Source organism: Rousettus aegyptiacus, unplaced genomic scaffold (assembly GCF_014176215.1).
Source record: "Rousettus aegyptiacus isolate mRouAeg1 unplaced genomic scaffold, mRouAeg1.p scaffold_m13_p_1, whole genome shotgun sequence".
NCBI classification, from domain to species: Eukaryota; Metazoa; Chordata; class Mammalia; order Chiroptera; family Pteropodidae; genus Rousettus; species Rousettus aegyptiacus.
This window is the reverse complement of record NW_023416284.1, coordinates 87,266,304-87,410,482: the sequence shown is the minus strand read 5'-3', so window position 1 is coordinate 87,410,482 and position 144,179 is coordinate 87,266,304.

Sequence of the window (144,179 nt, the reverse complement as noted above, 5' to 3'; positions counted from 1 at the left end):
TCAAACTGAGCTATAAAGATGCATATAATTGCTTTTGTTCTACATAAAAATGTAGGAATGTGGATGATTTTGTGGCAGTAATATTGATATAAGTTTCTGTGAAAGTTCTTCTGAACACAGATTCCTTGAATACTTTTCAGGACCAATTACATTCTATCCTGAACCTAAGAGACACTGAGTTGGTTTGGGGAGACAGAGATCACATACAGGAACAAAAAAAGATTCATAATTTTGAAATAACACATTCAAAATATTAATGTATTCATATTTATCCTTCATTTATAAAATGAAGATAATTATTTGATCAAAAATAATGGGGGCCAAAAAAACATGAGAGCCAAAGAAGAAATTATGGATATCTGACAGAATGGGACCAGCAGAAGAAAAATACTTAAAAACTGAGAATCTGGAAGACTGGAGAATTGTGGAGAAGGACTGAGAAATCAACCTTTACTTTCCAGCTATATATGAAGGGAGAGAAATCCTCCAAAGCTCTTCTGAGTCCCTATAATTTTGAGCATTGGGAAGCAGCTCCTAAACACATTTCCATAATTATGACATTTTACTGGCTTCATCTTTTGTAATACTACCTAAATTATGGCAATGAAAAAGTGACAAGTCTGTTTTGGCATAGGTAGTATATATTCTGCATATTTGCATACTGTTAGCCTGATATTCAAATCCCTTCATAATTTGGCCTTAACCTTCCAGACTTACTACTTCACTGGACACATCTTTATTGAGAATATTCATATGCTGCATATTTATGCTATCAGTACACATAGACAAAAACCTCTGCCCTCATAGAGTTTAAATTCATTTCAAATGTTTTGACTATATTCTGCTCTCCAGCCACATTGAAATATCAGTATGCTTAATATGGACATAAGAAATATAATCATAAAAGTCTATTTTTTTATGTCTCCTATATTCTGCTGATTTGAGATAGTCTTTTCATCTGCTATCAAATGAAAGCTCAAGAAATCCCATGAGTTCTTAAAAACGTGGTTTTAGCTAATATAAAATACTATGATCATGATAAGTTTTAAAAATAAAAGATTCTCTAATTTAATATATCAGCTAACATTTCAAATTTCATTCAATGGTAAATTTTTTCTCTCTTCCTAGCTGTGTTCTTGGAAAGCCTATTGCCTGTAGAGAAGAGGTTGTAAAAAAGTTCCTTTTTCTTTATTCCTCACTTCCTTGCCACTTTACTAGAAGCTGCTTTTTTAACACTCACATTGCCGTCATCTGAGGAGAAAAGATTGGTAAGGTAGGGAGGAAAATTCCAAATTAAATATTCCTATTGTGAAGTGGTTGAACATGCTTTGGGTCATACCTGTTTTTGAAAGAGACGTCGTCCATGGGACATTTCAGCACTGAAGTGCTCTCCTGCAGCAACTTGATTTGGGGAGCATGTTTCAGTTAATTCCATTTTATCACTTCAGGAGAAAGTCAGCAATTCATCTCCTGTTCTCATTTTCCTCATTCCTCCAGGTGACCTTGCTAAAGAGGATTATAAAAACTAACATTCTCATGTGTTCCAAATCGGGAACTTGGATAACATTCACAGGCTCTTTGTCTACATAATTCTATGAGTACACGCTTCTTTTAAATTAACTGCAATGCCCCTCTGCTATAGCCATCAGAACAGCTTTTCAGCTCTATAGTTTACCTACTATATCTCAGATATGAATTCACTGTGCTCTCTGAAACATAGGGATGCAGTGGACTGACTACGATATTAAAATTGGGAACAAAGTATGTATCTTCACAACTCACCTTTTCTGGGGGGTATGAAAAACTGGGTGGGGTGGGGGGCGGAGAGTGAGAAAGACAGTGCAAATACTTTACAACTATTCCCCAAAGGAATATTTCACACAAAATCTTCACTTGAACTGGACACTGTAAATAATGCTGCTATAAACATCGGTGTGCAAATATCTTTTCAAATATGGTTTTTCAAGTCTTTGTGGTAAATACCCAGAAGAGGGATTGCTGGATCATTTGCTAGATCAATTCTTAGTTTTTGAAGACTCTCCATACTGGTTTTCATAGTGGCTGTACCAATTTGCAGTCCCACCAGCAGTGTATGAGTATTCCTTTTTCTCCGCAATCTCTCCAACATTTGTTATTACGTTTTTTTTCCAAAAAATATTTGCCTATATTACTTGTACTGTTGATAACAGCTATTCTAACAGATGTGATATGGTATCTCATTGTGGTTTTGATTTGAATTTCCCTAATAGCTAGCAATGCTGAGTATCTTTTAATATGTTTGTTGGCCATTTGTATGTCTTGTTGGGAGAAATGTCTGTTTAGTCGTTCTGCCCATGTTTTGATTGGATTATTTGTTTTGTTGTTGTTATTGAATTGTATGAGTTCTTTGCATATTTTGGATATTAAGCCCTTATCAGAGACGCTGCTTAAAAATATTTTCTCCCATTCAGACGGTTGTCTTTTTACCTTGTTGATGGTTTCTTTGGCTGTGCAGAAGCTTTTTAGTTAGATGTAGTCCCATTCATTTAGTTTTGCTTTTACTTCCCTTGCCTTAGAGGTCAAATTCATAAAATTCCCTTTTAGTCCAAGGTCTATGAGTTTAGTTCCTATGTTTTCTTCTATGCAATTTATTGTTTCAGGTCTTATATTCATGTTGTTAATCCATTTTGACTTCATTTGGTGTGTGGTGATAGACAACAGTCTAGTTTCATTCTTTTGCAAGTGGCTTTCCAGTTTTCCCAGCACCATTTATTGAAGAGGATTTTCTTTCTCCATTGTATGTTTTTGGCTTTCTTTTTTCCAAAAAATATTTGTCTATATTAACATGGGTTTATTTCTGGACTCTTGATTCTGTTCCACTGGTCTGTGTGTCTGTTTTTCTGCTAATACCATGCCATTTTGATTATTGTCACTTTGTAGTATAATTTAAAGTCAGGCTGAGTGTTGCTTCCAGCCTTGTTTATTTTTTCTAAGGATGGCCTTGGTGATTATGGCTTTCCTGTGCTTCCACACAAATGTGATGATTTTTTGTCCTATTTCTTTAAAAAAATGCTGATGGGATTTTGATTAGGATTGCATTGAATCTGTATAATGCTTTAGGTAACATGGTCATTTTAACTGTGTTGATTTTTCCAATCCAAGAACATGGAATATCTTTCCATTTCTTCATATCTTCTTCGATTTCTTTAAACAGAGTCTTATAGTTTTCATAAGTTTCATTGGATTTATTTCTAGGTATTCGCTTGATTTTTTTTTATTCCTCTTGGGAATAAGGATTTTAGAGTGATTAATTGTTGTGCTCTTTGTTCTTATTTTAAATATCTTCAATAATCTGTGTCTGTTTCTTGTATATTTCTTTGTAATTTTAGGTTTATTTTATCTTGATTCTTTTGTCTAAACTTCTAACTGAATATTTAGTTTTCCATCATTTCTAATATATGCTTACTGTGTTTGGAACTGTCCTTTCAAGCCTTTTCTATTCCTTCTTCAGGATGCAGTTCAAGTGCAATCCATTTGAAAAGTCTTCTCTGATCACTCACTCATTTGTTAGTTGTTCACTGTTCTGTACTATGCTGCACTGTGTACTAACACTAGCCCTCTCTGCATGTCCTGAACTGATAGTCAGTGATGTGCTAAACCTAGAGTTCGTTGAACAAAAAATAACAATGGCAGCAACAACAACAGCATAAGAGAAATATCGTATTTGTGACTTATTGGGATACACTTTCTCTTTACCACTTTTATTTTAGCAGTAGTCTAATGAACGTGTCCAAAGTTACTTAGTCTTTCTGTTTATTTATCAATTCTTGAAAAATTTGCTCTTAAAAAATGCTTTCTGTTAACTTCAACTATTTTATTCCTAATTCTTTTATTCAGTTTGTCATATATTTATTATGTTAGCCGCTACTTCCAAATACGATTAATGAAGTTTAAAAGATAAAAGTAGTTAGGAAAGGGAAAAAGTCTGTCTAGGAGCCCTGGATTAAAAAACTTAATGCAATCAAGTGAAAATGTAATCTTAAACTTGAGAAAATCAGAGGGCTACATAGTTTCCTGTCTCTCAATGTGAAACAATTCCACTGATTCAACAAATGTTTCAAATGTCCTTGGGTTAAAGTTTGCATTTAGGAATTTGAGAAAATTGATTAAAGTGACAATGTAATATTTGAATCTTCCAGAATCCTACATCATTACAAACAAACAGAGATTTGGATAGCCAAATATTGGGAGACAGTAAACCTTGTGCTTTTTGTACTTCTATACATCTTGTTGATTGTGCCAAAGTGGCAATGCCCTGACCAGTTTTTACCTGGGACACGGGACTGTCTATGGCAGCTGGCATTTCTAAAAAATGAGATAATACTTGCAGGAATGCATCATATAGTCCAGCAATTTACCTGATTTCCCATTCGACAAAGACTTGTTATTGCTTGCTATCACAGTGACAGAATCTCTAAGTTTAGAGTTCTTTTGTGGTATACACTACTCATGAGCAGGTTTCATCTGGCCCTACAATTTTCCTGTGAAAGGAAAATTGGGGTTTAGGGAGAGCTGCTAATTACTATGCTCCTCTTCCTCCTTCTTCTTTGCTCTTCCTCCTCCTCCTCTTAGTATTTTTTGTTGTAATAAAGTCTTTCATTTCTGCCCAGAGATCTTTTGTTGTTTATCAAGATTTATGGACCCCTAGTGAGCTAAATTAATAACCTGTATAATTATTTATATGGAAATTCTCCTGCTTCTAAGTCTCCTCCTCATGATCAAACTTATTTAAGCAGGAAAATATAGCCTCAAACCAAAACCCCACAGATAATATCTGCAATTAAATAAAGCAATAAGCTAACTTCCAAATCACAGAATGTGAGTGGTTGTGGAAAACAACTGACATAAACAAAGTCTCTATAATATCAGCAAGTATGATGACCACTACTTTTAAGGATGTTCAGTGATGATTCTGTTGGTCATAAGAGCCAATGAACCTCAAAGTTGTCCAGCTGCATTAAATAAAAATGTTACTAAGCTAATAAAAAAGCAGTAGCAGGACGAAAGTCCACATTGAGGAGAAAACACTGAGAGCAGGATATAAATTGATCAGGACAGACACAATAGGGCCAAAAAGAAAAAAAGAAAAGAAAAATTTCTCCAATCAAAGTGGGAACACAGAAAAAACAAGTTGGTTTCAAAAATAAAAAGATATGTATTTTGAACACTTTCTAAAATAATTAAAACAGGTATTCTAGAACTGTGAACTAGAAAAGCTATCCTTGCACAATTTCCTTTTTTTTGCCTTCCTTTTTTTAAAAGCACGAAGGCATTAATTTTATTTAAACATGAATTATAGAAAAGGATCATGGTCAAAGTCATAAAGAAAAAGATAATAGAAAGCAAAGTAATGGCTCTAAGAAAATGAAGCTATTTTTTAAAAAGATAAAAACTGTATCTTCATGTTTTGAAACAAGCTAATTTATTTAAAAATAGAGAAGTTATAAAAACATGCATCGGAATTAGAATAAAATTATAAATAAAAACATTTTAAATCTAAATGTAATGAATAAAGATATTAAATAGGTAATACATAGGTAATATAAAAGTCAGGGGAAGATTCATCAATTATATAATAAGAGTCTCCTAAGATGAAAAACAAATTAGGAAAATAGAAAAAATAATGCAATACAGAATTCAAGAAAACTTTCCTGAAATAGTACTTGATGAATATATAATATATATGCAGGAAATGACTCAGAATATCCAAAGTGGAGGTATATTAAATAAATAAACCTTAAAAATGTATCTTTTAAAAAAGTGGACTTTAAAAAAAAGTAAACTCTATGAAAACTTGAAATAAGTCCAACACTCACTTAAAAAGAAAACCAGTTAGTAGTTATACCATTTGACAGTAATGCCTCATAGAAGAAAATGGAATAATATATTTGTCAAAGAAAAAAATGAGTCAAGGCTCATATAAAATATCTAGCCAAATTTAGTTTCAATTACAAGGGTTTCAGATAAACTCTAAATAATTCATATTAACATAACAAATGCTGATCCTATGAGTCTGCTCTGAGGAGTCTACTAGAGCACAAGATACAAATAACTATATGACTGATTATATTATTAATATTAACAGTGAGAAAACAATGTTACTTCAAATTAGATGTGTGGGAAAGGTAGAGATGAAGCAGAAGCATTGCTCACAGTAGAAAGTATACAAACAATAGCCAAAAGAAAATAAAAAAGGATTAAAAGTATATTAAGTATAGTAAAAGTAAGGATTAGAAAAAGAGTCAGCAAACTACAATCCCTTGGTCAAGGATGGCCCACATTTGTTTTAGTATTTAAAATTTTGTTAGAGCATAGTCACATCTATTTGTTTACCTATTGGAGTACAGTCCACTCTTTTGTTTGCAAATTGCATCTTTCTCCTTTTAAACTACACCAGCAGAGTTGAATATCTTCAGTAGAATCTGAATGGCTCATAAAACCAAATATAGTTATCTCAGTAGTCACATTGGGAGTATGAAAGTGGATCAACTTATTATTTTAAAGTTCAGTGACTTCAAGGAAAGAAACATACTTTTTTCCCTTGCCTTTACTGTTTGAACAGGACCTCAGGGTAACCATTTATTTGGTATGGAGAAGTTTTAGCTAATAAACACAGAAAAAATAAAAGGAAGTAATAGGTAGGAAATGACCATCAGTGGATGTTACTATTACAAAAAGTGATTCAAAAGAATTTGGTGTACCTCCTTAAAGAAATGATGCATACAATAGTCTCCCCTTATCTCTGATTTTACTTTTCATAGTTTCAGTTATTGTCATCTGAAAATATGACATGGAAAATTTCAGACATAAACAATTCAACTGACAATTCATAAGTTTCAAATTGTGCATTGTTCTGAGTAGCATGATGAAATCTCTCCCCTCCATCCCACCAGGGATGAATCAACCCTTTGTGCAGTGTCTCTATGCTGTATACACTCCCTGCCAATTAGTCATTTAGTAGTCCTGAGGGTTTTCAGATCCTCCTCCCTAGTATCATGGTGCTATTGTTCAATTTATCCATTTGTACTTAATGGTAGCCCCAAAGTGCAAGAGTAGTGATGCTAGCAATCAGGATATGCCAAAGAGAAGCCATAAGGTGCTTCCATTAATTAAAAAGGTGAAAGTTGCCATGTCATAATGAAAGAAAATAAACCGTATGCTAAAATCTACAGGAAGAACAAATCTTCTATCCAAGACGCTATGAAGAAGGAAAAAGAAATTTGTGCTAGGTTTGCTATGTTGCACCACAAACTGAAAGTTATGGCCACAGTGCACTACAAGTGTTTAGTTAAGAAGGGAAAGATATTACATTTATGGGCAGAAGACATGAACAGAAAATGTGTTCCAATTGATAGCAATGTGTTGCACCAGAAAACACTGAGACATCAGCAAGAGATGCCCTGAAATGAATAACCACATTCACATAACTTTTATTATATTGTTATAATTATTCTATTTTATTATTATTATTATCACTCTCTTATTGTGATCATTTATAAGTTAAAGTTTATCATAGGGGTGTGTGTGTGTGTGTGTGTGTGTATATGAAAAAAACATGGTACTTATAAGATTATTATCTGAAGTTTCAAGCAACTACCAAGGGTCTTGGAAAGTGTATACCCGGAGGATAAGGGTGATACTGTATCACCTATGATTTACTTCTAAAAACAACAAAAACCTGGATCTAAATAGAACTTGAGATCTAACTACCAATTTAAAGGGAATAGAGGAGACAATGAAAAAGATTGAAATGGGCCACTGAACATATAGTCGTCAATATCCAGACTTCAGGAGTCTTTTTTTTTTTTAACAAAGTGAATAAAAAGAAGTAACAGTACTGAAGCCTATAGATTAAAAAAAAAAGGTCTTAAAAGACCTATAGACCAATTGTGATGTATGGACACTCTTTGGATTCTGATGTGAATAAAATTTTAATCTAAATATTGACAAGATATTTGTTAATATTAAGAAATTATTGTTACTTTGGGGGCAAGTAATAAGCGTATTGTGATTAAGTTTTAAGAGTCTTTATATTTAAGAGATACATATTAAAATATTTCCAGATGAAATATTATGTCTCTGCTCTGCTTCAAAATAATGGAATGAGGGAGCAAATGGAAATATAGATAAAATGGATTCCCAGGACTCCATCATTTCGAAGCTGGGTTGTTGAATACATGGAGGTTCATTGTAACAGTCTCTGTGATTTTATTTACGTTTAGGATGTTCTGTACTAAAACATTAAAATGTTTTAAATACTGCTGATGTCAAATTTTGGAAATGAGTTCTAAATGTTTTCTATTTTAATTATTAATTTTCATTTAAATATTAAATTCAGTTGTAGCATAGTCATAAAACTTACTTTGTAGACTTCATTATTAACTTCTTGGCACAAAAACCAACATAAAAAGCCACTTTAATGAATTCAACTTATTCTATTTATTATCTTTATTCATATGATATGTGGTAGAGCTCAAAACCATAGGGCAGTTAATTCTGAAGAAAGGTTGGATCTTTAAACAATTAATTAATAACCTTAACTTACATAATGATCTTATTTGCATAGCTAATGTATAGTCATTAATAAATAAAACTATTAGAAATACATGAGTCTGTATTTCACACTGAAGAGGCAAAGGTTAGTCATGAAATGATAGGAACAATATTCAAGAATCAGACATTAAACAAACTAATAGCATTTAGTCTTCACGAATTTCTGGGAGGATAATTCATGAATTCGCTATTCTATCTCACCTCTATATGTAAATGGGGCACATATAAGCCTACATGTGTGCAGTAGGTAAATTGTTATTATCCTTAGATTTACATTCAAATTACAGTAATGATAACTAGTTGTATTACATTCATATATGAGCACTAAATAGATTTCTATTCCTTGAACTCAGAGCTATTTTATAAAAAATGCCAACTTCAACAACCTAAATATTTACCAAAAGCTTCTTTTTAAATTTAACTACTCTTTTGTTTCAGAGGAAGATGAAAAATATAGTTTTCAATGAATTTTACATTTATTATATTTGTAATAAGGGAGTTTACATTATGTAAATTAGGTTGACCTTAACCTTTTGAATCTTTAGATTTTATAAAAAATATAATCGCCTGCAGTCTAAAGATTTTAAAAACTCGAAGAACTGGTCTCCTAGTTTCAAACAATTTAATTATGCAAATGATGCTTAATGATGAAAGACAACTTAATTCCTTTAATTCCAAAGACACACTGTGTATTATCTGATGTTTTCAAATGATTAGATTTTACCTGTGCAGCCTTCAACTTTAGATATGTAAGTGAGATTGAAAGGAAAAGAGTAATTCATTTTTAATGAACGTAAATCGAATTCAGATGGCAAATTTCATAACGCCTCTTTTGCCTTTTACTCCCATTGTACTCTCTTTTCTCTTCCACTGTCATTCATATGTGTATGTACAATTGCTCTGGGACTTTTTTCTTTCTTCTTCCTTCTTCTAAAAATGCCAATTGATAAAGTGTTATGATAAGATGTCCAGGAATGACTTCCAGAGTAAGAGGTAAATGCTTCAGATCCTGTTTCCCACTTCATACTCTTTCTGAGATTCCAATGGTTAAATTAAATTTGGCTTTCTTTGGTTTCTAAGATTATAAAAAGTTGGTGTAATTGTTAAAAATAAAATATAAATTGCTTAGGTAAAAAGAAACATTATCTCAATGAATGGAAAAAAATTGCATTTATCCCATTATTGGTAATACTTCACAAAATATGTGCTGGCCCACTTCACAAATTGACTTTTACTTGCTTCCCTGTATGGTTAAAGTATATCATGTAACAATGTTTATATAAGTCACAAAAATCTTAACTTTTAAAAGAAAAAATGCAAAATAAAATTGTCAATGAAGAATAATATTAAAATTTAGCAAATAACAATACTAACCTAACTATAACCCTAACTCTAACCCTGACTCTAACCATAACCCTAATACTAACCCTAACACTACTCAATTTATAGGTAGATAAATTAGATACTGAATATAAAATAAGTTTTTGATAATTGCCCTATGAACTTGAATTTCATCAAAACAGGAAACTGAGCCTATATTCTTTATGCAACAATGTTTAGATAAGTCACAAAAAATTTATTTTAAAATAAAAAATACAAATAAAAATTTAAATAATAATATGAAAATTTGCCAAATAACAACCCTAACCTAACCATAACCCTAACCATAAACTTAACCCTTACCCTAACCTAAAACCTAACCCTAAACCTAAACCTAATGCTAACATTAACACTGACTTAAACCCTAACCCTAACCCTAAACCCCTGACCCCTAACCTCTAACCCCTAATGCCTAAATCATAACCCTAACCCTAACTCTGAAACTAAATCTAACTCGAACCCTAACCCAAACTTAGCCCTGATGCTAACCCTAAACTCTTACCCTTAACCCATAATTCCTAACATCTAACCTCTAAATGGTAACTCTAACCCTAATCCTAAACATAACCCTTACGCTAACCCAACCCTAACCCTAAACCTGACCACAAAACTAAATTTAACCCTAACCTAAACTCTAACACTAATTTTAACCCTAATCCTACCAATATATATGAGTAGATAAGTTAGGTGCTAAATATAAAATAAATTTTAGAAGACTGAATTATGAACTTGAATTTCATCAAAACAGCAAAAAGAGCCTATATTCTTTATGCAGCAATGATTAGATACCTCATAAAAATTTTTATTTTAAATGAAAAAATTAAAAAATAACATTGTTAAAGAAAAATAATATGAAAATTTTAGCAAATAACACCACTAACCATGACCCTAACACAACCCTAACCTTAACCATAACCCTAACCCTAACTCTAAACCTAACCACATTTATAGGTAGAATAATTACATACTGAATATAAAATAAATTTTTAAAGACTGTACTATGAACTGTAATATCATCAAAAAAGCAAACTGAGTCTATATGTTTTATTCAACAGTGTTCAGAAAGGTCACAGATATTTTATTTTTAAAAAGAAAAAAATACAAAATAACATTATAAATGTAGAATAATATGAAAATATGGCAAACAACAACCTGAACCTAATCCTAACACTAACCCTAAATCTAACCTTAACTTAAATCTAACCCTAACCCTAACACTAAACCTAATCATAAGCCTGACCCTAACACTAAAACTAACCTAAACCTAACCCTAACACTAATCCTAAACCTAACGCTATTTATGTGTAGATGAATTACATACTGTATAGAAAATAAATTTTTGAAGAATGTCTATAAATTTGAATTTCATCAGAATACCAGACTGATCCTATATTCTTTATGCAACGAAGTTTAGTTAAGTCATAAGAATTTTAATTTTAAAAAGAAAAAATACAAAATAACATTGTAAATGAAGATTAATATAAAAATTTGGCAAATAACAACCCTGACTCTATCCTTAATCCACCCTAAACCTAACCCTAAACTAAACTTAAACCTGACTCTAACCTCATTTATGGGTAGTTAATTTTATACTGAATAAAAAAAATTTTTTATAAACTGTGGTCTGAATTTGCATTTCATCAAACAGCAGAATGAGCCAATATTCTATATACGAAATGTTTAGATTAGTCATAAAAATTTCATTTTAAATATAAAAAATACAAAATAACATTGTAAATGAAGAATAATAGAAATTTGGCAAATAACAATCCTAAAACATACTCTAATGCTAACCATAATCTAAACCCTAACTTTAACCCAAACTATCATCCTAACCCTGTCCCGATTTATGGGTACATATATTAGACATTGAATATAAAATAAAATTTTAAAGACTGCCCTAGGATTGTAAATTTCTAAAAATAGCAGAATAAGCCTATATTTGTTATGCAACGATGTTTAGATAGGTCATAAAATTTTTAATTTTAAATAGAAAAAATATAAAATAACATTGTAACTGAGAATAATATAAAAATTTTGAAAATAATAACCCTAACCCTAACCCTAAAAATAAGCATAACCCAAACTAACCATAACACTAACTCTATCCATAACCTCAAGCCTAACCCTAACCCCAACCCTAACACTAACCCTAACCCTAACTCTAACCCTAACCCTAAGCCTAAAACTAACCATAACGCTATCCTTATTTATGGGTAAATAAATTAGATATGAATATAAAATAAACTTTTGAAGATTACTCTAGGAATTTAAATTTCATCAAAACAGAAGAATGTGCCTATATTCATTATGTAACGATGTTTAGATAGGTCATAAAAAATTTAAAATTAAATAGAAAAAAATACAAAATAATATTCTAAATAAAAAATAATATGAAAATTTGGCAAGTAACAACGCTAACTTAACAATAACCCTAACACTAACACTAACCATAATTCTAACCCTAACCTTAAACTTAAGCCTACTCTAACACTTACACTAAACATAACCATAATCCTAACCCTAACCCTAAACCTAACCCTAACCCTAACACAACCCTAACTTCAGTCTTATTCCTAATACTAACCCAAACCCTATTTATGGTTAGATAAATTAGATAATGAATATAAAACAAATTTTTGAAGACTGCCAAAGGATTTGAATTTATAGAAACTGCAGAATGAGCCTATATTCTTCATGCAAAAATTTTTAGATAGGTCATAAAAATTTTTAGATAGGTCATAATAATTTTAAATAGTAATACTACTAAAAAGGCAGTAAATGGAGAATATGAAAATTTGGCAAATAACAGCCCTAACCAAACCCTAACCCTAACCCCAGCACTAACTCTAACTCAACCCTATCCCTAACCCTAAACCTAACCCTAACCGTAACCCAACCCTAACCCTAAACCTAACCCTAACCGTAACCCAACCCTAACCCTAAACCTAACAGTAACCCTAACCCAAATCATAACCATTAACCCTAACTCTAACCCTAACCCTAACTCTAATTATAATTTTAACCCGAAATCAAAATCTAACACTAACCCTAAACCAATCCTAACCCTAAGCATAACCCTAAGCAAACCTTAAATGTAACCCGAACCCTAACTCTAACCCTATATAAGGATAGATTAATTAGATACTGAATATAAAATAAATTTTTGAAGACTGCCCTATGATTTTAAATTTCATCAAAACAGCAGAATGAGTCTATATTTATTATGCAACAATCTTAATATAGGTCTTAAACATTTTTTAATTTTAAATAGAAAAAATACAAATACATTGTAAACGAAGAGTCATATGAAAATTTGTCAAATAAGAATCCTAACTCTAACCTTAAACAACCTTAAACCTAAAACTAAACATAAGCCCACACCTAACCCTAACCCTATTTATGGGTAGATAAATTTGATTGTGAAAATAAATTAAATTATTATAGACTATGCTATGAATATGAATTTCATCGAAACAGCAGAATGAGCCTATAATCTTTGTGCAAAATGTTTAAGTATGTCATAACATTTTAATTTAAATTAAAAAATACAAAATAACATTGTAAATAAAGAATAATATGAACATTTTGCAAATAACAGCCCTCCCTTAACCTAAATCAGAACCCTACCCCTGACCCTATCCATAAGCCCAAACGTAACCCTAAGCCTAATCCTAAACCAAATCCTAACTCTAAACTTAAATCCAAACCCTAACCCTAACCCTAACCTTAATCCAACTCTAACCATACCTCTAACTCTAACCCAAACCTGTATCCTAACTGCAACCCTATTCCTAACCATAACGTTAACCCTAAACCCAATCCTAATTACGGGTACATAATTAGATACTAAATATAAAATAAATTTTTAAAGACTGCACACTGAATTTAACTTCAACAAAACAGCAAAGTGAGCCTATATTCTATATGCAAAAATGTTTGGATAGGTCCTTAAAATGTTAATTTAAAAAAATACAAAATAACATTGAAATAAAGAAAATATGAAAATTTGAAAATAACAACCTTAACCTAACCCTAACCAGACTCTAACACTAAACTTTATCCTAAGCCAAACCATAAACCTAACCCTAACCCTAACACTAAACCTAATCCTAACTCTAACCCTAACCCTAACTCTAACTCTAACCCTAACTCTGACACTAACCCTAACCCTAACACAACCTTACCTCTAACTCTAACCCTAACCTTAACTCTAACCTTAACTCTAATGCTTTCCCTATTTATGAATAGATAAATTAGATACTGAATATAAAATAAATTTTTGAAGCCTGCACTAAAAATTTGAATTTCGACAGAAAAATTAGCCTATATTCTTTACGTAAAATGTCTAAGGTAATAAAAATTTTAATTTTAAAAGGAAAAAATACATATAACATTGTAAATGAAAAATAATATAAAAATTTGGCATGTAATAACCCTATTCCTAACTCTAACCCTAACCCTACTTCTTAACCTAACCCTATCTGTAACCCAAAACATAACCCTCACTCTAACCCTAATCCTACCCAAGCCTAACCCTGAACCTAACCCTAACCCAACAATAACCCCAACCCTAACCTTAACTCTATTTATTGGTAGATAAAATAAATAGTGAATATAAAATAAAATTTTAAAGACTGCCATATGAACTTGAATTTCATCAATGCAGCAAAGAGAGCCTATTTTTTTCATGAAACAATGTTTTGATAGGTCACAAAAATTTTAATTTAAAAAAATGATAATACAAAATAACATTGAAAATAAAGAATGATATGAGAATTAGAAAAATCACAACCATAAAGTAACCCTATCCCAAATCATAACCCTAGCCTTAAAACTAACCTTAACCCTAACTCTAACAAAACACTAAACCTAACACTAAACTTAACCCTAAAGCTAACTCTTATCTTTACACTAACCCTAATTCTAACTCAACCCTAACCCTAACGCTAACACTAATCCTAAACCTAACCTATAATTCCTAATCCATAACCTCTAACCCCTAAACACTAAACCCTAATCCTAATCCTAATCCTTACCTTAACTATACTTATGGGTATAGTTACATTCTGAATATAAAATTAATTTTTGAAGACTGTTTTCATCAAAACAGCAGAATGAGCCTATATTCTTTATGAAACAATGTTTAAATAGCTCATAAAAATTTCAATTTTAAATAGAAAAAATACAGAGTAACATTGTAATTGAAAATATGAAAATTTGGCAAATAATGATTCAAACCCTAACTCTAACCCCAACTTTTACCCTAATGCTAACCCTAACCCTAACCCTAAACCTAAACCTAACTCTAACTCTAGTCCTATCTATAGGTAGATAAATTAGATACTGAATATAAACAAATTTTTGAAGACTGCTCTATGAATTTAAATTTCATCTAAACAGCAGAATGAGCCTATATTCTTCATGCAACCATTTTTAGATAGGTCATAAATTTAAATAGAAAAAATACAAAATAACATTGTAAATGAAGAGTAATATGAACATTTGGCAAATAATAACCCTAAACTTAACTTTAAACCTAACCTAAATCATACCCACAACCCTTGCCATTACTCTAACTCTGTCTCTAACTTTAAACCTAACCTTAAACCTAACTCTAAAACTAACTCTAATCTTAATCCTAACCCTAATCCTAACCCAAAACCTAACCCTAACCCCTGATCCTAATCCTAATCCTAATCCTAACGCTAACACACCCTAATCCTAACCCTAGTTCTATCATTACACTAACACTAATACTAATCCTAACCCTAATCCTAACCTTAGCCCAACTCTAACCTTAACACTAATGCTAAACCTGACCCTAATGCTATCCCTCTTTATGGGTAGATAAATGAAATACTGAATACAAAATAAATTTATGAAGACTTCCCTAGGTATTTGTATTTCTTTCAAACAGTAGTTGACCTTATATTCTTTAAGCAACAATGTTTAGATAGATCATAAAATTTTAATTTTAAATAGAAAATAACATTATAACTGAAGAATAATATGAAAACTTGGCAAATTACTACCAAAACTCTAACCCTAGCACTAACTATAAACTTAACCATAACCATAATCCTAATCCTCACCACAACTCCAACTATAACCTTAACCCAACCTAACTTTAACCCTAACCCTAATCATAAACAAAATCCTAACCTTAACTTATCATTAACCCTAACAATAACCCTAACCTTAACCCTTACAGTAACCATAAACCTATCTGTAGCTCTAACCCTAACTGTAACTCTAGCCCTAACACTAACCTTAACCATAACGCTAACCCTAACCATAACCCAAACCCTAACCATAACCCATAACCCATAACCTTAACCTTAACCCTAACCCTAACCCTAACTGTATTGCTATCCTTATTTATGGGTAGATAAATTAGATATTGAATATAAAATAAATTTATGAAAATGACTCTAGGAATTCAAATTTCATTAAAAAAGGAAAATTAGCCTATATTCTATATGCAACAAATTTTAGCTAAGTAATAAAAATTTTAATTTTAAATAGAAAAAATATAAATAATATTGTAAATGAAGAATAATATAAAAATTTGGCAAATGAGAACCCTAACCTTAACCCTAACTCTTAATCTAATCCTACCCGTAACCATAACCCTAACCCTAACCCCAAACCTAACCCTAAACCTAACCCTAATCCTAATCCTATCCCAAATATGAACCTAACCCTATCCCAAATATACACCTAACCCTAACCATAACCCTAACCCTAAACAAAATCCTTAACCATAAACCTAATCCTAACACAACCATAATCCAACCATAACCCTAACACTAACCCTAACTCTGTCCCTAATCTTAACCCTTGCCTAACCCTAATTAACCCCTAATCCAACCATAACTCTAATTTTAACAGTAATCCTAACCCTAACACAAATTTAACCCTGTCCCTATATATGGGTAAATAAACAGATCCTGAATATAAAATAAATTTTGAAGACTGCCCTATGAACTTAAATTTCATCAAAACAGCAAATTGAGCCTATATTCTTTATGCAACAATGTTTAGATAGGTCACAAAAATTTTAATTTTAAAAAATGAAAATACAAAATAACATGATAAAGAATAATATGAAAAGTTGGCAAATAGCAATCCTAAACTAACCCTAACCAAAACACAAACATTAACCCTAAGTCTAACCCTAACCCTAGCCCTATTTATGGATAAATAAATTAGACATTGAGTATAAAGTAAATTTTGAAGACTACCCTATGAACCTGAATTTCATCAAAACAACAAACTGAGCCTATATTCTTTATGCAACATTGTTTAGATAAGTGACAAAAATTTTAATTTTAAAAAGTGAAACTACAAAATAACATTGTAAATAAAGAATAATATGAGAATTTGAAAAATCACAATCCTAACCTACCCTAACCTTTACCCTAAACCTAATTCAAAGCCTAACCCTAAAACTAAAGCTAAAAGTATCCCTAACCCTAACCCTAAAACTAACACTAAACTTAACTCTAAACCTAATCCTAACCTTAAACTTAACCCCAAATCTAGTTGAAACCCTAACGCTAACACTGAACCTTACCTTAACCCATAATCTCTAAACCCTAAGCGTTACCTCCTAAGCCCTAAACCATAACACAAACACTAATCATTACCCTACCTATATTTATGGGTACATAAACTACATTCTGAATGTAAAATTAATTTTTGAAGACTGACTTATGAACTTGAATTTCATCAAAACAGCAAAGCTGATATTCCTTATGCAACCACATTTAGATAGGTAATAAAAATATTAATTTAAAAAATACAAAATAATATTGTAAATGAAAAATAATATGAAAATTGGCGTTTAACATCTTTAACCTAACACTAACCCTAACCCTAACCCTAACTCTATTTATGATTAGAAAAATTAAATACTGAATATAAAAAAATTTGAAGACTGCCCTATAGACTTGAATTTTATCAAAACAGCAAACCGAGCCTACATTCTTTATGAAAAATATTTAGATGGCTCATAAAAATTTTAATTTTAAAAAGAAAAATAAAAAAATAACATTGTAAATGGAGAATAATATGAGAATTTGGCAAATATCAACCTGAATCCTAACCCTAACCATAACTGTAACCTTAAACCTAACCCTAACCCTATCCCTAAACCTCATTTATGAGTAGATAAATTAGATACTCAATATAAAATAAAATTTGAAGAGTGTGCTATTAACTCGAATTTCATCAAAACCGCAGAATGAGCCTATATTATTTATGCAACAATATTTAAATAGGTCATAAAATTTTATTTTTAAAGAGAAAAAATACAAAATAACTTTGTAAATAAAGAATAATATGAAAATTTGGCAAATAACATCCCGAACCCTAAATATAACCCTAAGCCTTACTCCAACCATACCCAACACTAAACCTAACCTTAACCCTAACCCAACTCTACACCTAACCCTAAGCAAACCCTAACTTAACCCTAATACTATTTATAAGTAGATAAATAAGATACCATATACAAAATAAATTTTGAAGACTGCCCTATGAACTTGGATTTCAACAAAAGAGCAAACTGAGCCTATATTCTTTATGAAACAATGTTTAGATAGGTCACAAAAATTTTTATTTAGAAAATGAAAATGCAAAATAACATTGTAAATAACGAATAATATGAAAAATTGGCAAATAGGAAAACTAACTTAACCCTAACCAGAAAACAAACCCTAACCCAAAATCTAATGTTACCCTAACCCTATTTATGGATAAATACATTAGATACTGAATATAAAATACATTTTTATAGACTTCTCTATTAATTTGAATTTCATCAAAGCAGCAGAATGAGCCTATATTCTTTATGTTACAATGTGTAGAGGAAGGAATTATAGTTTTTACTTGTAATTCATGTAATATGTTTTGATTTGAGCATACACATGCCCCAGTGCTCTTGATCAGAGTGAAGTTCATATTCTTTCTGATATGAATGTACCCTTATTATGATGGAATCAGTTTTCAGTACCAAATAGCTGATGGGAAACACACTTTAGAGATCCATGCTCTCGAAATTACCATTTTCATAGGTTGCATGAGCAAATAGTAATTTCGTGACAGCTTCCTTATAGTTTATAGTAGTGGCTCTTTAACATATGCCCTATACACTGTTTCTATGCCAAGCAGAATGGAAAGCAACTGGGTATTGTGTGTAGTGTCACAGGCGAATGTGATGAGAAATCTTTTTGTTGAGGATGTGCTTGTAGTCTAAGTCCAAAGCAGTGCCAGTCCATAAATGAACAATAAAATGTTTTGGAATGCATAAGTTAGTTGAAACCATCTCCCAAAGATGTTTCTGATAAGACACTGACACACTAGTAGAGCCTTATAGCCGGGACCCAATTATGCTTAATCAGGAAGTTAGATGAGTCTTACGGGTAATGCTTAAGGTAATGGCTTTCTGCTGAGCCATGTCCATACTTCAAGCTTCTGTTTTGTAAAGTAGCTCTAAACACATGCTATAGGCAAGTCATCAATATATAATTTGCATGGCTGGTATTATTGTTCTAAGAAGCAACATGCCACCTGCAGTGTGTGAAGCAACTTTCAACTTCTCCAACATTCACAAAGTGTGAAAGCGATTAGGGAAAACTGGCAGTTTTCATGGTAGAAATTAGTACCAAGTGGGTTCAGGCTGCCATGTTTTGAAAGGGAGTGTATATCTTGAAGACACCTCAAACTGTTGCGATAAACAATGTGCTATGGTGTCTCAATACTGTGTTTCACTTGTAGTCATGAAGAGGATATTGAAAAACTATAATATTTAGAGAAATTCTGCAGCCCATGAAAAGGAAACAGGTTTTTGAATATCTGTGTTGTGTAATCCAAGTCTCTTCAGAGATTCAGTGCTAGAATTTGTGTGTGCTGTGAATTCTAAGTTGGCACTCCAAAAATGTAGAGGAAAGAACATAAGTTCTTACCTGTAATGCGAGTAATACATTTTTGATTTGAGCAAGCACATGCCCTAGTGTTCTTGACAAGATTAAAGGACAAATCCAGTCTCATACGAATGTAACTTTGTTTAAGATGGGACCAGTTTTCAGTATGGAAGAGCTAGGGGGAAACACTCTTTAGAGATCCATGCTCTCGAATTTCAATCTGCATAGACTTGATGAGCAGACACTAATACACTGGCAGCTTTCTTGTAGTTTACAGTAGCGGCTCTTGAATGAAGGGCCTAGACACTGTTTGTTTGCCAGGCAAAACAGAAAGCCACTGTGTATTTCCTGTAATGTGACAGTCGAATGTGATAAGCAATCCTTCTGGTGAGGATCAGCTTGTAATATGTGTCGTCAGGAGCGCCGTTTCATAAATGACATGTAACTGTGTTTTGGAATGCATTTGAAAATTGAAACCATCTCCGAAATATATTTCTGATGAGACAATGACATACTGATGGAGCCTTAAAGCTGGGATGCAAATATGCTTAATCAGGAAAGTCGAACACTCTATAACAAAAAATGCTTCTGGCAGAAGCTTTGAATTGAGCGGATTCCATGGTGCAAGATTCCCCTTCGTAGTGGTATTCTAAATGCATCCAATATGCCAAGAGATAAATAGGTAATCTGAACTGCCTGAAATATTGTTTGAAGAGGTGACTTGATATCTGCAGTGTGTGAAACAAACTTGAACTCTTCGAACATCTATAAAGTGTGAAAGCGATTAGGGAAAACTGGCAGTTTTCATGGTGGAAATTCGTATGAAGCGGGTTCAGGCTGCTATGGTCTGGAATGGAGTGTATATGCTGAAGAGAACTCAAATTATTGCAATAAACAATGTGGTATGGTGTTTCAATACTGTGGTTCATTTATTACCATGAAGAGAAAATAGAAAAACTATAAATTTTACAGAAAGTACACAGCCCATACAAAGGAAACAGGTTTTTGAATATCTGTGATTTGTAATCCACGAGTCCATTCAACGATTTGGTGCTAGAATTCTGTATGCCGTGAAGTCTAAGGTGGCACTCTAACAATGCAGACAAAGGAATTACAGTTCTCACCTGTAATGCGTGTAATACATTTTCTATCAGAGCCAACATAGTCCCTAGTATTCTTGAATGGAGTGAAGTTCAATCTCAGTCTGATACAAATGTAAACCTGGTTATGATGGAATCAGTTTTCAGTGCAGAGTAGCTGGTGGGAAACACTCTTAGGAGATCCATACTCTTACCATCTTCATAGACTGCATTAGCAAGTTCTAATACAGTGGCAGCTTCCTTACAGTTTTTAGTAGTAGCTTTTTAATGAATGTCCCATCTATAGATTCTTTGCCAAACAGAATGGAAAACCACTGGGTCTTGCACATAGTGTCACAGGTGAATGCGATGAGAAAATTTTCTGTTGAGGATGTGTTTGTAATCTGTGTCTTCAGCAGTGCCGTTCCATAAATGAACAATAAAGATGTTTTTGATGAGACACTGACACACTGGTGCTGTCTTATAGCTGAGATCCAATTTTGCTTCATCAGGAAGTTAGATCACTCTTACGAATAATGCTTGAGGCAATGGGTTTCCATTGAGCCACATCCATACTTCAGGCTTCTCTTTCATAATGTAGATACAAATGTATGTTATATATAATGATTGATATATAATTTACGTCACCGGTACTATTGTTCTAAGAGACGACTTGACATCTGCAGTGTGTGAAGCAAACTTGGACTCTTCCAACATTCATAAAATGTGAAAGTTTTCATGTTGGAAATTTGTACCAAGTGAGTTCAGTCTGCCTTAATATTGAAGGGAGCATATATCCTGAAAATACTTGTAACCATTGAGATAAACAATGTGGTATGCTGTCTAAATACTTTGGTTCATTTGTTCCCATGAAGAAAATATTTAAAAACTATAAACTTTAGAGAAAATCTGCAGTACATGAAAAGGAAACAGATTTTTGAATGCCCATGTTCTGTAATCCAAAAGTCTCTTCAGAGATTTGGCACTAGAATTTGATAGTGCTGTGAAGTGACACTCTAACAATGTGGAGGACAGGACTAATGTTCTTACCTGTAATGTGTGTATTACTTTTTTGATTTGAGAAAGCACATGCATCAGTGTTCTTGACCGGATTGAAGTTCAAACCCAGTCTGATACGAATGTAACTCTGTTTATGATGGGACCAGTTTACAGTCCCAAAGAACAGGTGGAAAACACTCTTTAGAGACTATGCTTTCAGATTTACCATCTGCATAAACTTCATAAACAAGGACTAATACAGCAGTAGCTTCCTTGTAGTTTTTAGGAGCAGCTCATTAACTGATGTCCTATGCAATGTTTCTTTGCCAAGGAGAACAGAAAGCCACTGCGTCTTATGTGAACTGAGACAGCTGAATGGGAAGAGCCATCCTTCTGCTAAGGATGTGCTTGGAATTTGTGTCATCAACTGCACTGCTCCATAAACAACAGTAAATGTGTTTTGGAATGCATATGAAAATTGAAACTGTATTCCAAAAATATTTCTGAGACATTGACTCATTGTTGGAACATTAAAGCTGAAATCCAAACATGCTTAATCAAGAAGTTAGATCACTCTGAGAACAAATGTTTATGGCAGGGGCTTTGAATTGAGTGGCTTCCATACTGCAAGATTCCCTTTCGTAGAAGTACTCTAAATGCATGTTATGTGCCAAGAGATAAATAGGTGATCTCAATTCACAGCAGTATTGTTTGAAAAGGCGAACTGATGTCTGCAGTGTGTAAAGCAAACTTTGACTTCTCCAGTGTCTACAAAGTGTGAAAGTGATTAAGAAAACTGGCAGTATTCTTAGTGTAAACATACAAAGCAGGATCAGGCTGCCATGTGTTGTAAAGTAATGTGAATGCTGAAGAGACTTCAAACCTTTGTGACAAACAAGGTGGTAAAGAGTTTCCATACTGTGATTCATGTTGTCATGAGGAAGAGACAGAAAATCTGTAACTTTAGAGAAAGATGGCAGCACATGTAAAAGAAACATGTTTTTAATATCTATGTTCTGTAATCCAGAAGTCCAGTAGATGATTCACTGCTACTATTGGTGTAAGCTGTGAAGTATAACAATGCACTCTAAAAATGTTGAAGAATGAATTACATTTCCTACCTGTAATTCATGTGATACATTTTTGATTTGAGCAGGCTTGTTGCACCAGGGTACTTGAGCAGAGCAAAAGTCATACCAATCTAACATGACTATTGCTGTTTTAGATGCCACCAATTTTCAGTATCAAAAAACTGGTGGGGAATATGCGTTAGAGATACTTGCTCCCTAATTTACCATATGCATAGTCTGCATGAGCAGGTTTTAAGAGAGTGTCAGTCTCCTTCTAGCTTATAGTAGCTGCTCTCTAACAAATGTCCTATATAATGTTTCTTTGTTGAGCAGAATGGAAAGCAAGTGTGTCTTGCATGCAATGTGCCAGTCAAATGCCATGAGAAAAGTTTCCGGTGAGGATGTGCTTGTAATCTGTGTCCTCAGCAGTGCTGTACCCAAATGGACTAGTAACTGTATTGTGGAATGCGATGGAAATTGAAACTGTCTCTCAAAGATGTTTCCGAAGTGGCATTGACACACAGGTAGGGCCTTAATGCTGAAATCCATTATGCTTACTCAAGAAGTTAGTTCACTCTGAGAAAAAATACTTGAAGCAATGGCCTTGAATTGTACCTCTTCCCAGCTACAAGTTTCCGTTTCCTAGCAGTGTTCCAAATGCATCCTATATGCTAAGTGATAAACAGATAATCTGATTTTTTGCAGTATTGCTCTAAGATGTGTCTTGACATCTGTGGTGTGTGAAACCAATTGGGACTCTTGTGATATCTACGAACTATGAAAGCGATTAGAGGAAAGAAACTATGTTCTTTATACACCAATGTTTATATACATTATAAAAATTTTAATATTAAATAAAAAATTCAAAATATCATTTCAAATGAAGAATAATATGAACATTTGCAAATAAAAACCCTGACAGTAATCCTAACCCTAACCTGTAACACTAACCCTAACCTTAACACTAACCCAACTCTAACCCTAACTCTAACCCAACACTATCCCTAACACTTACCCTAACCCTAATCCTAACACTAACCTTAACTCTAACCTTAGTTATGGGTAGATAAAGTAGACACTGAATATAAAATAAATTTTTGAAGATTTCCCTATTAATTTTATTTTCATCAAAACATTCTAATGATCCTATATTCTTTATGCAACGATGTATAGCTAGGTCAGAAAAAATAATTTTAAATACAAAAAATACAAAATAAGATTGTCAATGAAGATAAAATGAAAATTTAGAAAATAACAACCCTAATACAATTTCTAACCCTAACCCTAACCCAAACTCTTAATCTAACCTTAACCCTACTCTAACCATAGCTCTTTCCCTATTACTTACCCTAATCCTAACACTTATCCTAACCTTAACCCTTACCCTAAACTTAACCATATTTCTAACCTAATTCAACTCTAATTCTAACCTTAACCCAAAACTTGACACTAATCCTAACAACAACCATATTTAGGGGTAGATTAATTAGATACTGCATATAAAATAAAATTCTAAAACAGCCCTATGAATTTTTATTTCATCAAAACAGCTTAATGATGCTGTATTCTTTATGCCACAATATTTAGATAGGTTATATAAATTTTAATATTAAAAAACACCAATAAGATTATAAATAAAAAAATAATATGAAAATTTTGCAACAAACGATAACCCTAAGGCTAACTTTAAACCTAACACTAACCCTAACCTTAACCTTTACCCAACCCTAAACCTAACCCTAAGTGTAACCCCAACCATATCTCTAACCCAAACCTAAGCAAAGCCTAACCCTAACCCTAATACAAATACCTAGCCATAAACCAACCCACACCTTAAAACTAACCCTAAAACTAACCCTAACTCAGCACAAACCCTAACCCGTGACACTAACCCTAACCTTAACCCTAACCCTAACCTAACCCGAAACCAGCCATATCTCTAACCTAACCATAATCAAAAACTTAAAACAAACTTTAACCCTAGTTTTGGGTAGATACATTAGACACTGAATATAAAATAAATTTTTGAAGATGGTCCTATTAATTTTATTTTCATCAAAACATATAATGAGCCTATATACTTTAGGCAACAATGCTTAGATGGGTCATAAAAATTTGAATTTTAAATAAAAAAATACAATATAAGATTGTAAATGAACAATAATATGAAAAGTTGGCAAATAACAACACTAACCAAAACCATAAAACTAACATTAACCATAACCCTATATCTGGGTAGATAAATGAGATACAGAATATAAAATAAATTTTTGAAGACTGTCCTGTTTCATCTAAACAGCAGATTGAGCCTACATTCTTTATGCAACAATGTTTAGATAGCTCATAAAATTTTAATTTTAAATAGAAAAAATATAAAATACCATTGTAAATGAAAAATAACATGAAAATTTGGCAAAAATAAACTCAATTCTAACCCTAACCCTAACCCTAACCCATACCCAAACCATAACCCTAACCTGAAACCTAACCCTAACTCAAAACCAAATCCTAACCTTAACTCTAACTCTAACCTTAAACCTAACACTAACCCTAACTCTAATCAATCCTTAACCATAATCCTAACCCTAACTGCTAATCCCTAACATTAACCCTAACCCAAACTCTAACCTTAATTTGATTTATGGGTAGAAAAATTAGATACTGAATATAAAATAAATTTTTGAAAATTGCCTGATAAATTTGAATTTCAAAAAAAACTTGAGAATGTGCCCATATTCCTTATGCAACAACGTGTGTATGGGTAAAAAAAATTGTAATTTTAAATAGCAATAATACAAAATAACATTTTAAATGAAGAATAATATGAAAAATTGTCAAATAATAATACCTAACTAAATAACTCAATCTAACAATAAACCTAACATAACACTAACCCTTACCCCATCCCTAACACTAACCATAACCCTAAACCTAACACTAACCCTAAACCTAACCCTAATGCTAACCCTAATCTTAATCCTAAACCAACCTGAAACCTAACCTTAACCCTAACCCTCGTACTAATCCTAACCCTACCCTAAACTTAACTCCAAACCTAACCTAATCTAACCTAACCTCAACCCTAACACTAACCCTAACCTTAACCATATTTATGGGGAGATAAATTAGATACTGATTATGAAATATATTTTTGAACACTGCCCTATGAACTTGAATATTATCAAAACATTAAAATGAGTCTTTATTCTTTAGGCAACAATGTTTAGATAACTCATACAAATTTTAATTTTAAATAGAAAAAAATGGAAAAATATTGTAAATGAAGAATAATACAAAAATTTGATGCATAACAACCCTAACCCTAACATTAACCCTAACAATGTTTCTAAACCTGAAGCTAACTCTAACCGTAACCTTAACTGTAAACCTAAACCTAACCCTAACAGTAACCTTAACCCAACCCCTAACTGCTAATGCTATCCTAACACTAACCCAACATAACCCTTGCTCTAACCTAACCCTCACCCTGACCCTAAAACTAAATCTTATTCTAACCCTAAACCTAAGCGTAACCTTAACCCTAACCATAAACCTAACCTTAACACTAACCCTATTTTTGGATAGATAAATTAGATTCTGAATATAAAATAAATTTTTGAAATCTGCCTTATGAATATGAATGTATTCAAAACAGCAGAATGAGCCTATATTCTTTAGTCAAAAATTTTAGATAAGTCATAAAAATTTTAATTTTAAATAGAAAAAATACAAAATGGCATTGTAAATGATGACAATTTGGCAAATAACAACCCTAACACAAACCCTAACTGTAACACTAACCCTACAACAAACACTAGCCCTTACCCTAACCCCAACCCTAAACCTAACTCCAACCCTAACCCTATCCCTAAAGCTAACCCAACCCTACCCACAACCTTAACCCTAATCCTGACCCTAACTCTAACAGTAACTCGATTTATGGGTAGAATAGCTACTGAGTGTAAAAAAAATTTATCGAGATTGCCCTATGAACTTGAATTTAGAGAACACAGTAGCCTAAGCCTATATTCTTTACATAACAATGTTTAGATAGTTCACAAAAATTTTAATTAAAAACAAAAACAAAAACAAAATGACATTGTAAATGTAGAGTAATATGAACATATTGCAAATAACAACCCTAATCTAACGCCTTCCCCAACCCTAACACTAACCCTAACATTAAACATAACCCTATATATGGGTAGATAAATGATATAAACAAAGTAAGAGAGTTTCAGCACAGAGTGCATTGTATATATTTGTTTTATACATATAATAATTTTAATTTTAATTTGTTTTTTGTATTGTGTTTTGGAAAGAGGTGGACTCAAAAGTCAGGTATAATTTTTAAAAAGTCACTCAGAACTTCAAGTTTCCTTATAAAACAAGAAGAATATTGATCAACAAATATTATTGTAAGATATTATATAGCCAAGTACAAAATAATGTCGTAATTACCTAATTTTCATTATAACATTAATAAATGATATTTTTCCACTTGACATGCAAATTTAACCACAAAACTAAGTAAAACTCTTAACACTTCAAGTTATCATAGGATTGCAACTCCCTTATTTAATGCATGAATTTTTTTTTCTTCAACTCAAGATTCATGTATGTTGCTCTCCTAATATACATACATATATGTATATATATATATATATATATATATATATTTTCTTTTCTTTTCTTTCCCTTCTCATTTATAGCTTTCTGGTCACTTTCGAATCAAACATGCACACCTGCTCTCTCAATCAAAATCCATGCTTTTATATGTAGTATACATTTTACCCTTCCTTGTTGCCGAATACAATGAGGCTGTAGGTATCTAGCTTTTAGTCTACATCTTTAACTTCACCTTCATTTCATATGAATTTCAGTGTTTATGCATGAAAAACCTTCAATCTTTGAACTGACTGCATCAATTCAATTCTATAAATACACTCTAGTCTTTTGTGTTTTGGAGATATTGTTTTTAAAAAAACACTCTAGCTCTGGAAGCATAAACTTTGATGTATAAATTTATGACCTTAAATTCCTATCACTTTCTTATTCAGTTAAGACCATTTCTATAAAAAACAGTGACTTTCTAGTTCCAAAATATCTTCTTTGCTCTCACTACTTCAAGGCTTATGTTGCTTCCCTGTCCATCATAGGTTTCACAGTCAACTTGTTCTCATTTCTTTTCTCTTTCCACACCTGGAACTTCCTCCTCTTGAATTAATTCAACTACCAATCTACATTTGCGTGATGGAAAAGTAACAAAACAAATTAAATAATCAGGCAGACTAATTAATGCTACTGTAAGTCCATGATCTCTGAGTGCAACTGTGCTTTTATTTATTTGGAAAAATTGTATTCTATGTCCTTTGTCTTGCTCCAACAGTTCACCCTTTTCTTCAAATCACCTTATTTTTCAGCTCCTACAGTGAAGTTGTGATTTATATAAAAACTGAGGATATCAGTGTGAAATATCTCAACTTCTCAGCCTATAACCATAAAAGTACCTATAGTTATACTTATTGTCTTTATTCAAATCTCAGAGGAACAAACGGACTCTTCTGTTTCTTATGTCTTATCTGCATCTCTCCCATATCTTTGATATTTAATGCTTTGTCAGCTCTATCTGTCTCTGTACTTGCAACCTTTAACTCTATAGTTTATAAGACATCTACCATTCTCTCATTAAAATGAAACAACTTTTCTTGTACTCTGTTCCAGCTTCTGACACTATCTCCACAATTTTCATATTGATTTTTCACAGTTACGTTCCTCAGAAAATATTCCTACAACCATTGCCTCCAATTTTTCACTTTGCGACCATCCCTTAATGACAGCTGGAATTCTACTGCCACTATGCCATTGAATCTGTTAAAATCAATCAATGACTGAGGCCAGCTCAGTCTCAGATCGATTATCAGTCTAGTGCTCTTTCAACGAAGAAGTCCATTTGTATTATTTGTAGGATGTTATTGCTGATGCTGCAACTAATATATTTCAAACACTTACAGTTGTTTAAGTGTTATGTAAATATATACATTATCATATGACAACTTTTCATTGAATAAATTTTATTATTATTTTACAGGCAAAGAAATGGAGGCAGAGAGACATTGGTAATTTGCTCATGAGCACACAGATAGTTGATAGCACAGTTGGCTAGGTCTCACCTTAAACCACTTCACCGAATATGTCAGACTAAATACTAGGACTAAAATTTCAATGTAAACAACATTAACTACTAAATAAAATGTCTCTTAAAAACTCGAGTTGGGTTAGAGTTAGGATTAGAGTTAGGGTTGGGTTTGGGTTAGGTTAAGGATCTTATCGACCACATTTTCATATTATTCTTCATTTACAATATTTGATCTTTTTAAATTTAAAATTTTATGAATTATCTAAACATTGTTGCATAAGAATATAGGCTCAGTCTGCTATTGATGAAAATCAAGTTCATAGGGCAGTCTTCAAATATTTATTTTATATTCAGTATGTAATTCATCTACCCATAAATATAAGTATTAGCTGCAGCATAATTCATAGCAATAATTTTAATCCTAGTAACCTTAAAATAACCTCAACCTAGTAACTATAAAATAATTCTTCCAAATCCTCATAGCTATGCAATATTTTTTTCTGCTTATTACATGTCGACTGCCTAGAGGATCTAGAAATGTGGATAAATACAGATTATAAATATATATCTTCATATGCACAAATTATCTAGTTGAACTAAAAAAGAATCAATACATAATGTGATCTACATAGGAAAATAGAATATGTGAGAAAACTTATTTACAACAAAAAAAATCTTTAAATTAATTAAAAAGCTATCCACAAAGAAAAGCTCAGGCCTGAGCTCAAAATGGGTGACACACAAATGTAAAGACTAAAAGTATAAATTTATTGGGGGAAAAATGGCATAGAACATAGAGGTTCTATTCATCCCTCTGGCGACCAAATCAAAGTTGTGATGGAAGCAATGAGCAGCAGCAAGGAAAATTCGCCTGAGATCTAGATGAACAAGCCATACAACTAGGGAGAAATCCTAGAAATCTCCTTGCAACAGTAGAATTTAGGACAAAGTAAGGACGTGGGGCTTCCCAGTCTCCAGCCACTGAGTGAATTGGAAGCAGCAGCAAAGGCAGAAGCCTCTTAGTTGGGCCACATGTGTGAGTGAATTTTTGCAATGACAGACCTGCTTGCTCCAAGCACCAGTGCCAATTCAGCTGCACAGGCAGGGATTGAGGGGCATCAGCAGGGACTAACAGGAAGACATTGTCGGAGTGAGGGCAGAGGCAGAACTAGCAAGGTTCAGAAATGCCGAGGAATCCATTGTTCCTATATGAGCTCTCCCCATTAACAGTGTGCTGGACACAACGCTGTCATGGCTGTGACATCATCAAAATGGGTAACAGGGGTGTCTGCACCCAGAGGATTTCCTAAAACCCCCCCCTAAACCAACTTACAGCCCCACCCAAGCCTCATCCAGGTAGATTTTTAGCAAGTTAGGCGCTCCTTGTTGAGCAGTGCCTAGACTCACACTGGAGGCAGTGGGCCTCATTTTCTGCTGTGGCCCTTTGAGGCAACTATAAGCACAGACTCTGTGGATTGTATGCTGAATCTTAACAGGTGGCTCTGGTGGAGTAGATGCTTGGCCTAAAGATGGCCTGCAGCCAAACACCTCAGTCTTGAGACTGTACCACTGAACCTACTTCACAAATCCACACTAATAAGACCAGGAGACTTAGGAACTTTACTTAGTAAACAGAAACAGACATGAAAAGGCAGCCGAAATAGGAAGAGAAATCAAAACCATGTCAGAGAAGAGAACAGAGATCCAGATATAATGGAGTCAAGTAATATAACAGATGTAGAGTTCAAAACACTGGTTATAAAGATTCTCAATGAACTTTTGAGAAGTGTAGAGAACTTCAACAAAGAGATAACTTAAAAATGTAAACGGGATTCATAAAAGGGAACCAGTCTGAAATGAAGAACACATTATCTGAGATGACAAGTATATTAAATGGAATAAACAAAGTTAATAAAGAAGAGTGTCAGATGTCTTATCTAAAGGATGGGAAAGCCAAGGACATGCAATCAGAACAGCAAGAGAAAATATGCCAAGACTTTAAAAATAATTTAAGGAGCATATGGGACACTATTAAGGGTCCAAATATCCATTTCATTAGTGTAACTGAAGAAAATCAAGTTGTGGAAGAGTTGTTTGAAGCAATAATGATGGCAAACTTTCCTAATCTGGTGAATGAAATGGACATAATACCCATTACATCACTCACACATGTGGTGCCACTAAGAGGCTTCTGCCGTTGCTGCTGCTTCCAATTCACTCAGTGGCTGGAGACTGGGAAGCTTAGAGAATTACAAAAATCAGGGCTCCAAAGAGGCCCATAGCAAGACACATCATAATCAAAATGCCAAAGGTTAAATACAAAGAATATTAAAAGCAGCAATAGAAAAACAGATAGTTACTTATAAGGGAACACCCATGAGACTGGCAGCTGATTTCTCAAAAGAAACTCTGCAAGACAAAAGAGCTTAGCAAAAATCATTAGACAGGATAAAGACCAAGGATATACAACCAAGAATAATTGATCCAGCAAAGCTATCATTTAGAGTTGAAGGACAGATAAAGAGGTTCCCAGACAAGAATAAGCTAAAGGAATTTATCGACCTCATGCTAGAGTATAGGAAATGTTGGAGGAACTTCTTTAAGAGGAACAAAACATGTATCGAAAACAGGAATGAAGAATGGTAGCAACTACATTCCTATTAATGAGTACCTTAAATGGAAAAGAATTAAGTGCTCCAACCAAAAGATAGAGCGGCTGAAAGGATAAGAAAACAAGACCCCTAATATGAAAAGGCAGGGAATGGAAAAAGATATTGCTTTGATCGACCTAGAAGGTATTTAATTCAGACAGAGAAAGATAAACACGATATGATTTCACTTATATGCAGAATCTAAGGAACAAAAAAGAGCAAATTAATAAAAAAAGACTCACAAATATGGACAATTTGGTGATGGACAGAGGGGAGGTAGGTTTGGGAGACTTGGAGAATGGGGTGGAGGGTTAAAGAAGTACAAATTAGTAGCTGATGAATGGTCACGGGAACGGGGAGCATGGCATAGTGGATGCTGTTAGCATTAATACATTGGCTAGGTAAAGGTGCAGGGGAAGGAGGGAGCAACTGGCAGGATCTTTTTACAAACTATAGATGTTTAACCAATGTACTGAATACTCGAAACTCATTAAAATCAATAAATTTTAAAAAATATGAATTTATTGAGAAACATTAAAATAATTGTTGTGATTTTTGATTAGGCAATGGTTTCTTGGATTACGCCAAAAACAGTATCGACGGTTAAAAAAAATGAGGTAAATTGCACTACAAATTTAAAAAACTTTTGTTTTTCAAACAGTAGTAGAAGGAAATGAAAAGGTAAGTCACTTAATAAAAAAAATTTCCAATTACATATTTATTTTGAATTATATATCTACAATACATGAAGAACACTTGAAAGTTACTAATAAAAACAATGTGGAGAATATAAAACTCTCATACACTGCAGGTTGAATTGTAAAAATGTCAAGCCACTGTGTGAAAAAAAAACATGGCATTTTTTTGGAATATTATACATGGAGACATGCTATGACTCAGAAATCGCACACCCAGGTGTCTACACCCCACAGGGCATATGGCCACTCAAAACCCATAGGCGAATGTTCATAGTAATACTGTTTAGAATAGCCAAAAGTGAATAAACCTAAATATTCATGACATAGAGAAAATAAAAATAATATGCATATGTTCATATAGTCAAATATTATTTACCAATCAAGAGGAATGAAGAAATGATGCATTATACAAGGAATGGAACTCAAAAAGGAAGCTGAAGTGAAGAAATGACACTCAGAAGAATACACAAATTAATATTCCACTTATAAGAAATTGTCATAAAATGCTTATCTATACAGACAAAAATAGATTAATAGTTATTGTGAGCTGGGTGATAACGGATATGAAGAGCGGAATTGTGCTCCGTAGTCACCTAGCTGGAACCTGAAGCTGGGACAATACCTTGTGCTACCTCCCTCCCTCAATATGAAACAAGGAGCTGGTAGAACCTCAGTAACAGGAGAGATGATCAGACTGGAGAAAGGCCCTAAAGTCACGCTTGTGCATGGGTAAAGAGCAGACTTTAGTTAAATTTTCCTCAACATCTCAGTAAAATGTACCCCCGAGGGGGAGATTTAAGATACAAACAAGAAATGTGAGGCATAAAATAGCATATAGGTACCCAAATCAGGCCCTGTGTAGGACCAGCCTCAACACGCTTTGAGGAAGGAAAGTTGAAAGGTAAGGGGTGACCTCTAACCTCAAGGGCCATAAAACCACCGGATCTGTGATCCTCTGGAGCCACCTCTTTCTCCTCCCTGTTGCATCTAGCTGTCACTTGAATAAATCTTTCTCTCTGCAAAACTGTTTCACCCGCTCTCTTGATTTGTATGCTTGGCGGGGCAAGGACTCCTGTGCCCATAACAGAATCATCCAGGAGGCCTCCTCAAGACCCCCATGCCTGCCTCTGAGGACTGATAGCAGCTAGGTAGGTACACAGACATTCAGGGACCTGTGAAAAATTGGGGAGCTAGTATGAGCTGGATTCTGGGTTGAAAAGGCTCTCTCATTACCTTCTCATCCTACTTTCCATTGCCAGAATCTCAAAAGAAGTCAGATTCTAAACTCTACTCATTAGTCTTTCCTAACCACGGAAATTCTCACAATTCACTGTTCTGGTGTCAGTGATGACTTCTGTAGCAAATTGTCCAGTGGATAGGACAGAATCAAGAAACCTGCAGAGCACACTCACTATTGCTTTTTAGATAGCACTCCAGTCTTTAGTCAGCTCTGCACCAGAGAACCTTCCATGGAGAAGAAAGTGTTCTCAGTATGCTATGCAATACATGGCCACATGTCACATGTGGGTTACGGAGTCATGCTTTAATGTTTTCATGCTTCTCACTAATGTGCTGAAACTATTCTAGATGACAGGGGCTGAAAAGCACTATGCAAGATTGTTGAGTGATTCAAAATGTTCCCAATTTACAGGCCAGGAAGTGCGCTGCTGCTGTGTCCAGAACAAGGCAAGGTCGCCTGCATGCACACCTCCCCACACCTCCTGAAGTCCCCCTTTGCACTTTGACTCCTTGGACCTGTGGACTCACTGTCACCTGGGCAGGTGTGAGTCCAGCTGGTCTTTTGAGATCTATAGTAGAGAACAGTCCCACATTAACTTAAGCACTTTTAAAATTCAAACAGATAACCTTTGATCAAACTCTCACATTTCCTTAAGGTGCACCAAGGAGAATAAGGATGCTGTCTGGGGAACACGGGTGGGAGTCACAATTTCATTCCACTGTGTATCTGGCATCCACTGCCCTGTGCAGATGATAATCAGACCAGGGAGTTTGTGGTCTTTTTATAACTCTTATAACGAAGTCTCACCCACCTCACCTCCTGTAGGCCACACAGCCAACCACCATGACACCTAATTCAGCAGGCAGGGTGCACCTGCCTGAATACCCGAATGTGGGTCGCCCTCTGAGCCTCCCAGCCCAGCAGCTTGTCTGTCCAGCAAGAGTCAGATCTGAGGTCTGAATCTTTTTTAAGGGGTCCTTCCCCGCTCACTCCAGGTCTAGCCCTAGCTTCTCTGGTGGCCAGCCCTCTCCCCCATGGTCATCTCAGCAGCCTGATTTGTCCTGGAGTAATGGGTATGAGCTCCAGCACGCTGCCTGTCCCCTATTCCATTCTATTTGCCTCCTCCTCCTCCTCCTCCTCCTCCTTCTCCTCCTTCTCCTCCTTCTCCTCCTTCTCCTCCTTCTCCTCCTTCTCCTCCTTCTCCTCCTTCTCCTCCTTCTCCTCCTTCTCCTCCTTCTCCTCCTTCTCCTCCTTCTCCTCCTTCTCCTCCTTCTTCTTCTTCTTCTTCTTCTTCTTCTTCTTCTTCTTCTTCTTCTTCTTCTTCTTCTTCTTCTTCTTCTTCTTCTTCTTCTTCTTCTTCTCTGCTTTCCTTTTCTTCCATCTGCTCTAAGTATGCACAGGAATGCACCAGTCCTAGCCTGAGAGGCGTTGTATTCCCACTAGCAAAAGGAGGCCCGATTCCAGAGAGTTACTCTCCCATGTCACAGTCACAGCTGGGTGACCGTGTAGCCTGGTCACAGGCCCCAGAGCTTCAGCATTCTTCCTCCCCACTAGTCCCTCTTCTTCATTTTCGTTTCATATTTTACCCTTCTACTTAGTCATTTTTCTGCAGTGGTCTTCATAACCAGCTCCATGAAGTAAGGTTAAGGACACTCTGGGACAGAGAGGCAGGAAACAGAATTTTAAAAATTAAATAACTAAATAGGACATATTGGCAAGAAAAAGCACACTGTGGTGGTTTGGAATCCAGAAGGTTGGATACTGCTATTAAAGGGGACAATGACAGAACCTAAGTGCTATTAGTTAAATGGGACAATGACAGAACCTACCTCATTATTAATTAGAGTTTGCAGTAAGGAGCACAGGACACACATTAGCAAGTGCCATTGGCTATTATACAATCATGTGGCTTCTCTACTGGTAAGGTGTTATGATCTGTTTTGTCACTTGGAATAGAAGGAAATTTTGCAAAGTAGAAGCTCGGTTTCACTAGCAGTGGACATGTTGTCTGCCAAATGCTGCACGGCGGCTTTGTCCAACCAACAGAACCATTCAGTTTGACTTTGAGAGTGCTTAAATTTTAAATTTAAACATTTTAAGTCGTTGCAGATATTATTGAATCAAAAGATTGGACATGGAAATCGGGATGTTGGCCTTTTCTTGAAAGATTTGTCAACTTAGAGTGAATGTCCTGATGGCAATAAGCTGGCGGAGTCGGCGGTGGTTGCCCCTTTAGAAGCCCAGGTTCTGGAGGCATCATGGTTCAGTCCTGATCACTGCTTTTTATGATCTGTCTGGTCTGTGGAGGCCAGCTGTTTACAGTGTGGCAGGAGTGAATGGGGAATTGATGGGAGTGGTGCTTGAGTTGTCACAGTAACTGAGGAATGGAGTGGACAGGGTATGATAGGAATGACAAGCAACTGTCCAGGATCCTTTGGGACTCTCCAATACCACTGGACAGTCATGTGAGTGAAAAGCTTGTTTATAATGATCAGAGCCCAGAGTCTAATTCAATTTCATAACAAAACAAGTTATCTTTTGGGGGAAACACTTTTAGTATTGGATCTGGCTAGGTTATTCCTGCATTATAAAGAAGCCCAAACCTCAGTGGATGAACAAAAAAGACATTTATTCTTCATCATGAGGCAGAGGGAGATTCAGACTTTTGGAGATCCCATCGCATGAAGCAGTTTTGCAACAACATTAAATGCCCCAGCCCTGAAATGACAGACTTTGCTTTTATACAGGTTTCATTGCTTGGGGCAAGTCTCATGCCACCTCTAATGTCAAGAGAGTTCAAAAGTTCAAATTTACTAGTGTCTGGGAAAAGGAGAACCGGGAATATTGGTGAGCAGTATGATGACTACCATAAATGTACACTGAATTTTCCCAGAATGCAACAAAATCGATTTGTTCAGAACCTGAGTTATTAACCAGTTCAGAGCAACTGGTCACACAGGAATGTGTTGATTTTGCTAAATGCAATATGAAGGCAATGTCTCCCATATTCCTTATTTATACTTCTGTATATGCTGAGATTTTAGTGTGGAACATCCTTCCCCATTTTTGTGGACTGGTTAAACTCGACCTTCCTTGGAAATACAGTTCAAATCTATGCTCATTGTGTTCAAACACAGTAAAATGTTTCTCCAAAACACTTCCTCAGTAACGTGAGCTTCTACTATTGTGCTTTTCAGTGTATTATATTTTTCATGGAGTTCTTCATTTCTACCCATGGCTGAAAACCTTTGGAACACAATAAATGGCTGTCTTTTAATGATATGCCCAGAGCAAGTAAATCATTGTGAGAAAACTATCTCCTGTGAGTTTAAGCTACTAATAAAAGTATGCTAATTTTTAACTTGGAGACAAAAATAAAACAACATGAAAGAAAATTCTACTATGTTTTCAGGAGAGCATTCTAAAACTTTTTATCACTTATATCTAAGTTGTAAGGAATCCTAAAATACAGTAATTTTAATTTCATTACTTGTCGATAAATTCTTCACTTCCTAAAGACACACACACACACACAACATGAACTGAATTGTTTCCCCCTAAAATTCATATGTTGAAGTCTGATCCCTCAATGAAACAATATTTGAAGATGGACCTTTAACAGGGAATTATTTTTAGGTGGGCCAGGAGAGTGGGGCCTTTGTCTTGGGATGACTGCCTTTACAAGAAGAGACATCAGAGCATTTGCTTGCTCTCTATCACTTTCCTCTAAATGAGGACAATTGAGGAGGTAGCATTCTGTAAACCTGGAAGAGAATCCTCACCGGACCCTGACCATTCAAGTGCCCTGATCTCAGACTGCCAGTCCCCAGAACTGTGAGAAAATAAATGTCTGCTGCATAAGACACCCAGTATATGATATTCTGTTATGAGAGCCTGGCCTGCCTAAGAGACCATACACATGAACTTTATAGTTATACTGTATAATATTTGCACTTAAACACATACATACTCTTTAAACTTTAAAAGATTTTTTTAAAGTCTCTTTTAATTTTAATGTTATTTTCTTTTCAATTACATGTGACATTCAATATTATATTAGTTGCAAGTATACAGCATAGTGCCTAGACATTTATATAACTTACGAAGTGATATCCCCGATAGGACCTGGCACCATACATTATTATTGTAATATTATTGACTATATAGACTCTATGCTGTACTTTACATCCTTGTGACTAGTGACTATTTTTTAACTACTAACTTGCACTTCTTAATCCCTTTACTTTTTTCATCTGTACTCAACCATTCTTTCCTTTTGTACCATAAATTTGCCTTCTGTATCTACAAGTGCCCTGATCTGTTTTATTTGTTTTTTATACTGTTCTTTAGATTTCTCATAGAAGTGAAATCATGGGGTCTTTGTATTTCTCAGTCTGACATATTTCACTTAGCATAATACATTCTAGGTGCATGTATGTTGTTGCAAATGGTAAAATTTCATTTTGTGTGGTCGAGTAATATTCCACCCTATATACGTGCCATGTCTTCTTTATCCAGTCATCATGATGGGCATGTATATCACTAAAGTTTTTTGAAAATGTAACTTTAGATGCATGCCAAAAATTAGAAAATATAGAGTATCTGGTAAGAAATTAAATGTCTACTTCTCACCATCGAGATCATTAGTCAGTTGCATTTTAAACCCCCAAAAATAATGTTGTACTTTTCAAAGCTTGTTTTTATCAATTTTAATGGATCCATTATTCATCAAAGCATTACTAAAACTGATATCCTTTACAAAAAGTTGTCATTTTAACTATATTAATGTTTAAAATAAACACACTGTTAACTTAGAAAAATTAAGTTAGAATCGAAAGGCTACCTTATTGATAACTTCATATTGCATCAGTATTTAGAGACCAAAACAAAAACATTTATGTATTATAAAACCTGATAGGAATCAATACCTATACTCCTCTTGTGTGAAGCATGGTATATCTCCAGGATGTAAGACAAGAATTTTCACTGTGGTTCTGCTGGACATCATAGCTCACCATCATCAATGGCAACAATCACCAACTTAAAGAGTATTAAAAATTAAAGTTAAAAAACTTATTAACAAGAAGAAACTAAAGCATCATTTTACTATGTATATTTTAATCACTGTCCTGCCTGGATCCAGAAGGGGAAGCACTGTAAACCAGGTAGCAGACATTATACTAGTGTATAGTACATATATTTTCTTTTAATCTTCACAATGATCCTGCCAGGTAGATGTCATTGTTTTTATTTATCAAATGAGAAATCTCAGGGAAATTAAGTTACTAACTCTATGATAAAAACTGCCAGTAAAGCAGGAATATGATGCAACATTTCTCCAATGATAAACCCTTTCCCACAATTCTCCTGGTGCCTACAGTGAAAACATGTGCCTTTAGAAGTGCTGACACTTATTTGAAAGTGTTAAATTGAGTCATATTGATAGCAAAAAGTTAATTGACTTGCAGTAAAAACATTTTTCCAATGAATTAATTATATGCAGGATTATAGGGCATAAATACTTAGTCTGGAGGACAAAATTAGAAGTCTATATTTTAACACACTTCAATATACATGCTTTTAAAAACAAAGGCAACCTATAAAACCCAGTTTATACTGTATAGCAGAAATTGTTCAAATAACGCAAACTCAAGAAAACCTTAGTCTTAAGATGTGATGGCTGTATATTAGTTATTACTGAAATAGATTTTATGATTTATCACTTTCTTGATAACCTATATTATGTCAAAAAGAATTCTGATGCTTTTTTAAGAGATGTTATTTTCAAAACAATAAAAATAAATAAAAAATAAAAAAATAAAATTCAATTTTACTTCTAAAAAAGGAAATGTTATATTCAAAATTATGTGATCTCTATAATATAATTTCAGAAGCTAGACATTACTAGTCTAAACTAACACAACCTAGATCACAGAACCGTAACCAAGATTCATTATGAGTGACTAGATTTACCCTGGGGTACAATATTATAAGGAGAACAATTATTCCAAATACGGATAAAAAATATTGTGCCTCCCAAATAACCTTTGACCTAGGTAAGACTGTACATTTTCCTGAAAAGCTACACTTTTAATAAACTATTGAGAAAAGGAGTATAGAGTCAGAATCACAGCTTTCCTTTCACCCTGACAGTGTAGGAATACCCAACTGTTGGGAACTGCCTGAGGTCCAGGAGCCATATTTTCACCTGACTCCTAAGAGACAGTTACCTTTCTAGTACCCTTTGTACTTGATGAGAATGTTCATTTTTTTCACAAAGCTTCATTCGAAGTCAACCATTGAGAAAAAGAGCATCGATACAACATGACAACTTACCTTTTGTTTCTCCATTCTGGGTTACTCAATCCAGTAAGTATGAAGTTATAATACTTCTGTCCTTTGAGAAGTCACCTTCTCACTGAGAGCCAAATTGCTCTTCTTTGAGTTCATCTCCTTTTCCAATCAGGGTATTGATGTATTCCACATGTTCTCATGAAACTGTCATATACTCGATCTGCCACCTCACCTTCCTGCAATATCCATTGCTACCATTTCTATAAGTCAAACAAAAACCATCCCATCAAGTCCACAAAATGATATAGTTGTCCCCAGTTCTGCTGTTACCAATTGCCAGACACAGTTTTGGAACTTCAAAGCCTGCTGCTTTAAATTAATGAAACCTAGCAAAAAGATGAGGCTTAAGAACCTTAGAAAACAGTCAGGTTTGCTAACTCATTAACCACCAACTGTTTAGTCCATGGTGTATTCAGACCTTCACCTTGGTGTTGACACTCTTTATACATGTTGTTATCCTGCCTCTGCCCTGAGGTCATCCCCGGTCTGTTTTCTGAGCCTAAGAATTTGCTTTTGCTTGTTTTGCTTCTTATCATCTTGTCATCTGTCCCAGGTTCACATGGGAGTGAAACCAGAAAGGCACTGTTTCTTTCAGTGAAATATTTACTTACCATTTGGGGGTTAGAGAAACAGTTGAAAAGGCCAGGGTCACAGCATATTAATGTGAAGTGTTCGACTGGTGAGTGGCAGATGCTGGAGTTCCAGGAAAACTCAGCCCCCAAATTCTCAGGGATGTTCGGCGACCACCTGTTTCCGACTAAGGACTGGTGGCTGCACAAATCACTGGGCTGAATAAGTCAGCCTGTGGCATTCAAGTAGACAAATTCCACATGCAGACATGACTCAAATGGAGAAAGAATTCGATGCAAGGCAGGTGAGGCTGGCCTCCCAGTAGGCTGGCAACTAAGGGCTGGCCCTTTGGCAGGAGACTATTCCAAAGTCCTGAGCCTTGGATCTCATATGGTCTCCATGAACACTGGTGCCAGTGGAGAGTGTACACCCTGATCCTCCAGTCTGGCCTAGGCTGAAGCTGGTGAAGAGTGGTGCAATTGAATATTTGGTGGCCATAGCAACATTTGGTATTGATGGAGTCTAGGCTGTAGGCAAGAATACTGAGCACTCATTTGAATTTCAGGACACATAAATGCAACTTTGGCTGTTGAATTCAGCCCTCTGCTCACAGCACTGTTAGGGCACTTATCACTGGCTACCTGCCTTCAATGCCAGCAGGGATGAATAAACCGAGTCTTAAGGAAGACACTGGCCCAAAGCTGGCTAAGTGCTCTCTTTCAACCTGGGAGTCAAGCTGAAAATACCCCTGCAGTGGAGGGTCTGGGAGTCACTGCTCTGCCCCCACTTAGGTTACCATCGCTGGGGAAACTGCAGGTAGCCCACCATTTGGGTTCCAGTTCCCTCCTTGCTCTGATTGTCTGGTTCACTAATATTCATCTGTTCACTCCAGGTTTCTGGGCTGACGAAAAAGGGACCAGGAGCCACTGTTTCATCTGGGAACCTTCCCTCTGGAGGTTTTTCTTTCTCCCTGGCCCTGTCGTCACTTGGCTCTTCTGCAATCTGAAAGCAGTCAAGCCCAGGTCAGGCAAAAGACCAGACAGCAGCTCTCACCGGGCAGGGGCCAGTTGACAATAATTTACCCTCTCTGGGCCCCCGGACTGGCTCAGGTGAGTTGGCCAATTAATGCTCCTAAGAGGGAGGATTAGCTCTCAATCAATCATGGCTGTTGTGAATGAGCTTGGTGCCAGTCAGTCCGTGAACTCTCTCCTCCACCTGCCTTTTGCTGTGTCTAACCATCATCCTCAAGCCATGTTCTTTTCCCTGACTCCCCCAACCATTTGTTTTCTACTTTTCTCCTTTCCGCTGCATCTCCTTTGATCTCATGTGAATTTTTCAGCAGGCCATTTGAACTTTCCTTTAGTTTTCTTTAACTCTCATAGGCAATTCTGCATTCCTTTGTTCACCCATGCATTTGCTCACCCATTCTCCCATCTTCATCCCCCCGACAACCACACCACATGTTTCATAGCCCAAATCTGGATGATTTTTCCCATGCCCCATCGACACTGTAGGTACACTTCCCGCCCTCAGAAGGGCTGTGGGACACAAGAAAGTGCTCAGTTTCTGGGAAAAGCCTCCTTTCAGGCATTTTTTGATCCACACTATCTGAAAGAGATGATACTATCTTCAACCTCTAATATTTATTCTTTTTTATTTTCCTTCAAAGCATTAGATCATATATTTTATTATATGTCAATATAATCTCCATGAGGTTAGAAAATCTATTTTTCATTATTATAATTCCAGTTAGATATAAGGTACTTAACATATTTTACTTAACAAAAATTTTATACAAGCAAAATCATGATGTGCCTTTCCTTGTGATGAGATGAAATTTATGAAAACTAAAAAAAGGCAACTTAAAAGTATAATTTCATATCAATTAATATGATTTATAGCTCTTACATGCATGTGAAAATATGAATGAGAAAATTCAGGCAACTTTCAAGTCTTGCAAAAAATATGTCACTTTGAAAGGAGCTTTGAATTTATATAATAGTGGTTTTGAAACAGAAGCTTGGACAAATATTTAATCTTTCCCAGTCTCAGTTTCACCATTTCATGATAAGACCTAATAAAAATTATGTTCTAGGATTGTGGTGAGAACTAAATGATATAAGCAATCTCGGACAGTGAAAATCGGGAACATTTAATAAATAATAAATATTCTACATAAGTGAGGTTAGTGGTCAAAAGTTAGTAGAGCAAGTCATTGAGAGTCCAGAGTTTTATACTTTCTACCCAAAGAGCATGGTTTAGTTATAAAGCTCAGATTATGAATTCAGACAGACAAGTTTGAATCCTATTATCAGTGTGAGATCTCTGAGCAAGATATATAACGCTTAGAACCACACTTCCTCATCTTGAATATTGGAATAAGGATGTCAATCTTGTGTTGCTTTTGATAGAATTAAATGTGAATTTGCTAGTGCGGTCAGCATAGCAGGTGCTTGTCAGATTTCTTTTTGTAGGTTTTTAAATCTCTGTGCTCAGTTAGAGATTCTTAAGCACAAACATTTCAATTCCCTTTTAGAACAGTTTTACAGTCAGTAAAATTGGGCAGAAGATACAGAGAAATCTCATGTACTCTCTGCTCCGCAGGCACCCATAGCTTCCCTCACTATCAACATCTTGCACCAGAGTGGTACATTTGTTTCAATCAGTGAACCTACAAGAAAACATCATAATTACCCAAAGTTCATACTTTACATTAGGGTTTTCCCCTGGTATTGTACATTCTGTGGATATGACTAATATGCAATGACATTTATCCATTATTATAGTATCATACAGATTAGTTTCACTGCTCTAAAAATCCCCTGTGCTCCAGCTATTCATCTCTACCTTCTTGACTAACCCCTGATCTTTTTTTACTTTCTTCACAGTTTTACCTTTTTGAGAATGCTGTAATCATACAGTATGTAGCCATTTTGATCTCTCTTTGAAAACTAAGTTAGTAGATGAAAGTGGTGGTGAAAAGGACTGTTAGACCTGATTCAGCAGCATGAATCTCCAAACAATCACTGTTCATGTCCAGGGATGAATAATGAAAATACACACGTAACTGAGGTAGACAGAGGAGAGGTTCCAATTCGTTAATGAAAAAATAAGAATTTATCGTTCCAGTCACCAGACTAAACAGCACATGCATTACCAATAGACATTCTTAGATGAAAAATCACAATCATTAAAGTCATTTTCTATATCTCCTGGGAGACATCCTTATCCTTTGAAGTGGGAAACTTCTATTCCATATGGTCATCGCTTATTTTTTCCTTTAGTAAGACCCTTATATTACTCCAGATCACACTCTCCTCAGCCCTCTGGCATGCCTTGCTGAAGGATGAAAGGGAGGGTGCTGGGCAGCATTGCTGGGGCAAGAACTTGTGGTCACACAGTCTGAGACACTTCCCAGACTGAATGAGACATCACAAAACTCCATATCAGTACCTGACTGCCCCATCCAGGGTAGTGGGCATGAAAGTGGGCCTGCTTCAAGAAGCAAGGTGCTTTTATGGATCCCATAGTCTTAATGCAGGTAGAAGGAGTATCTAAGAGGATGCTAATGGATTGGTAAAACTGGCTGGAAGTGGGCTGTGAAACAGGTAGGGAGAGGAACATAGAAGTGAGTGGTTGCAGGAAGATGAAGAAGGAAGAACTGGTGAGTGGAAGAATACAGAATTGCCTGTAATAGTCAAAGAAACATGAAGGAAAAGGGAAATGCCTGCTGGAAAATCCACATAAGATGGAATAGAATGAGGAGGTGAAGATGGAAGCTGAGAGTAAAAAACAAAAGGAATCAGAAAGTCAGAGAGAAAAACAGGGCTTTAGGGTGATGGTTAGACACATCAAAAGGCTGGGGGAGGGGAGATTCCATGGCCTGGGCGGCATGGAGCACATACACAACAGGTGTGCTTTATTGAGAGCTAATCCTTCCTCCAAGGGATGTTAATTGGCCAACTCACCTGAGCCAGTTCAGGGGCCCAGAGAGGCTGCATTGATGTTAACTGGCCCCTGACAAGCCAGAGCTGCCCTCCTGTCTTTTGCCTGCTCTGGGTCTGCTGCTTCAAGATGGCAAAAGAGCCAAGCGAAGATGGGGCCAAGGAGAAGGAAAAACATCCAGAGGAGAAGGTGCAAGGCTAAAAAGGTGGCTCCTGGTCCCTTGTTTGTCAGCTCAGAGACTTGGAGAAAAAGCATGAATATTGGTGAACTGGACAGTAAGAGCAGGGAAGGAAAGAGAACCCAAATGGCCGGCTATCCTACATTTTCCCTGGTTTCTGGCCAGGTGCTGATTTTCTAGGTGGGAGCAGGGCAGTGACTCCCAGATCCTCCAATGCCCACACATTTGGCAGTCTGGCCCCCAGGGTGAAAGAGAGCACCTGGAAAGCTCTTGGCTGTGGCATTCCCTGAGATTTGGTTTCTTCATCCCTGTCAGCACTGAAGGCCAGAAGGCAATGAAAACTGCTGAGATGATACCATGAGCAGGGGCCTGAATTCAATGGCCAAAGTTGCATTTGTGTGTCCTAAACTTCAAATGATTACTTAGTTTTCCTGCCTACAGTAGAGACTCCATCAATACCACATGCTCCTATGGCCCCAACTACTACTCGCACCACCTCTTCCTCTGCCTCAGCCCAGGCCTGGCCAGAGGAACAGGGTGTGCACTCTTTACCACTGGCCCCAGTGTTCCAGGAGACCATCCTTTGTTTATTCTATGAAGCTTCATTTACTGTTATACATGGCCTTCTTACTAATCACAATCATGGTGATCGGTCTTTACTATTATCTAAAAAGAATAATATTTGGTCACTGATGTCTGCATATATACAAAGGTTAAACCTGTCCAGAGAACTAAATGAAGAAAACTATGAAAGATAAAGATTTAATAAGATGTAAAGAGCAAAAGAGAAATTATACTTGATTCTGTCCTTAAGTGACAGATAGTTCCAATGATAAATATAATTTCTGATGAATCATATCAGAGAAAATGATAGATATTCCATAGGATAGATGCATTGGTATTGAATATTTTGAATTAATATTAATATCAAACCACCCTTGCGAATAATCTACCACTGTGCTTGTGTAGAGTGGAAAATGCATACTAGAAAGGTGATGTTATTGCCTGAAGGCAAATACAACAGTCAAGGATAATCAAAATCATCAATGGAGATTTTGTGAAACAGGAAAACATCATCCATTGGGACATAAACTTACTTCAAAATATTTCCTTTTGTTTTCTTAATTACACAAATCATAAAAGTTATTTAAATAGTAATAAAAAGTCTTTATCTTTTACAGCACAGATCTATAAAGCATTTTATAATTTTAAGTAGCCCCAGCCAACTCTATATTAAATGTGAGATCCACAGACCAAATAGAAATCTAATGCTTATGACATTGCTGTCACAATTATATATAAAAATATACTGTATTTCCCAAATGACAAAAAAACCATAAAGCTATATTTTTTATATGCTAAACTATAGCTATCAACAACCTGAATTCAAATTGATCAAATGTTATAGAAACCGGATATCAAAATATTTAAAATGTTCTATGAGTCGAAAACACTGACCCCTGACTAGTATTTTATGTACTCCCTTATCTGAAGTTTTATCTACTTACAAGTACAACAGCTTTACTATTTAGTCCCTTCCCATAGTTGTTAGTTTCAATGACCTGAAACTAGAAGTAGGATCTTCTCATATTATGGAAGAGCATAGTGGTTTTGATATACCCTTTATAGGTTTTCACAACAAATTCTTCTTTTACCTCTTTATTTGGAGGTATCATGAGTGTATGCAATGGCACTATAATTGCCTATATCTTTATCAGTAGTCTAAGAGGGGGGGAATCACAGTTAATAAATAATCAGGACAAAGAAAAACTTTTAAGAAAGGACTTATTTATGTTCATAAGGGTGATGTTTCTTATGTGGCAATAATACAAAAAAGGGTCTATTTTTCTGAATATTGTCTAAATTTATAGACTTTATGTCTATTTTATGTTGAATGGTTGTCCTCAGAATGATAGTAACCACTAAACTCTGCATTAAAGTGTAGAAACACTAACAGAGTTCAGTCCATGAATCAAGTGTTTTGACTGGCATGTCAAGTGGGTTCATTTCTGGGCTGTGGTCCAAGTTGGTTTAAGGATGGGATTGATTGTTTACCTAACCATTGCTTTATGCATTAACATACTATGCCATTGTTTGCATATTTTTTAGCGAACCTATTTCCTAAAGGGAAAAACAATGACATAAACACATTTATATCTCAAATGACAATATGACAAATTGAAGTTCAGAGCATTTAACCAGTAATCTCAGAGATGCATAAAGATATTCTAATTAGTTAATGCCATGTCATAATTTGAGAGGGTTAGAATACTAATCCAACTTCCTTTTCATTATCTTGTATTCTGATTAACTGTATTTATTCCTGGGGCACGTGCTTTTGACCTATTTATTAAGTTTTCTTAATATTTAGAATTTTTTAAAAGTAAATAGTTGCTTACTATATTGTGTGTGTGAGTGTGTGTGTGTGTGTGTGTGTGTGTGTTTAATAAAGCTATGAGCATAATATATTAAGTTGGCTTTATGGCTTCTACTTCAGTGAAATTTATCAGAATGCCAGTTTAAGAATTATTTTATAGTGAAATATTTAGAACTATAATTAATCTTAGTGAATGAATGCAAAGCTATATACACCCTACTCATGAAACTAGATATGTAAATATTATGTTTTTACTAGTATTTTCATTATCTGATTATTCTTAGTTAACCAGTGACATTATTGTTAAATATCATGTATCAAGCTTTTCTTTTTTGCCATCACAATACTAAAAGTTCTACAAAATAAACATTTTAAATAAATAAAATCTCTCAGAGGAATGCATTATTCCAATTGCATATATGTTAGTACTGTCCAATAGAGCTTTCTGCAATGATGGAAATGCTCTGTGTTTTGTCCAATACAGTAGCCACTAGGCACATACGACTACTGAACACTTGAAACGAGGCTAATGAGACTAAGAAACTGAAATTATAGTTTAGTTTCATTTTAATTAAATTTAAAGTGCCAAAGGCTACATAGTAAGTGGTAAAGTTGTGATATAATAATGACCTATTAGACAAGGTCATTTAAAAAAAACCCAGATATTTCACTTTGGGATAAAGTATTTCCTGATTTTTCTAAGAAGTTAAAATTCTCAGCTTTAGAATAGGACATGTTCTGACTACTGCCAGATCTCTTTAGATGATCTGCATCGTTTACATAATGACAGAGTTTAGTTTTGGCATTAGAAGAATGGGAATTTGATTTCAACATTAGGTCAAAGAAAAAATAGTTATCAAAGGTTTTCTTTTTAAAGTTTGAACTTCAGAGTTTTTATTCATTTGACAAAGAACAACACAAGGAATAGAAAAGTATATTTGCAACTAAAGTTAAAATCCTAGTTTGAATAAAGTAATCAAAGAAAATATTTTTTATGAACTATGAGCAATTTTGGGACTAATGCCACCTCGCTCTAAGATTTGTTTCAATATTATCTTTTAACTTATTATTAACAGGGGCATTTCCCTAATATAAACTTTTTATTGCTAATGCAAAATTTATTGAGGTACAACAACACACACCAAAAGATGCAAAAATCTTAAGTGAACAGCTCAATAACATTTTGCAAAATATACATGAGACCAGCATCTGCATCAAGAAATACATTACCAGCATCCTAGAATGTCTTTTATTCCCTTCCAGACATACTTAGCTCCCTGAGAAAACCGCTAATCTAATTTCTAATGCTTATAGATTAGTTATGCATATTTTTAAACTTTATATTGGTGGGTCATAATATCTGTTGTATTTTCTGTCTAACTTCTTTTACTCAATTTTGTGTCGTGAGATTCTAAGCTTTTATATTTTTTCAAATAGACCTGGTAACACAACACAATCACATTTAGAAAAGAAAAGGTGGTTACAGTGGAATCATTATGATTGCTTGGTACATTAAGCTTCTTTGCACAGTTCTTAGTTATTAACTTACAATTTCAATAAACATGTATTTCATTTTATAGTATTGCAAATTTATTAAATTATGATAACAACAATATAGCCATATGTTGTTTTAATGGATTAAGGTGCTCTTTTCAACATACCTGTCATGAAACAGAAGTCATTTAATGCAAAAGCTAGGTACAGAATGAATAGTTCTAGCTCAGGGATATCTGTTTTATTTTATAATTTTTCATAGCACATTTGGAGCAAATTGCCAAAACTGAGATATAGGATTTTAAAAAATTATGTTTATCGTACCTTTTTTTTCAAAAATACAAAATTCTACCTGTTGTTAGTAAAAACTCCACTTTCAATTTCTATTTCTTTAAAGGGGCTTGATCTTCTTTGAAATCTCGAAGCTCTCATTTCAGAAAATACTTATTGATGATGATTGACAGAATCATTAGTATTCTTTCAAATATCCCTGCTGTCTCCCAAATATATACAGTGAAATACTAGTAAGTTAAATAGTGAATGAGAAAAATTCCAATAGGCACTATACTTTTAGGATTTTCAAGTTTAATGTCGAGTTTATTCAATTTTTAATGAATAATGGATTTATGACTGAGACTTATATTTAAGATGTGACTGAAAAATGTTGGGTGTGTATTGGACAATAATACACAGTTAACAATTTTCTTTTTATAAATCAGTTATAAAACATGATTTGTTTAAATATATACCAAGTCACAAAAAACACTGACAACAAAATTAAGAACACAATTTTAAATCTGGTTCAAGATGTGAACAAAGTAAGAGAGTTACAGAGTGCATTGTAATGATTTGTTTTGTACTTTTAATAATTTTAATTTTAGTTGTTTGTTTTTTACATTGTGTTTTAGAAATATGTGGACTCAAAATTTGGGCATAATTTTTAAAATGTCACTTAAAGCTTCAATTTTCCTTACTAAATGAGGAGAATATTATCTAAATTTTTATTATAACATTAAGAAATGACATTTTTCCACCTAGACATTTACCAATGAATATGTAAATATAATCATAAAACCAAGTAAAACTCTTATTACTTCAGACATATTATCATATGATTGTAACTCCCTTAAATAATGTATCAATCTTTTTTTTCTTATTCAGTTCAAGATACATGTACTTTGCTCTCCAAATATACACATAAATATATATATATGTATATACATACATATATATATTTTTTCTTTTCTTTTTTTCCTCTTTTGATAGCTTTCTGGTCACTTTTGAATCATCTATGCACAACTGCTCTATCACTCAGAATCAATGCATTTATATGTAGTATTCATTTTACCCTTCCTTGTTTCTGAATACAACGAGGCTGTAGGTATCTAGCTCTTAGTCTACCTCTTTAACTTCACCTTCATTTCATATGAATTTCAATGTTTATGCAGATGATGCAGTTCATAACCTATTTCAAATTCCTAGGTATGAAAAAACTTTGATCTTTGAACTGACTGACTGCATCAATTCAATTTATAACTACACTCTAGTTTTTTGTTTTTTGGAGATATTGTTTCTAAGAAAACACTCCAGCTCTGGATACATAAACTTTAATGTATAAATTTCTGACCACAACTTCTTATCACTTTCTTATTCATTTAAAACCACTTCTATAATAACAGTGAATTTTTAGGTCCAAAATATCTTCTCTACTCTCACTACTTCAGAGCTTATGTCCCTTCCTTGTCCATTGTAGATTTTACAGTCACCTTGTTCTCATTTCTTTTCTTTTTTCACACCTGGAACTTCCTGCTCTTGAATTAATTTAATTACCAACCTACTCTTATGTGAAAGAAGAGTAACAGAAGAGTAACAGAAGGAATTAAATCATCAGTCAGACTAGTGCTACTATAAATCCATGATCTCTGAGGGCAACTGTGTTTTTTTTTAATTTGGAAAAATCATGTTCTATGTTCTTTACCTTGCTCCAAAAGTTCACCCTTTTCTTCAAATCACATACTTTTTTTAGTCTCCTGCAGTGATGTTGCAATTCACATAAAAATTGAGGATATCAGTGTGAAATATCTCAACTTCTCAGCCTATAACTATAAACGTACCTATAGCTCTACTTATTGTATTTATTCATATCTCAGAAGAAAAAACAGACTCTTCTGTTATGAAGTTCTTATGCCTTCATCTGTATCTCTCCATTATCTTTGATGTTCAATGCTTCATCAGCTCTGTCTCTGTACTTCCAACCTTTTCCTCTACAGATATAAGACATCTACCTTTCTCTCATTAAAACAAACAACTTTTCTTGTTCTCTATACAAACTTCTGACATATCTCCACAATTTTCATATCGATTTTTTACAGTTATGTTCTTCAGAAAATTTTTCTACAATCATTGCTTTTAATACTTTTACTTCATGACCATCTCTTAACTACAGCTGGAATTATGTCACTATCATGCCATTGAATCTGTTAGGGTTAGGGCTAAGTTTAGGGTTATGGTTAGGTTTAGTGTTAGGGATAGGGTTCTGTTGGGTTTGTTATTTGCGATATTTTCATATTATTCTACATTTACAATGTTATTTTGTATATTTTCTTTTAAAAATTAAAATTTTTGTGACCAATCCAAACATATTTCATAAAGAATATAGGATCAGTTTACTGTTTTGATGAAATTCAAATATACAGGGCGGGCTTCAAAAATTTATTTGTGTTCAGTATCTATTTAATCTCATAGACAATAGAATTAGGGTTAGGGATATGGTTATGGTTAGGCTTAGGGTTAGGGTTAGTGTCAAGGTTAGTGTTAGGTTTAGGGTTAGGGTTGGATTAGGGTTAAGCTTAAGTTTAGGGCTAGGGTTAGTGTTAGGGTTCATGGGTTAGCAATTAAGGGTTAAGGACAGAATTAGAATTAAGGTTATGGTTAGTGTTTGTGTTAGGATTAGAGTTAGGGTTAGGTTTATATTAAGGGTTAGGGTTAAATTAGAGTTGCCATTTGCCAAATTTTCATATTATTCTTCATTTACAATTTTTTTCCTTTTTAAAATTAAGATTGATGTGATCTATCTAAACACTGTTGCATAAAGAATATAGTCTTAGAATGCTGTTATCTCTAAATTCATGGTCCCAAGAAAGTCTTCAAAAACTTATTTTATATTCAGTATCTAATTTTTCTACCCATAATAGAAATAGGGTTAGGGTTAGATTTAGGGTTAGGGTTAGGTTCATATTAGGGTTAGTGTTAAAGTTAGGGTTAGGGTTAGAATTAGGGTTAGTATTTTCCAAATTTTCATATTACTTTTCATTTACAATGTTATTTTGTATTTTTCTTTTTACAATTTAAATGATTATAACCAGCCTACACATTGTTACATAAAGAATATAGGCTAAGCCTACTGTTTTGATAAAATTCAAGTACATAGAGTAGTCTTCAAAAATTTATTTTATATTCAGTATCGAATCTATCTACTCATATATAGACTTAGATATAGGGTTAGATTTATGGTTAGCGTTAGGGTTAGGCTTTTGGTTAGGGTTAGGGGTTAGGTGTTAGGGGTTAGAACTTGGGTTACTGTAGGTTTGAGTTGTGGGTTATGGTTATGGTTATGTTTATGGCTAGGGTTAGTGTTAGGGTTAGGGTTATGGTTAGGGTTGTTATTTGCAAAATTTTCATATTAGTCTCCATGTACATAATTATTTTGTTTTTTTTCTATTTAAAGTTAAAAATTGTATGACCTATCTAAACATTGCTGCATAAAAAATGTAATTGCATTATGCTGTTTTGATGAAGTTGAAGTTCATAGAGCATTCTTCAAATATTTACTTTATATTCAGTATCTAATTTATCTACCCTAAAATAGGTTTAGGGTTAGGGTTAGAGTTAGGGTTAGGGTTAGGGTTAGGGTTAGAGTTAGGGTTAGGGTTAGTGTTAGTTTTAGGGTTAGGGTTAGGTTTAGTGTTAGGGTTAGGGTAGGGTTAAGTTTAGAGTTAGGTTTCAGGGCACGGTTAGGGTTAGGGTTATGATTAGGGTTAGCTTTAGGGTTGTTTTGATGAAATTGCAGTTCATAGGGCAATCTTCAATAATTTATTTTATATTCAGTATCTAATTTATCTACATATAAATAGGGTTAAGGTTAGGTTTAGGATTAGGATTAGGATTATGCTTAGGGTTAGTTAAATTAGAGTTAGAGTTAGTTTTCGGGTGATGTTTATGCTCATGTAAGCCTTTTAATTGCCAAAGTCACATATTATTCTGAATTTACAATTATATTTTGTATTTTTAAAATTAAAATTGATGTGACTTATCTAAATATTGTTGCATAAAGATTATAGGCTCTGTCTGCTGTTTTCTGTAAATTCATGTTCCTAGGACATTCTTCAATTATTTATTTTATATTCAGCATCTAAATTTTCTACCCATAATAGAATTATGGTTAGGGTTAAATTTGGGATTGGGGTTAGATTTAAGGTTAGTGTTACTGTTAGGGTTAGGATCAGGGTTAGAGTTAGTGTTGTCATTTGCCGAATTTTCATATTATTCTTTATTTACAGTGTTATTTTGTATTTTTTCTTTTTACAATTTAAATTTTTATGATCTGTCTAAACATTGTTGTAAAGAAATGGGCTCAGTCTGCTGTTTTGATGAAATTCAGGTGCATGGAGAAATCTTCAAAAATTTATTTTGTATTCAGTATCTAATCTATGTACCCATAAATATGATTAGGTGTAAGGTTTGGTTTAGAATTATTGTTAGGAGTAGGGCTTTGGAAAGGGTTAGTTTTAGGGATAGGTTGCTTAGTGTTAGGGGTTCAGACTTGGGTTTGGTTAGATTTAGAGAGTAGGTTATGGTTATGGTTATGGTTATAACCTATTATCCTTCATTTATAGTGATATTTTTTATATTTAGAATTAAAATTTTTTATGCCTATTTAAACATTGTTACATAAAGAATATACTCTCATTCTGATGTTTTAATGTAATTAAAATTCACAGAGCAGTCTTCAAAAATTTATTTTTTTATTCAGTATCTAATTTATCTACTCTTAAATAGGTATATGGTTAGGGTTAGAATTACAGATGGGTTAGGGTTAGGGTTAGTTTTAGGATTAAGGTTAGAATTATGGTTAGGTTTAGTGTTATGTTTAGGGTTAAGGTTAGTGTTAGGGTTTAAAGGTCAAGAGTTAAGGGTTAGAGGCAGAATTAGGATTAGTGTTAGTGTTAGGTTTAGGGTTAGGTTTAGAATTAGGGTTAGGGTTAGGGTTAAGTTTAGGATAGAGTTGTTATTTGCCTAATTTTCATATTGTTCTCATTTACAATGTTATTTTGTATTGTCTCTTTTAAAATTAATTTTTTTATCTATATAAACAAGTTGCATGAAGAATATAGGCTTAATTTGCTGTTTTGATGAAATTCGAGTTTATAGGGCTGTTTTCAAATATTTATTTTATATTCAATATCTTATTTATCTACCCATAAATAGGATAAAGTATGAGTTAGGGTTAGGGTTAGTGTTAAATTAGGATTATGGATAGGTTTATGGTTAAAGTTAGGGTTTAAGGGTTATGGGTTAAGGCTTATGGGCAGAATTAGTGTTAGGCTTAGGGTTACTGTTAGGGTTAGTGTTAGGGATAGGGTTAGTTTTAGGTTTAGGCTTAGGGTTAGGGTTAGTTTAGGGTTGCTATTTGTCAAATTTTCATATTATTCTTCATTTAAAATGTTATTTTCTATTTTCCTTTTAAAAATTAAAATTTATGTGATCTTTCTAAACATTGTTGCATAAAGAATATAAGCTCAGCGTGATGTTTTCTCTAAATTCAATTTCTTATGGAAACGTTCAAAATATGATTTTATATTCAGAATCTAATTTTTCTACCCCTAATAGGTTTAAAGTTAGGGTTAGGTTTAGTGTTAGAGTTAGATTTAGAGTTATAGTTAGGGTTAAGGTTAGAGCTAGGGTTGTTATTTGTCGAATTTTCATATTATTCTTTATTTACAATGTTATTTTGTATTTTTTCTTTTTAAAATTTAAATTTTTATAACCTTTTTAAACATTGTTGCATAAAGAATATAGGCTCAGTCTGCTCTTTTGATTAAATTCTAGTACATACAGTGGACATCAAAAATTATTTTATATTCAGTATCTAATTTATCTACCCATGAATAGGATAAGCATTAGAATTAGGGTTAGAATTAGCAGACCAGTTCTTTGAGTTTTTAAAATGTTTAATTTAACTGCAGACAAGTAGGGTTAGGGTTAGGGTTAGTGTTAGGTTTAGGGTTTGGGTTGGGTTCGGGTTCGGATTACGGTTGGGTTAGATTTAGGGGGTTGGGGTTCAGGATTAGGGCTTGAGGTTAAGATTAGGGTTAGAGTTTGGGTTATGGTTATGGTTTGGTTTTGGATTAGTCTTAGAGTTAGGGTTAGTTTTAGGTTTATGGTTAGGGTTATGGTTAGGTTTAGTGTTAGGGTTAGAGTTAGTGTTATGGTTAGAGTTTGGGCGTTAGGTATCTAGAGTTAGAGACATAATTATGGTTATGGTTAGGGTTAGTGTTAAGTTTAGGTTTAGAGTTAGAGTTAGGTAGTGTTCCTATTTGTCAAACTTTCAAATCCTTCATTTACAATGTTATTTTGTAATTTTCCTTTTCAAAATTAAAATTTTCATAACCTATCTAGACATTGTTGTATAAAAAATATTGCACAGTTTTCTCTCAAGTCAAGTTCATAGTATAGTCTTCAAAAATTTATTTTATATGCAATATCTAACTTTCGTACCCTTAAATAGGGTTAGAGTTATAGTTAGAGTAAGGTTTAGTGTCAGGTTTAGAATTACAGTTATGGTTAGGTTTAGGTTTAGGATTAGGGATACAGGTTAGGAGATAGAAAGTAGGACTTACAGGTAGGGTTAGCGTTAAAGTAAGGTTGATGGTTACAGTTAGGGTTAGGGTTAGATTTAGGATTAGGGTTAGAGTTAAATTTAAGGTTATTATTTGCCAAATTCATATTATTCTTCATTTACAATGTTATTTCATATTTTTCTTTTTACGATTAAAATTTTATTACCTTTCTAAACATTGTTGCATAAAATGTAAGCAAAGTCTGCTGTTTTGATGAAATTGAAGTTCATAGGGGAGTCTTCAAAAATTCATTTTATATTAAATATCTAATTTATCTACCCATAAATAGAGTACGGTTAGGGTTAGAATTAGAATTAGGGTTAGGGTTTTGGTTAGGGTGAGAGATAGGATTAGAGTTAGGGCTACTGCAGGGTTAGGGTTAGGGTTAGGGTTAGGTTAGGATTATTATTTACCAAATCTTCAAAATATTCTTAATTTACAATGTTATTTTGTATTTTTTTCTTTTTAAAATTAAAATGTGACTTATCTAAACATTGTTGCATGATATACTTGAACCATACAGGGAAGCAAGTAAAAGTGAATTTCAGAAGTGGGCCAACGCAGATTCTGTGATATATTACCAATAATGGGAAAAACACTATCCATTAATTGAGGTAATGCTTGTTTGCACCTAAGCAATCCATCTTTTTTTAAAAAACATTCACACCAACTTTTTAAAAATCTTGGAAACCCAAGAAAGTCAAATTTAATGTAACCATTAGAGTCTAAGAAAAAGCATGAAGTGGGAAACAGTATCTGAAACATTTTTCTCTTACTCTTGGGGCCATTCCTTGACATCCTTTCACAACTCTCCATCAATCCACATTTTTAGAACTGGAAGAGGAAAGAAGAGCGAGCCAGAGCATTTGTATACACACTTATGAATGCCAGTGGAAGAGAAAGAAGAGCAAGATGGGAGTAAAAGGCAAAAGATGTATTATGAAATTTGCCATCTAAATTTAACTGATGTTCATTAAAAATAAAACACTCTTTACCTTTACTTTCAATCTCACTTATCTGGCATTGAAGGCTGCCCTGGTACAATCGAATCATTTGAAAGAATCAGATAATACACAGTGTGTTTTAGAATTAAAGGAATTAAGTTGTCTTTCATCATTAAGCATCATTTGAATAATTAAATTGTTTGAAAATAGCAGACCAGTTCTTTGAGTTTTTAAAATGTTTAATTTAACATACTTAATAAATAAGTATATTTATTATAACATCTAAGGAATCAAAAGGTTAAGTTTGGCCTAATTTACCTTATGTAAACTCCCTGTTACAAATAAAAATAAATGTAAAATTCATTGAAAACTGTATTTGTCATTTTCCTCTGAAACAAAAGAGTAGTTAAATTTAAAAAGAACCTTTTGATAAATATTTAAGTTGCTGAACTTGGTATTTTTTACAAAATAGCTCTGAATTCGAGGAATAGAAATATATTTAGCACTCATACGTGAATGTAATACAACTAGCTCTTAGTACTGTAACGTGAATGTAAATCTAAGGATAATAACAATTTACCTAATGCACACATGTATGCTTGTATGTGCCCCATTATGCATGTAGAGGTGAGACAGAATAGCGAATTCATGAATTATCCTCTCAGAAATTCGTGAAGCCTAAATGCTAACTATTAGTTTGTTTAATGTCTGATTCTTGAATATTGTTCCTATCATTTCATGACTAACATTTGCCTCTTTCATGTGAAATATAGACCCGTGTATTTCTAACACAGTTTTATTTATTAATGACTGTTAATGGCCTATAATCAATTCCTAGTTGATTAGCTATGCAAATAAGATAATTATGTAAATTAAGGTTATTAATTAATTGTTTAAAGGTCAAGCCTCTCTTCACAATTAGCTGCCTTATGGTTTTGAGCTCTACCACATATCATATAAATGAGGATAACAAACAGAATAAATCAAATTCTTTAAAGCAGATTTTATTGTGATTTCTGTGCCAAGAATTTATTCATGAAGTAATCTACAAAATAAGTTACATGACTATGTTGTAACTGAATTTAACACCTAAATGAAAATTAATAATTAAAGTAGAAAATGTTTAGAACTCACTTTCAAAATTTAACATAAGCAGTATATAAAACATTGTAGTGTTGTAGTATGGAACATCTTAAACAGAAATAAAATTACAGAGACTGTTACAATGAACCTTCATGTATCAACAGCCCAGCTCCAAAATGATCGAGTCCTGGGAATTCTCTTTCTCTATACTTCCAATTGCTCCCTCATTCCATTATTTTGAAGCAGAGCAGAGACATAATATTTCACCTATAAATATTTTAATATGTATCTCTTAAATACAAAGACTCTTAAAACTTATCACAATATACTTATTACTTGCCCCCCAAATTAACAAAAATTTCTTAATATCAACAAACATCTTGTCAATATTTATATAAAAATTTTATTCACATCAGAATCCAAAAAGGGTCCATACATCACACTTGGTTGCTAGGTCTTGATAGGTCTTTTAAGACTTTTTAAATCTATAGGCTTCAGCACTGTCACTTTTTTTTATTCACCTTGTTCAAAACACCAGATTCCTGAAGTCTGGATATTGACAACTACATGTTTAGTGGCTCATTTCTTATTTTGTCTGTCTCCTCTATTTCCCATAAATTGGTAGTTAAATCTAGAGTGCTGATGAGATCCAGGTTTTTGTTGCTATTTTTAGAAATAAGTCATAGGTGATACAGCATCCTTTTTAATTAGGGTGTACACTTTCCAAGACCCTCGGTAGTTGCTTGAAAATTCAGATAATACTTAACCCTATATGGACTATATTTTTTTCCTATACACATATACCTATGCTAAAGTTTAACTTATAAATGTTCACAGTAAGAGAGTAATAAGAATAACTAATAATAAAATAGCACAATTATAACAATGTAATACAAGTTATGTGAATGTGGTTACTTGTTTCAGGGCATCTCTTGCTGATGATTCAATGTTTTCTGGTACAAAGCATTGCTGTCAATTGGAACACATTTTCTGTTCATGTCTTCTGCCCACAAATGTAATGTCTTTCAGATCTTAACTAAACACTTGTCATGCACTATGGCCATAACTTTCAGTTTGTGGTGCAACACAGCCAACCTAGCACAAATTTCCTTTTCCTTCTTCACAGCGTCATGGATATAAGGTTTCTTCTTCCTGTAGATTTTAGCATTCGGTTTGTTTTCCGTTATTATGATGTGGGGAACTTTTACCTTTTTACTTAATGGAAGCACTTTATGGCTTCTCTTTGGCATATCTGGATTGCTAGCATCACTACTCTTGCACTTTGAGGCTACCATTAAGTAAAAATGGGCATTACTGTCAAAAGGTGTAACTCCAAACTGTTTTTTTTAAATAGATGATGGATTTATTTTGAGTTTTCAAAGAGTTTACTTTTCTTTAAGTCCAACGATTCATTTAATATACTTCCATGTTGGCTATTCTGAGTCATTTTCTGCATATATAGGATATATCCATTCAAGTACTATTTCAGGAAAGTTTGCTTGAATTCTATACTTTATTTTTTTTCTATTTTCTTAATTTGTCTTTCATCCTAGGAAAATATTATTATGTAAGTGATGAATCTTTTCCTATCTTTTATATTACTTTCTGTCTGATCTATTTAAAATATTTATTTATTGGATTTAGATTTACATTTTTTATTTATGTCTTTTTATGAATTTTGATGCATGTTTCTATAGCTTCTCTTTTTAAATGAATTAGCTTTCAAAATATGACTTCAATCATAATCCTTTTTTATCATTTAGGTTTAAAATAAATTAGCCTTTTCATGTGTGTAAAAAAGGAAAGTGAGGTAGGATAGCTTTTCTAATTTGCTGTCCTAGAAGACCTGTTTTAGTTATTTTTATAAAGTGTTCAAGATATATATACTCTTATTTTTAAATCCACTTGCTTTTTTTCTGTGTTCCCACTTTAATTGGAGAAATTTTCTTTCTTTCTTTCTTTCTTTCTTTCTTTCTTTCTTTCTTTCTTTCTTTCTTTTTTCTTTTTTTTTTGGTCCCATTGTGTCTGTCCTGCTCAATTTACATTCTGCTCTGTGTTTTCTTCTTAGTGTGGATTTTTGTCCTGCTACTTCTTTCCTATTAGCTTAGTAAATTTTTCATTTAGTGCAGATGGGCAACATTGAGGTTCACTGGCTCTCGTGACCAACAGAAATCTTTATTTTTCCCTGAACATCCTAAAAATTAGTGGTTATCATATTTGCTGATATTATAAAGACTTTGTTTATGGCAGTTGTTTTCCACAACCACCCACATACTGTGATTTGTATGTTAGCTCATTGCTTTATTTAATTGTAGATATTATATTTGCGGTTTGGTTTCAGGCTGTAGTTTCCTACAGAAATAGGTTTGAGAGTGAGAAGGAGACCTAGAAGCAAAAGAATTTCCACAGAAATAACTATACAGGTTTTTAATTTAGCCCAGGAAAGGTCCATGGATCTTGATAAAAGACAAAAGATTCTTGGGCAGACATGAAGGACTTTATTACAACAAAAATACTAGTAGGTTTATCAGCATAGTGATGAGCATAGTGATGCAGCTCTCTCTAAACCTAAAATTTCACAGGCAAATTGTAGGGCCAGATAAAACCTGCTTATGAGTGGAATACACCACAAAGGACTCTAAACTTAGAGATTCTGCCACTGTAATAGCAAGCGATAGCAAGCCTTTGTCAAATGGGAGATCGGGTAAATTGCTGGACTATGTGATGCATTCTTGCAAATATCATCTCACTTTTCAGAATTGTCAGCTGCATAGATAGTCCTGTGCCCCAGGTGAAAATTGATCTGGGCATTGCCACTTTGGCAGCCTAGCAAGATGTGTAGAAGTATACAAGGCCCAAGGTTTACTGTCTCCCAATATTTGGCTATCTGAAACTCTGTTTGGAAGATTCAAATATTACATTGTTGATTTCATCAATTTCTCAAATTCCTAAATGCAAACTTTAACCTAAGGATATTTGAAATATTTGTTGAATCAGCAGAATTGTTTCACATTTGATGAATTTGAGAGAAAAGGTACTATGTAGCCCTCTGATTTTCACATGTGTTAGCTGTTACCAAGTTTGAGATTACATTTTCACTTGATCGCTTTAAGTTTTTTAATCCAGGTCTTCTAGATACACTTTTCTCCTTACCTAATTACTGACTTTTATCTTTTAAACTCCATTAATCATATTGGAAAGTAGTGTCTAACATAATAAATATATGATAAACTGACCAAATGAATTATGAATAAGATAGTTCAAGATAACAGAGAGCATTTTTAAAGAGAAAAGTTTTCAAGAATTGATAAACATAGAGAGAAAGCCCAAGTAATATTGGTGTACTAGTTCATTAGATTATTGGTAAAATACAAATGGTAAAGATACATCGTATCCCAATAAGTCACAAATATGCTATACCTCAGTGTTCTTATTTGTTATTTCCTATTTAACAAACTCTAGGTTTAGCACATCACTGACTATTGGTTCAGGACCTTCAGAGAGGACTGGTGATAGTACACAGTGTCATGTGGTACAGAAGAGTGAACAACTAACAAATGAGTGATCAGAGAAGATTTTTGAGATGGGTTGACCTTGAGTTGTATCCTGAAGAAGAAATAAAAAAAGTTTGAAAAGACAGTTCCAAACATAGTAACAATATATTAAAAATGATTTTAAAAAACTAAGTATTAAATTAGAAGTTTAGACAGAAGTACCAAGATACAATAAACCTAAAATTTCAAAGAAATGTATAAGAAACAGATACAGATTATTGTAGTTATTTAAAATAAGAACAAACAGCACAACAATTAATCACTCTAATACCCTTATTTCCACAGAGAATAAAAATGATCAAGAGAATACCTGGCAATAAATTTAACAAAACATGTGAAGGACTTATATAATGAAAACTATATAATGAAAACACTCTATTAAAAGAAACCAAAAAAGATGCAGAGAAAAGGAAAGATATTCTGTGTTCTTAGATTGGAAGGATCAACATAGTTAAAATGACCATATTACCTAAAGGATTATACCGATTCAATGCAATCCCTATGAAAAGACAAGAATTTTTTAAAGGAGTAGAACAAAAAATCATCAGAATTATATGAAAGCACAAGAGACCTCAAATTGCCAAAGCCATCTTGAGGAAAAAAGAATGAGGCTGGAGGCACCACTCTGCCTAACTTCATATTATCCTATGAAGCGACAATAATCAAAATGACATTGTATTGGCAGAAAAACAGACACATAGACCAGTGGAATCAAGAGTCCAGAAATCAACCCATATTTATACAGGCAAACAATTTTCTACAAAAAAAGCCAACAACATTCTGTGGAGGAAAGAAAGCCTCTTCAATAAGTGATGCTGGGAAAACTGGAAAGTCACTTGCAAAAGAATGAAACTAAACTATTGCCTATCTTCATACACCAAAATTAACTTAAAATAGATTAAGTACCTTAATATAAGGCTTGAAACAATAAAATACACAGAAGAAAACATAGGAACTAAACTCATGAAACGTGGACTTAAAAAGGATTTTATGAAATTGACCTCAAAAGCAAGGGGAGTAAAAAAAAAATGAATGGGATTACGTCATATAAAGAGCTTCTGCACTGCAAAATAAACAGTCAACAAGGTAAAGAGACAACTATCCAAGTGGGAGAAGATATTTGGAAGCAACACCTTCAATAAGGGTCTAATATCCAAAATATTCAAAGAACTTGTATGACTCAATTACAGCAACAAAACAAACAATCCAATCAAAAAACGAACAGAGGATCTGAATAGGCACTTCTCCAAACAGGACATGCAAATGGTCAACACATATGCGAAAAGATGCTCGTCATAGCTAGCTATTAGGGAAATGCAAATCAAAACCACAGTGAGATACCATCTCACACTTGTTAGAATAGCTGTTATCAAGGGACCAGTAATAAAAAATGTTAGAGAGGATTTAGAGGAAAAGGGACCCTCATACACTTCTAGTGGGACTACCAGTTGATGTAGCCACTATGAAAAACAGTATGGAGGTTCCTCAAAAAATTAAGAACTGATCTACTATATAATCGAGCAATTCCTCTACTGAGCATTTACCCCAAAGTCCTGAAAACCAATATCAAAAAGATGGTTGCACACTGAAGTTCATAGGAGCATTATTCACCCTGGCCAGGACATGGAAGTAGCCAAAGTGACCTACCATACATGATTGGCTAAAGAAGCTATGGTACATATATACAATGAAATATTACTCAGCCATAAGAGATGAAATACTGCCACTTGCGACAATGTGGCTGGACATCGAGATAATCATGCTAAGTGAAATAAACCAGACAGAAAAAGTGGAAAACCATACGATATCACTTATATGTGGGCTATAAACCTAAAAAAAATCTGAAAGAAACAAACAAACAGGACAGACAAACAGAGATTCCTGGACATGGATAATAGACATGGTTACTACAGGGGGTGGGGCATAGATGGGGTAAAAGGGGTCTAATACGTGGTGACAGAAAGAAATCTAACTATGGGAGGGGAGCACACAATGCAATATGTATTCCTTACTGTTAAATTGTACATCTCAAGCTTACTGGATTGCGTTAACCAATGTCACCAAAAAGATAAATTAATTAATTAAAAATAAATTTAAGAAAAAAAGGTCAAGCAAAGACTTTATGTTAAATAGTCCTTTGGGATGGAGGGAATATTGTAAAGTATTTGCATTGTCTTTCTCATCCCCAGAGTTGTGCATAACCCCCAGAAAAGGGGGATTGTGAGGATACATACTTTCTTCTCAGTTTTAATGTTGGCAACTGGAGTAAGACCACTGTGTCCCTATGTTTCACAGGGCACAACGAATTCATGTCTGAGATGTGTTAGGTAATCCAGAGTGTTAAACTATAGAGCTGAAAAGCTGTTCTGATGTCTGCAGCAGAGGGGCATCACAGCTCCTTTAAAACCTGTGTTCTTAGAATTATGCAGGCAAAGAGCCTGCGAATGTTATCCAAGGTCCATATTTGGGACACATGTGAATGCTAGTTTCTGTAGATCCTATTTAATAGCGGCACCTTGAGGAGTGATGAGAATGCAAACAGCAAAAGCTGGAGATGAATTGCTGAATTTCTCCTGAAGTGATAAAATGGAATTAAATGAAACGTGCTGCCCAAATCAAGTTGCTGCAGGAGAGCATTCCAGTGCTGAAAGTGACCCATGAACAATGTCTCTTTTAAACATAGATCTGACCCAAAGCATGTGCAACCACTTCACAATAGTAATATTTAATTTGGAACTATCCTCTCTACCTTACCAATCATTCTCCTCAGTCTCCAACTGCAAATGATGGCAATCTGAGTGTCAAAAAAGCAATTTCCAGCAAACTGGCAAGGTGGTGATGAACAGAGAAAAAAGGAGTCTTTACAATCTCTTCTCTAAAGGCAGTAGACTTTCCAAGAACAAAGCTAGGAAGAGAGGAAAATTTATCATTGAATGAAATTTGAAATAGTGACTGATATATTGAATTGAGAATCTTTTATTTTGAAAACTTATCATGATCATAGTACTTTCTATTAACTAGAACCACATTTTTAATAACTCATGGGATTCCTTGAGCTCTCACTCAACAGCAGAAAAAAAGACTATCTCAAATCAGCAGAATACAGGAGATAGTAGAAAAGAAAAACATAGACTTTTATGATTATATTTCACATACACATATCAAGCATACTGATATTTCAGTGTGGCTGGAGAGCAGAATATAGTTGAAACATTTGTAATGAATTTAAACTTTATGAGAGCAGAGTTTTTTGTCTATGTGTACAGATATATCCTAATAGCTTAAAATGCACAGCGCATAAACATACTCAATAAAGGTTTGTCCAGTGAATTAGTGAGTCTGGAAAGTTAAGGCCACATTATGAAGGGATCGAATATTAGGTTAACAGCATGCAAGTGTGCAGCACATATACCACCTATACCTTCTATGTCATAGCAGATTTGTCACTTTTTCATTGCCATAATTTAGGTAGTCATTACAACTGCTGGAGCCAGTAAAATGTCTTAATTATGGGAATGTGTTTAGGAGCTGCCTCCCAGTGCTTGATGTTATGTGGAATATGAAGAGATTTGGAGGATTTCTCTCCTTCCCTATATAGCTGGAAAGTAAAGGTTGAGTTCCCAGTCCTTTGCCACATACCCTCTGGTCTTCCAGATTCTCAGTTTTTATTTCTCTTCTGCTGGTCCTATTCTGTCAGGTATACATAATTTCTTCTTTGGCTCTCATGTTTTTTAACTCTCATTATTTTTGATCAAATAATTTTTTTTTCATTTTATGAAGGAAAGGTAAATGTGAATGTATTAATGTTTTGAATATGTTATTTCAAAATTACGAATCCTCTTTTGTTCCTGTCTATGATCTCTGCCTCCCCAGACCACCTCAATCCCTCCAGGGTACAGTATGAAATGTTATTGATCCTAAAAAATCTTCAAAGAACTGTGTTCACAGAAATTATATCATATAGTATGACCAAAAACATCATCCACATTCCCATATTTTTATGTATAACAAAAGCAATAATATGCATCTTTATAGCTCAGTTTGATTTATGGAGTGCTACAATTGAAGTGCAAGTTTTCTTTTATGATAAAATGATAATTATCATTAAATATGGAAGAAAAAACCCATAGCTGTCTATTAATACGTTATTGTGTTTTGATTCAATAGCTAGCCTTTCAATCAGGAATGAAAGACACAATAATTAAAATACACTTTAAACTGATGATATAACAACTCAAATGGTATTGATTTCATTTGATGGTTTTGCTTTAGGGTACAACACGTTAGGGTATAATACACTTCATTGTTTTGGCTTTTCTAGTTCCTAACAGAAAGTCTGTGACAAATAATGCTAATGACTCTTTACTCATGATTATAAAATGCATTCCTTGTATAACTTGAAAAACAACATTGCAGAATGTTATGTTATGTTTTTCAGTCGTAATATCTCAGGTATGTTCAAGACCTTATATTCCTAATATAAATGTATGTCCAAAGTTTTAGAAACTGTGTTCAAACTTTATTATTTTAAAACTTAGAGATAACTTTATGAAAACTGATAGTGTAATATCCTTTGTTATAGTTTTGTTTCAAACGTCCTAGGCATTTTATATACAGAGTTGAAAAAATTACATTTTTAATAAACATAATTTCTCTGTCCAAGAAAATGATTCAATTGTGAAAAACAGCTTTGTTGAAAATGTAATTTTAAAATCACTATAAAATTTTGTTAATACATTTTTGAATCCAAATACATTTAGGCAATATTCCTCTAAAATTGATTTTCTGAAAAAGTGACAATGTGTGATTTACCTTTCTAAATTAGTGTATAGATTATAATATATATCTCTTCAAATGGAATATGAAGGAAAATTTTGTGTCATGAGGAAAACATTTTATATGGCTTCCTTGCATAATTAAAATTAAAATATTTAAGAGTTAAAGAAGGAATAAACTGGTTCTCCTTACCTTATGCTAAAAGTAAGCAATGGGGCTAACATTTAGAATTTACATGTTTTTTCATGCTAAGAAATTTCTATTGAATTAATATATGTGAAGAGTTTAATTTTCTCTTAGCTGTTTTAGTCTAAATTTAACTTGGGATTTGAAACAGAGATCAGTCACTGGTTCACAGATATTTTTACAAACTTGTATTCTTTTTCTGAGATCAGTAATCCTTTGATTGATAATAAAGCCCCAGGACTATGCAATCAGAAACTCCCATTTGTTAAATATATATTTTTTTAATTTCTTAATTACACTTGACATACAACATTATATTAGTTTCTGGTGTAAAACATTGTAATTAGATTTTATATAATTAATAAAGCAATCACCCCAATAAATCTAACATCCCTGTGACCCATACATAATTATTACAATATTATCGACTGTGTTCCCTTTGTTATAATTTACATTGCCATGACTATTTTGTAAATACCAATTTGTACTTCTTGATCCCTTGTCTCCATTCACCCATACCCCCAACACCTCTTCCCATCTGGTAACCATCAAAATACTTTCTGTATCTATGAGTCATCTCTGCTATGTTTGTTAATTTTTTTGTTAGATTTTACATATAAATGAAATTGCATGGTATTTGTCTTTCTCTCTCTGAGTTAATTTACTCAGCATAAAACCCTCTAGGTCCATCCATGGTAGAAAGCTCCCATTTCAATAGAGGCGAACGACGCCTCATTTAATATGGAGAAAGAACCACATAGCAGGAATGTGAATAGGATAAGCTGAGTCAGATTTCTTGTGACGACAGAACCAGGGACAAACTAGAACACTGTGTGGACTTGAGGGGATGGTTTTCCATTGAGTCACAGAGATGATAGCAAATGACATTGGCGGAAGGTGAGAGGAAGTAAAAAATGACTGGCAGACTGGGTGCATGATTGTTTCATAGGAACATGTGGAACAAATGAATCCAGTGATTTTAAAAGGAGATGAACTTGAAAGGTAAGGGTTCAACTCAAAGTGAGAAGGGGGCTTCTCAAAGGCCAGAGGTGTTACAACCTAATACTTTCTGGATTGGATATCCTGGAATCGAGACATGAAGAAAAAGCAGTGATGCTGACTCGATGCTACTTTTCTCAAGAGTTGATCAAAAAAGGGAGCGTTGTAGAAAAATAAAAATGCTCATCGCAGACAAAGGGTACTGGGCAGGCACCTATCCCCTGGGAGTTGGGTGAAATTATGGCTCCTGGGACTCATGCAATTCCCAACACTTGGATATTCCTATCCCCATCAGTCTGCAATGCTGCCCTGATTCCCCCCAGAAGTAATACCTAATCTTTAAGGAACAATCCATGACGCTCTGACTCTGTGAGGCAAACCCTTCTTAGCAATTCAAGGGCAAAAGCTAGTCAAGGATTAGATGAGAATGTGGGTGCGGGAAGGCGAAAGGGGACTACGGGATGGATTGTATGATGATGGGTGATCCAGTGTCTTCCTGCACGTAGCTGACTCATCCGGAATGCTCTAATTTCAAGGCCAGCCACTAGAAATGCAGGGCATCTTGGACAACCGTGTTCCCATAGTCACCTGAAATTCACCAAAGCATTATGAGGGAAAGGCTAGGATGAAGACCAAGGTCACCTCGGAGCAAAGGAAAGGTTCTGTACTCACCATATAAGAAAAGCACGTGAGAAGAGCCACAGCCAGGACCCCTCCTCAGCTACCAAGGCCCTAGATCAAGTTTCAGTCTCAGGTGGACTGAGCCTCCTTGGGCCCCAAAAGCTGTGCGGGGATCCTTCCCATTGGCCACAGAAGTTTCTAGCTCTCTTGTGGCTTCCCCCCCTATCCTGGGCAGACCACCAAGCGGGAGCAGGCTCTGCGCCCCCCAGTGGCCTTTGGCATGCAGGGCGTGATTCTCCAACAGCACGATCCTGGGCTGTCTTGTGGGCAGCAGTCCATTTGGGCAGAGTTCTGGATAAAATTCTTAGTCTGTTTGAAATGGAGGTCCTTGAATGAAGTATGGATGGAGTCCTAGTTTATGTTGGTTTCAAGTCCATGACATCATGATCAGATAGTTATGCACCTCTTGATGTGTTCTCCGCAAAATGTCCAGCTATCATCTTGCGCCCAGCAAACTCTCACAATAGGACTGAGATGATTCCCCTCCATTTTGACACACTTTCTTCAGACCAAGCACAGCCCAACATTTACATGTCCCTCTTGGGAAAAATATATGAAACATTACACACTCAACTGGACAAAGATACACACAAAGGACGCTTTATGGCCACATGCTGATTTGCACTCACACTTTAGCAAAAACACCAAATGCCCATATCATTAGACCCCTGAAAACATAGCTGGACACTCAAGATAATTTTCACACAGGCAAATACATACAGACATTCACTCATTTCCATCAGCCATACATCTGCATCTCTCTCTCTCTCTCTCTTTCTCTCTATCTTCGTGTCTCTGTCTGTCTGTCTTTCTCTCTCCCAAACACCCACACAAACACACATACACACAAACACACAGAATGGTACATAATATACCCAGCATGGCGCTTACTTGAACTCTGTTACCTGACATTACAGGACATGGCACAGCTACGCAACTCCCAATAGCAAGAAGAGCCAGGGAGGCAGGCCTTTGCTGTCCTTGTTTTACCCAGACACCGAAAGACACCCAAAGTCAGCCAGTATCCCAGCTAGGCCCTTGATGACACCTAGTTTTCCACTTCATGGATGCTGAAGGTGTGGGTTTTTCACGCTCTCCTCAGCCCCCTGGCATGCCTTGCTAAAGGACAAAAGGGAGTGTGCCTGGCAGTAAAGCTGGGGCAAGGATGTGTGGTCTTCCTTTCTGAGCTACCTACAAGGCTGAATGAGACAACACCAAAATCCATGTCCCCAGGGTCCAGTTCCTGACTGCCCCAACCTGGCTAGGCAGTGGGCCTGAAGGCAAGCCCGCTTAAGAAACTGGGTGCTTTCTTGTGTCCCACAGACCTTCTTTGGGGGCAAAGTATATAGGGTATGGATGGGGGATGGATAAAACTGACCACATTTGGGCTGCGAAACAGGTGGGGTGATAATCATAGGCGTGGTTGTCTGGGGGATTAAATGGAAGAGTGAGTGAGAGGAATAATATAGAATTGCCTGCAAGCATTAAAGAAACCTAAAGGAAAGTTGAAATGGCCAGCTGTAAAATGCACAGGAGTTGAAATGGAATGGGGCGTAAAGGTGGAAGCTGAAAGTAGAAGGCAAATGGAATGAGAAAGTCAGGGAAAAGAACAGGACTTGGGAATGCTGGTTAGACACAGGAAAAGCCTACGGCCCTGAGAATTTCTAAGCTGTGTTTTCCTGTCACTCCAGCCTCTGCTACTCACCAGTTGAACATTTCGCTGGTGAGCCCTGGCCCTTTCGGCTGCTCCCCCAGCCACCAAGGAAAGGGAAAGATGTTTCCCTTGATGAATACCCTGATTCCAAAAGGTGATGAACTCAAAATGGAGCAATTTGACTCTCAATGAGAAGGCAAATTCTCAAAAGCCAGAAGTGGTATAGCTTCATACTTACTAGATAGTGTAGCCCACAAAGGAGACACGAAAAGAAGGTTATGTTGTATCAATACTCCATTTCTCAATGGTCAGCCTCAAATGAAGCTTTGTGAAAAAGTTGACAAAGTGTTCTGGAGTGGCACCTGTCATCAAGGACAAAGGGTACTAGAGTGGCACCTGTCTCTTAGAAGGTGGGTGAAAATATGGCTCCCGGAACCCAGGACTTCCCAGCTGGATATTCCTGCACTGTCAGGGTGAAAGGAAAGCTGTGATTCTGACTCTATACTCCTTTTCTCAATATTTTATAACAAGTGTAGCTTTTTAGGAAAATGAACAGTCTCATCTAGGACAAAAGTTATTTAAGAGGCACACATTATTTTATCCGTTTTTGGAATAATTGTTGTCTTTGTAGTCTTGTACTGCAAGGTAAATTTTGTCTCTCACATTTATCCTTAGTTATGGTTCAAAGATATAGGTTGTATTAGTTTAGACAAGTAATGTTCAGCTTCTAAAATTATATTATAGAGATCACGTAATTTAGAAAATAACAGTTCTGGGGCTTTTTAGAGGTAAAATTTGACTTATTTATTTTTTATTTATTTTTATTTATTTTTGAAAATAACATTTTTTAAAATAAGTGTTAGAATTCTTTTTTGACATAGTATAGGTTATCAAGAAAGTGATAAATCATAAAATCTATTTCAGTAATAAATAATATATGGCTATCACATCTTAGGACTAAAGGTTTTCTTGAGTTTGTGTTACTTGAACAACTTCTGCTGTACAGTATGAACTAGGTTTTATATGTAGCCTTTGTTTTTAAAAGCATGTATATTGAAGTGTGTTAAAATACAGACTTCTAATTTTGTCCTCCAGACTAAGTATTTATGCCCTATAATCCTGCATATAATTAATTCATTGGAAAAATTAATTTGTTTTTATTGCAAGTCAATTAACTTTTTGCTATCAATGTGACTGAATTTAACACTTTTCAGTAAGTGTCAGTGCCTATAAAGGCACATGTTTTCACTGTAGGCACCAGGGGAATTGTGGAAAAGGGTTTATTATTGGAGAGATGTTGCATCACATTCCTGCTTTACTGGTAGATTGTATCACAGAGTTAGTAACTCCATTTCCATGAGTTTTCTCATTTGATAAATAAAAATAATAAAGTCTACCTGGCGGGATCATTGTGAAGATGAAAAAAAAAATGCATGCCATACGCTAGTACAATGTCTATCACCTGGTTTGCAGTGCTCCCCCTCTGGATCCAGGCAGCCCTGTGATTAAAATATACATAGTAAAATGATGCTTTAGTTTCTTCATGTTAATAAGTTTTTTTTTTTAACTTTAATCTATATTGCTCTTTTAGTTGGTGATTGTTGCTTTTGATGATGTGAGCTGTGATGTCCAGCAGTGACACAGTGAAAATTCTTGTCTTACATCCTGGAGAAATCCCATGCTTCACACAAGAGGATTATGCGCATTGATTCCAATCAGGTTTTGTAATACATGAAGGTTTCTATTTTGTTTTGGTCTCTAAATACTGATGCAATATGAAGTTATCAGTGAAGTAGACTTCCAATTCTAACTTAAGCTTTTCTAAGTTAACATTGTGTTTATATTAAAAGTTAATATATTTAAAATGACAATTTTGTGTAAGGAATATCAGTTTTAATAATCCTTTGATGAATAATGGATCCATTAAAAATGATAAAAACAAACTTTGAAAACTACAACATTATGTTTTGGGGCTTGAAATGCAACTGACTAATGATCTTGATGGTGAGAAGTAGACATTTAATTCATACCAGGTACTCTATATTTTCTAATTTTTGACACTCATCTAAAGTTATATTTTCAAAAAAATTCAGTGATATACAAGTCCATCATGATAACTGGATAAAGAAAACATGGTACGTATATATGGTAGAATATTACTTGGCCACACAAAATGAAATTTTACCATTTGCAAAAACATAGATGGACCTACAGTGTATGATGAAAAGTGAAATAAGTCAGACTGAGAAAGACAAAGGACCCATGATTTCACTTCTATGTGAAATCTACAGAAAAAAATGAACAAACAAAACAGAAACAGACTTATAGATACAGAGGACAAAATTATGGTGCCAGAAGGGAAAGAGTTTGGGGTATAGGTGAAAAAAATGAGGGATTAAGAAGTGCAAGTTAGTAGTTAAAAAATAGTCACTAGTCACAAGATGTAAACTACAACATAGAGTCTAGAGTTAATAATATTATTATAATACTGTATGGTGCCATGTTCTAGACTTATGGGGGATATTACTTCATAAGTTCTATAAATGTTTAGGCACTACGCTGTATACCTGCAATTAATACAATATTGACTGTCACATGTAATTGAAAAGAAATTAACATTAAAATTAAAAAAGACTTTAAAAAATCTTTGAAAGATTAAAGAGTATGTATGTGTTTATGTGCATATATTATATAGTATAGCTATAGAGTTCACGCGTACACTTTCTTAGTCAGGTCACGCTCCCATAACAGAATATCATATACTGGGTGTCTTATAAAGCAGATATTTATTTTATCACAGTTCTGGGGACTGGTAGTCTGAGATCAGGGCACTTGAATGGTCAGGGTCTGGTGAGGATTCTCTTCCAGGTTTACAGAACGCTACCTTCTCAATTGTCCTCATTTAGAGGAAAGTGATAGAGAGCAAGCAAGCAGTCTGATGTCTCTTCTTGTAAGGGAAGTCATCCCAAGACAAGGGCCCCACTCTCCTGACCCACCTAAACCTAATTCTCTGCTAAAGATCCATCTCTAAATATTGTTCCATTGAGGATTAAGGCTTCACTGTATAAATTTCAGAGGGAAACAATTCAGTTCATGTTGTGTGTGTGTATGTGTGTGTGTGTGTTTTTAAAAGTAAGGATTTTAGTGACAAATAATGAAATTAAAATTACTATTTTTTAGGATTTCTTCATACTTAGATATAAGTAATAGATTTAAAATGCACTCCTGAAAACATAGTAAAATTTTCTTTCGTGTTATTTTATTTTTGTCTCCAAGTTAAATCATTAGCATACATTTATAAGGAAGTTAGAACTCACAAGAGATAATTGTCTCACAATGATTTACTTGTTCTTGGCATGTTATTCAAAGGCAGCCATTCATTGTATTCCAGAGATTTTCAGCCATGGGTAGAAATGAAGAACTCCATGAAAAATATAATACACTGAAAAGCACAATAGTAGAAGCTCACGTTACTGAGGAAGTGTTTTGGAGAAACATTTTACTGTGTTTGAACACAATGAGCATAGATTTGAACTGTATTTCCAAGGAAGGTCGAGTTTAACCAGTCCACAAAAATGGGGAAGGATGTTCCACACTAAAATCTCAGCATATACAGAAGTATAAATAAGGAATATGGGAGACATTGCCTTCATATTGCATTTAGCAAAATCAACACATTCCTGTGTGACCAGTTGCTCTGAACTGGTTAATAACTCAGGTTCTGAACAAATCGATTTTGTTGCATTCTGGGAAAATTCAGTGTACATTTATGGTAGTCATCATACTGCTCACCAATATTCCCGGTTCTCCTTTTCCCAGACACTAGTAAATTTGAACTTTTGAACTCTCTTGACATTAGAGGTGGCATGAGACTTGCCCCAAGCAATGAAACCTGTATAAAAGCAAAGTCTGTCATTTCAGGGCTGGGGCATTTAATGTTGTTGCAAAACTGCTTCATGCGATGGGATCTCCAAAAGTCTGAATCTCCCTCTGCCTCATGATGAAGAATAAATGTCTTTTTTGTTCATCCACTGAGGTTTGGGCTTCTTTATAATGCAGGAATAACCTAGCCAGATCCAATACTAAAAGTGTTTCCCCCAAAAGATAACTTGTTTTGTTATGAAATTGAATTAGACTCCGGGCTCTGATCATTATAAACAAGCTTTTCACTCACATGACTGTCCAGTGGTATTGGAGAGTCCCAAAGGATCCTGGACAGTTGCTTGTCATTCCTATCATACCCTGTCCACTCCACTCCTCAGTTACTGTGACAACTCAAGCACCACTCCCATCAATTCCCCATTCACTCCTGCCACACTGTAAACAGCTGGCCTCCACAGACCAGACAGATCATAAAAAGCAGTGATCAGGACTGAACCATGATGCCTCCAGAACCTGGGCTTCTAAAGGGGCAACCACTGCCAACTCCGCCAGCTTATTGCCATCAGGACATTCACTCTAAGTTGACAAATCTTTCAAGAAAAGGCCAACATCCCGATTTCCATGTCCAATCTTTTGATTCAATAATATCTGCAACGACTTAAAATGTTTAAATTTAAAATTTAAGCACTCTCAAAGTCAAACCGAATGGTTCTGTTGGTTGGATGAAGCTACCATGCAGCATTTGGCAAACAACGTGTTCAGTGCTAGTGAACCTAGAGCTTCTACTTTGCAAAATTCCCTTCTATTCCAAGTGACAAAACAGATTATAACACCTTACCAGTAGAGAAGCCACATGATTGTATGATAGCTAATGGCGCTTGCTAACGTGTGTCCTGTGCTCCTTACTGCAAAGTCTAATTTAATAATGAGATAGATTCTGTCATTATCCCATTTAAATAATAGCAGAATCCAACCTTCTGGATTTTAAGCCTCCATAGTATACTTTCCTGCCAAGATGTCCTTTTTAGTTATTTAATTTTTAAAATCCTGTTTCCAGTTTCTCCTATCCCAGAATGTCCTTATATTTACATCATGGGGTTGATTCTGAAGATCGCTGCAGAAAAAATGATTAAGTAGAAGAATAAAATATGAAATGGAAATGAAGAAGAGGAACCAGTGGGCAGGAAGAACGTTGAGGCCCTGGGGGCTGTGACCAGGCTGTGCGGGCACCCAACTGTGACTATGACAGGGGAGAGTACCTCTCATGATTCAGGCCTCCTTTACTGGTGGGAACACAGCACTTCTCAGGCTTTGACTAGTGCCTTAAAGCCCATTTAGAGTAGAAGGAAGGAAAGGAGGGCAGTGAAGCTGAAGAAGGATGTGGCACACAGGAAATTGGACAGGAAAGACTCTGGAGCTCACACCCACAATCCAAGGACAAGTGAGGCTGCCGAGATGCCCATGGGGGAGAGGGCTGGTCACTGGAGAGGTTGGGGCAGGAGCTCGAGTGGGCAGGGCAGGAGCCCTTAGAAAGACTCTAGGTCTCTGACTTGATCCATGCTGGGCAAGCTAGCTGCCTGGGCTGAGAGGTGCAGAGGGCAGCCCTCATGCAGGTAGGTCCAGCAGGCACATCCTGCCTGCTGCTTGCAGTCTGACGGTGGTTGGCTGTGGGGCTTGTGGGAAGGTAGGTTGGAAAGACCCTGTTACAAGTGTTGTAAAAAGACCACGAATCCCCAGGCCTGACTATTGTCTGTTTACTCTGCATAGGGCAGTGGATGCCAGATGGACACAGTGGAGTGGAATTGTGACTCCCTCCCATGTTCCCCATACAGCATCCTTATTCTCCTTGGTGCAGTTTAAGGAAATGTGAGAGTTTGAGCTTATGTTATTTGTTTGAATTTTAAAAGTGCTTAAGTCAATGTGGGACTGTTCTCTGCAGTCAATCTCCAAAGGCTAGCTGGAATCACAACCTGCCCTGATGATAGCAGGTCCACAGGTCCAAGGAGTCAAAGCACAAAGGGAGACTTCAGGAGGTGTGGGGAGGTGTGCACACAGGCAAACTTGCCTTGTTCTGAACACAGCAGCAGCATACTTCCTGGCCTCTAAATCGGGGACTTTCTGAATCACGGAATAATCTCACATAGTGCTTTTTAGCCCCAGTTGTCTAGAATAGTTTCAGTACATTGGTGAGAAGCACGAATACATTAACACATGACTCCATAAACCACATGTGGCGTGTGGCCATGTATTGCATAGCACACTGAGAACACTTTTTTCTCCATGGAAGGTGCTGTGGTGCAGAGCTGACTAAAGACTGGAGTGCTATCTAAAAAGCAATAGTGAGTGTGCCCTGGAGATTTCTTGAGTCTGTCCTGTCCACTGGAAAGTTTGCTACAGAAGTCATCATTGATACCAAAACACTAAATAGTGAGAATTTCCGTGGTTAGGAAAGACTAATGAGTAGAGTTTATAATCTGACTTCTTTTGAGATTCTGGCAATGGAAAGTAAGATGAGAAGGTAATGAGGGAGCCTGTTCTACCCAGAATCCGGCTCCTACTAGCCCCGCAATTTCTTACAGGTCACTGGGTGTCTTTGTACCTATCTTGTGTTGGTCAGTCCACAGAGTCAGGCCTGGGGTTTTGATTGGGGAGGCCTCCGGGATGGTTCTGTTATGGGCACAGGGGTCTTTGTCTCCCTCAGCATACGAATCAAGAGAGCAGGTGAAACAGTTTTGCAGAGAGAAAGATTTATTAAAGTGAAAGCTTGATGTAACAAGAGAGGAGAAAGATGTGGCTCGTGAGGATTACAAGTCCAGCATTTTATGGCCTTTAGGGTTAGGGGCCACTACCCACTTTTCAACTTTCCTTTCCCAAAGCATGTTGAGGCGGGTCCTACACTGCGCCTGAGCAGGGTACCTATATAACACTTTATGCCTCCCATGTCTCCTTAGTACTTTGAATCTCTGCTTGGGGGAGTATTTTACTGTGATGGTAAGGAAAATTTAATTAGAGTCTGCTCTTTACCCATGCACAGGCATGACTTTAGAGCCTTTCTCAGAGCTGCTTCTCTCTCCTATGATTGTGATACTACCTGCTCATTGTTTCATATTGATGGAGGGAGGTAGTGCCAGGTTGTTGTCCCAGCTGAATGTTCTGACTAAGTGACTACCAACAATTCCATTTGCATACACTCTCCATCCCCATTATCACCCAGCTCACAATAACTATTAATCTATTTTTTGTCTGAGCACTTTATGAAAACTTCTTATAAGTGGAATATTAATTTATATATTATTTTGGGTGTCGTTTCTTTACTTTTTCTTCTTATGTTGAGGTTCATTCCCTGTACAATGCACCATTTCTTTATTCCTCTTGAATGGTGAATAATTTTCGATTATATGAATACACACATATTATCTTTATTTTCACTATGTTATGAGTATTTAGGTTTATTCACTTTGGGCTATAATAAACAATATTACTAGGAGAATTCACCTATGGGTTTTCAGTGGCCATATGTCCCGGGGGTGTGTAGACAACTGGGTGTGCAATTTATGGATCATAGTGTATCTCCATGTATAATATTCCAAAAAAATTAATGCCATGTTGTTTTTTACACAGTAGCTGCACATTTTTACACTTCTATCTTTAGTGTATGAGGGTTTTATATTCTCCGCATTGTTGTCAATACTCATCATGATCTCTTTTATAGAATCTTCTTTACAGATCTATTATTATCTCCTTGTGGGTTTAATTTGCATTTCCATAATCACAAAGGCTATTGAGCACATTTTACATACTTATTGGCAATGTCTGTGCCTTCTTTGGAGAAATATCTATTTGGGTGCCTGTCATTTTTTTTAAATGGTTCATTTTTCATGATTAACTTTCAAGTGTTCTTTATGTATTATAGATATATAATTTGAAATAAATATGTAATTGGAAATATTTTTTTCAGTAAGCGATTTACCTGTTCATTTCCTTCTGCTACTGTGTGAAGAACATGTTTTTAAATTTAATGTGCAATTTATCTCATTTTTATGAATCGTTGATACTGTTTTTGATGTAATCCAAGAAATCATTACCTAATCAAAACTCACAAAAAATGATTTCAACATTTCTCAATAAATTTATACTTTAAAAAATTTATTTATTGTAATGAATTTTAATATACAGTACATTGGTTAGACATCTATACAGTTTGTAAAATGATCCCTCCATTTTCTCCCTCCTTCTTCTGCCCCTCCACCTAGCCAATATATTAATGCTAACTGCATTCACTATGCTGTGCTCCCCAACCCCACGACTATCCATCAGCTACTAATTTGTGCTTTTTAAACCCTCCACCCCATTTCCCCAGCCCCACAAACACCTTTCTCCTCTATTCCTCTCTAAATTGTCCATTATATTTGTGAGTCTGTTTTATTAATTTGTTCTTTTTATTCCTTAGATTCCACATATAAGCGAAATCATAGAGTGTTTCTCTTTCTCTGACTAAATATCTTCTAGGTCAATCAAAGCAATACCTTTTTCCATCCCCTTCTTTTTCATATGTAGGGGTCTTGTTTTCTTATCTTTTCAGCCACTCTATCTTTTGGTTGGAGCACTTAATTCTTTTCCATTTAAGGTACTTATTGATAGGAATGTAGTTGCTATCATTCTTTATTTCTGATTTTGATGCATGGTTTTCTCTTCTTAAAGAAGTCCCTCTAATATTTACTGTACTAGTGGCTTGGTGGTGATAAATTCCTTTAACTTATTTTTTGTCTGAGAAGCTCTTTATCTGTCCTTCAACTCTAAATGATAGCTTTGCTGGATAAATTATTCTTGGTTGTAAATCCTGAGTCTTCATCTTATCGAATGTTTTTTTTCCAAGCCCTTCTGTCCTGCATAGTTTCTTTTGAGAAATCAGCTGCCAGTCTTATGAGTGTTCCCTTATAAGTAACTATCTGATTTTCTCTTGCTGCTTTGAAAATTCTTTCTTTGGATTTAACCTTTAGTATTTTGATTATGATGTTTCTTGGTGTGGACCTCTCTGGATCCATGATTTTTGTAATTCTCTGAGCTTCCTGGGGTTTTATGGCCATTTCCTTCACCAGATTAAGGAAGTTTACTGTCATTATTTCTTCAAACAACTGTTCCACATCTTGATTTTCTTCAGTTACACCGATGAGATGGATATTTAGACCCTTAATAGTGTCTCATATGCTCCTTAAATTATTTTTAAAGTCTTGGCATCTTATCTCTTGTTATTCTGATTGTGTGTCCTTGGCTTTCCCATCTTTTAAATGAGGCTTTTGACCTTCTTTATTAACTTTGTTTCTTTCATTTAATATACTTCTCATCTCAGATAATGTATTCCTCATTTCAGGCTGTTTCCCTTTTATAAATTCCATTTATATTTTTAAGTTATCTCTTTGTTGAAGTTCTCTACACTTCCCAAAAGTTCATTGAGCATCTCTATAACCAGTGTTTCGAACTCTGCACCTGTTAGGTTACTTGACTCCATTATATCTGGTTCTCTTCTCTAATATGGTTTCGGCTTCTCTTCCTATTTTGGCTGCCTTTCTGGGTCTCTTTCTATTTACTATGCAAAGCTCTTAAGGCACCCCTGTCTTATTAGTGTAGATTTGTGATTAAATGTCCAGTGGCACAACCTTGAGAGGGGTTCAGCTGCAGACCAAATTTAGCTTAGGTCTCTAACCCTCCAGAGGCCCCTGTTAAGATTCAGCATGCAATTCACAGAGGCTGTGCTTGTAGTTGCTTCAAAAGGCCACACCAGAAACTGAGGCTCACTGCCTCCAGTATGAGTCTAGGTCCTGCTCAGCAAAGAGCACCTGATTCGCTGAAGATATACTTGGATGTGGCTTGGATGAGGCTGCAAGATTACTGGAAATTCTCTGGGAACGGCCACCTCTGTTATCCAGTTTGATGATGTCACTGCTATGGCAGTGCTGTGTCCAGTAAAGCAATATGGGGGAGGGCTCATCAGGGAATAATGGATACTGCCAGCACTTCTGTACCGGGTGAATTTCACCTGGGCCCTCACTCTGACAATATTTTGGCACTAAAAATTCACTGTTATTATAGAAATTATCTTAACTGAATAAGAAAGTGAAGGAAAGTTGTGGTCAGAAATTTATACATCAAAGTTTAGGTTTCCAGAGCTGGAGTGTTTTCTTAGAAACAAATCTCCAAAAACCAAAAGTCTAGAATGTAGTTATAGAATTGAATTGATGCAGTCAGTCAGTTCAAATGTCAAAGGTTTTTTTATGCCTTGAAATTTGCAATGGGTTATGGGGTGTGTCATCTACTTAAACATTGAAATTCATATGAAATGAAGGTGAAGTTATCTTTAGTTTAAGAGCTAGATATCTACAGCCTCATTATATTCAGCAACAATGAAGGATAAATGTATGCTACATAAAATGCATGGATTTCGATCAAGAGAGCAATTGTGCATGGTTGATTCAAAAGAGACCAGGAATCAATAAGAAGAGAAATAAAATAAAATAAAATAAAATAAAATAAAATAAAATAAAATAAAAAATAAAATAAATATATTTATACATATATATACACACACACACACACATAGACATATACATATATATGTATATTAGGAGAGGAATGTACATGCATCGAGCTGAATTAGAAAAAAATTTGATGTATTATGTTAAGGGAGTTACAGTCTTATGATAATATGTCTGAAGTAATAAGAGTTTTAATTGGTTTTGTTAAATTTGCATATTCGTTGGTAAATATCTAGGTGGAAAAATGTTATTTTTTAATGTTATGATAGAAATTTAGATGATTATGACATTATGCTGTACTTGGTTATATAACATCTTAAAATAATATCTGTTGATCAATATTCTTCTTGTTTGGTAAGGAAACCTGAAATCCTAAGTGACACTTTATTTTTGTGTTTTTTTCTTTTATTAAGTTCATTGGGGTAACATTGGCTAATACAATTATGTAGTTTTTAGGTGTACATTGTAATTTAACATTTGTGTATTCTATTGTGTGTTTACCATCCAAAGTCCAGTTTCCTTCAGCTACCATATATTTGAACCCCTTTTTACACTTCACCCTCCCCCAAACCCCTGATATTGACCTCTTTACCCTGTCTATCTCTTCCCTCCTCCAACACCCCCTACCTTCTGGTAACCACGAGTCCATTGTCTATGTTCCTGAGTCTCTATTTGTCCTGTTCATTTGTTGTTTTTAGGTTTATATCTCACATATAAGTGATATCATGTGATTTTCAACTTTTTCTGTCTGACTTACTTCGCTTAGCATGATTATTTTGATGTCCATCCATGTTGTCTCAAATGGCATTATTTCATCTCTTCTTATGGCTGAGTAATATTTCATCGTATATACATACCACAGCTTTTTTAGCTAATCATCAATTTCAGGACACTTCGGTTGCTTCCATGTCCTGGCCACCATGAATAGTGCTGCTATGAACATCGGTGTGAAAATATTTTTTCAGATATGGGTTTTCAAGTCTTCAGGGCAAATACCCAGTAGAGGGATTGCTGGATCGTATAGTAAATCAATTCTTAGTTTTTGAGGAAACTCCACACTGTTTTCCATAGTGGCTGTACCAATTTGCAGTCCCACCAGCAGTGTATGAGGGTTCCTTTTCTCTGCATCCTCTCCAACATTTGTTATTACTTGTCCCATTGATAACAGCTATTCTAACAGGTGTGAGATGGTAGCTCATCATGGTGTCGATTTGCATTCCCTAATAGCTACTGATATTGAGCATCTATTCATATATTTGTTATCCATTTGTATGTTTTCTAGGGAGAAGTGCCTGTTCAATCCTCTGCCCCTTTTTTGATTGGATTGTCTGTTTTTGTTGTTGTTGTTGTTGTTTTTGTTATTGAGTTGTATGAGTTCTTTGTATATTTTGGATTAGGCCCTTATCAGAGGCATTGCTTGCAAATATATTTTCTCATTTGGATGGTGTCTCTTTACCTTGTTGACAGTTTCTTTTGCTGAGCAGAAGCTTTTTAATTTGATGTAGTCCCATTCATTTATTTTTACTTTTACTTCCCTTGCCTTTGAGGTCAAATTCATAAAATCTTCTTTAAGTCCAAGGTCCTTAAGTTTAGTTCCTTTGTTTCCTTCTATGCATTTTATTGATTCCGGTCTTATATTCAGGTCTTTAAACCATTTTGATTTAATTTTGGTGTTTGGTGATAAACAACAGTCTAGTTTCATTCTTTTGCAGGTGGCCTTCAAATTTTCCTAGCACCATTTATTGAAAATGCTTTCCTTCCACTACTGTATGCTTTTGGCTTTTTTGTCAAAAATTATTTGCCCATATAAATATGGGTTTACTTCTGGACTCTCAATTCTATTCCATTGGTTCATGTGTCTGTTTTTCTGCCAATATCATGCTGTTTTGATTACTTTGTAGTATAGTTTGAAATTGAGCAGAGTGATAGCTTCAGCCTCATTCTTTTTTATCAGGATGGCTTTGGCAGTTTGGGGTTTTTTGTGCTTCCATACAAACCTGATGATTTTTCGTTCTATTTCTTTAATAATACTGATGGGATTTTGATGGGGATTGCATTAAATCTGTATAATGCTTTAGGAAACATGATCATTTTAACTATGTTGATTCTAACAATCCAAGAATATGAAATATCTTTCCATTTCTTTGTATTTTCTTTGATTTATTTTAATAGGGTCTTGAGATTTTCATTATATAGGACTTTTGCATGTTTCGTTAAATTTATTCCTAGGTATTTTATTCTTTTTGTTGCAATTGCAAAATAAATTATTTTTTCCACTTCTTTTTCTGATGTTTTATTATTAGATTATAGGAATGCAATGTATATTTGAACGTTGATTTTGTATCCTGAGACTTTACTGTATTTGCTTATTTTTTCTAGTAGTGTTCTTGTGGAGTCTTTAGGGTTTTCTGTATAGAGAAGCATGTCATCCACAAACAGTGACAGTTCAACTTCTTTGTTTCCTATTTGGATGCCTTTTATATCTTTCTCTTGTCTGATTGCACTTACCAGGACCTCCAAAGTTATATAGAATAACAGTGGCAATAGTGGACACTTTGTTTTGCTCCTGATTTAAGAGAGAAGGTTTTTAGCTTTTCACCATTCAGCATAATGTTGGCTGAGGTTTTATCATAGATGGCCTTTATTATGTTAAGGTAATTGCCTTCTATACCAATTTTGTGAAGTGTTTTGATCATAAATGGATGCTGTATCTTGTTGAAGGCTTTTTCTGCCTCTATTGATTGGATCATATGATTCTCATTTTTTAATTTCTTTGTGTGGTACATCACATTGACCGATTTGGATATGCGGAACCATCCCTGTGCCCCTGGGATGAAGCGTACTTAATCGTGGTGTATAATCTTTTTAATATGTTGCTGTATTCGGGTCACTAGTATCTTATTTAGGATTTTTGCTTTTGTGTTTATGAGAAATATTGGTCTGTACTTTTTTGTGTGTGTTATCTTTATCAGGTTTTGGTATCAGAGTAATATTGGCCTCATAAAATGAATTGGGAAGCATTGCCTCCTCTTCGATATTTTGGAAGAGTTTGAGGAGAATAGGTATTAAATCTTCTTTGAATGTTTGGTAGAATTTGCTAGTGAATCCATCTTTTCCTGGACTTTTACTTTTTAGGAGGGTTTTGATGATTGTTTCAATTTCCATTCTGCTGATTGGTCTATTTAGATTTTCCAGTTTTTCTTGATTGAGTCTAGGAAGATTGTATTGTTCTCAGTACTGGTCCATTTCTTCTAGGTTAATTAATTTGTATTATATACTTTTTCATACTATTCAAGCATGATCCTTTGTATTTCTGTGATGTCAGTCGTAATTTCTCCTCTTTCATCTGTAATTTCGTTGATTTGTGTCCTTTCTCTCTCTTTTTTTTTTTAACTGAGTTTAGCCAGGGGTTTGTCAATTTTATTAACCTTCTCAAAGAACCAGCTCCTTCTTGCATTTAATTTTTGTGTTGCTTTGTTTGTTTGTTTGTTTGTTTTCAATTTCATTTACCTGCTTTAATTTTGATTATTTATTTCCTTCTGCAGATTTTAGGTTTCATTTGTTCTTCCTTTTCTAGCTTTTTAAAGATGATGTATTGTACTATCATTATCATTTGTTTCTATGTATCTCTTGATCTCTCTTTTTATTTCTTCCCTGACCCAGTTATTCTTCAATAGCATGTGGTTTAATCACCATATATTTGTGGTTCTTACTGCTTTCTTTTTGCAGTTGACTTCTCATTTCAAAGCATTATGATCAGGGAATATGGTTGGCATGATTTCAACCCTTATATTTGTTGAGGCTATTTCTGTGTCGATTCTTGAGAATATTCCATGTGCACTAGAGAAGAATGTATAAGCAGCTGTTTTGGGATGAAGACTCTGTAAATGTCAATTACGTCTAGTTGGTCTAATGTGTCATTTAAGGATGTTATTTCCTTATTAATTTCCTGTTTGAATGATCTGTCCATATCCGACAGCAGGGTATTTAGATCCCATGCTATGATAGTGTTTTGGTCTGTTTCTCCTTTTAGTTCTGTTAGTAATTGCTTTACATATTTCGGGGTTTTCTGATAGGGAGCATAGATATTAATATGTGTTATGTCTTCTTGGTGCATGATTCCCTTTATCATTATGAAGTGTCTCTCATAATGATAAAGTGCCTTTCTTTACCTTTTTTATTTTGAAGTCTAGTTCGTCCGATATTAGTACTGCTACTCCTGCTTTTCTCTGATTGCCATTTGCTTGAAATATCATTTTCCATCCTTTCTCTTGAGTCTATATTTGACTTTGGAGCTGAGATGTGTCTCCTGGATGCAGCATATGGTTGGGCTTTGTTTTTCGATCCATTCTGCAATTCATTGCCTTTTTATTGGTGAGTTCGGTCTATTTACATTCAGGGTGATTATTTGAAATATGAGGTCTTCTTATAGCCATTTAATCTTTTGCTATCTGATAGCTCATTGTTTCCATTGCCTCCTTGTCCTTGTGTTTCTGTTTTCTTTATTTTGGTTGGCTTTTGTGGGTTTTGCCTCTGGTTCTTCTTGTTTTATGTTATATACTTCAGTTCTGAATCTTTGGTGTGTGGTTATTATTACGAATATGTAAAAGATAGTTATATATACAGTATATACAGTTGCGCATTTTCTTCTGTAAGTGCCTTATCTCCTTCCCCTTTGCTAATATGGATTTTTGAATCTTCTCCTTTCCAGTCATTGTTATCTCAATTTGTCTCTATGTATGCTGAACATTCATTACTATCTTGCTATAGCAATTCTTTTCTTATTATTTAAGCTTATAATGCCCTGTTCTCAGTAAGGGTTGCACCCCTCTGCTTCTATTTGCCTGATAATCACTTTACTCTTAATTATGTATTTTTTGTTTTCTTTTGTTATTTTATTTTTAGATGAGCTGACACCTTTCAGTATTTCCTGTAGTACAGGCCTCGTAGTGGAGAATTCCCTCATTTTTTTTTTTATGTCTGGAAAGGTCTTAATTTATCCTTCATACCTATAGGAAAGCTTAGCTGGATACATTATTCTAGGCTGGTGGGGTTCTTTTTCAATTAATAGTTTAAATATTGATTCCATTCTTTCTGGCTTGTAAAGTTTGCACTGAGAAGTCCGATGATAATCTCATGGGTTTTCCTTTATAAACTATCATCTTTTTCCTGGCTCCTCTAAGAATTCTGTCTTCATTGTTGATTTTTGATAATTTAATACATTATGTCTTGGTGAAGGCCTTTTTAGGTTGAGATAATTGGGTGTTCTGTTGATTTCTTGAATTCCAAACTCAAGCTCATTCCTTAGATTTCGGAAATTTTTGTTCACTATCTGTCCGAAAATGCCTTCTAGTTCCAGCTCCTTTTCCTTGCCTTCAGTAATGCCTATTATTCTTCTGTTTCCTCTCCTGATGGTATCAGCTAGTTCTTGTATTTCTCTTTCATTATTTTTCATTCTCTGGTTTCTCTCTTTTTTTCTTCTGATTTATTTCTAGATTTCTATCTTTGATATGACTGATACTTTTCTCCATTTGGTTGAGTCTATTTCCCAAGATTGCTATTTCATTTTTCAACTCTTGCAGTGTGTTCTTCATCTCCAGAAGTTGCATTTGGTTCCCTTTGAAGGTTTCAATCTCTTTGCTCTGCTCATCTAGTCGTTTTTTCAGTTCCTCAAATTGTTGATTTGAGTTGTTTTTGATCTCATTGAGTTTTTTCAGAAGTGCCATCCTGAATTCTCTGTCATTTAAATCACATATTTCTATGTCTGTAAAAATATTTTCTAGAGAGTTTTCTCTTTCATTCAGAGATGCCTTGTCACCTTGGCTTTTCATGGTGTTTAATGGACTATTTCTCTGCCTGGGCATTAATGGAAGTGTATTCTATTGTTTTTCCAGAAAGAATATTTATTATATAAAGGTCTCTCATTAACCTGCTGCAAAGAAAGCTCTTTTCTTTTGATTTCCAGTAAGTGGCATTTAAGCCTCTTGTATCTCCACTTTATATAAAGCCTAAATGTCTTTTTTATTTTCTTATAGATATTTAATTACACTTGCTTCTCTCAGTTTCATTACCTGCCAGTTTTAGCAATAGTTTCGGTAGCATTTGCTCAGATTCCCCTAGGGTTCCACAGTGATCAGTCTTGGTGAGTATAGGGGGAGGAGGCCTCTGGGTTGGAAGTTGGGGGCTGCATCTCAGTCTCAGTTTTGCAACTGGGCAGGTAAAAATCAACTGTTGTTTCTCTGCAGTCCCGTCCCACTTCTCTGCTTTCTGCCCTGATGACTGGGAAATGCTGTTGGATGCTAGAAGTTTGAGCGCTTCCAGGTAGGCTGATCAGGGAAGTTGCTGCACCTTCATCCCTCTTCCTATTCCTGTAAGGATATCCAGCAGATGTGAGAGGCAGCTCCTTTTTTTCTCCAAGTCCACCACCAAACTCCTGCGGTTCTGACCTATGGTAGTTCTTATGTGCAGATCCTATGCTCAGACGTGCTTGGTGTGCAGATTGGGTGTTTTTTCTTTAGTTTTAGATGTTCAACTTATTGCTGTTTCAAGGGGAGAGCTCTGAGGACAGAGTTTCCAAAGGATCCTAGAAATGGCTTTTTTAACACTCAGGTTGCCATCATTTGCAACCTGAGGAGAAAAGATTGGTAAGGTAGGAAGAAAAGTTCCAAATTAAATATTATTATTGAGAAGTAGTGAACATAATTTGGGTCAGACTTGTACTTAAAAGAGACATCATCCATGGGACACTTTCAGCACTGAAGTGCTCTCCTTCGGCAACTTGATTTGGGCAGCACGTTTCATTTAATTCCATTTTATCAGTTCAGGAGAAATTCAGCAATTCATCTCCAGCTTTTGCTGTTTGCATTCTCATCACTTCTCTAGGGGACCCTGTTAAATAGGATATACAAAAACTAGCATTCTCATGTGTACCAAATCTAGACCTTGGGTAATATTCACAAGCTCTTCGACTGCATAATTCTAAGAATATTGGCTCCTTTTAAAGTAGCTGTGATGCCCCTCTGCTGCTACCATCAGAACAGTTTTTCAGCTCTATGGTTTACATTCTGGGTTACCTAACAGGTCTCAGACATGATTTCATTGTGCCCTGTGAAATATAGGGACACATTGGTCTTACTCCAGTTGCTAACATTAGAAGAAAGTACGTCTCCTCACACACCTTATTTCTGGGGGTGATGCACAACTTGGGGAATGAGAAAGACAATGCAAATACTTTACAACATTTCCACTGCCCCAAAGGACTATTTAACACAAAATTTTCACTTTACCTTTTTTTCTTAAATTTATTTTTAATTAATTAATTTATATTTTTGGTAAAATTGGTTAACTAAATCCAGTAAGTTTGAGGTGTACAATTTAACAGTAAGGAATATATATATTGCATTGTGTGCTCCCCTCCCATAGTTAGATTTATTTCTGTCACCACATATTAGACCCTTTTTACCCCAGCCCTTTCCCCCCCTACACTGTAGTAACCACTAGTCTATTATCCATGTCCAGGAGTCTCTGTTTGTTTGACCTGTTTGTTAGTTGCTTTTAGGTTTATAGCCCACATATAAGTGATATTGTGTGGTTTTCAACTTTTACTGTCTGGCTTATTTCGCTTAGCATGATTATCTCAAGGTCCATCCACGCTGTCTCAAGTGGCAGTATTTCATCTCTTCTTATGGCTGAGTAATATTCCATTGTATATATATACACCACAGCTTCTTTAACCAATTATGTATTGTAGGATACCTCAGTTACTTCCATTTATTTTTATTTAAATAATGGCATTTACATAATGTAAATTAGGCCAAACTTAACCTTTTGGTTCCTTAGATTTTATAAGAAATATAATAACCTGCAGTTTAAAAATTTTAAAAAGTCAAAGAACTGGTCTGCTGTTTACAAACAATTTAATTGTGTAAATGATGCTTAATGATAAAAGACAACCTACTTCCTTTAATTCCAAAGACACACCGTGTATTATCTGATTCTTTCTAATGATGATTGCACCTGTGCAGCCTTCAATGTTACATAAGTAAGTAAGATTGGAAGTAAAGGTAAAGAGTGATTTATTTTTAATGAACTCCAATTCAATTCAGATGGTAAAATTCATAATACCTCTTTTGCCTTTTACTCCCATCTTATTCTTCTTTCTCTTCCACTGGCATTCATATGTGTGCGTACAAATGCTCTGGCTCTTTCTTCTTTCCTCTTCCCCTTCTAAAAATGTGAATTGATGGAGAGTTGTCAAAGGATGTCTGGGAATGGCCCCCGGAGTAAGAGGTAAATGTTTCAGATACTGTTTCCCACTTCATGCTATTTCTGTGACTCTAATGGTTAAATTAAATTTGGCTTTCTTAGGTTTTCCAAGATTATAAAAAAAAGTGATGTGATTGTTAAAAAAAAAGATAGATTGCTTAGGTGCAAAGGAGCATTACCTCATTGAATGGAAAAAAGATAGTGTTTATCCCATTATTGGTAATATCTTACAGAATCTGTACTGGCCCACTTCAGGAATTGCCTTTTACTTACTTCCTTGTATGATTAAAGTATATCATGAAACAGTGTTTAGATAAGTCACAAACATTTTAATTTTAAAAATAAAAAATACAAAATAACATTGTAAATTAAGAATATTTTGAAGATTTGGGAAATAACAATCCTAACTTAATCCTAATGCTAACCCTACACTAACCCTAATCCTAACCCTAACCTTAACTGTACCCCTAGCACTATTTATGGGTAGATAAATTAGATACTGAATATAAAATAAATTTTTAAAGACTGCCGTATGAACCTGAATTTCGTCAAAACAGCATACTGAGCCTATATTCTTTATGCAACAATATTTAGATAGGTCACAAAAATTATTATTTTAAAAAGAAAAAACACATCATTAAAATTGTTAAGTGAAGAATAACATGAAAATTTGGCAAATAACAACCATTACTTAATCATAATCCTAACACAAACCTTAACCCTAACCATAACCCCAACCATAAACTTATCCCTAATTGTAACCCTAAACCTAAACCTTATTCTAACCGTAACACTAATGCTAGCGCTAACCCTAACACTAACTCTAACCCTAACCCTAAAACAAAACCTATATCTAATGCTAATCCTACTCGATCTTAGCCCAAATGCTAACCCTAACCCTAACCGTAACCCATAATCCCTAACACCTATCTCCTAACCATAACTATAACCCTAACACAAAATCTAAACACTAACCCTAAGCTTAACCCAAACCTAACCCTAACTTTAACCCTATTATGAGTAGGAAGATTAGATACTGAATATAAAATAAATTATTGAAGACTGACCTACGAACATGAATTTAATGAAAACAGCAGACTAAGTATATTCTTTATGCAACAATGTATGGATAGGTCACAAATATTTAATCTGAAAAAGAAAAAACTACAAAATAACATTGTGAATAAAGAATAAGATGAAAATATGAGAAATAACAACACTCATTTAACCCTAACCTTAACCATAATCCTAACCCTAACCCTAAACCAACCCCTATCCCTAAAACCTAACCCTAACCAACCATAACTCTATTTTAGGGTTGATATTAATATCAAATAAATTGTTGAAAGTGCCTTATGAACTTGAATTTCATCAGAACAGCAGACTGAGCTTACATTCTTTAGGCAACAATATTTAGATAGGTTATAAAAACTTTAATTTTAAATAAAAAATACAAAATAACATATAAATGAAAAATAATATGAAAATTTAGCAAATAAAAACCTAATCTGAATCCTTATCTAACACTAAACCTAACCCTAACTCTAATAAATTAGATATTGAATATGAAAGAAATTTTTGAAAACTGCCTATGAACTTGAATTTCATAAAAACAGCAAATTGAGCCTATATTCTTTATGCAACAATGTTTACATAGGTCACAACATTTTTAATTTTAAAAAGAAAAAATAAAACATAATATTGTAAATGAAGAATAATATGAAAATTTGACAAATAGCAACCCTAACCTTACCCTAACCATAACTCTAAACCTATATCTAACCCTAACCCTAACCAAAACCCTAACCCTAATTCTAATTCTAACCCTAACCCTCACCCTATATATGGGTAGATAAATTAGATATTGAATATAAAATAAAGTTTTGAAGACTGCCCTATGAACTTGAATATCATCACAACAGCAAACTGAGCCTGTATTCTTTATAGAACAATGTCTAGTAAAGCGTTAAAATTTTAATTTAAAATAGAAAAATACAAAATAACATTTTAAATAAGGAATAATAAGAAAATTTAGCAAATAACAACCCTAAACTAACCCTAACCCTATTACAACACTACACTACCCTAAACTTTACCCAATTACTAACCCAAATACTAACCCTATGCATAAACCTAACACTAATACAGATCCTGTTATGGGTTGATAAAATAGATACTGAATATAAATAAATTTTTGAAGACTGCCTATGAACTTGAATTTCATCAAAACAGCAAACTGAGCCTATATTCTTTATACAGCAACATTTGAATAAGTCTCAAAATTTTTTAAATTTTAAAAAGAAAAAATACAATAACATTGTAAATGAAGAATAACATGAAAGTTGGCAAATAACAACCCTAAACTAACCATAAGCCTAACCCTAACCCTAACTCTAACCAAAACCCTAACCCTAATTCAACCCCTAATACTTAACCCATATCTCCTAAAACCTAACACTAATCTTTTCCATAATCCTAACTCTAACACTAAACCTAAACTATAAACCTAATCCTAAAACTAATCCTAACTCTAATCGTAACTTGAACCCTAACCCTAACCCTATTAGGGGGTTGAAAAATTAGATACTGAATATAAAATAATTTATTGATGACTGCTCTACTCACTTCAATTTCATCAAAATAGAAGACAGAGCTTGCATTGTTTATGCAACAATGTTTAAAAAGGTTATCAAAATTTTAATTTTAAATAGAAGAAATACAAAATCACATTGTAAATGAAGAATAATATGAAAATTTGGCAAATACAACCCTAACCAACAGCCTAATCCTAATAATAACCCTAACTCTAACCATAATCATAACTATGATCCATACTCTAACTCTACCCCTAACTCTAACCCTAACCCTAAACCAAACCCTAAACCTAAACCTGCCCTAACCATAACCTATTATGGGTAGAAAAATCAGATAATGAATATAAAATAAATGTTTGAAAACTGTCCTAGGAACTTGAATTTAGAGAAAGCAGCAGATGGAGTCTATATTCTTTGTGCAACAATGTGTTGATAGGTAACAAAAATTTTAATTTAAAAAATAAAAATAAAAAATAACATTGTAAATGAAGAATAATATGAAAATTTGGCAAACAGCTACCCTAACCTAAAGCTAACCCTAAATCCTAATCTTAACTCTAACCCTTACCCTAACTCTAACCCTAACCCTAGATAAATTAGATACTGAATTAAAATAAATTTTAATTCAAAACTGAAGACTGAGCCTATGTTTATTATGTAACAATGTTTGAACAGGTGATAAACATTTAAATAATAAAAATAATAAATAAAAAATAACATGATATATGAAGAGTAATATGAAAATGTGGCAAATAACAATCCTAACTCTAACCCTAACCCTAAACAAAACCCTAAACCTAAACCTGCCCTAACCATAACCTATTATGGGTAGAAAAATTAGATAATGAATATAAAATAAATTTCGAAGGGTATCTTATGAACTTGAATTTAGAGAAAACAGCAGACGGAGCCTATTTATTTTATGTAACAATGTTTGGATAGGTTTTAATTATAATTTTAAAAGGAAAAATACAAAATAACATTGTAAAGAAAGAATATTATGAAAATTTGACAAATAATAAACCTAACCTAACCCTAACCCTAATATTAACTCTGAACCCAACCCTAATCCTAACCCTAACCCTAACTCTAACCATAACTCTAATCCTATGTATGGATAGATAAAATAGATACAGAATATAAAAAGAATTTTAAAAGACTGCCCATGAACTTGAATTTCATCAAAAAAAGCAAACTGAGTCTATATCCTTTATGCAACAAAATTCAGTTAGGTCACAAAAATTTTAATTTTAAATATAAAAAATACAAAATAACATCTTAAATGAAGAATAATGTGAAAATATGGCAAATAACAACCCTATCATAACCCTGACCCTAACCCTTACTCTAACTCTAAAATTAACCTTGAACTTAACCCTAACCCTAACCCTATCCTTAAAACTAAATCTAACCATAGCCTGAAGCCTAACTATAAAATTAACCTTAACCCCAAACCTAACATTAACCCTAGCCCTAACAGTATTTAAGTATAGATAAATTCGAAACTGAATATAAAATAAATTTTTGAAGACTGCCCTAAGACCGTCAATTTCATCAAAACAGCAGATCGAGCTTATATTCTTTATGCAACATTGTTTAGATGGGTAATAAAAATTTTATTTTAAATAGAAAGAATATAAATAACATTGTAGATGAAGAATAATATGAAAATTTGTCAGATAACAACACTAACCCTAAGACTAACATAACCCTAACCATAGCATTAACCTTAACCCTAACATTAACTCTATGTGTAGCTAAATTAGACACAAAATAACATTGTAAATACAGAATAATATAAAAATTTGGCAAATATCAATCCTAAATCTAACTGTAACCGTGACCTTAACCATATCCTAAAAGTAACCCTAACTCTAAAGCAACCCTAACCCTAACCCTAACAATAACCTTCACCCTAACCCTAAAACTAACACTAACACTATCCCTAACCCTATTTATGGGTAGATAAATTATATACTTAATATAAATATATTTTTTAAGACTGCCCTATGAACTTGAATTTCTTCAAAAAAACCCCACACAAACTGATTCTATATAATTTATGCAACAATGTCCAGAAAGGTCACAAAGATTTTAATTAAAAAAAAAATTACAAAATTACATTGTAAATGAAGAATAATATGAATAAATTAATACTTTGACAAATAAATACTTTGACCCTAACTCTAAACATAATCCTAACATAATAATAACAATAATTATAAACCTAATTCTCACCTTAACCCAAACCATAAGCCTTAAATTTTAACCTCTATCCCCTAAACCTAACCCAATCAATCCTAATCCTATCCCTAAACCAACCTAACCATAACTCTGTCCCTAAACCTAACCCTAAACCTATTTATAGGTAGATAAATTAGACACTTAGTACAAAATAAGTTTTTAAGGACTGCCAGATGTAATTTAATTTTATGAAAAAGCAGACTAGCCTGTATTCGTTCTGCAACGATGTTTAGACAGGTCATAAAAATTTTAAGTGTTAAAAGAAAAAATTACATTATAAATGAAGAATATATGAAAATGTGGCAAATAACAACCCTAAATTTAACTGTAAGAGTAACCTTAACCCTACCCTAAACCTAATCCTAAACCTAACGCTAACCCTAACCCTAAATCTAACCCAAACCCTAATGCAAACTTAACTCTAACTCTAACAGTAACCCTCACCCTAACCTTAAATCTAACACTAACACTATCATACTTCTATTTATGGGTAGATAAATTATATACTGAATATAAAATAAATTTTTGAAGATTGCCCTGTGTACTTCAATATCATCCAAAAACAAACTGATTCTATATTCTTCATGCAACAGTGTTCAGATAGGTCTCGAAAATTTTTAATTTTAATTGAAAAAATACAAAATAACATTGTAAACGATGAATAATATGAAATTCGGCAAATAACAACTGATGCTAACGCTAATCCTAGCCCTAATCATAACAATAACCATAATCATAACCCTAATTCTCACCCTAACAAAACCCCTAACCTCTAACCCCTAACCCATAACACTAACCCAACCCTAAGCCCAACCTTAAACCTAACCCTAACCATTACTCTAACCCTAATCCTAACCTTAACTCTATTTATAAGTAGATTACTTAGATATTGAATATAAAATAAATTTTTGAAGACTGCCTATGACTTCAATGTCAGCAGACTTTGCTTACATCTTATACAACAATGCTTAGATAGGTCATAAACATTTTAATTGTAAAAATTAATGTTGTAAATGATGAATAATATAAAGATTTGACAAATAATAACTTTTTCTAACTCTAACCCTAACCCTAACCCTAACCCTAACCATAACCATAACCATAACCATTACTCTAATGCAAACCCTACCCATAAGCCCTAATCCCTGTTTCCTAACTGTATCCCTAACCCAACCTTAAATCTAACTTTAACCCAAACCCTAACACTAAATCTGACACTAACCCTTACCCTAACCATAACCCTAACCCTATTTAAGGGTACAAATGTAAGATACTAAATATAAAATAAATGTTTGAAGACTGCACTATGAACTTGAATTGAGAGAAAACAGTAGACTGTGCAATATTCTTTATGCAAGAATGTTTAGATAGGTTACAAAAATTTTAATTTAACAAAAATACAAAATAACATTGTAAATGGAAAACAATTTGAAATTTTGGCAAATAAGAACACTAACCTATCCTTAACCCTAAACCTAAACTTAAAACTAACCCTAACTTAACTCTAATCCAAATTGTAATTATACCTCTAACTCTAGATATCTAACCCCCAAACTCTAACCCTATACCTAACTCTAACCCTAATACTAACACTAAATCTAACCACAACCCTAACCATAAACCTAAGACTAACCCTAACTGTAAGCCTTACCCTAATGCAAACTCTAACCATAACCCAAACCATAACCATAACCCAAACTCCAACCCTAACCTTAACTCCATGCCCAAACCCCTAACTCCTAACACTAACTCAACCCTAACCCTAACCCTAACCCTAACCCTAACTCTAATCCCAACCCTAACACTAACTGTAACCCTAACTTTAAGCCAAATCTAACCCTAATTCTAACCCTAACCCTAACCCAAGCCTAACCCTAACCATAACACTAAGCAGAAACCCTAACTCTAACTCTAACCCTAAACCTTATCCTATTTATGACTAGATAAATTAGATAGTGTATCTAAAATAATTTTTGATGCATGCCACATGTACTTGAATTTAATCAAAACAGCAGACTGAGCCATATTCTTTATGCAACAATGTTTAGAAAGATTATAAAAATTTAAATAAAAAAATAACGTTGTAAATGAAGAATAATATGAAAATTTGTCAAATAACAACCTTAACTTTAACCTTAACCCTAACTATAACTCTAAATCTAACCCGAAATCTAACCCTAACACTAAACCTAACCCTAACTTTAAACCTATTATGGGTAGAAAAATTAGATACTATATATAAAATAATATTTCGAACACTCCCATAAGAAATTGAATTTAGAGAAAACAGCACACTGAGCCTATAATTTATGCAACAATATTTAGATAGGTCACACAAATTTTAATTTTTAAAAGGTAAATAGAAAATACATTGTAAAGGAAGAATATGAAAATTTGGCAAATAGTAACCCTAACCTAACCCTAACCATAAACCTAAACAAAAACCAAACACTATCCCTAACACTAACTCTAGCCCTAACCCAAACCCTTGCACTAATTTTGCCTCTAACACATAACGCATAGCTTTTAACCCTAACCCTAAACATAAACCTATCGTTAATCCTAATCTAACACTAACCCTAGCCCTAACCCCAACACTAACACTAATTCTAACCCTAATCCTGATTTTATTCATGGGTAGCTAAATAGATACTGAACATAAATAAATTTTAAGACTACTCTATGACATAAATTTCATCAAAATGGCAAACTGAGCCTACATTGTTTATACGACAATATTTTTATAGGTCACAAAAATTTTTAATTAAAAAATACAAAATAACATTGTAAATGAATAATAATATGAAAGTTGACAAATAACAACCTTAAACTAACCATAATCCTAATCCTAACCCTATTTAAGAGTAGAAAAATTCCACACTGAATATAAAATAAATTCTTGAAGACTACCCTATGAAAATCAATTTAATCAAAACAGGAGACTGAGCTTACATTCTTAATACGACAATGTTTAGATAGATCATAAATATTTTAATTGTAAAAAAATAAATAAATAACGTTGTAAATGAGGAATAATGTGAAAATTTGGCAAATAATAACCCTAACTCTAACTGTAACCCTACCTTAACCCTAATAATAACCCAACCCTAACCCTATTTATGGGTAAATAAATTTGATACTGAAAATAAAATAAATTTTTGAACACTGCCCTATGAACTTAAATTTAGAGAAAACAACAGCCTGAGTGTGTATATATATATATATATATATATATATATATATATATGTATATATATATGTTCTAATTATATATATATGCTCTAATTATATATATATGCTCTAATTATAGGCTCATAATATATCTATATAATGCAGAAATATTTAGATAGGTTTTTAATTTTAATTTAAAAAATACAAAATAATATTGTAAATGAAGAATATAAAAATTTGACAACAACCCTAACTCAAACCCTAACTCTAAATTTAACTCTAAACCTAACCCTAACCCTAATCCTACCTTTAATCCTAATACCAACCCTATGTATGGGTAGATAAAATAGAGAATATATAAAATTTTTCAAAAGGCTGCCCTACAAACATGAATTTCATCAAAAAAGCAAATTGAGCCTATATTCCTTATGCAACAGTTAGGTCACAAAAATTTTAATTATAAAAATAAAAAATACAAAATAACATTGTAAATGAGAAATAATATGAAAATATTGCAAATAAAACCCTAACCTAACCCTAACCTTAACCCTAACCCTAATTCCTTGCGCTAACCCTATCCCTAACACTATTTTAGTGTAAATACATTAGAAACCAAAAATAAAATAAATATTTGAAGACTTATGACTTTCAATTTTATTAAAACAGCAGACCGAGCTTATGTTCTTTATGCAACATCATTTAGATAGGTGATAAAAATTTTGTTTTTAAATAGAAAGAATACAAATAACATTGTACATAAAGATTAATATGAAAATTTGGTAAATATCAACCTTAACGTTAACTCTAACATAGCACTAACCATAAAATTAACCCTAACACCAACCTTAACTCTATTTATGGTTTGATAAATTAGATATTGAATATAAAATAAATATTACAAGACTCACCTATGACCTTGAATTTTATCAAAAAACCAAATTGAGTCTATATTCTTTGTGCAACAATGTTGAGATAGGTCACATAAATTTTAATTTTTAAAAGAGAAAATACAAAAATAACATTGTAAATAAAGAATATGATAACCATAACCATAACACTATGCTAACTCTACCCCTAACCCTAACCCCTAAGCCATAACCTCTCATCTTTAACCCATAACCCAACCCGGCATAAACCTAACCCTAACCCTAACCCAAATCCTAATTCTAACCCTAACCCTAACCTGAACCCTAACCCTAACCCTAACTCTAACCCTATTTATGACTAAAAAAATCAGACGCTTAATACAGAATAAATTTTTAAAGACTAACTGATGTAATTTAATTACATCAATACAGCAGAATAGCCTATATTCGTTATGCAACAATGCTTGGACAGGTCATAAAAATTTAAAGCATAAAAAGAAAAAAGAAAAAAGAACATTATAAATGAAGAATAATAATAAAATTTGGCAAATAACAACCCTAACTCTAACTGTAACCATAAACTTAACCATACCCTAAACATAACCTAACCCTAACTCTAACTCTAACACTGACACTAAACCTAACCCTCACCCTAACCCAACTCTAATCCTAGCCCTGACTCTAACAATAACCATCACCCTAACCCTTAAAATAGCACTAGCACTATCTCTACCCCTACTTATGAGTAGATAAGTTATATACTGAATATAAAATAAATTTTTAAAGACTGCCCTATGAACTTTAATATCATCAAATAAATAAACTGATTCTATATTCTTTATGCAATAATGTTCAGATAGGTCACAAAATTTTTAATTTTAAATACAAAAAGTACAAGATAACATTTTAAATGACAAATAATATGAAAAAACGGCATATAACAACTTTGGCCTTAACACAAAAATTAACCCTAACCATAACAATAACAGTAAACCTAACCCTATTCCTCACCCTAAGACAAACCACTAAGCCCTAAACTCTAACCCTTAACATATAACCCCTAAGCCTAACCCAACCGTAAGCCTAGCCTTAAACTAACTCTAAACCATAACTCTAACCTTAATCCTATTTATGGGTAGATAAATAAGATACTGAATATGAAATTAATATTTGAAGACTGCCCTATGAACTTGAATTTCATCAAAACATATTGAGCCTATATTCTTCATTTGACATGATTATATAAATAACAAAAATTTTAATGTTAAAAGAAAAAAATACAAAATAACATTGCAAATGAGAATAATATGGAAATTAGGCAAATAACAATGCTAACCTAAACCTAACCTTAACCCTAATCCCAAACCTAACACTAACACTAACCCTAATTCTGCCCTAACCCTTAACCATAAGCACAAAAACCTAATCGTAATCCTAACCTTAATGCTAACCCTATCACTAACACTAACTGCAACCCTAACCCTAACTATAACCCTAAAACTACCCCTAAGCCTAACCTTAACTGTGACTCTTTTTCTGCCCCTGACCCTTAATCCCTAAACCCTAACACTAACCTCAACCCTAACTCTAATACTAAACCTAACCGTAACCCTAACCTTAATCCTAAAACTAATTCTAACCCTAACCTTAGCCATAACCATAACCCTAAACATGAAGCTATTTAAGAGTAGACAAATTAGATACTGCATAAATTTTGAAGACTGCCCTATGAACTTCAATTACATTAACACACCAGAATGAGATTATATTCTTTATGCAACAATGTTTAATTAGGTCATAAACATTTTAATAATAAATAGAAAAAAATAGCATTGTAAATAAAAAAATAATATAAAATTTGCAAATAACAACGCTAATGCTAAACCTAAACCTAACCCTAATCCTAACTCTAACCCTAACCATAACCATAACTATAACCATAACCCACTCTCTAAATCTAACTAAACTCAAGTCCTAACCCCTAACATCTAATCCTTAACCCTAACCCATCTATTCCTAAACCTAACCCTATCCAAAACCCTACCCCTAACACTAACCCTAAACCAAACCCTATACCTAACCATATTTATGGATACATAGATTAGATACTGAATATAAAATAAATTTTTGAAGACTTTTCTATATACCTGAATTTCATCAAAACAGTAGACTGAGTCAACAATATTTAGACAGATCATAAGAATTTTAATTGTGAAAAGAAAAAATACAAAATAATGTTGTAAATGAAGAATAATATGAAAATATGGCAAATAACAACATTAACTCTAACACTAACACTAACGCTAACCCTAAGCCAAACCTTAACCCTAAAACTAACCCTAACCATAATTCTATTATGGGTAGAAAAGTTAGATATTGAATATAATATAAATAATCGAAGAGTGTCCTAGGAACATGAATTTACAGAAAACAGCAGACAGAGCTTATGTTCTTCATGCAACAATGTTTAGATAGGTCACATCAATTTTAATTTTAAAAGGAAAAATAGAAAATAATGTTGTAAATGCAGAATAATATGTAAATGTGGCAATTAAAAGCCTTACCTAAGCATAACTCTAACCCTAACCATAATCCTAAACCTAATTTTAACTCTATATTTAGGTAGATAAATTAGATACTGAATAAAAAATATTTTTTTAAAGACTGTCCTATGAACTTGAATGTCATCAAAGAAGCCATCTGAGCCTATGTTTTTAATTCAACGATGTTCGCATATGTCACAAAACTTTTAATTAAATGGAAAAAAATACAAAATAACATTGTAAATGAAAAATAATATAAAAATATGGCAAACAACTACCCTAACCTAACCCTAACACTAATTCTAACCCTAACCCTAAACTTAACCATAACTGTAATCCTAACCCTTACACAAAACCTAATTGTAACCCTAACCCAAACCATAACAATAGCCATAACCATAACACTTCAAATCTAACCATGACCCAAGTCCTAATCCCTAACACTTAACCCCTAGCCCAAATCTAATCCTAAATGTAACTCTAACCAAAACCCTAGCCATAACTCTAACCATAAATCTAACCCTATACCTAACTTTATTTATGTGTAGATATATTAGATACTGAATATAAAATAAATTTTGAAGACTACCCCATGTACTTGAATTTTGTCAAAACAGCAGACTAAGCCTATATTCTTTATGCAACAATGTTTACAATGGTTATAATAATTTAAATCGTAAAAAGAAAAAAATACAAAATAATGTAAATAAAGAATAATGTGAAAATTTGGAGAATAATAACCCTAATTCTACCCTAACAATAACCCTAACACTAACCCTAACCTGATCCTAACCCTAACTCTAAATCTAACCCTAACATTAATTCTATTATGGGTAGAAAAATTAAACATTGAATATAAAATAAATTTTTGAAGACTGTCCTAAGAAAATGAATTTAGAGAAAACAGCAGACTGAGACTATATTCTTTATGCAACAATGATTAGAAAGGTCACATCAATCTTAACTTTAGAAAAGAAGAAAAAATAAAATTGTAAATGAAGAATAATGTAAAAATTTGGCAAATAGCAACCTTAACTTAACCCTAATCCTTAACTTCAACTTAACCCTAACTCTAACCCTAACCATAAACCTAAACCTAAACTAAACCCTAATCCAACCCTAACATTAAACCTGACACTAACCTTAACACTAACCCTAATCCTAATCCTAACACTAACCATAATCCTAACCTTAATTCTATCATATATATAGCTAGATTAAATAATACTGAACATAAATAAATTATGAAGACTGCCATAAGAACTTGAATTTCATCAAAAGATTAAACAGAACCTATATTCAACGTGTTCATATTGGTCACAAAAATTTTAACTTTAAAAGAAAATATACAAAATAACATTGTAAATGTAGAATAATATGAAATATTGCTAATAACAAACCTAACCAAACCCTATCCCTAACCATACCCCTAAACCTCACCCTAAACTGAAACAGTCTTTATACCATCTACTGGCAAAGTACGATTCTCGGTGCACCACGTTGCTATATCTACACCCTTCCTTCTTCTTAGGAATCCAGCCTTTATTCTCACCATCTGACTCTCACTCACTCCTGCCTCACACTACTGCTGTGATCTCATCACTCCCATCACTAAATCCATCTACCTATCAGAATTTATACCAGCATTCTTTGCTTTATTTCCTGTTCTCTTAGATGGATTCTCTTTGTGTTTTCCTGGAGCCATTACCTCCACCCGTGCAACAGATGCAGCTCTAAGATATTGTTTGAGTAGCTCTCCCATTTCTTATATACATTATCAGTATCAGTCTCTTTCCTTTATTTGATTATTCTCATAACCATGCTCTTTTTTCTATTTTCAAAAAATAATTTTAAAAAACCCTGTTGACCTACATTTACTTCTAGCTACCACTCCATTCCTATTCCTCTTTCCAGAAAAAATCGTTAGAATCAACTCTCATTTTTCAGCATCTAATCACTCTTAACCCTCTTTAATTAGAATTTCACTCTCCACACTCATCTAAAACTGCTTATGTCAACATGATCAATTGTTTCTTGTTATTAAATATACTAGTAATTTCAGTTTTCATCTTAGTCGAACCATCAGAAATAGGTGACTGAGTGTTACCTTTCCTGGGCTTTCGGGCCGCCATTTTCTCTTGTTTACTTCTTACCTCACTGTTTATTTCTTCTCAGTCCTCATCTCTGAGTTCTTTGGCTAAAATTTTTTTTTGTTTCCTTTTTCCCCCAAACCACATGTTCAATACCATAGTAAATACTCTTGTCATTTAGATATAGTAATATGGTTATCATTATAGACATAGATCTACAAGATATATGCACCTTTTTAAACACTCCTGCTATTATAATTTGGTTGAAACCAACATCATAGTTGCCTATATCATTGTACAAACTCATTCATTTGCCCTAATGTCTCCACTCTTGCTCCATCCACTAAAGTCTGGTTTTAATATAACACCTAAAGTGATTCAAATTTAATTCAGGTCCTATTATTCCTTAGCTTAAAATCTTCTAATGTCACCTCGATGTTTTCAGAAAAATTTTCTAGTCATTACAGAAGACTGTGAAGCTCTTGATAATTTGTCCTCCAATGGTTCCATTTTCTACTTTTCTTCTAAGTCATTCTAACTAGATAATATTTGTCAAATTGCTTTTGAAATAGCTAGACATGTTCTCACTTTAGAGATATTTAAGTGGCTATACCTAGAATGCTCCTTCTCCAAAGGCAGTATCATGGTATAGTATCAAAAAAGAATATACACAGTTATCTCAAAAGACCATTAAAATACCTCTTCTTTTTTTAAGGAAAGTGGGGTTGTACCAGAAACCAGTTAAAAGAGACAGTGACCAGTCCAAGCAGAAGATAATGAGGGTCTCTAGAGCTATAGAGGAACTTCAGAGAGTCCAAAATGTTAGATCTTTGCCACTGAGTACTTGAAATGTGGCTAAGTTGCATTGTGATGTACTAGAAGTATAAAATGCACAATGACTTCAAAGATTTAGTATGAAAAAATGTAAATTTTTTCCTTAATAAGTTTACGTTGAATACTTGATGGAATAATAATATATTTAATGTATCAAGTTTAATTAATTTTACTATTTTTTAAAATCTTTTTTACTTTGGGTACCAGAAAATTTTAAATTGTATTTCTGGTATGTATTGTGACTATTTTTACTGGATGGCACTCTGCAAACTACATGGGAACAAATGCGGGAAAAAAAGGCAATGTAAGAGGTTTATGATGTAGAATTAAAAGGACTTAGAAATAAAACATGTAAATGGGCAATCTCTGTTTTTAGAATTTCATGCTTCACAAATGTTCCTCCTTTTTTTTGACTATACTTAGCGACAAAGATGGATTCCGATGATAGAAACATTTTCTTAAGAAATTTCATTAGTAATCAAACCATAAAGAAAGAAATTAAGCAATTTAATAAGACTTTTAATATTTTTTTATTTTGCAATTCCATTCAATATTATTTTCTAATATTAGTTTTAGTTATACAGCATAGTTATTAGACATTTGTAAATAGTTCTAAAAATACAAGTGTTTCTTCATTGTACCAAACATTAAAAAATTCTGCTATATAAGTTCAATTTTATTAATATTTGATTGAGCATATTATTATCGACTCAAAGTTCTAATTGTTTATTAAGCTACATGTTCTTAAATATTCTGAATGCTATCAATGATTATTAAAATATCTTTACTACTTCACTCTTAACTACCCTAACCTAGCCTGCCATCATTTCACAATTTCTTTATTGGTATTTATTTATTATTCTATCTTCTACTGAGTTCATGTTGATAGATGTCAATGGCCACTGTTTATCTGCCTCTCTCTAGCAAAATATCTCTCACTTCTGAGTTGCGGGGAGAAGCTTTAGATAGATAACTAAACTTTTAGTAATTATGCATCAAATAAAATACAATAGACACTGATTAAGGTAGGAGTGATTATATTTTAATAAAGGCATGTGTGTTCTATAACAATGATTTGTAGACATTTTATAAAAATTATCCTTTGGCTGTCACATAAAATGTCCTATGAAAAAGGTGATTATCCATATTTGTACATAGAATGCCAACCATGCAGTGTCTTGTTCACATGTTCAAAAATGGTTTGTATATACTTAACCCATATCAAAATAATAGCTGATTACACTTGAAATTTTTAGAATTATGCCTCTTAGCTGCTTTAATGTCATCTGTTGGGATAGGGTTTCTTTGATCACACTATCCAAAAGAGTTAATACTATCTTCAACCTCTAACGTTTATTCTTCTTTATTTTCCTTCAAAGCATTAGTTCAAATTTTTATTATATGTCACTTTTCTACTCAACATAAGCTCCATAAGGCTAGGAAATCTATTTTTCGCTGATACAATTCCAGTTAGATAGAAGGTACTCAATGCATTTTACTTAATGAAAATTTTATATGAGCAAAATCATGATGTCCCTTTCCTTATGAAAAGGTGAAATTTGTGAAAACTAAAAAAAGGCAACTTAAAAGTATATCTGCATATAAATTTATGTGATTTATACCTCTTAAGTGCATGTGAAAATATGAATGAAAAAACTCAGGCAACATTCAAGTCTTGCAAGAAATGTGTCCTCTTGAAAGGAGCTTTGACTTCATATAACAGCAGTATTGAAATAGAAGCTTGGACAAATATTTTAATCTTTCCCAGTCTTAGTTGCACCATTTCACGACGAGAGCTAATAAAAATTATGTTCTAGGATTGTGGTGAGAACTAAATGATATAAGCCATCTCGGACAGTGAAAATCGTGAACATTTAATGAACAATAAATATTCTACATAAGTGAGGTTAGTGGTCGAAAGTTAGTAGGGCAAGTCATAGAGATGGCAGAGTTTTATACTTTCTACTCAAAGAGCATAGTTTAGTAATGAAGTTCAGATTATGAATTCAGACAGACAAGTTTGAATCCTATTATCAGTGTGAGATCTCTGAGCAAGATATATAACGCTTAGAACCACACTTCCTCATCTTGAATATTGGAATAAGGATGTCAATCTTGTGTTGCTTTTGATAGAATTAAATGTGAATTTGCTAGTGCGGTCAGCATAGCAGGCGCTTGTCAGATTTCTTTTTGTAGGTTTTTAAATCTCTGTGCTCAGTTAGAGATTCTTAAGCACAAACATTTCAATTCCCTTTTAGAACAGTTTTACAGTCAGTAAAATTGGGCAGAAGATACAGAGAAATCTCATGTACTCTCTGCTCCGCAGGCACCCATAGCTTCCCTCACTATCAACATCTTGCACCAGAGTGGTACATTTGTTTCAATCAGTGAACCTACAAGAAAACATCATAATTACCCAAAGTTCATACTTTACATTAGGGTTTTCCCCTGGTATTGTACATTCTGTGGATATGACTAATATGCAATGACATTTATCCATTATTATAGTATCATACAGATTAGTTTCACTGCTCTAAAAATCCCCTGTGCTCCAGCTATTCATCTCTACCTTCTTGACTAACCCCTGATCTTTTTTTACTTTCTTCACAGTTTTACCTTTTTGAGAATGCTGTAATCATACAGTATGTAGCCATTTTGATCTCTCTTTGAAAACTAAGTTAGTAGATGAAAGTGGTGGTGAAAAGGACTGTTAGACCTGATTCAGCAGCATGAATCTCCAAACAATCACTGTTCATGTCCAGGGATGAATAATGAAAATACACACGTAACTGAGGTAGACAGAGGAGAGGTTCCAATTCGTTAATGAAAAATAAGAATTTATCGTTCCAGTCACCAGACTAAACAGCACATGCATTACCAATAGACATTCTTAGATGAAAAATCACAATCATTAAAGTCATTTTCTATATCTCCTGGGAGACATCCTTATCCTTTGAAGTGGGAAACTTCTATTCCATATGGTCATCGCTTATTTTTTCCTTTAGTAAGACCCTTATATTACTCCAGATCACACTCTCCTCAGCCCTCTGGCATGCCTTGCTGAAGGATGAAAGGGAGGGTGCTGGGCAGCATTGCTGGGGCAAGAACTTGTGGTCACACAGTCTGAGACACTTCCCAGACTGAATGAGACATCACAAAACTCCATATCAGTACCTGACTGCCCCATCCAGGCTGGGTAGTGGGCATGAAAGCGGGCCTGCTCCCAGAAGTTGTGTGTTTTTGTGGATCCCATAGTACTTATGTGGGTGGAAGGAGTATCTAAGAGGATGCTAATGGATTGGTAAAACTGGCTGGAAGTGGGCTGTGAAACAGGTGGGGAGAGGAACATAGAAGTGAGTGCTTCTGGGGAAATGAAGATAAGAGAATGGGTGAGCAGAAGAATGTAGAATTGCCTGTAGTAGTCAAAGAAATATAAAGGAAAAGGGGAAAAATCCTGCTGAAAAATCCACATAAGATGGAATAGAATGAGGTGTGAAGGTGGAAGCTTCGAGTAAAATACAAAGGGAATGAGAAAGTCAGAGAAAAAAACAGGGCTTAGGATGATGGTAAGACACAGAAAAAGCTGTGGGAGAGGAGAGTTCAAGTCCTGGCTCTCTCCAATTGGCCACCAGTTCTGTTGTGGCTTCTTTCCATATCCTGGGCAGGCTCTGCACCCCCAGTGGCCGTTGAGGTGTAGCTCATGAAGCTCCAACTGCATGATCCTGGGCTGTGGTGTAGTCAGCGATCCATTTGGGCAGAATTCCTGGATGAAATTCTTTGTCTGTTTGAAATGGAGATCATTGATTGAAGCATGGACGGATGGAGTCCTAGTTTATATTGGTTTCAGGTCCACAACGACATGATCAGATAGTTATACAACTCTTGATGTATTTCAGGCAAAGATTCCAGCTGTCATCTGGCACTCGATAAACTCTCACAATAGGAGTGAAGTGATTCACTTCCACTTGACATGCTTTCTTCAGACCAGGCCCAGCCCAACGTTTACAGGCCCATCTGGGGAAAAAAATATGAAACTCTCACAAATGCATCTGGACAACGATACACGCAAAGGATGCATTAGGCTCACATGCTGATTTGCACTCACACTTTAGCAAAGACACCAAATTTACACATCACTAGACACCTGAAAACATACCTGGACACTCAAGATAATTTTCACACAGGCACACACATGCAGGTATTCACGCATTTCCACCTGCCTGGATAGCCACACACCTGCACCTCTCTCTCTCTTTATCTCTGCCATCTGTCTGTCTGACTCTCAAACACCCACAAAAGCACACACACATATAAACACACATAGGGGTACCTAAAATACCCAGCATGGCGCTTACTTGAACTCTGTTCCCCTGATATTTCAAGACGTGGCACAGCTATGCATCTCCCAATAGCAGAAAGCGCCAAGGAGGCAGGCCTTGGCTGTCCCTGTTCGACCTAGACACAGAAAGACACCCAAAGTTACACCAGGATCTCGACCAGGGCCTTGATGACACCTAGTTTCCTTCTTCAGAGACACTGCAGATATGACCCTTCCTCACAATCCTCACCTTCTGGCATACTTTGCTAAATGAGAAAAGGGAGTGAGCCTGGCGGCAAGACTGGTGTTAGGACATGTGGTCTCACTTTCTGAGCCAATTACCAGGCTGAATGAGACATCACCAAACTCCATATCCCCAGAATTGAGTCCCTCACTGCCTAAACCTGGCTGGGGAGTAGGCCTGAAGCCAGGTCTGCTCCCAGAAACTGGGCACGTTCTTGTGTCCCACAGCCTTTTTGTGGGGGGAAAAGAGTCATGGATACGGATGGGATAAAGGGAAAACTGATAGGATTTGGGCTGTGAAACAAGTGCGGTGAGGAACGTAGGAACGGTTGTCAGGGGGATGAAGGTGGGAGAATGGGTGAACAGAAGAATGTAGAATAGCCTGCGAATGTTAAAGAAACCTGAAGGTAAGTTGAAATGGCCTGCTGGAAAATTCACATGAGTTGGAACGGGATGGGGCATGAAGGTGGAAGCTGAGAGCACAATGCAAATGGAATGAAGAGTCAGAGAAAAGAACAGGGCTTGAGGATGATGGTTAGACACAGAAGAATGCTAGGGGAGGGGAGAGTTCAGGCCTGGCTGGAATCAAGCTCATGCACAACAACTATGATTGATTGAGAGCTAATCCTCCCTCCTAGGAGCATTAATTGGCCAACTCACCTGAGCCAGTCCAGGCGCCCAGAGGGGCTATATTATTGTCAAATGGCCTGTGCCCAGCCAGAGCTGCTCCCTGGGCTTTCACCTGTCCTGGGCCTGGCCACTTCCACATTGCAAAAGAGCTGAGCAAAGACAGGCCCAGAGAGAAAGAAAAACCTCCAGAGGTAAAGTGTCCTGATGAAATGGTGGTTCCTAGTCCCTTTTTTGTTAGTCCAGAGACCTGGAGCGAAAGCATGAATATTAGTGAACTGGACAGGCAGGGCAAGGAGGGAACTGGAACCCAAATGGCCAGCTACCCACAGTTCCCCAGGTGCTGATTTCCCAGGTCAGGTCAGAACAGTGACTCCCAGACCCTCCTCTGCTGGGACATTTGTTGGCCTGGACCCCAGGTTGAAAGAGAGCACTTGGCCAGCTCTTGGCCTGTGCCTTCCTTGAGACTCAATTTCTTCATCTCTACTGGCATTGAATGCGGGAAGCCAATAATATGCCCTGTGATGGCGCTGTGAGTGTGGGATTGATGGAATCTCAGCTGTAGGCAGGAATACTGAGCACTCATTTGAATTTCAGGACACACAAGTGCAACTTTGGCCGTTGAATTCAGTCCTGCCTTTTCCTGGGACTCCAGCCTCTGCCACTCACCAGCTGAAACTTCACATTATCATGCTGTGACCCTGGCCCTTTCGACTGGTCTCCCAACTGCCAATGAAAGGATAGATGTCACTCAAAGAAACAGGGCCTTTCTGGTTTCACTCCCATGTGGACCTGGGACAGTTGGCACGATGTCAATAAGCAAAACAAGCAAAAGCGAAATCTGAGTCTCAGACAAGAGACTGGGAATAAACTCAGTGTGGAGGCAGGAAAACAACATGTGTAAAGAGGGTCAGCACCAGGGTGAAGGTCTGAACAGACCATGGACTAAATGGCTGGTGGCTGATGATTTAGCAAACCTGACAGTTTTCTAAGGTTCTGAAGCCTTATCTTTCGCTTAGGTTTCCTTTATTCAAAATGACAGACCGCAGCAGGCTTTGGAGTTCCAACTCTGTGTCTGACTATCTGGTATCCACAGAACCGAGGACAACTGTGTCATTGTATGGACTTAATGGGATGGTTTTCCATTGACTCACAGACGTGGTAGCAAAGGATATTGGAGGAAGGTGAGATGAAGTTGAAAATGACTGGCAGATGAGTGTAGGACGGTTTCATGAGAACATGCCAAATACATGGATTCCCTGTTTGAAAAAGGAAATTAACTCAAAATGGAGCAATTCGACTCTCAGTGACAAGGAGACTTCTCAAAGGCCAGAGGTTTTACAACTTCATACTTACAAGATCAGGTAGCTGAGAAAGCTGAGAATGGAGACATGAAAATAAAGTTTTTATGTTGTACCAATGCTCCTTTTCTCAATGGTTGACATTAAATGAAGGCTTTTGAAAAAATAAACATTCTCATCAAAGACAAAGGGTACTGGGGAGACACCTGTCTCTTAGTAGCCAGGTGAAAATATGGCTCCCTGAACCCAGTTAGTTCCCAAAAGTTGGATATTACTGCACAGTCAGGGTAAAAAGGAAAGCTGTAATTCTAACTCTATACTCCTTTTCTCAATATTTTATAAAAAGTATAGCTCTTTAGAAAAATGGACAGTCTCATCTAGGACAAAGGTTATTTTGAAGGCACACATTTTTTATCCAGTTTGTAATAATTGTTCTCTTTGTAATATTGTACCCCTAGGTAAATCTTGTCTTTCATAATGAACCTCGATTATGGTTCCATGATCTAGGTTGTATTACTTTAGGCTAGTATATCTAGCTTCTGAAATTATGTTATAAAGATCGCATAATTTTGAAAATAATATTTCTTAAAATAAAGGTCAGAATTCTTTTTGACATAATATAGGTTATCAAGAAAGTGATAAATCATAAATCTATTTCAGTAATAAATAATATACAGCCGTCACATCTTAAGACTAAAGGTTTTCTTGAGTTTGCATTATTCGAACAATTTCTGCTATACAGCATGAACTGGGTTTTATATGTTGCTTTGTTTTTGAAACCATGTATTATTTTGAAAGCATGAAGTGTGTTAAAATATAGACTTCTAATTTTGTCCTCCAGACTAAGTTTTTCTGCTCTATAGTCCTACATACAATTAACTCATTGGAAAAATTAATTTGTTTTTATTACAAGTCAATTAATTTTTTGCCATCGATGCGACTGAATTTAACACTTTCAGATAAGTGTCAGTGCTTACATAGGCATATATTTTCACTGTAGGCACCAGGGGAATTGTGGAAAAGGGTTTATCATGGGAGAGATGTTGCATCACATTACTGCTTTACTTGTATATTTTATAACAGAGTTAGTAATTCAATTTCCCTGAGTTTTCTCATCTGATAAGTAAAAATAATAACATCATTGTGAAGATTAAAAGAAAATATATGTACCATACAATAGTACGATGTCTGCCACCTGGTTCCAGTGCTCCCCCTTCTGAATCCAGGCACCACAGTGATTAAAATATACATAGTAAAATGATGCTTTATTTTCTTCTTGTTAATAATTTTTTTAATTTTAATTTATATTACTATTTTAGTTGTTGATTATTGCTTTTGATGATGTGAGCTGTGATGTCCAGCAGTGCCACAGTGAAAATTCTTGTCTTACATCCTGGAGAAATCTCATGCTTTATACAAGAGGAATATAGATATTAATACCCATTACATTTTGTAATAGATGAAGGTTTTTGTTTCGTTCTGGTCTCTAAATACTGATGCAATACGAAGTTATCAATGAGGTAGACTTCCAATTCTAACTTAAGCTTTTCTAAGTTAACATTGTGTTTATATTAAAAGTTAATATAGTTAAAATGACAATTTTGTGTAAAGAATATCAGTATTGGTAATGCTTTGATGAATAATGGATCCATTAAAATTGATAAAAGCAAGCTTTGAAAAGTACAACATTATCTTTTTGGGTTTAAAATGCAACCGACTAATGATCTTGATGGTGAGAAGTAGACATTTAATTTCTTACCAGATACTCTATCTTCTCCAATTTTTGACATGATTATGAAATGATATTTTCAAAAAAAATTCAGTGATATACATGTCCATCATGATGACTGGATAAAGAAGACATGCTATGTAGATACGGTGGAATATTACTCAGCCACATAAAATGAAATTTTACCATTTGCAACAACATGGATGGACCTAGAGGGTATTATGCTAAGTGAAATAAGTCAGACTGAGAAAGATAAAGAGCCTATGATTTCAGTTCTATGTGGAAGCTAAAGAATAAAATAAACAAACAAACTAAACAGAAACAGACTTATAGATAGGACAAACTTATGGTGCCAGAAGGGAAGAGGGGTTTGGGTACAGGTGAAAAAAGTGAAGGGATTAAGAAGTGCAAGTTAGTAGTTACAAAATAGTCACTAGTCATAAAGATGTAAAGTACAGCACAGAGTCTATACTCCATAATATTATAATAATAATAGATGGTGCCGGGTACTATACTTAGTGGGGGTATCACTTCGTAAGTTCTATAAATGTCTAGGCACTATGCTGCAAGTAGTATAATATTGAATGTCAGCTGTAATTAAAAAGAAAATAACATTAAAATGAAAAGAGACTTTAAAAAATCTTTTAAAGATTAAAGAGTATGTATATGTTGGTGTGCTTATATTATATAATATAGCTATAGAGTTCCTGTGCATGCTCTCTTCATCAGGCCAGGCTCCCATAACAGAAAATCACAGACTAGCTGTCTTATACAGCGGACATTTATTTTCTCACAGTTCTGGAGCCTGGAAGTGTGAGATCAGGGCACTTGCATGGTCAGGTTCTGGTAAGGACTCTCTTCCAGGTTTACAAAATGCTGCCTTCTCACTTGTCCTCACTTAGAGAAAAGTGATAGAGAGCAAGAAAGCTCTCTGATGTCTCTCCTTGTAAGGGCTGTCATCCCAAGACAAGGGCCCACTCTTTTGGCCCACCTAAACCTAGTTCCCTGCTAAGAGTCCATCTCCAAATATTGTTCCATTGAGGGTTAGGGCTTCAACGTATGAATTTTAGGGGGAAACAATTCAGTTTATGGTGTGTGTGGGGGTGTGTGTGTGTCTTAGGAAGCAAAGAATTTATTGACAAATAATGAAATTAAAATTATTGTATTTTAAGGTTGCTTCATACTTAGAATGTAAGTGATAGAAAGATTTAGAATGCTCTCCTGAAAACATAGTAGAATTTTCTTTCATGTTGTTTTATTTTTGGCTCAAAGTTAAAAATTAGCATATTTTTATTAGTAGGTTAAAACTCACAGGAGATAGTTTTCTCACAATGATTTACTTGTTCTGGGCATATCATTGAAAGGCAGCCATTCATTGTATTCCAGAGGTTTTCAACCCTGAGTGGAAAGAAAAAACTCTATGAAAAATACAATACACTGAGAAACACAATAATAGAAGTTCACACTACTGAGGAAGCGTGCTGTAGAAAAAAATTACTGCGTTTGAACACAATGAGCTTAGATTTGAACTGAATTTCGAAGGATAGTAGAGTTTAGCCACTTCACAAAAATGTGGAAGGATGTTCAATGCTAAAGACTCAGCATATACAGAAGTATAAATTAGGAATATGGGAGCCATTGTCTTAAAATCGTATTTAGCAAAATCAACACAATTCTGGGTTACCAGTTGCTCTGAACTGGTTAATAACTCTGAGGTTCTGAACAAATCAATTTTGTGGCACTCTGAGAAAATTCAGGATACGTTTGTGGTAGTCATCATACTGCTCAGCAATATTCCTGGTTCTCTTTTTCCCAGACACTAGTAAATATGAACTTTCTAACTCCTTTGACATTAGAGATGTGACTTGCCCGAGCCAATGAAATGTGTGTAAGCAAGGTCTGTCATTTCAGGGCTGGGTCATTTAATGTTGATGCAAAACTGATCCATGTGATGGGACCTCCAAAAGCCCGAATCCCCCTCTGAAGCATGATGAAAAACAAATGTCCGTTATGTTCAGCCACTGAGGTTTGGGCATAACCTAACCTGATACAATAATGAAAGTGTTTTCCCCACAAGAGAATTAATTTTGTTATGAAATTGGAATTAGACTACAGGCTCTGGTCATTATAAACAAGGTTTTCCATTCACATGACTGTCCAGTGGCATTGGAGAGTCCCAAAGGATCCTGGACAATTCTTTCTCATTCCTATCACCCCTGTCCGCCCCACTCCTCAGTCACTGTGACAACTCAAACACCATTCCCATCAATTCCCCATTTACTCTTCCCCGCACTGTAAACAGCAGGCCTCCACAGGCCAGAAAGATCATAAAAGCAGTGGGCGGGACTGGACCAAGATGCCTACTGAACCAGGGTTACCAAAGGGGCAACCACAGCCAACTCCACCAGTTTGTTAGCATCAGGACATTCACTCAGCTGACAAATCTTTCAAGGAAAGGCCAACATCCAAATTTCCATGTCCGATTATTGGATTCAGTAGTATTTGCAACAACTTAAAATATTTAAATTTAAAATTTAAGCACTCTCAGTGTCAAACCAAATGATTCTATTAGTTTTATAAAGCTGCCACACAGCATTTGGAAAACAACGTGTCCAATCCTAGTGAACCTTCAGCTTCTACTTTGCAAAATTCCCTTCTATTCCAAGTGACACAACAGATGATAACACCTTACCAGTAGAGAAGCTCATGGTTGTGTAATAGGCATGGCACATACTAACGTCTGCCCTGTGCTCCTTACTTCAAAGTCAGGTCAGTTCTGTCATTGTCCCATTTAACTAATAGCAGAATCCAGCCTTCTGGATTCCAAGATACCAGAGTGTGCTCTTTTCTGCCGAGATGTCGTATTTAGTTATTTAATTTTTAAAATTCTGTTTCCTGCCTCTCCTGTTCCAGAATGTCCTTAAACTTACTTCATGGGGCTGGTTATGAAGACCACTGCAGAAAAATGATTAAGTAGAAGAGTAAGATATGAAATGGAAATGAAGAAGAGGAACCAGTGGGTAGGAAAAACGCTGAGGCCCTGGGGGCTGTGACCAGCCTGAGGGGGCACCCAGCTGTGACTGTAATAGGGGAGAGTAACTTGCTGGAATCAGGCCTCCTTTACTGGTGGGAACACAGCACCTCTCAAGCTAGGACTGGTGCCTTCTCGAGCCCGCTTAGAGTAAAAGGAAGGAAAGGAGGGTGGTGAAGAGGAAGAAGGATGTGGTGAACAGAAAAGGGGATAGGCAGGGCACTGGACCTCACACCCTGAATCCCAGGACAAGTGAGGCTGCCATGAAGCCCATGGGGGAGAGGGCCAGCCCCTCAAAGGGGCTGGGGAGGGAGCTGGAGTGGGCAGGGCAGGAACCGTTAGAAGGACTTCAAGTCGCTGATCTGATCCATGCTCAGCAGGCTAGTTGCCTGGGCTGGGAGGCACAGAGGGTGCCCTACATATAGGTAGGTCCAGTGGGCACACACTGCTTGCTGCCTGTGGTCCCATGGTGGTCAGCTGTGGGGACAGAGGAGGAGTGTTGGGTGAGACCCCTTTAGAAGAGTTGTAAAAAGGCCATGAGTCCCCAGGCCTAACTATCCTCTGTTTACTCTGCACAGGGCAGTGGATGCCAGATGACACCATTGGGTGGAATCGCGACTCCCACCAGTGTTCCCTAGACAGCATCCTTACTCTCCCTGGGGCACCTTAAGGAAATATGAGAGTTTGATCTTAAGGTTATCTGTTTGAATTTTAAAAGCTCTTAAGTTAATGTGGGACTGTTCTCTACTATAGATCTCAAAAGACCAGCTGGACTCACACCTGCCCAGGTGACAGTGAGTGACTCCACAGGTCCAAGGAGTCAAAGCACAAAGGGGGACTTCAGGAGGTGTGGGGAGGTGTGCATGCAGGTAACCTTGCCTTGTTCTGGACACAGCAGCAGCGCACTTCCTGGCCTGTAAATCGGGAACATTTTGAATCACCCAATAATCTCGCATAGTGCTTTTCAGCCCCTGTCATCTTGAATAGTTTCAGCACATTAGTGAGAAGCATGAAAACATTAATGCGTGACTCCATAACCCACATGTGACATGTGGCCATGTATTGCATAGCACACTGAGAACACTTTCTTCTCCATGGGTGGTGCTGTGGGGCAGAGCTGACTAAAGGCTGGAGCGCTGTCTAAGAAGCAATAGTGAGTCTGCTCTGCAGGTTTCTTGATTCTGTCCTGTTCACTGGAGTTTGCTACAGAAGTCATCACTGACACCGGAATAGAAAATTGTGAGAATGTCCGTGGTTAGGAAAGACTAATGAGTAGAGTTTAGAATCTGACTTTTGTTGAGATTCTGGCAATGGAAAGTAGGATGAGAAGGTAATGAGAGAGCCTGTTCAACCCAGAATCTGGCTTGTACTAGCTCCCCAATTTTTCACAGGTCCCTGGGTGTCTGTGTACCTACCTAGTGTTGGTCAGTCCCCAGAGTCAGGCGTGGGATCTTGGGGAGGCCTCCTGGATGGTTCTGTTATGGGCACTGGGGTCCTTGCCCCGCTGAGCATAAAAATCAAGAGAGCAGGTGAAACAGTTTTCGAGAGAGAAAGATTTATTAAAGCGAAAACTTGATGCAACAAGGGAGGAGAAAGTGTAACTCCTGAGGATCTCAGGTCCAGTGGTTTTAAGGCCCTTGGGGTTAGGGGCCACTCCCCACCTTTCAACTTTCTCTCCCCAAAGCAAGTTGAGTTGAGTCCTACAGTGCACCTGAGCAGCATACCTATATGCTACTTTATGCCTCGCATGTCTCCTAAGTATCTTGAATCTTCTACTTGGGGGTACATTTTACTGCAATGGTGAGGAAAATTTAACTAGAGTCTGCTCTTTACCCATGCACAGATGTGACTTTAGAGCTTTTCTCAGGGCTGCTTCTCTCTCCTATGATTGTGGTTCTACCCGCTCAGTTTCGTATTGACAGAGGGAGTTGGCACAGGTTGTTGTCCCAGCTACAGGTTCTGACTAGATGACTAGATGACCACAATTTCATTTACATGCACTCTCCATCCCCATTATCACCCAGCTCACAATAACTATTAATCTATTTTTTGTCTGTACAGATGAGCACTTTATGAAAACTTCTTATAAGTGGAATATTAATTCATGTATTCTTTTGGGTGTCATTTGTTTACTTTAGCTTCTTACGTTGAGGTCCATTCCCTGTACAATGCACCATTTCTTTATTCCTCTTGAATGGTGAATAATATTCGATTATATGAATACACACATATTATCTTTATTTTCACTTTATTTTCTTTAGGTTTATTCATTTGGGGCCATGATAAATAGTATTACTAGGAGAATTCACCTATGGGTTTTGAGTGGCCATATGTCCTGGGGGGGGGTAGACACCTGGGTGTGCAATTTATGGATCATAGTGTATCTCCATGTATAATATTCCAAGAAAATTAACGCCATGTTTTTTTTTACACAGTGGCTGCACATTTTTACAATTCCACCTTTAGTGTATGAGGGTTTTATATTCTCCACATTGTTGTCAATACTCATTGTGATCTCTTTTATATAATCCTCTTTAAGGATCTATTATTATCTCCTTATGGTTTTAATTTGCATTTCCGTAATCATAAAGACTATTGAGCACATTTTAGATACTTATTAGCAACTTCTATGCCTTCTTTGGAGAAACGTCTATTTAGGTGCCTGTCCATTTTTTTTAAATGGTGCATTTTTTATTAGTAACTTCCAAGTGTTCTTTATGTAGTGCAGATATATAACTTGAAATAAATACGTAATTGGAAATATTTTTTTCATTAAGTGATTTGCCTTTTCATTTCCTTCTGCTAGTTTTTGAAGAACATAAGTTTTAAAGAGTAAGTGCATCTTATCTCATTTTTTTAAATTGTTGATAGTTTTTGGCATAATCCAAGAATCCATTTCTTAATCAAATCTCACAAAAATTATTTCAATATTTATCAATAAATTTACACTTTTTAAAATTTATTTATTGTAATGGGTTTCAAGTATACAGTACATTAGTTAGATATCTATACAGTTTGTAAAATGATACCCCCCAATTGCTCTCTCCCTCCCCTGCCCCTCCACCTAGCCAACGTATTAATGCTAACTGCATCCGCTCTGCCATGCTCTCCATCCCTGTGACCATCCATCAGCTATTACTTTGTACTTTTTAACCATCCACTCCATTCTCCCAGCCCCCTAAACCTACCTCCCCTCTGTCTGTCACCAAATTGCCCAATATATTTGTGAGTCTGTTTTTATTAGTGGGTTCTTTTTATTCCTTAGAGTCTGCGTGTAAGTGAAATCTACATATAGTGTTTATCTTTGTCTGACTTAAATACCTTCTAGGTCGATCAAAGCAATATCTTTTTTTATCTCCTTTCTTTTCATATATAGATATCTTGTTTCTTATCCTTTCAGCCACTCTATCTTTTGGTTGGAGCACTTAATTATTTTCCATTTAAGCTACTTATGAATAGGAACGTAGTTGCTACCATTCTTCATTCCTGTTTTTGATACCCGTTTTTTTTTCTTCTTAAAGAAGTCCCTCCAGCATTTCCTGTACTACTACCATGGGGTTGATAAGTTCCTTTAGCTTATTTTTATCTGGGAAGCTCTTTATCCATCCTTCAACTCTAAATGATAGCTTTGCTGGATAAATTATTTTGGGTTGGAAATCCTGGGTCTTCGTCTTGTCGAATGCTTTTTGCCAAGCCCTTCTGTCCTGCATAGTTTCTTCTGAGAAATAAGCTGCCAGTCTTATGGGTGTTCCCTTATAAGTAACTATCTGTTTTTCTCTTGCTGCTTTGAAAATTCCTTCTTTGGATTTAGCCTTTGGCATTATGATTATGATGTGTCTTGGTGTGGGCTTCTCTGGATCCCTGATTTTTGTAATTCTCTGAGCTTTCCGGGGCTTTATGTCCATTTCCTTCACTAGATTAGAGAAGTTTACCATCATTATTTCTTCAAACAATTGTCCCACATCTTGATTTTCTTCAGTTACACCAATGAGATGGATATTTGGACTTTTAATAGTGGCCCATCATATACTCCATAAATTATTTTTAAAGTCTTTATCTTTTCTCTTGCTGTTTTGATTGTGTGTCTTTGGCTTTTCCATCCTCTACATAAGGCATTAGATCCTCTTCTATTTTCACTTTGTTTATTCCATTTAATATACTTCCCATCTCAGATAATTTCTTCTTCATTTCAGACTGCTTTCCTTTTATAAATTCCATTTCCATCTTTAAGATTTTATCTCTTTGTTGAAGTTCTCTACACATCCGAAAAGTTCATTGAGAATCCTTACAACCAGTGTTTTGAACTCTGCATCTGTTAGATTACTTGACTCCATTGTATCTGGATCTCTGTTCTCTTCTCTGACATGGTTTTGGCTTCTCTTCCTATTTTGCCTGCCTTTTCATGTCTGTTTCTGTGTACTAAGTAAAGCTCCTAAGTCTCCCGGTCTTATTAGTGTGGATTTGTGAAGTAGGCGTCCAGTGGCACAGTCCTGAGAGGGGTTCAGCTGCAGGCCAAATTTAGCCCAGGCCTCTGCCCCTCCAGAGCCACCTGTTAAGATTCAGCATGCGATCCACAGAGGCTGTACTTATAGTTGCCTCAAAATGCCACACTAGCAACTGAGGCCCACTACCTCCAGTGTGAGTCTAGGCACTGCTCAACAAGGATCATCTGACACTCTGAGGATATACCTGGGTGTGGCTTGGGTGGTGCTGTGAGTTGGTTTAGGCGGGGTTTCAGGAAACCCTCTGGGTGCAGCTACCACTGTTATCCAGTTGATGATCTCATGTCATTGTCAGTGCTGTGTCCCTCACATTGGTATGGGAGAGGGCTCATTAGGAACCAATAGATACTACCGACACTTCTGTACCGAGTGCATTTTGCCTTGGCCCTCACTCCGACAATGTCTCCCTGTAATTCTGTGCTGTTTTCTGCACGCAGCCAAATTTGCATGGTGCTCAGAGCCAGCAGGTCTGTCACTGCGAAAATCCGCTCATGGATGCACCTCTTTAAGAGACTTCAGCCCCTGCCACTGCCTCTGACTCACTCAGGGCTAAAGACCAGGGAGCCCCGTGTCCTCACCCCATTCTAAATTCTGCCACTCCAAGGTGATTTCTAGGATTTCTCCCTAGTTGTATGGCTTATTCATGAAGATCCCAGGCGATTTTTCCTTGCTGCTACTCCTCATTTCCATCACGACTTTGATTTGGTTGCCAGAGGGGTGAATAGAGCCTCTATCTTCTATGCCATTATTTTTTTCTTTAGTGAATTTATACTTTTAGCCTTTACATTTGTGCATCTTTCATTTTGAATATTTTTTTTTATTTGAGTTAGGGGACCAACTTCATCTTTTTGCATATAAATATTCAATAACCACATCACTATTTCTCGAAAGCATAGTTCTTTTTGAGTTGAACTTCCAAACACATCTGTCCAAATCAATTTTGATAAAGTGTTTATTACTAGACCTGAAATCTACCTGATTGATCTCCATGGATCAATACTTATGCTAGTACCACATAGTCTTAATTATAATGCCATTGAAGTAAGATTTTATATATGAGATTGTGAGTCATACCATATAGTTTTTCTTTTTAAAAATTACATTGCACCTGAAATTTGATTTAAATTTACATATCCAATTTAAGATAAGCTTGTCAGTTTTTCTAAAAAATCTTTTGGTAATATAAACAATTGCATTAAATTTGTAGATCAATTTGTAATGTACTTTGATCTTACCAATCTTCACATTACTATTGAACATTTGATGACTTACGTTAATTCAAATGTTTTTCATTTATGTAATTTATTATTTCAAAAGCACTGTCAGTATAGAAGATTAGAATATCTTAAATTTCTAAATATTTCTTAATTTGATGCTATTTTCACAACCTTTATTATTACCAGGTAATAGTATAATTCAATCTTGTATTTTTATTTCATATCCTGTGCCCTTTTAAACTTATTCATTAGTTCAAGTGGATTTTTAGTGAATTCCTCACAAAAAATTTTGTACAGGATTATGTCATCTGTAACAAAGAATAGTCGTATTTCTTTTCCATCAAGGAGTTGATTGATTTTTTTTTAACGTACACAAACATTGCAGTTGTGAAATAATCCGAAATGGTCATGGTGCATAATAACTTTCATCACTTTCCTCGGGTTTCAGTTTGCTAGTATTTTGTGAGAATTCACGTGTCTATATTCAGGAGAAATTATGGACCGATAATGTATTATCCAATGTTTCCAATATTCAAATCAGAGTAATACAGCCTTCATCAAATATTTGAAGAAATTCCAACTTCTATTTTTGAAAGATTTTGGGGTGATTTTGTGTTAATTATTGAGCATTAATGTTAGGTAGAATTTACCAGTTAAGGCATTCAGCTCTGAGTTTTTCTTTGTGGATAGCTTTTTAATTGATTTAAAGAATTTTCTTGCTATAAATACATCTTCTCACATATTATTATTTCCTGTGTAGATCCCATAATATATTGATTTTTTTTTAGTTTAACTAATTTGTGCTTATCAAGATATATATTTTTAATGTATTTTTAATGTATACTAATCCATGGTTCCAGATCCTCTAGGCAGTCAATATGTAATAAGCAGAAAAAAATAATTCATAAGAATGAGGATTTGGAAGAATTATTTTTTAGTCTAAGATTAAAACAATGAAAATTATTGCTATGAATTATCCTGCAACTAAAACTTATATTTGTGGGTAGATAAATTAGATATTAAATATAGTATAAATTTTGGAAGGTTGTCCTATAAACTAGAATTTCATCAATACAGCAGACTGAGCCTATATTCTTACTCAACAATTTTTAGATATGTCATGAAAATTATAATTTTAAAAAATAACAAATACAAAATAATATTGTGAATGAAGAATAACATAAAAATTTGGCAAATAATAGCCATAAAACAACCAAAAACACTTACCCTAACACTAATCCTAATCTTAATCCTGATCCTAACTCTAATCTGAAAAGGAACCCTAAACCTAAAACTAACCCTAACCCTAAAACAAACCCTAAACCTAACCCAAAACCTAACACTAGCTTTAACCCTAACCTGAACCCTTAACCCTAACCCTACCCTAACCCAAACCCAAACCTAACCCTAGTCCTAATCCTAAACCTAACCCTAACCCTAACCCTAACCCTAAGAAACCCTAAAACTAACCCTAATACTAAATCCTAACCCTAACCCTAACCCTAAATACTAACCCTAAAAATAATCCTAAACCAACTCGAGATTTTAAGAGACATTTTATTTAGTATTTAGTGTTATTTACATTGGGATTTCAGTCCTGGTATTTACTCTGACATATTTGGTGTAGTGGTTTAAAGTGAGACCTAGTCAGCTGTGTTATCTCTATGTTCATGAGCAAATAACTAATCTTTCTCTGCTTCCACTTCCTTTTCTATAAAATAATAATAAAATTTACTCAAAGAGACGTTGTCATATGATAATGTATATATTTACATAACACCTAGAAAACTGTAAGTGTTTGATATGTATTAGCTTGCAGCATCAGCAATAACATCATACAATTAATGCAAGGGACTTTCTGGTTTAAAGAACCAGGACTGATAATTGATCTGAGACTAATCCGGCCTCAGTCATCGACTTTAACAGATTCAATGGCATGATAGCAGCCAGAATTCCGGCTGTAGTTAAGAGATGGCTGTGAATTGAAAAGTTGGAGGCAATGATTGTAGGACTATTTTCTGAGGAACATAACTGGGAAAAATCAATATGAAAATTGTGGAGATAGTGACAGAAGTTGGTTTAGAGTAAAAGAAAAAGTTTTTTTTTAATGAGAGAAGGGTAGATGTCTTATAGTCTACAGAGTTAAAGGTTGCAAGTACAGAGACAGATAGAGCTGATGAAGCATTAAACATTGAAAATATGGGAGAGATGCAGATGAAGGCGTAAGAACTTCAGAACAGAAGAGTCCGTTTGTTCCTTTGAGATCTGAAGAAAGACAATAAGTACAGATATAGGTACTTTTATAGTTATAGGCTGAGAAGTTGAGATACTTCACACTGATATCCTCAATTTTTATGTAAATTGCAACTTCACTGCAGGAGACTGAAAAAAAATATGTGATTTGAAGAAAAGGGTGAACTTTTGGAGCAAGACAAAGAACATAGAACACAATTATTCCAAATAAATAAAAGCACAGTTGCACTCAGAGATCATGGACTTATAGTAGCATTAGTATGCCTGATTATTCAATTTCTTGCATTACTCTTCTGTCACCCAAGAGTAAGTGGGTAGTTAAATTAATTCAGGGGGAGGAAGTTCCAGGTGTGGAAGGAGAAAAGAAATGAGAACAAGATGACTGCGAAATCTACGATGGACAGGGAAGGGACATAAGCCCTAAAGTAGTGAGAGCAGAGAAGGTATTTTGGAACTAAAAATTCACTTTTATTATAGAAGTGGTCTTAACTGAAGAAGAAACTGATGGGAAGTTGTGGTCAGAAATTTATGTATTAAAGTTTATATTTCCAGAGCTGGAGTGTTTTCTTAGAAACAATAACTCCAAAAAACGAAGACTAAAGTGTAGTTATATAATTCAATTGATGCAGTCAGTCAGTTCAAAGATTAAAGGTTTTTCATGCCCAGGAATTCATACAAAATGAATTTAGGGTTAAAATTCATACAAAATGAAGGTGAAGTTAAAGAGGTAGACAAAGGGCTAGTCACCTACAGCCTCATTATATTCGGCAACAAGGAAGGGTAAAATGTATACTACATATAAATGCATGGATTTCGTTTGAGAGAGCAGTTGTGCACGGTTGATTCAAAGGTGGCTAGAAAGCAAAGTACATGCATCTTGAACTGAATAAGAAAGAAAAGATTGATGCATTATATAAAGAGAGTTTCAATCTTATGATAATGTCTGAAGTAACGTGTTTTACTTGGTTTTGTGTTTAAATTTGCACGTTCTTTGTTAAATATCTAGGTGGAGAACTGTTATTTGTTAATGTTATAATAAAAATTTAGATAATTATTATAATATACCATACTTGACTACATAATATCTTAAAATAATATTTGTTGATCAATATCTTCTCATTTTGTAAGAAAACCTGACTCTAAGCGACTTTTTAAAAATTATACCTGACTTTTGAGTCCATCTCTTTCTAAAACAAATAGAAAAAAACAAGTAAAATTTAAATTATTAAAAGTATATAACAAATAGATACAATGCAACATGTGCTAAAACTCTCTTACTTTGTTCACATCTTGAACCAGATTTAAAATTGTGTTCTTAATTTTGTTGTCAGTAATTTTTGTGACTCACTATGTGTTTCAACAAATTGTGTTTTGTAACCGATTTGTCAAAAGAACATTGTTAACTGTGCACAATTGTAGTATACCCACTCAACATTTTTCATTCACACCTTAAATATAGGTTTCAGCCTTAACTCCATTGTTCATTAAAAATTGAATCAACTCAATGTTAAACTTGAAAATCCTAAAAGTATAGTACTTACTGGAATTTTTCTCATTCACTGTTTAACTTACCAGTATTCCATGATATATATTTGAGAGAAAGCAGGGATATTCGAAAGAATGCTAACGATTTTGTCAACCGTCCTCAGTAAGTATTTTGAGAACATTAAGAACATTGAGATTTCAAAGAGGATCAAGTCCCTTTAAAGAAATAGAAATTGAAGTGGAGTCATTACTAACAACAGGTAGAGTTTTGCATTTTTGAAAAAAAAAAGGTACAGTAAACATGATTTTTTAAATCAATATCTCAGTTTTGACAATTTGCTCTAAATGTGCTATGAAAAATTATGAAAGAAAATAAATATCCTTGAGTTATAATAATTCATTCTGTGCCCAAAATTTACATTAAACAATTTCTGTTTCATGAAAGATATGCTTAAAAGAGCACCTAAATCTGTTAAAATAACATATGGGCAATTTTGTGGTTATCATAATTTAAAAATTAGCAATACTATAAAATGAAATGACTCATTTATTGAAATTGTAAGTTAAGAAATAAGAACTGTGCAAAGAAGCGTAACGTACCAAACAATCATAATGATTCCACTGTAGCTAACTTGTCTTTTCTAAATGTGATTGTGTTGTGTTACTGGGCCTATTTTAAAAAAATAAAAGTTTAGAATCTCACAACACAAAATTGAGTAAAAGAAGTCAGACAGAAAACAGAACAGATTTTATGACCCCATCAATCAATACAATATAAAGTTTAAAAATATGCATAACTAATCTATAACATTAAAAATTAGGATAGTGGGTTCCTCATGGAGCTAAGTATGACTGGAAGGGAATGAAAGACATCCTAGGATGCTGGTAATGTATTTCTTGATGCAGATGCTGGTCTCACGCATCTGTACATTTTGCAAAATTTTATTGAGCTGTAAACTTAAGATCTTTGCATTTTTTGATGTGCGTTGTACCTCAATAAATTTTGCATTAACAAGAAAAAGTTTGCATTAAGGAAAATGCCCCTGTTAATAAAAAGTTATAGGATAATATTGAACCAAATCTTAGAGTGAGTTGGCGTTAGTCCCAAATTTGCTCATAGTATATAAAAGGAATGTCTTTGATTACTTGATTCAAACTCTGATTTTAACTTTAGTTGGAAATGTGCTTTTTTTATTTCTTATACTGTTCTTTGTTAAATGAATAAAAACTCTGAAGTTCAAAGCTTAAAAAGAAAACTTTTGATAACTATTTTTTTCTTTGTTCTTTTTTTTTCTTGAGGTAATAATGTGACCTAATGTTGAAATCTAATTACCATTTCTCTAATGCCAAACTAAACCCTGTCATTATGTGAACCATCCAGATCCTCTAAAGAGATCTGGTGGTAGCCAGAACTTGTCCTATTCTAAAGATGAGAATTTTAATTTCTTAGAAAAATCAAGAAATACTTTATCCTGAAGAGAAATATCTGTTTTTTTTTTTAAGTGACCTTGTTTAACAGGTCATTATTACATCACAACTTTAACACTTACTATGTAGCCTTTGGCCATTTAAATTTAATTAAAATTAAACTAAACTATAATTTTAGTTCCTTAGTCACATCAGCCTCATTTCAAGTGTTCAATCATTACATGTGCCTAGTGGCTACTGTATTGGACAGAATATACTTGGAGCATTTTTATCATTGCAGAAAGTTATTTTGGATAGCACTGATGTAGATAATTAGAAAAATATATTCCTCTGAGAGATTTTAATTTATTAAAAATGTTTATTTTGTAGAACTTTTAGTGTTGTAATGGCAAAACATAAATGCTTGATACATGATATATAACAATAATGTCACTGGTTAAACTAAGAATAATCAGATAATAAAAATGGTAATAAAAACATAAGATTTACATATCTAGTGTCATGAGTAGGGTGTATATAGCTTTGTATTACTAAGATTAATTCACTAAGATTAATTCTGCTCCTAAATATTTCACAACAAAATAATTCTTAAATTCGCATTCTGTAAAATTTCCCTGAAGTAGAAGCCATAAAGCCAGCTAAATATATTACGCTCACAGCTGTAAAATTTCCCTGAAGTAGAAGCCATAAAGCCAGCTAAATATATTATGCTCACAGCTATAAAATTGCCCTGAAGTAGAAGCCATAAAGCCAGCTAAATATATTACACACACAGCTTTATTAAACACACACACACACACACACACACACACACACACACACCAACAAACACACGAACTGAGACCTAATATAGATTGCATATCCGCATGGCTGCATCTCTCTCTCTCACACTCACACACACACACACACACACAAACACACGAACTGGGACCTGACACAGCCCACACGGCCTATTTGAACTCTGTTCCCCTAACATCCTGGGATGTAGCACAGCCTATGAGAGTTAAAGAATGTAATTGCCTGTGAGAGTTAAAGAAACCTGAGGAAAAAGGGACATGGCCTTCTGCAAAATTCCCACGGTTTGGAATGGGACGAGTCATAAAAGCCAAAGCTAAGATAGAAAGCCAATGGAATGAAAAGTTAGGGAAAAAACAGGGCTTGTAGGTAATGGCTAGACATAGCAAAAGCCTAGGAGAGGGGAGAGCCTATGGCCTGCCCAGCATCTAGTGCATGCACAACAGCTGTGAATTATTGAGAGCTAATCCTCCTTCCTAGGAGCGTTGATTGGGCAACTCACATGAGCCAGTCCAGGTGCCCAGAGAGGCTAAACTTGGGTCAGCTGGCCCCTGCCTGACCACAGCTCCCCTCTGGGCTTTTACCTGGCCTGGGTCTGGTCGCTTTGAGACTGCAGAAGGGCCAAGAGGAGACAGGGCCAGGGAGAAAGAGAAACCTCCAGATGGAAAGTTGGCCAGCTGAAAGAGTGGCTCCTGGTTCCCTGTTGTCAGCCAGAGCCTTGGAGTGAAAGCAGGAATGTAACTGAACCAACAGTCAGGTCACGGAGGGAACGGGAACCCAGATGGCCAGCTGCCCCACATAAGCCTACTGCCAGAAGCTGATTGTCTAGGAAGAGGCAGGCAGTGACTCCCAGATACTCCAGTGCCGGGAACTTTGCAGGCCTTGCTCTCAGCGTGAAAGCACACCCGGCAAGCTTTAGCCATGGATCGTCCCTGAGAATTAGTTCCTTCATCCTTGCTTGCATTGATGGCTACTATGCCAATGATTACCACTGTAGTGGAGCCATGAGCAGAGGGCAGAATTCAATAGCCAGGTTGCCTTTGTGTGTCCTGAACTTCATGTGAGTTTTCTGTATTCCTGCCTACAGCTGACACTCCATCAATGCCACATGGTACTGTGGCATCCCACTACTGAGTCACACCACATATTCCTCAGCCTTAGCCAGGCCAGACCGAAGGAACAGGGTGTTCATGCTCCACTGGCCCCGGGGTCCCTGGAGACCGCATGAGAGCCAAGGCTCAAGACTTCTGCCTGGCCTTCTGCCAGAGGCCTGACCATTAGGAGACAGCCTACCGGGAAGTCACACTCACCTGCCTTGCACTGACCTCTTTCTCCATTGTAGCCGTGTCTGCATCTGCAATTTGTCAGCCTGATTGCCACATGCTGAATACTATGGCCCTGTGGCTTATACAGACACCAGTGCTTAGTCCGAAAATGGGTGGTCATTGAAAAGCCCTGGAAATTTCGGTGCTGTGCATTCCTGGGTCTCTAGCCTCTGCCACTCAATGGCTGAATACCTCACATTAATATGCCATGCCCTTGGCCCTTTCGACTGGACGCACAGTCCACCAAGGGAAGGGAAAGGTGCCATGGGAAAAAAACAGGGCCTTTCTGGTTTCCCTCCCTTGTGGACCTGGAACAGAGGGCAAAACATGAAGGAGCAAAACAAGCAAAAGCGAATTCTTCAGCTCAGAAAACTGACAGTGGATGACCAGAGCCACAGGGCCGCGGGTGAACAATGACACGTATAAAGAGGGTTAGCGCCAGGGTGATGGTCAACCACCAGGCACCTGGTGCTGAGCATTCAACGGACTCAACAGCTGTTGGCTGGGGGACCATTTAAAAGGACGAGAGTCACTACATGTTTATATGAATTGATCAGCGGGAAGTGGCAGAGGCTTGAGTTCCTGGAAAATGCTTTCCTGAACTCCCAGGACTATTCAGTAACCACTCATCTTTTCATTAAGTTCCAGCGGCTATGCAAGCCACTAGGCTGAAGGAGTCACCCTGTGGTATTTGGGCAAAGAGGTGGAAGATGCAGACATGAATAGAATGGAGAAAGAGTTCGATGCAAGGCAGGTGAGGCAGGGCTCCCAGTAGCATCCCAATAGAGAGTTAAGATTTGGAGCCAAATCCCAGTGATTTGACTCCCGCCCCACTGTTCTTCCACCTGGGAGGCATAGAATTTAGTCTCCAGGCCATGGTATATGATGGCAAAACTTTGCCTCATCCTGGACTAGTTGTATACCATGGACAGGTAACATTTGTTTCTGGGACTCAGTGTTCTCATCTGTAAATTGAGAATAAGCTACATCAAGGGATTTTTTAGAGGAATCAATGAGTTAATTTTCTGAGAAGCATGTAGGGGACCTAGCATAATTGACTAGCATCTTCCCTTGGAGCTTAGTGCAGGCTCCTCTAAAAATGCCGAAGTTGTGTGTTGAAATTCTGAATTGAAGTAATGTAAAAAGCAGTCAGCACAGAGAGGACACTTTATCCCTTATGATCCTCTCTGAAAGCAGAAAATAACTATCCCATGTGAAAATTACCTTCCCTGCATCAGAAGGTAAGAAAAATACCTTTAGCACCAGAGGTAGAGAATACTGGCTGAGAAGCCTGTATAAGCAAATGGGTTTTTTGGTTTTTTTTTTTTTACTGATTTACTAGCCCAAGCCCAAACTCAACTATTGCTTTCTAATTACGCACACAAAGCCAAATGTCATTATCCTGTCAAATCCTTATCAATTTATTGTTTTGTCCTCTAAAATGTACAAAAGCCATCTGCTTTGGTCATTTCCTTGGGTCCCATATGTATGAGACCTCCTTATGTACATACATAATCAAATTTGATTTTCTTCTGTTATTTTTTCATGTCAATATAATTCTTAGAGCATCCAGAAGAACCTATAAGGGTAGAGGAAAAGTTCTACCTCCCCAATAGGATAATCATGAGGTAAGAGTTTGCAATCGGTACCACTTTTGACATGAGCCAGGTGTGAGTCTGGCCTAGGAAAAGATGCTACACTGGGGAAACAAATGAAGGTGTTGCAATTATTTTTCTTCCATCGGTCTCACATCTTCAGGCTAGGACTGGGGACTAGGAGCTCCCGAAAGACCAACTTTCTGTCTAGAAGTAAATTATATTGCTCTCTGCATTGTTACCCTTGCATATTTCTATACTTTTGCCATTAAGGAAATTTGCATCCTCTAACAGTGCCTGTGGCTTTTTTCTCTCACTAAAGCATTCTCCCGATACCTCTTGTCAACATTTCATGTGTATTTAGGAAATGCAACAAAGAATTAGAGATTTGTGAGCAGCAAGAACTCTCCTTTTCTTGATGCTTTTCAAAATGTTATTCTCCTGTCCATCAAGTGAAATATGTCTTCTTTGATAACTCAAGAACACAATGTTTATAATCCTTTTGACATCCAGGAGATATTCCACCAACATTTTAATTCAATTTTTATGTACTCAGTTTTTCATTTCTGTAACTTATGGGAGAGATTCATCCATATTTCATTAACTTCTGGATAAATATCAGAGGTTTTAAAAATTAATCTTGATCATATTTTGCAACTCCTTATATTTGCATTAAATTAGGTTAATGGTTGCATTTAAAATGACATGTAATAAACTGGAAAATTTGGTTAATAATTTGAAAGTATTTCTAAAACCAGATAGAACTTGTTACCTTAATAGAGGGTATCATAATTCACATAGGGCATCTCAATTTGAATACCATTTAGTCGCCTTGATAATTACTTCTTAAGTTTTCTTAAACCCTCCCTTGACCCAATTGTCTTATTTTTACGATGGTCAGTCATTAAATCTTTACATCTCAGAATGAAATGATTAGTCAGGTTAGGTTAGCCTGCTGTAAAAAGAAACCTTTATATTACAATGGTTTGAAGAGCAAAGAAACAAGTATGTTGGGCCCTTATGACAGCCTGAAATGTGAGTTTTGACTTGATGGTGGCTCTTGTGCAGGCTGTTCTTCCAAGAGGTCACTGAGGGTCTCAGGCCAACTTAGTGCCTTTCATCTTTAGCATTCTTTTCCAAAATAACTTCACTCATTGCCAATTCGGTCCAAGGAAAGGGAAACAGGGCAGAGTCCACATGCAAAGATTTTCCCAATCAACTGAGGTAAAGGTTGCAAATTTTATATCAGCTCACGTTTTACCACACTTGGCTTGGAAAAGGCGGAAGAATGCTGTTCCTCATCAGGCAGCTATGTCTAATTTCCACCTCTATTAGTGAGGAAAAAGAAAAACGGTGTTTCTAGAGAACTAGCACATTAAACGTGTAATTTGAGACACATTATAGATTTTGATTGCTGTAGATATTCTAAATAAGTTTGTTTCTATTAGAATATGTTTTATTGAGTACATGAACTAATGGTATAATCGTACAGAAACCATCTAAAATATATATTAGGGAAATAGAATGCATTCTTTTTAAAATAATAAGAGAATTGATACTTTTTTCCCTTTGAATTTAAAACAGTATCAGATGAACATTTTTGGATGTTTTAAATCATTTCAAATTGTTTCAGCTTATCAAGTCTTGATATTATGTATTCCATATTAATGCTTTCTGGACTTCAAGCTAAAGTTTGGCTATTTGAATACAATTAATTGCTCTCTCTATTTTCCAGAGAAGTCCTGTCATCTTCATCACAAAAGTGAAAGAAAAAGAAAAGTGAAAAATAAAGCATGGCAGAGTGTAAATGAGACATTTACATGTAAACTAGCTCTGTGGAAGTTATCAAAAAGACTTGAGCAGTAGCATTTACTATTTAGCAAAACATTTTCCAAGGTACCTGTCCTACCTAGAAAAAGAAACAAAATTCATTGTCCTATTTATATAAAATTAAAAACATTTAAACATTGACCTACTGATGCGTGGTTGCTGGAATATAGCAACAGACCCATTATTATATTTTCTAAAATTATAATAAACACCATCGTAAATACTTTAATAATATAGCTAACGGAGAAAAATCTACTGTGTTGCCAGCTAACTTTTTGGTGACAGATAATTAGTAGGTAGGCTTACCAAAGCAAAAGTAGCAATACAACAGAAAACCAAACCTTCATTTTGCATACTTAATTATAATTTCTCTGTTTCCATATTTAAAAACTTTCTTCCTGCTAATGGTTCTTTGAAAAACAAATAAAGAATGAAGTTGGCAAAATTAGTCAAGGATTTTACAAAGACCACCCTAAACATTAAGTGAACTAGTTTAGCTGTTAAAGATTAGAACAGAAATTTCTGTCATTTATTTCATGTTTATAATTTATACTATTAGGTTATTTTATATATCTAGAAAAAGTTGAATTTTGTCATTTCTCCAATCCTGTGAACTAAACTTGCTTCCTGATGGTCTGGCTTCAAGTAATTTTTCAGGGTAGGAGGAATCTCTTAATGGGAAAGCAATTTGCCCAATACAGTTAGAAGTTTACTTTTATAATGGCCGGATATACCGTAATTCTTACGATAAGTACACACTTAATTCTCTGGTCTCTATGGCAGTTGTCATAGCTGAAACAGACTCACTTTGTTATTTCATAATCTCCTCTAACAAGTCTTTACTTGAGTCATTTAATTAGGTAAAATGGAGGATCGAGACATTATTTGCTTTATCTATCACTAAATGAACATCTAGATTTTCCAGGACGTACTGAGTTCCTCTTCAAACTTTGAAAGAATATAACTCTTTAGACTGTATAGTATTTATTTATATTGTTAATTATATCATTATTAATATCTTATAGAATTGTAAACAACATTCACATTATTTAGAAACATATGCACAACACACAATTCTGAAATTGTAACAAATATTTGTTTTAATGTACCATTATTCTTGTTTTTGTTTCTTTCAGACTTTCTTTAGAGAAAAAAGGAATATTAGTAAATTCAGTGTCTTCGACTTTGCATGCCCTTATAATTTTTTGTTTATTTTTCCTCACTTTCTTTTCTTAAAGCAAATTTCTTAAGTAGTTAATGGTTAATGACATTTCCTTTATCTTTTGTTATTGAAACACCTATTCTTTCTCAAAATCATCTCCAGATGACTTCGATAACTGTTTCTATGAATTGAGTTCAAGTATTAGCCCCTCCCTGCATAAATAAGCATTAATTTCAAATTATTACCATTCAGTCAATTAAGAAGTTTCTCTGTATCTACATTGACTCAAATCTTAATTTAAACCATTTTCCTCATTTTGATTTTCACTGGACGTAGAGGAAAAGAGGGTAATCTTACTCATCAAAATTCTCTTCTTAGAGTCAAGTCATATCATATAAAGAATGAAATATACCATAGAGGTCGTTTAGTCAGCATAATAATTTAAAACTTGACTTTTCTAATATTCTTACCTCAATGTCAACTTGTCTCTTTTAAAAAACTTAAGGTTAGGAGGAATTCACCCCTTCATGTTTAGAGAGCTGTGAAAGTTGGAAAGTCAGTTCCTATGCTGACATTATTATGCCTGTATTTATTCACTTACATTATATTCTATGCACTGTCCTCTGAGTCTTCATCAATTTTAGCACTTGATCCCTCTTTGATGTAGTATGATTGTGTAAGGGAAGAAAAATTATTGCCCCTGGAACCTTCTGAGTTCTTTGCTCTATAATAAAAAGCAGATTAACAAGAGAAAAACAAACACAAATTTATTAACATGTATTCTTTATGTGTCCATGGGACATACCTAAGAAAAATGAGCAACTCAAAGAGGTGGCTTTAGAATTCACGATTAAATATTATCTTAATAGGGAAAGAGAGGGAGACTGTATAAGCCTCTTAGGAGAGTAAATGGCTCTTTAGCTGGATACATGGGTTCTTAGAAGAGTAGATGGGAAAGCTGATAGTTTGTGACAGAGTTTGTCTGAGTGTCATGTCCACGTGTAGTCTGTCCTCCTGTGATAAGAATCACTCTTTGCTAGTTGATGAAGCTCCTAGGGAGAGAGGATCTATGACAATTGAGTTCCTTTTGGGGGATCTGTCTTTAGGTAGATAAGGAGAGTTTAGAGAAAACCTCTCCTCGAATTTGCTGTTTTTAAATTGCCTACTGCTCAAAGTAATCAATGTACAAAAGTTGCATATTTGGGGTTGTCATGACCTAAACTTCTACTGCTGTAGTTTAGGGTAGCATATTCTGCTACCTTTCAATTTAAATTGAGCTAAACTTTTTTAGACATATGTGACAAATAATGCTTTTTTTTTGTATTGTTAAAAGGTATCTTGACAAGGATTGGGCTTAGTGGGAAAGAGAACTCTGTATACCTGTGGCGTCTGCCACTGATGTGGAGGAAAAGAGTACTAGCAACCATGTAGCTGCTGAGCTGATGGAAATATTAACTGGAGTATCTCATACTAGTTTAAAATATCCTAAAACATATAACCCTCTTCTACATTGTAATCATATTTAAATAATGATATAGTAAAACCCTGAAGATTTTCTTATTCATTTTTGTCTCCACCTAAATTAATATGTATTAAATTTCATGAATTTATCTTCATCATTTTGTTAGGTGATATTCCTGTATGAGAGAAATGATTAAGAAACAGGGTCGACCTTCAAAGCACATGCCTTCTGACCTCAATTGAAAAAGAGGGCAAGTACAATCCTAGCCTGCTGTGTCTTTTAAGTAACTACTGTCATTTCAGTGAGCTTCTGCACAATGGTCAGGGAGTCCTCGACTCATAGTGAGATGGTAGATAAATCATGTGTCTCCCAGGAGGGGACCTCCCTTTGCATCTCTGCATTTCTCATTCATTATCTGTAAGCAGCCCTTTGGAAGCATGAGCTTTACATAAACTCAGCGATAGGCTTCCGAGGACAGCAACACACACCTTGGTCAATGTGCTTCCTATGGTTGGAGATCTGTGAGGCACAATCTCATTGTTACCGTATGATCATACCTGATGGTAGGTTTTTGGAAAATTACTCTCTTAGATCTTTTGGAAAATACTCATACTGTCATAACCAGAAAATTCATCTTGTATATCTTTTGTTTAATCCAAACAGAAATATCAAAATTCTAATAGTAATTCAAACACATAATATTACTTTAGAATAAAGGGACTCTTGCGGATTGAGTTGGCATTTGGAAGACCAACATTCGCCCTCCATCTCACGATGAAGGACTAAGATTCATACAAACTGAGATTCACTTGCCATCTGTTTTAGAGGTGAATATCATGGGAAGGTCAGAACATCTGAAATAGATCATAGAGTCTAAATGTGGATATTGATTTCGAATGGGAAATGAAATATCTCACATAGTTTACCAAATATTTTATTAAAGACAGTTGTTTACAACTTCTCTAAACAAATGTGCTAGCAATATAGACATACATTTAGTATTTATTTAAAATGGACATGTATCAACATTGATCACTGAACTATTAAACTTTGCATGGTTCAATGCCACCTTTATGTTCATTCTGAAGGATTTGTATATTTTAAAATGCATTTTGTATTAACAGAAACTCAAAGCTGTTATTTTATATATAGAAAAGAGGCAAATGTACGCAACACATTTCTCTTAACTTCATGAAAAAAATATTTTGCCAATGTTTAGAAGAAATATTGTGTCATTTTTAATTTCTAACATTATTCAAACATACATCAAATCCAAAATAAGAATAATATGCATAAAGTAACTTAACATGTTTTAAAAATTCAATTCTTGTGAATAAAGAAAGTCATCTTATCAGTTTCCTATTAAAGAAAAAAATTCACCCTTTGCTTATTAATGTGAATTGGTCTGTAACAAACAAAAGCAAAAAATTTATATAGTTTATATTTAAAAATATGTTTTGTGAATCGCTTTCTATTGAAGAATGAAAAGAGTTGACTTTATAAAGAAGTATAAAAAACTAATAGTCTATCCCTTGATGTGCAAACACAGAATAAAAGCACAATTAAAAATACAGTAATTCATATTTATAGACTATGAAAAATGAAAAAACTTTTCTAACAAGGGCCAAGGAAATGACAACAGAGTAGTTCTCGTTAACATCTTATTATTCAAGAAATTTATAATTACTCTAAACGCTGAGTAACCTTGCCATCATTCTTATACAAACCACACAAGTTTGGACTTAGGGATTTTTATTGCGTAAGTACGATATTTCAGGGAGAACTATTGGTCTTGCTTTTAAAGAACAAAAAAAAAAAGCTATCTGTAAACTATTACTATAATATAAAATAACTACATGCAGAGTGCATCACTGCTTGCTAAGATTGTTTTCTATTTTAATTTAGATTTATTGTCCAATGCGATAAATGACTTTACCTGAAGATAACCCTTTCTGTGCTTCTCAGGCATGCTTCAAGTCTTGCTATGGAGACAGGAAGCCTTGCCTTTTTAACTATTAAAAGAGTGATGTTTTATAAATGATATTCCTAGGTCTGGCCTCATGAATCTACTAAATCAGAATCTGTAAGGATGATCCAAAAAATCTGCAAATTTTAATAAGTTCTTCAGCTAATTCTTATGGTTTTAAAGTCTGAGAGCCAATGAGAGTAGAGAAAATGAGTTCAGAACAATGAATGAAGCAAACAAACACATAGACATCCTGAACTACAGATGTAGTTTTCTGGACTTGAGGAATTGTATATATCTGCAGGACTTCCATTTTCCTGTCCTCAAGATGAGGAAACTACATGGCTCTTAATAGAAGCAGAACTCTTAACAGTAAGGACAGTTTGGGAACCACATGGCATGTAAAATAATTATGTGACACATATAACAATTATTTTTATTGTTACTTCATGACCCTAACAATTAAGTAGATTTTAAATTGTAGAATAATTGTGATATCTAAATGTAAAAATGTCAAGCCTGGGTCTAACATCGGAAAATTACAAATTCTGTTACTTTAATACAGTCATCATTCAGAGGACAAAGATATTAAAAATAATTTAATTGAGAGAGATTTATTGTATACATATTCAAATAATAATAATCAATTTAAACATTAAACAGATATCTATGATTATACATGCATAATAAAATTACGTGGTAGTATTTTGGCATGTAAATTCTGTAGCAGTTAAATTTCCTGGGTTGTACATTGTATGCAAAGATTTACTTCTGTATAAAAGATTTGGAGTCATTTTGATCAATTTTCTTCTTCCTAAAATGCAGCCGTTTGTAGTAAATCCTTACAATCTTTTATAATTCAGCGAGAAAAGTATCAAGCCTCAAATGGCATGGGGGAAGAAGCTAAAGTATATATCGTTAGAAAGGAAGATAGTCCAAAAACACTACCTCCTTACTATATGATTTAAACTATTTGCATTCTGAAAAAGGCAAAAGATCAGTGATGGTGGATTCGGGGGATGCGAACGATGAATGGATGAGCAGGAGATTTTATTTGGTCACCGAAACCGCCCACCCTATATGATACAGTAATGGTGGACAAATGATAATATACATGCGTGTAAACTCAGTAGCACTTACAGAACAAAGAATAAAGCCTCATGTAAAATGTGGACTTCAGTTAATAATGTATCAATATTGGTTCATCAATTGTACCAAATGGACCATATTAATGCAAGACATGAATAATAGGGGAAACTGGAGGTGGGTGATGCACATGGAACTGCATAGTGTGCTTGATTGTTTTTGAAACCTGAAACTACTCTAAAACACAAAGTTCATCAATCTTCAAAAATATGTAGCTGAAATTTAGGGGTGGTAAGAGCAGTGCAAACAGTAAGATAATGAAGTAACATTTAAGTTTGACATCATTAAAACTGAGGGTTTTGATTGAATTATTACATAGTCTCTATTTAAGGATTAATTTAGGAAATGATACATTTCAGTCAAAATTTGCGGGATTTGTTTAAAATAGCCAATAATGCCCTTAGTGTTGCTCTTGGAGGAAAAACGGGAGTTAGCACTGCCATCAGGAATATGTCAGGAACATGGGGATGAAACTCAACTTAGATAAGCTTTGTGAAAGAGCTTCTGGTGAAGAACTTTCTGGAAGACATTTTTAAAATATGAAATCATCTGTCTCTTTAATGTTCTACGTTCACATTTGTTAAAGACATAACCTTTTCCTCAGGCATGCTCTTAGCAGTCCTTTTCTGGACAGTGGGAATACAGTTGATCTCTTGAATCCTAAACTTCATCACTACAAACTGTATAATTCCACTACCTGCCTCTTTTATTGTAAAAGTTTGTTCTCAGTTATATCAGCAGTAAATCTAGCTTTAACAAAATAGAATTCTTGAATTACAGACACTCAGCATCTTCCTGCTTTAAAATAGCTGTTAAAAGTCAATTGGAAGAGGGTTAATGATGCACTCTTTATTATCAAATGATGAATTACATATATATGAATTAACAGCAAAAGAAAGACATGTTTTTAAGCACTTTTGAGAAATCCTTTATTGGGCTATAATTCTAGGCTTCTGAAATAATCAATAGATTTGTATTGTACCCAACAGCGAGAAAATAGGAAATGGTATGATAAATCATATTATATCAAATTCATAATGGTAGAACTGGGAAATACCTTTCAGATAGTTTACTCTAAGTCTTATAAACTGTCAGTCAACTCATAGATCAAGCCCATAGATCAAGCCAAGTCAGATGATGCTTTAAAAAGAAAACTTCCGTTGCTTGCCAAATGTAAAAGGTTACGGAATTCACACAAAATTTTGAATTTACATTCTACTTTAAGATCTCACTGGACATGCATAATTACATAGCAGATACCCTTATTAAAAAGAACATACAGTGTCCAATTGTTTACTTCCACCACTTTGCCTATGAATTTATGTTCAATTCATTCTATTCAATGTTGTTATCTTTCTATCCTCTCTGTCATCCGATTTTATGAATCTTGACTTCTTTTTGCTTCATTTGTATTTAAATTATGTATTTCTCTTAAGGGAATATGTAATTTGCCCCAATCATGTAACTGGTACTTTCCAGGGCATGAAACAAAATAAAATGGTTCCCACATAGCAACAAATAGAACAGAATTAAAATTTTGTAATCTAATGCTCATTACCATTGAGGCTCATTTAATTCTAACCTGGAGAAAATTGCATTTTTTTATGGTATATTTTGATTCTGGTAGAAAGAAGTGTGTTGGAACAATTAAGACAAAGTGAAATGATGAGATATTTTGTATAGAAGTAAATCTGTTTACATGTTTACTAACAAGCAGTATTTGAAATGCTCTTAGTGGTACGAATCGGATGTAAACTCTTTCTTAAATTAGGCCAGTTGATTTGTCCGGTATTAATCATTTCTATCCAGATTGTATAAAAATACACAGAAAATATTACCTTTATAGTTTGAAATAAAAGATGGCATTTTTCTATGTTCAAGCTGAAAGTTCATTAGCTGGAGACTTTATATTCCTTACTTTATAAGGATCGGGAAACTCATTATGTGAAGCACAAAATTTAACCCTTTTCACACATTGTAACAAGACAGACAAGTAAACAATTTAAGCAAAGTCTATTTCTACAAAAAGATTAGTTTATGAAAATTATTCCAGAATATAACTAACACCCGTTTTCTTGTATCAAATTAAAGCTGTATGTAATTTAATCTGTCACAAGTTAGCGATTCAATGCTCTTCTTATTGAAGCCATGTGTGTTAGCTATCTATTGCAGCATAAAAATATTAACATATTAACACAAACTTAATAGGTTAAAAAACACATATATTATCTTGACATTTCTGTGGGTTAGGAGTTAGTCACCTGTGTTTTCTGTTTCACAGTTTCATACAGTATGTGCAAAAAATATGGAGAAAAAGCAACAGACTGTCCCTCTGCCCTTACACAGGTAACATTATAGTAAACTAGACCAGAAAAAAGTAAATAAGGCTTTTATTTATACAAACATGTAGGAATTTAATTTCTGACTCAAAGTTATGAATGGTCAGTTCATGTTAACGTAAATCTTGGGCAAAATGTGTCCAAAGGACAATGGAGAAAAGAATTAATGTGGAAATATCCCCTCTATTTACTATGAGTTAAGGCCGATAACTCACACCTGGACCCACAAAATTGATTTTCATTAGTCACAAGCAATCAGTCGTTTTAATTGCTACAAGCGGGAGAAAAAAGTAAGGTGGTAATTTCCCTCTTTAGCCTTTAATACAAGAATTAATATCAGTTTAAATTATAGCTCTTAGTATATATCCAAAAGAATTAAAAGTGGGAACTAGAACAAGCATTTGCATGGCAATATTCATTTAATTATTATTCACATTAACTTAAAGTGTGGAAACACTCGTTAACAGATGAATGGACAAACAAAATGTGGTATATACATACAAGAGGACTGTTATTCAGTTTTAAAACATATATGTTAAGTGAAAGCAGTCAGACACAGGACAAATACTATATGATTTAAGGTTCCTAGAGTAGTCCAATTCATAGAGACAGAAATGAGAATGGTGGTTACCAGGGGCTATGGAGGGTGGATTGATGAGTTACTGTTTAGTGGACATGGAGTTTCAATTTGGGAGGATGAAAAAGTACTAGACATAAGTGGTGGTGACAGTTTCAGAATAGAGCGAATGTACCTAATAGAACTGAGTTGTACACTTTAAGTGGTTAAAATGGTAACTTTCATGTGATGTATATTTTAGTACAGTCAAAGAAAAATTCCAAAGGTGGGGAGGAACATCATCAATATTGTTAGAGCAGGAAGAGCACTATTTTCAAAGCTGTTATTCATCAGTAGTACCCATTTTTCCTAATCTGGTTTGAATGTGAATCTCATATTGACATTCAGAAGCAAAGATTTGTGTTACTGTATTTATATTTCTTGATTCTATACCTGAGGTTTTGAACATGTATTCTCCAACACGTCATCAGTGATACCAGTATCAGTTGCAACAATTTTTCACTGATACTCACTGTGGGGCCATACATCTGCTTCTCAGCCTGAAAGGAGTATATGTCAGAATCCCCCGGAAGATTCTGATTTACCCTTCTCTGGGAGCAGGACACTAGTTGAATAACACTAATTGAAGTCTCCTATTCTAATGAAAAATGACTGATAGATTTGGTTACATCAGAATAACAGACTACCATGGTAAAGGTGTTATAAATGATTAAGAGACAAGTAAGAAACTAAAAGCAAATATTTACAACATATTTTTTTTTAGTCAGAAAAACAGTGTCCAGATGTACGAAGAATTTTTTGAAAACAACTGGAGGGCCAACATAAACAAAATAAAGAGTCATGTATCTTTGTCATATTATTCATAATTTTACACATGAATTAAAAAAGATTGAACTTAACATTTAAGTTCTTCTTGGGCCTTTGAGAAATAGTCATCAATATATATTCTTTATGAATAACAATAGTTGCCATTGTTTTTACCTTTATTACCTTTTGAGAGCTGTAAAAATTCTTTACTTATTTTAGCCTACAGAATTTATTTAAATAGATAAACAAAAAAAATCAAACTAACAAATTAAGGAAACTTCTAATTACAAGTTAGCTACAATTATTCTTACTTGTATTGTTGTAAAGACAGCAAAGACAGAATTCAAAGTTAGATTTACTGTAATTTAAGGCCTTTTCTTATAATATCTATACCATTTATTGCTTCTCATGGAAACAGAGGATTGGAACCTTAGCAGAAGTAGAATGTTGGCAGAAAATATCAGAACACAATAAGTTTCTATGAAAACCTAGGAAATAATTATCGAGGTGAACTGATGATATTAAAATTGAGATGTCCTATATGAATTATAATCCCCTCTATTAAGGTAACAAGTCGGATCAGGTATTAGAAACACCTTTTAATTTATTAACCGACTTGTCCAGTTTATTGCATGTCATTTTAAATGCAACCATTAACCTAATTTAATGCAAATATAAGGAGAGGCAAAATATGATCAAGGTTATTTTTTAAAATCTCTGATATTTTTCCAGAAGTTAATGCGATAAAGATTAACTTCTCCTTCTAAATATGCGGACATAAAAAATTCAGTGTCATAAAAATTGAATTAAAATATTGGCTGAATGGCTCCCAGATGTCAAAAAGACTATGAACATTGCATTCTTGAGTTATTAAAGAAGACATATTTAAATTTATGGACGAGAAAATAATATTTTGAAAAAGCATCAAGAAAAGGATAGTTCTCAACACTCACAATTCTCTAAAACTTGTTACATTTCCTAACTAAGTATGAAATGGTGACAAGAGGTTTTAGGAGAATGCTGCTATTGAGAGGAAAAAAAAGCCTCAGGCACTATTAGAGTATGCAAATTTCCTTAATGGTAAAAGCATAGAAATATGCAAGGGTAACAATGCAGAAAGCAATATATTGTTTCTAGGCAGTCCCCAGCCCTAGCCTGAAGATGTGAGACTGATGGAAGGAAAATAATTGCAGCACATAAATATGTTTCCCCAGTGTAGCATCTTTTCCTAGGCCAGACTTACGCCTGACTCATGTCAAAAGTGATACTGATAGCAAACTCTTACCTCATGATTACACTATTGGGGAAGTAGTATTTTTCCTCTAACCTTATTAGTTCTTCTGGCTGCTCTAAGAATTAAATTGACATGAAAAAAATAAAAGAAGAAAATCAAACTTGATTATGTATGTACATAAGGAGGTCTCATACTCATGGGACCTAAGGAAATGACCAAAGCAGATGGCTTTTGTACATTTTAGAGGACGAAACAATAAATTGATGAGGATTTGACAGGATAAAGACATCTGGGTTTGTGTGCTTAATTAGAAAGCAATAAGTCGAGTTTCAGCTTGGGGTAATAAATCGGTAAATAAAAACAAGGTTTGCTTATTCAGGCTTCTCGGCCCCGTAGTCTCCATCTCTGGTGCTCAAGATGTTTCTCTTACCTTCTGGTGCAGGCAAAGTAATTTTCACATGGGATAGTTATTTTCTGCTTTCAGAGGGTCATAAGGGATAAAGTGTCCTCTCTGTGCTGACTGCTTTTTACATATCTTTAATCAAAATGTCAAAATGCAACTTTGGCATATTTAGATGGGTCCACACTAAGCTCCAATAATGCCATGATAGGTCCCCTCAGTCCTCCTCAGGAATATAACTCCTTTTTCCCCCTCGAAAATCCCACAAGGTAGCTACTATGATTATTCTCAATTTACAGAAGAGAACACTGAGTCACAGAAACAAATATAACCTGCCCATGGTATAAAACAAGTCAGCAGAGAGACCAGAAGTTGCAGCCATGCACTCTGGCCTGGAGACTATGCTCTATATCTCCCAGATGGGCTGGCAGTCAAATCACTTGAATTCAGGCTCGGATCTGCTCTTAAATCTATATAGGATGCTCTATTTTATTACTCCTGGCCACAGTTGTCTTTTATTATGACAAATTTGCTTTAGAACTAGGAACCCTTGAATGTCTTTAAACATTTCTGATAGTTGGTATGTTATTTACCTTAGGTAAATAATGCCATGGGATAAAAATGCCAAGTGCTCTAAAAATACTATTATATTTGATAGCTACATTTTAAAATTCGAGTAGTCTAGATTACTTAATTTCGAAATCCAAAGCATCATTTATGTATCACAGATTTTGTGGTCTATGTCACTAGAAGCTAGTGCAATATTTTGTGACAATTTTCTTCCTATTTGCTCTATTGAATGGACAGATAAACAGTACCAGTCTGAATTAAGGTCTCATAAAATATTACTTTTGATCCTCCTTTGCCAACTATGGGACACCGAACGTTACACAAACACTTCTCATTGTTTCAAGAGAGTAGTATCTCAGGAAATCTTACTAACCATGTTTATCTTCTTGATTGTCCTGTCATCTGAGCTTCTATAGTGTGTACCTTGTACAAAGAGTATATATATATATATATATATATATATATATATATATATATATATATATATATGCATGCCTGAGGGTTCATTGTCTTCTTTTCTATGATCCTATAACTGAACTACCATGTTCCTGATTTGGTACTTAACCACGTTATACAGTTGCCATATATTTATGTGCCAATTTTCTCTACTAAAATTCAAATTTTGTCAAAGCAGGTGCCATGTTACCCCATAACGTGAACATCTCAAATTGGTATTCATTTAAAATTTTACTTCATTTATTTTTACACATAACCTTGTCTTTTTACCTATTAAATCAAGACTTTCTGTGTAATACTTGAATTAACTATTTATTTTCAAATATTCCTTCAATAACTTTCTTGAGCCTGATTACAGTATTATGGGTAACATGACCCATCATTTCCCTAGAAATGTCCCTTCTTGTCGCAATTGGGAGCTTAGATTTGATAATATCTTTGTGAAAATTATGCATCTATCACAATTTTTTTCATTAATTTTACCCCACTGAAGAAAACAAATGTCAAGAAATTTGTTTTTTCCTAACAACTGATATGTTTTTGTTATACAGTCACAGCCTATGTCGTAGCTAATAATTCATCTTTGCAATTTTACAAGTTGGATGCAATGCACATGTATCAAGATAACTTTTGCTCTGGTTCCCGTAGTAGTCTTTGCTTTCCTTCCCTTTAGCTATTTTTATATTCTTAGATACTATGTAGTTTTAGAAAAGACTTCATATCTCTTTTGGAATTCTGTGGGGTATATGCAAAGAGATGACTACTAAATATTCTGTTTCTGAGAGTCTGAGCATTTTGAGCCTACATTTTCCCCCTTTTTAAGTTGAGAGCTGCGAGGTTTTAACACCAGTTTCTGATAAATATTTTCCTTTACCATTCTGAACAAGTACAGATTTTAAATGTGTTGCTCTTAGTATGAATGGGCAAACCCAAGTCTATTTCTGTAGATGCAAATGAAGTGTTCAGATAAGATAATTTTGCATATTTAAGTTTTACTTTGTTTCTTTTACTCTTCATTTTCTCTACACAAATCAGTCTTTTTTAATTGTTACAGAAGGGAGATCTCAAACCATTTCATTTATATAGTAGTAATTCAATTTACACTTGTTAATTTGAGAATAATTTAATTAAGATTGCCTTAATTTTGATTGCTTCCAATAGAAATGCAACTATTTTTTCCAGATTTGTATGTATTTAGAGAATGAGGAATTCCAGAGATATAATTTGAAGAACAAAATTATCAATGTTTATAAAGCTCTACATCTATAGAAACAAAAGGAAAGTTATTCAATTTTCTGGTGATTTTCAGCTTTCCATCAATGATATAATAAAGTAATTTTGACAAAATGGAGGAGCTCTTATTGTTGTGATAGTTTTTTGTTTAGTTAATATTAAGAAGTTATCTGATTTAATGCTTGATGAAACAATGATACATAGTTTTATGATGATTTCTAGTAAGGAAGCATGATTTGGGAACATGGAGCACTATGTTATCGGAAGCAGTGACTCAGAGATGACAGTAATCAAGTGTGGTAGGTTAGATCTGGAAGATGGGGTGGTCAATGGGAATGCAAGTTAGGATGAAAAAGTACATGGGTTTATATGGTCCTGGGTTTCTGAATTCAGAATTGTAAGCCGGAGATTAGGTTTATGACCTGAAAATTGAGTGATCATGTTCACAGATCAGAAATAGATTGATGAGTCTTATAGGACACATGAATACAGGCAGAGGCCTTTCTGCTGTTTTATACTATAGAGCACTCATGAGAATCTAAGCCGGGTAGGAAGAATAAGTGGAAAGACACATGACTAAAGTCTTAGAAGAAGGAATTAGACACTCAGCAAAGAACACCCATCACAGGAAAAGAACAGTGTGCCTTTCAGACAC